At 47.7% G+C, this 119837-nt stretch overlaps 1 protein-coding gene across 3 annotated transcripts; it reads right to left on the bottom strand.

Moving 5' to 3' along the window:
• Positions 1-372: 372 nt before the first annotated feature.
• On the bottom strand, positions 373-82630 carry LOC138801654 (uncharacterized). 3 transcript variants are annotated; one of them, XM_069984696.1, is made up of 13 exons: positions 82407-82630; positions 77571-78135; positions 70382-70644; positions 67132-67335; positions 66825-66856; positions 57707-57986; positions 48840-49049; positions 40673-41569; positions 33159-33269; positions 7568-7678; positions 6983-7002; positions 3093-3366; positions 373-1899 (listed from the first exon to the last, which is right to left on the bottom strand). In XM_069984696.1, exons 2-13 carry the CDS (start codon positions 78101-78103, stop codon positions 1715-1717), a joined length of 3120 nt encoding a protein of 1039 aa, XP_069840797.1. In that variant the 5' UTR covers positions 78104-78135; positions 82407-82630; the 3' UTR covers positions 373-1714. The 3 variants fall into 3 exon arrangements, with proteins under 3 accessions (XP_069840797.1, XP_069840798.1, XP_069840799.1); XM_069984697.1 differs by lacking the exon at positions 7568-7678; XM_069984698.1 differs by lacking the exons at positions 373-1899; positions 3093-3366; positions 6983-7002; positions 7568-7678 and adding an exon at positions 23125-25907.
• Positions 82631-119837: the final 37207 nt, after the last annotated feature.

The raw sequence follows: 119837 nt of genomic DNA on the forward strand, positions 1-119837 counted from the left end.
GGAGCACAGGAGACTACAGAGGAGAGGAAGGACAGGAGCACAGGAGACTACAGAGGGGAGGAAGGACAGGAGCACAGGAGACTACAGAGGAGAGGAAGGACAGGAGCACAGGAAATTACAGAGGAGAGGAAGGAGAGGAGATTTCACGCCACATATGTTTTGCACACAAACCTGTATTTGTGATTCAGCCGGTGTTTGGAGCAGTCTGTATTTGTATGTACTCGCTGTTTCCTTTATATTGTACTTACTTAGACACAGCATGTATTGTATTGTAGCTGATGACGAGGCAAATGCCTGATCATCAGATAATCATGTCTTTAGTACAGGCTTCAAAGTGTATTGTTGTTAATAAAGGCAAAAAGGCAGCACAAATATGTATATACTGTATTGGGTTCTGGAATATGCATATATACGTGATGTTTCCAGATCACACGGCAGTACATACTTACCTAATGCACTGGTGCCGTGATCCGGCATCTTGTTCTCCGACTCTCCCATCTTCAGACCACCGCCTTCTCTAAAATGGCAGCCAGAGGAGGTGAGGCCTGAAGACACAGCGGCTAGATGGAAGATCACAGCGGTGGCACACTAGGTAAGTATGTACTGCAGCGTGATCTGACAGCACAGCTATATGTTCCATACATCCTTGACATGGAACTCATTAGCATAGTAATACAGAGCAATGTTAACCTTTTTACATCCAGAATACCTCAGTGTACACAACATTAGCAGTTAAACACTGACAGAGATTTCTCAGCCACACAACATCTTTATACTTTTGGTAGCAGGAATATGGGTACTGGGACACTGCTGATTCCCTGGATAAAGAGACGCAGGAGGGGAACCAGGTACGGAGAACAGACAGATATGGAGGGTTCCGGCAAAACAACCAGGAAAGTCACTCAAAATGTATTGGGAAGGGGATGATGGACAAAGAAGAGCTCTGGAGTGTAGTCAGACCGGATCGAATACGATACTGATGAGAGGACAGTCAGATCAGGTGATGGCAGTAAAGCAGGATCAGGAGGCGGAGAAGTGCCGATCCCAACTGTAACTGATGGGAAACACTTCAAAAATATCAGTGGTAGTAAGGGATGAGAAAGTCCGATAGAGATAAATCTTCTGTCCACATAGAGATGATATGTCGCATGAGAGTATGAACTAAACCCAACATCTAATAGACCATAAAAGACCAATTCATTCTCCTTCCATTAGTTATTGTATTAGGGTAACAACAAGTCAGTCAGAGCAATGATTGGTGGATCAGCAGTCGGATGCCCGTTGTAACACACGGCCGCTGTTCCACCCTAACAATCTAAAGCCTTATTCACACAGTGTCTTTGGTCTTATTTTCAGCTCGTTTTGTTGACACAGATTTCTTTTTAGCCATTTGTATTGTTTTTGCCTCTTTTTTATGGATTGAAATCAAAACATTTCGGCACCTTTGCAAAAAAACTCTGCAGATGATAAATTCCCCTTTTTTTGTGTGAACACGTCATAAATCTGGTGTTTGTCGTCTAACTCCATGTAGGTTGTGATCAAAGCTTCATTTCCGATGTGACTTCAGGGACAGGACGAAGATAGGAAACAGGTAGAGGACCATGAAATGTGACAGGGAAGATCTCCGGCCCTGACGATGCTGCCGACCAACCAGACCGGGCGGAGCTGTGACACCGAGGACTGAGGAGATTAATTTAATGACCTTTTATGCTTTTCAGTGTAGGACATGTTTCATCACGTCTTTCGTTGTCCTCATCTTCTCCTCCGCTGACGCGCGTTTTACAAGAATCAGATCGCGAGCACGTTCCTTTATGCTGTACTGAGCGCTGAGGATTGTTTCCCTCATGGTGTCACCAGGGTCCTCCAGATCATCGATCACCACAATCACGTTCTTCTGTCCTGTATGGGAACAGAGAAAAGGATTACTGCTGCTCTGACCTCACGTACGGAGATCTTTACAGAGGATTTCAGGGCCCATACAGGGCCATCAGTATCAGATTAATGGGGTACAAGTCATTCACCAGCTACTTAGCTGAGGTGCCTGAAGTCGGAGCCCCATCCATATGATACTGAAGGACACATCATCTATTCCAAACTCCTGGACACCAGTTAAATGTTTCTGCAAATAAACCTGTAAGTCTGTGACTGAACAATCCAAGAACTGGGAGGAATCTGAGAACACAGTGAGACTCCAACAACTACCTGTAGAAGGAAAACACTGGGGCCACCTCCAAATGTTTCAATGCCCATGGTATAAATGAAGGTTCTGGCTCTATATCATACATAATACCATCACCCTCCTCCATCTCTTACCAAGTCTAGAGGAGAGATGGAGCTCCTCATCATACATAATACCATCACCCTCCTCCACACAGTCCTCCATCTCTTACCAAGTCTAGAGGAGAGATGGAGCTCCTCATCATACATAATACCATCACCCTCCTCCACACAGTCCTCCATCTCTTACCAAGTCTAGAGGAGAGATGGAGCTCCTCATCATACATAATACCATCACCCTCCTCCACACAGTCCTCCATCTCTTACCAAGTCTAGAGGAGAGATGGAGCTCCTCATCATACATAATACCATCACCCTCCTCCACACAGTCCTCCATCTCTTACCAAGTCTAGAGGAGAGATGGAGCTCCTCATCATACATAATACCATCACCCTCCTCCACACAGTCCTTCATCTCTTACCAAGTCTAGAGGAGAGATGCTCCAGCTCCTCATCATACATAATACCATCCTCCTCCTCCACACAGTCCTCCATCTCTTACCAAGTCTAGAGGAGAGATGGAGCTCCTCATCATACATAATACCATCACCCTCCTCCACACAGTCCTCCATCTCTTACCAAGTCTAGAGGAGAGATGCTCCAGCTCCTCATCATACATAATACCATCCTCCTCCTCCACACAATCCTCCATCTCTTACCAAGTCTAGAGGAGAGATGCTCCAGCTCCTCATCATACATAATACCATCCTCCTCCTCCACACAGTCCTCCATCTCTTACCAAGTCTAGAGGAGAGATGGAGCTCCTCATCATACATAATACCATCACCCTCCTCCACACAGTCCTCCATCTCTTACCAAGTCTAGAGGAGAGATGCTCCAGCTCCTCATCATACAGGGAGTCGGTGACGTTGGTCACATTGATGCGTCCTCTGTTCTTGCTGTGATACAGGATCCCGAATGTGCAGCTATTCACGTCCTCATAGAACTGCAGGAATCCTGTATTACTGATATAACAGGGACGGACGGACTGGACTTGGCTCTTGAAATCCTCTGATCCCAGCAGCCTCCCCAGCCAGAAGTGCTCAGTCTCAGAGCATCTGGAGAAGATCCCAATAGACTTTTTACTGACCTGATAAGAGAGAGAAATAAATGACTAACACGGTTATAGACTCTAAGAGGAAACCGAATCCCTGATCCCTCTGACATCACATCTACTCGGGCAAAGGGAAGAGAGGTCTTACTGAGAGGCTGAGTAATGCTATAGCTACAGGACCAACACTTTCATCTTCACCACTACTACCACCACCATCATCACCATCATCTCCACCACTACCACCACCATCATATCCACCACCATCATCATCATCATCTCCACCACCATCATCACCATCATCTCTACCACTACTACCACCACTATCATATCCACCACCATCATCACCATCATCTCCATCATCTCCACCACTACTACCACCATCATCATCACCACCATCATTATCACCATCATCTCCACCCCTACTACCACCACCATTATCTTCATCTTCTCCCCTCCCGTATTCACAGGATAGAGTACAAGTAGGAGATTGTGGGGGGGTCGGATACTCCCCAGCGATCTCTGTATCAGGCCCCGGCTACACTGTTATGAATAGAGCCACGTGTATGGCCTGTGGCTCGTGGCTCTATTCATCCCTATGGAGCTGTCAGGAACAGCTGTGTAATCCGGCAAGTGCTGTATTAGGGCCTGTTAGGTGACGCAGCAGGCCCTGGTGTACGCTTGTGCTAGAGGAAGGTGTTATATTTACTAGCGTAGCAGGTGAATAACTTCCATATCCACTCCCTGCAGCAGCAGCTTCATCATCACCACCAGCAGCTCCATCACCACCAGCCCCATCACCACCACCACTACCAGGGGCTCCATCACCACCAGCAGCGGCACAACAACCACCACCACCAGCGGCTCCATCACCACCAACAGCAGTATGTTCATTACCACCAGCAGTGGCTCCATTAACACCAGCAGCGGCACAACAACCACGACCACCAGCGGCTTCATCACCACCAGCAGCGGCACAACAACCACCACCACCACCAGCGGATCCATCACCAGCAGCAGCGGTACAACAACCACCACCACCAGCGGCTCCATCACCACCAACAGCAGTATGTTCATTACCACCAGCAGTGGCTCCATTAACACCAGCAGCGGCACAACAACCACGACCACCAGCGGCTTCATCACCACCAGCAGCGGCACAACAACCACCACCACCAGCGGATCCATCACCAGCAGCAGCGGCACAACAACCACCACCACCACCAGCGGATCCATCACCAGCAGCAGCGGTACAACAACCACCACCACCAGCGGCTCCATCACCACCAACAGCAGTATGTTCATTACCACCAGCAGTGGCTCCATTAACACCAGCAGCGGCACAACAACCACGACCACCAGCGGCTTCATCACCACCAGCAGCGGCACAACAACCACCACCACCAGCGGATCCATCACCAGCAGCAGCGGCACAACAACCACCACCACCACCACCAGCGGATCCATCACCAGCAGCAGCGGCACAACAACCACCACCACCAGCGGCTCCATCACCACCAACAGCAGTATGTTCATTACCACCAGCAGTGGCTCCATTAACACCAGCAGCGGCACAACAACCACCACCACCAGCGGCTTCATCACCACCAGCAGCAGTAGGTTCATTAGCTCCAGGAGCTCCACCACCACTAGCAGCAGCTTCATCATCACCACAAGCAGCTTCATTACCTCCAGCAGCTCCATCACCACTGCTACTTCCTTTTGTAGCTTTCTTCATATTAGTCTTTGAAAAAGTGCATAACTCCAGCAACACTTGTATATTAGCCAGGCGCTTATGGCATATCTGGCCCAACACATGTACCGGCCACACAGCTCCTACCTCACGGATCACTGGCCACACAGCTCCTACCTCACGGATCACTGGCCACACAGCTCCTACCTCACGGAGCACTGGCCACACAGCTCCTACCTCACAAATCACTGGCCACACAGCTCCTACCTCACAAATCACTGGCCACACAGCTCCTACCTCACGGATCACTGGCCACACAGCTCCTACCTGACGGATCACTGGTCACACAGCTCCTACCTCACAGATCACTGGCCACACAGCTCCTACCTCACAGGTCACTGGTCACACAGCTCCTACCTCACGGATCACTGGTCACACAGCTCCTACCTCACGGATCACTGGCCACACAGCTCCTACCTCACGGATCACTGGCCACACAGCTCCTACCTGATGGATCACTGGTCACACAGCTCCTACCTCACGGATCACTGGTCACACAGCTCCTACCTCACAGATCACTGGTCACACACATGATAAGACCCTTAGCTGTAATGGCCACATATCAGATTTATGTCCCTGCCTACAAGCAGTGTCCTGTTTCTAGTCTGTTCAGCAGCAGAATGGCGGCAGGACATGTGACCCCCACTATTATACAGCAGGGTAACGTCCCATCTGTCCAATCACAGCCAGGCCTATACTGAGCATGACTGTGGTTACTAGGCAACAACAACAGCAGTAAAGTTTGCTGGTTGGTGGCTGAGCAGTCAGCAGCTCTTCAACAAACTTTATTGTTTGTACAAACTCCAGAACTGAACACGGACTTTGGTGGCACAGTCCATTATAAGCTCCATGTATCCAAACACCTGGATTCCATCACTAATGGCAGAGGCTGTGTATATGTATCATGGATATCTCTACAGTATATGGAGGATACAATAGGCTATGGGTGATGGAGGCCACAGTGTATATGTATCATGGATATCACTACAGTATATTGAGGATACAATAGAATATGGGTGAGGGAGGCCACTATGTATCTGTATCTCCTCTATCATGGATAGCTCTACAGTATATAGAGGCCACTATAGACTATGGGTGATGGAGGCCGCTGTGCATATGTATCATGGATATCACTACAGTATATAGAGGCCACTATAGACTATGTGTGATGGAGGCCACTGTGTATATGTGTCATAGATATCTCTACAGTATATGGAGGCCACTATAGACTATGGGTGATGGAGGCCGCTGTGTATAGGTATCATAGATATCTCTACAGTATATGGAGGCCACTATAGACTATGTGTGATGGAGGCCACTGTGTATATGTGTCATAGATATCTCTACAGTATATGGAGGCCACTATAGACTATGGGTAATGGAGGCCACTATGTATATGTATCTCCTCTATCTCATGGATATCACTACAGTATATGGAGGATACAATAGACTATGGGTGATGGAGGCCGCTGTGTATATGTATCTCCAATATCTCATGGATATCTCTACAGTATATGGAGGATACAATAGGCTATAGGTGATGGAGGCCGCTGTGTATATGTGTCATGGATATCACTACAGTATATGGAGGCAGTAAATAAGGTGCGGATGAGACATAACACATCCAGCTCTGTTACATCACTGCCATCCATATAAACACAGCTCTGCTACATCACTGCCATCCATATAACACAGCTCTGCTACGTCACTGCCATCCATATAACACAGCTCTGCTACATCACTGCCATCCATATAACACAGCTCTGCTACGTCACTGCCATCCATATAACACAGCTCTGCTACGTCACTGCCATCCATATAACACAGCTCTGACTGATGTTACCTACAATGATGCATGATGGACATGCTGGATATAGATGGATAGAGAACAGGAAGACTCACCGAGAGAGAAGTCGGGAGACCTGGGAAATATAATAAACAATAAATGACGTAAAAGAGTGACCACAATTAATTTTCAAATGACTGAAACGTTACTGTAGAAAATACATAACACAACTGTCCTTATATTATATCAGTGATGTCATCCAGGGGGCGGGGCGGTGATATTGGTATTATATTATATCGGTGATGTCATCCAGGGGGTGGGGCTGTGACATTATTATACTATATCAGTGATGTCATCCAGGGAGCGGAGCTGTGACATTGTTATACTATATCAGTGATGTCATCCAGGGGGCGGAGCTGTGACATTGTTATTATTTCAGTGATGTCATCCAGGGGCGGGACTGTGACACTGTTATTATATCAGTGATGTTATCTGGGCTGAGATAGTGTCTTGTATTATGTCAGTGATACAGGGGTGAAGCTGTGAGATATAATAAATATATATATATATATATACATATACACACTCTATGCCTGGTGTATAGAGGTGTACAGTATATATATATATATATATATATATATATATATAGTATCCTGAGCTGTTAATCTCTTATTAGTTACAGGTATAGGAGGAGATCTCACCCGGGATTTTGCTTTTGAATGTCTTCCAGCCTCTCTCTATCATTCCTTGTGTTATTCCGGTTTTCTCCTGTTCCTCAGACGCCCCCCGGGATCTTCCATCACCTCCACCTGCTGTATATTATAGAGGGTTTATATTACACTATAGTTCTGTACAGTTTATACACCTGGGATACAGAATACAGTCACCTATAGAAGCCGCCATCACCCAACTACTTGTTCAGGATGAAGGAGAGGACATGACGTCACCTGATGGAGAGCGGAACATGTCATAGGAGGATATGGCTGTGGTGACCCGGGGGCTGCCAGGAGTGTTAGCTGGGCAGGTGGTCTGTACCGCTGCGGCACTGGTCACGGTGGCCGGGAGGGGTATGTGCCACCACTGCACAATAGAACAGGTGCAGGTCTAGTGTGAGGAACCACAGAGTCCAGCAAGTAACTTATCCAGTAAAATGTTTACTGTAGAAATAAAGGCGCAGCACAATCATCAGTCTTTTTTCCAATAAAGGTGCAGTAATACAGACTTGGCGGACTAAGAACCCGTACAACACTGGTGTTTTCTCTTCTTCTTTGCACCTGTCAAAATGCTTCTCTCTAAGGTTAAGTGGTGAATGAGGTATTGTCAGTTTCCCCACTGGGTGTCAGTGTTTCTTATGTACTTATTTCTATGCACAGCTGAAGGAGGTAATGGGTTAATGTTTGTAGTATACCATGTGTTAAATGCTGACCACTAGGAAGTGCTATTTTTCTTTCAGCCTATCCTCTCTATCACACACGCTCATCCCCACCACTCACAGGCAGGTACACAGAACCCCTGTAGGAGGGTGCAGTCAAGTCTTATCCATGTATAATCCATTTTTATTAACAATGACATCAATTAATAAACATACAATCATGCAAAGAAAGAGGGTGGAGTAGAAGTCCCCCAGGAGGACTACGTCAGAGGAGGAGGAAGGCTAATCCAACTACAGAAGTATAAGAGGTAGTCCAAATTGGTCAAACAGAGGCGATGTCCGATTAGCAGATTAGTCGGAGAAAATTCTCTGATTCCATGAACTGACGCCATGGAAACTATCATTAATTTTAGCAATAAGCTCCTTCATCCTATCGATTTCCCGAGTTCCTCTATCCATTCCCTAAGTGTGGGCAGGTGGGTCGTCTTCCAATAACGGGGATTAGCATACGCACTGCAGTGAGGAAATTGCAAAATCCCTTTCTTGACCTGCACAAGGGATCCTGGGAGTGAGTCTTATCCATATTCTTAGTGAGAGAGGACACAAAAGACAACTGTTCTTGCGGAAGTTAAGCCAGGGCCTGGCTGATGCCAGGACCCTTGTTACAGACACGGGTGGAGTTGAGTCTAGCCATCGAAGTGAGCAGATGCAGTTAGAGAAGACCACTTCTTCTACAACTACCACTGCGTTCACTATGCAGTGCTAAGCACACAACAGGGAGAGTAGTCACCAAGGAACACCCTGACTCACCCCAGGAACACGTCTAAACAGAGCAGGGCAGTATCCTGAATAAGATAGGAACTAGCCTCAGTAGGACAAAGCAACCAGTATAAAAACATATCTCCCAACTTTTTGGATGGCCAAACAGTGACACTTTCAGTCTAGGAAAACTTTATAGACATTTCTATACACATCCAGGATCTGCTGTAGACTGATGCATTTAGTTACATTGATATCTGCAAATCCTGTATGTGTGACTGCATCCTTATGTCCTATTGACACATCAGTAACCCTGTCTGTAATTGTGGACCCGCAACTGCGGACAGGATTACCAATGTGTTTCAGTAACTGTCCGTATTTGCAGGGACCCGCCGATGCAAATAGGTAACACAGACCACACAATAACTTAAAGGGGTTGGCCACTTTATAATAAAATTGCTCAGTGTACAGTTTTAGTTAGTGTACTCACTGTATATACTGACAGCAGCTCCCTGTGTACTCACTGTATATACTGACAGCAGCTCCCTGTGTACTCACTGTATATACTGACAGCAGCTCCCTGTGTACTCACTGTATATACTGACAGCAGCTCCCTGTGTACTCACTATATATACTGACAGCAGCTCCCTGTGTACTCACTGTATATACTGACAGCAGCTCCCTGTGTACTCACTGTATATACTGACAGCAGCTCCCTGTGTACTCACTGTGTATACTGACAGCAGCTCCCTGTGTACTCACTGTATATACTGACAGCAGCTCCCTGTACATACTGACAGCAGCTCCCTGTGTACTCACTGTGTATACTGACAGCAGCTCCCTGTGTACTTACTGTATATACAGACAGCGGCTCCCTGTACTCACTGTATATACTGACAGCAGCTCCATGTGTACTCACTGTATATACTGACAGCAGCTCCCTGTGTACTCACTGTATATACTGACAGCAGCTCCCTGTACATACTGACAGCAGCTCCCTGTGTACTCACTGTGTATACTGACAGCAGCTCCCTGTGTACTTACTGTATATACAGACAGCGGCTCCCTGTACTCACTGTATATACTGACAGCAGCTCCCTGTGTACTCACTGTATATACTGACAGCAGCTCCCTGTACTCACTGTATATACTGACAGCAGCTCCCTGTGTACTCACTGTATATACTGACAGCAGCTCCCTGTGTACTCACTGTACATACTGACAGCAGCTCCCTGTGTACTCACTGTATATACTGACAGCAGCTCCCTGTGTACTCACTGTGTATACTGACAGCAGCTCCCTGTGTACTCACTGTATATACTGACAGCAGCTCCCTGTGTACTCACTGTATATACTGACAGCAGCTCCCTGTACTCACTGTATATACTGACAGCAGCTCCCTGTGTACTCACTGTATATACTGACAGCAGCTCCCTGTGTACTCACTGTATATACTGACAGCAGCTCCCTGTGTACTCACTATATATACTGACAGCAGCTCCCTGTGTACTCACTGTATATACTGACAGCAGCTCCCTGTACTCACTATATATACTGACAGCAGCTCCCTGTGTACTCACTGTATATACTGACAGCAGCTCCCTGTGTACTCACTGTATATACTGACAGCAGCTCTCTGTGTACTTACTGTATATACTGACAGCGGCTCCTTGTACTCACTGTATATACTGACAGCAGCTCCCTGTATTTACTGTATATACTGACAGCCGCTCCCTGTGTACTCACTGTATATACTGACAGCAGCTCCCTGTGTACTCACTGTATATACTGACAGCAGCTCCCTGTGTACTCACTGTATATACTGACAGCAGCTCCCTGTGTACTCACTATATATACTGACAGCAGCTCCCTGTGTACTCACTATATATACTGACAGCAGCTCCCTGTGTACTCACTGTATATACTGACAGCAGCTCCCTGTACTCACTATATATACTGACAGCAGCTCCCTGTGTACTCACTGTATATACTGACAGCAGCTCCCTGTGTACTCACTGTATATACTGACAGCAGCTCTCTGTGTACTTACTGTATATACTGACAGCGGCTCCTTGTACTCACTGTATATACTGACAGCAGCTCCCTGTATTTACTGTATATACTGACAGCCGCTCCCTGTGTACTCACTGTATATACTGACAGCCTCTCCCTGTACTCACTGTATATACTGACAGCAGCTCCCTGTGTACTCACTGTATATACTGACAGCAGCTCTCTGTACTCACTGTATATACTGACAGCAGCTCCCTGTGTACTCACTGTATATACTGACAGCAGCTCCCTGTGTACCTCATAGAGCTAATATCAGACTCCCCTCCTCCAGGCTGTCCTGCTCTGTGGTGTTTTGGTCCATAAGATTGCTGACATGGAGGAGCATGTGACCAGGCCCACCCCCCAGTGTCCACCACTGAGCCTGTATGTGTCTATGGAGGACACAGGGGGCGGGGCGTGGTCACATGCTCCTCCATGTCGGCCATTTTGTGGACTGAAACAAAACAGAGCAGGGCACCACAGCATGGTGAAGGGGGGTCTGATTTTAGCTCTATGAGGTACACAGGGAGCTGCTGCCAGTATATACAGTGAGTACACAGGGAGCTGCTGTCAGTATATACAGTGAGTACAGGGAGCGGCTGTCAGTATATACAGTGAGCACACAGGGAGCTGCTGTCAGTATATACAGTGAGTACACAGGGAGCTGCTGTCAGTATATACAGTGAGTACACAGGGAGCTGCTGTCAGTATATACAGTGAGTACACAGGGAGCTGCTGTCAGTATATACAGTGAGTACAGGGAGCGGCTGTCAGTATATACAGTGAGCACACAGGGAGCTGCTGTCAGTATATACAGTGAGTACAGGGAGCTGCTGTCAGTATATACAGTGAGTACACAGGGAGCTGCTGTCAGTATATACAGTGAGTACACAGGGAGCTGCTGTAAGTATATACAGTGAGTACACTTACTAATACTGTCACAAATGCGCCGGACGTAGGTAGGGAACAGAACGAGACAGTAAGCCCTAACCACTAGAACCCACCTTCTGACCCTACCTACTTGCCTCAACGGCCCTAAACGGCCGTGGACAACCACGGTGTCAGTCCCTGTCCTACACCAGGTGATACACAAAACAAGACAGACGAAACAAACACAATAATGAAGAGTCTACGGTCCGGGTCAGCAACGGCGGTCAGCGAGGTACAAAAACGTAAGGCAGAAGAAGAGTCAGAGACAGGCAAGGAGGTCAGGGCAGGCAGCAGACAAAACAGAAGTAACAGAACCAGGAGAGCTGAAGCTCTTAGCTGAGTAACACTCAATAGCCAGCAGGGAAATGAAGAGCCTGCTGCTTTTTTATCTGGAATCAGGGACGGGGTCCAGCACTTGATTGGATCAGCCCTGATCGCAGCACCCAGCTCAGCTGGACAGGTCTTGTATGGAGTAACCCCTGCACTGCCAGAGTGTAACAGGCAATGCAGGTGTGGCTGGGAAACTAAGACAGCATTCAGACAGAACTGCAAACAAAAAACAACCAGAGGCTCAGCGCTTCCTCGGTCGCCCAGCACGGACCGAGGAGCGCAAAGTCATATTCCTAACAGTACCCCCCCCCCTCTAATCAGGGGCCTCAGGACCCTTATTTAAAGGACCCGGTTTAGAGGGGTTATGGTCATGAAACTTCCGGATGAGACGTGGGGCATGTATATCCTTACTGGCAACCCACGTATTTTCTTCAGGACCATATCCCTTCCACTGGACAAGATATTGGATGGAATTTTGAATTTGACGAGAGTCCAATATCCTGTCCACTTCAAACTCCAGCTCCCCCTGGATGACCAGAGGAGCAGGGAGGACTGAAGGAAGCACAGGATTAACATATTTTTTGAGAAGAGACTTATGAAATACATTGTGAATTCTCATAGACCCAGGTAATCGTAATCTGAATGAAACAGGATTAATGATCTCTGTGATAACGTATGGACCAATGTACTTGGGTGCTAGTTTACCAGAGGGAACCTTCAATTTCAAGTTTTTAGTTGAGAGCCATACCTTTTCTCCTATCCCGTAATCTGAGCCAGATATGCGTCTTTTGTTCGCCTGTTTCTTAGCTGTCTCTTGGGCTTTGACCAAGTTCTGAAGAGCTTGGGCCCAAACTGTGCACAGTTTAGAATAAATACCTTCGGCCGAAGGGTTTACGGACTCTGACGCATGTACAGAAGAATATCAAGTGCTGTTCTGTTTTATCAGTATCATGACTCTTGAGAAAGGAACCGGTGCGGTTCCGAAACGCGTTGAGTCTCCACAATAAAATATATATTTTTATTACTCACTGTGCCTCGATCTCAAGTTGGACCTGCGCCCCATAATCCGTGTAGTTTGGAGTTGGAGGTTGTTTGCATCATAATTTTCAATGGCTGTCACTTTAAGGGGATGCATACAAAATGAGTTGGAGGTGATCTTGTACCCTAAGAATGAGACCTCCTGTATCCCAAACTGGCATTTTGACAGCTTGGCGCAGAGGTGATTTCGCCTTAGCAATTCTAACACAGTACGAACATGCTGAACATGAGAGCACCAATCAGGAGAAAATATCAAAATATCATCTAGATATACCACCAAAAAACGACCCAGATGTTCAGAACATTCAGCAAGCGACAAAGAAATACAATGAGGAGCGCACTCTGGTCCCCATCGAACCAGTTCCCTGTTGGGCCAGTCAAACACGGGGTTATGCTGGTCCAACCAGGGTAACCCCAGAATAATATCAGCAGACAAATTTTCCATAAGCAAAAAGTCAAGCTTTTCAAAATGAACTGATCCCACCTTTACCTCAAGATGGGGGGTAATGTAGAGTATATTACCCTGAGCAAAAGGGGCAGAGTCCGCTCCAGTCACATTCAATGGACATTTAAGCTGAAGTGGACATACCCCCAGACCAGACCAGAAAACAGTATTAATAAAGTTAGCAGAAGCCCCAGAGTCAACCTGGGCATATCCAGAGATAAATTTATCTCCCAAAGTCAAAGAAATAGGCAACAACAACTTCTTTTTCTTGTCGAAGGTTACCTGTGCACCTGAATGACCCCCTCGATAATCATTCAGGCGCTGAAGTTTTCCGGCGGTGAACCAGGTCTAGCGGTACATTGTCGTACTTGATGCCCCGCTTTGCCAAAGTAGAGACACAGATGGTTCTGGAGGCGATATGCACGTCTGGCCTTGGCGTCAGTTGACCCGATCTGCATAGGTTCGTTTTGCGGAGGGGACACAGGAGAGGAAGAAGAAGGTTTAGGAGGTAAGGTCAAAGGACATGAACCAGAAGGGAATTTAGACGTCTCTCTCTCTCTTTTCGTCTGTCCCACATACGTCTATCTACCCGTATGGCTAAGGTCATAGTTTCCTCCAGAGTCTCAGGATTAGGATAGGCTACTAACAAGTCCTTCAGTTGGTCAGACAAGCCCGCACGAAACTGGAAACGCAGAGCTGGGTCATTCCACGCAGAGGGTACACACCACTGCCTAAAGTCAGCACAGTATTCTTCCACTGGTCTCTTACCCTGTCTGAGTGTCGTCAATTGGCGCTCTGCCTCTGCTGCTCGGTCTGGGTCATCATACAGAAGGCCCAAGGCTGAAAAAAATCTGTCAACGGTCATTAAATCAGGGGAGTCAGAAGGTAGGGAGAATGCCCATTCTTGGGGTGGGCCCTGCAGGAGGGACATAATAATGCCCACCCTCTGGGTCTCATCTCCGGAGGAGCGGGGACGTAGCCGAAAAAATAATCTGCACCCCTCCCGAAAGGTCCGGAAATTTTTCCTGTCCCCCTTAAATTTCTCAGGGAGCTGCACTGGGGGTTCACGAGCCTGCGGGGTGGGTCAGACACATCTGCCTGGGCAAGGACTCTTGTTCCTGCACACGCTCAGCAAGGGTCTGAACCAACGTATTCAGACCCTGCATCTGGGTCACCAGGGTGTTCATAGGGTCCATGATGCAGGTGACCCAAAAATCTTCTTTTGGGCTGGCTATTCTGTCACAAATGCGCTGGACATAGGTAGGGAACAGAACGAGACAGTGAGCCCTAACCACTAGAACCCACCTTCTGACCCTACCTACTTGCCTCAACGGCCCTAAACGGCCGTGGACAACCACGGTGTCAGTCCCTGTCCTACACCAGGTGATACACAAAACAAGACAGAAGAAACAAACACAATAATGCAAAGTCTACGGTCCGGGTCAGCAACGGCGGTCAGCGAGGTACAAAAACGTAAGGCAGAAGAAGAGTCAGAGACAGGCAAGGAGGTCAGGGCAGGCAGCAGACAAAGCAGGTTGGGAGATCAAGCAATAGGTCAGGCAACAGAAGTAACAGAACCAGGAGAGATGAAGCGCTTAGCTGAGTAACACTCAATAGCCAGCAGGGAAATGAAGAGCCTGCTGCTTTTTTATCTGGAATCAGGGACTGGGTCCAGCACTTGATTGGATCAGCCCTGATCCCAGCACCCAGCTCAGCTGGACAGGTCTTATAAGGAGTAACCCCTGCACTGCCAGAGTGTAACAGGCAATGCAGGTGTGGCTGGGAAACTAAGACAGCATTCAGACAGAACTGCAAACAAAAAACAACCAGAGGCTCAGCGCTTCCTCGGTCCCCCAGCACGGACCGAGGAGTGCAAAGTCACATTCCTGACAAATACTTTGTACTGACCTATTTTACTATAAAGTTGCCAACCCCTTTAATCATTTTTTGCGGCATGGGTCATGTCCCTAAAATGGATGGTAAAACCTACAGATTTGTGTATGGGGCCATAGAAATCATGCATAGAGTCGATCAGCTGCAGTGAGTATACCTGCCAGCACCTACCGGGGGGGCGGGGGGATCAATAATAATTTTTCTTTAATGCAAATGTTATTCCTAGGTAAAAATAGGGACATGTAAGGGGCAAAGAGGGACAGAGGAACAAAGGGCAAAAGTAGGGACTGTCCCTCCCAAAGAGGGACACTTGAGAGGTATGTACAAAGGTTTACATATCCTACTGTGCAGCGCAGGTAACCGGGAAGACTCGGACACCTAGCTACACCCAGATAACCATGGCTGGAGCTCGTACTACCCTACTGGGACGGGTTCTACGCTACTAGAGGGCAGAAGGTGGTAAGACTGTATCTATACGTGAGTACGAGAATCACTTCACTCAAGATATCTGGAAAAGTTCCGACCATTTAGGGAGTACAGCCAGACATACAACACAGACAGATACCAATGTGGTGCACTAGCTAGATGGTGCTGTGTGACTCCACTACTGTAGTGGTTGGTTGGGATATAGGTCAGCCACGTGTTATGCTGTCGTGACGCCAGTGCCGTTTGGGCACACAGGTAGGCAGGCACACCTGCTTTTATTTTAGTGAGGCTGGCTATACCCTTTCCCCTGTGGTCAGTAACCTGCCGGGCTGGTTGGGGGTCCCTTGGGCGCTTATCACTGTGATCAGGAGTGGAGTTGTGACCCACCCACAGAAATGGTAGATGACCCAAGGAAGATGCAATGGCTGTGTAGTCCCATTACAATCAATAAACTCTTCTTTACTGTAGGAATACTTGATGCAGTGATATACAACAGACTTCTGACTTGACAATATACTTTGGACTTGACTGACAAGACTCGTGCTGAGAGCTTAAAAGGTAGCATAGCCGTGCTGGCTGATTTGTGTGATGAGAAGTAGAGTAAGTTCAGAAAAGTAGAGAGAAGGATGTCGAGAGAGTCCCAACCTAAAGTAGTACTGTGCTCTGCCAGAACTTTAGAAGTAGAATAAGTAGAATACTTGAGAGTAGAGAGAATACTTGTGCCCGAATTTAGACTCCTTGGTCTTCGCACCACCACCTATCGCCCACCAGTGTCGGGCAACCCGTCCTAAGCCCCAGACCTTGTTACCTGGGATGAGCAGAGTGGTTAGAATTTTCTGGTTACAGTTCCTCTTTCTTCAGGATACTGTCCTGCACCTTTAGGCTTGTTCACGGCGTGGGTTGGGATGATCCCTGACGTCCTCTCTAAGAGTACTTAGTACTGCATAGTGTGCAGAAGTGCTGCTTGCGAGAAAAGAGAGAGTTCTTCCGTCCCATGTGTGTGTCCACTACCACATCTCAGACTACACTGGACACTGACCAGTTGAAGTTGCGCCTCTTCCTCCCCCCATGTGACAACTTCCTACAGCATATGTAATATGTGCTGTGAGTGGTTGAGAAGAAAGGGGAAAGGAGATAGGTAGAGAAGAGAAAGAGCTTTCATTTGTGCACAAATCACAGAAATAATAACCCTTTAGTTACCTACAGCTGTGCAATACTTAACCCCCTTCAAGACTAAGCCTATTTGGGCCTTAATGACCAGGCTCATTTTTCAAAATCTGACCTGTCTCACTTTATGCGCTCATAGCTCAGTGATGCTTTAACGTATGCTAGCGATTCTGAGATTGTTTTTTCGTCACATATGCCACTTTATATTAGTGGCAAAATTTGGTCACTACTTTGTGTGTTTTTTGTGAAAAACATCAAAATATCATGAAAAATTTAAAAAATTTGCATTTTATGAACTTTGAAATTCTCTGCTTCTAAAAAAAGAAAGTCGTAGCACATAAATTAGTTACTAAGTCACATTACCGATGTGTCCTCTTTATTCTGGCTTCATTTCATAAATATATTTTACTTTTTTAGGGTGTTACGGGGCTTAGAAATTTATCAGCAAATTACCACATTTTCGTGAAAGTTTCCAAAACTGATTTTTTTAGGGACCAGTTCTTTTTTTAAGTTGATTTAGGAGGCTTGTATACTGGAAACCCCCATAAGTGACCCCATTTTGGAAACTAAACACCTTAAAGAATTAATCTAGGGGTATAATGAGCATTTTAACCCTACAGGGGCTGGAGTAAAGGATTCACCATTAGGCCGTAAAAAAATGGAAAATTAAAATTTTCCAATAATATATACATTTAGATTAAAGTTTCTCATTTTAAAAAGGAACATGATAGAAAAAGCACCCCAAAATTTGTAACGCAGGTTCTCATGAGTACTACGGTACCCCATATGTGGGCATAAACCACTGCATGGGCACACAGCGGGGCTCAGAAGGAAGGGAGCGCCAATTAGCTTTTTCAATGCAGATTTTGCTGTAGAAGTTTCTGAGCACCAGGTGCGTTTGCAGAGCCCCTGTAGTGTCAGCGGAGTAAAATCTCTCCATAAGTCACCCCATTTTGGAAAGAAAACCCCTCAGAGAATTTATCTTGGGGTGTAATGACCATTTTGACCCCATAGGTATTAGAGGAAAGTATTCAAAAGTAGACAGTAAAAATGAAAAACTCGAATTTTTCCAATAATATGTTCGTTTAGTTTGAAATTTCTCAATTTTACGAGAAACAAGAGAAAAAAATTACCCCAAAATTTATAACGCAGGTTCTCCTGAGTAGAACGGTACATCATATGTGGGTATAAACCACTGTATGGGCACACAGCAGGGCTCAGAAGGGAAGGAGCGCCAATTAGCTTTTTCAATGCAGATTTTGCTAAAGAAGTTTCTGAGCGCCAGGTGCGTTTGCAGAGCCCCTGTAGTGCCAGCGGAGTAAAATCTCCCCATAAGTCACCCCATTTTGGAAAGTGCACCCCTCAGAGAATTCATTTTGGGGTGTGGTGACCATTTTGACCCCACAGCTATTAGAGGAAAGTATTCAAAAGTAGACAGTAAAAATAAAAAACACAAATTTTTCCAATAATATATTCCTTTAGTTTGAAATTTCTCAATTTATTGAGGAGCAGGAGAGAAAGTTCACCCCAAAATCTGTAACGCAGGTTCTCCTGAGTACAACGGTACCCGATATGTGCGCATAAACCCCTGTATGGGCACACAGCTGGGCTCAGAAGGAAAGGAGCGCCAATTAGCATTTTCAGTGCAGATTTTTCTGAAGAGGTTTCTGAGAGCCAGGTGCGTTTGCAGTGCCCCTGTAGTGTCAGCGGAGTGAACCCCCCCATAAGACACTCCATTTTGGAAAGTGCACCCCTCAAAGAATTCATCTTGGGGTAGGATGAGCATTTTGACCCCACAGGTATTGGAGGAAAGTATTCAAAACTGGCCAGTAAAAATGAAAAACTCGAATTTTTCCAATAATATGTTCATTTAGTTTGAAATTTCAAAATTTCACAAGGAACAGGAGAAAAAATGTACCCCGAAATCTGTAACGCAGGTTCTCCTGAGTAGAACAGTACCCCATATGTGGGCATAAACCACTGTATGGGCACACAGCCGGGCTCAGAAGGGAAGGAGCGCCAATTTGCTGGAGCAAAACCGCAGCTAGTAATGGTTATTAGAATAGCGCAGTTACTAAAATACAATAAAGAAAATGAGATTACAGGTAATGTGGGGTGGTTACGGACAGTCTGGGGTGGTTTTGGGTAATCTGGAGGTGGTTACGGGCAACCTGGGGTGGTTACGGGTAATCTGGGGTGGATACGGAGAACCTGGGGTGGTTACGGTGAACATGGGGTGGTCACAGGCAACCTGGGGTGGTTACGGGCAACGTGGCGTGCATACGGACAACCTGCTGTGGTTACAGACAACCTGCTGTGGTTACAGACAATCTGGGGTGGATATAGTCAACATGGGGTGGTCACAGGCAACCTGGGGTGGTTACGGGCAACGTGGGGTGGATACGGACAACCTGCTGTGGTTACAGACAACCTGGGGTGGTTACGGACAACCTGCTGTGGTTACAGACAACCTGGGGTGGTTACGGGCAACGTGGGGTGGATACGGACAACCTGCTGTGGTTACAGACAACCTGGGGTGGTCACAGGCAACCTGGGGTGGTCACAGGCAACCTGGGGTGGTCACAGGCAACCTGGGGTGGATAAGGACAACCTTGGGTGGTTACAGGCAACCTGAAAAGGATACGGACAACCGGCTGTGGTTACAGACAACCTGGGGTGGTTACAGGCAACCTGGGGTGGATACGGACAACCTGGGGTGGTTACAGGCAACCTGGGGTGGTTACAGGCAACCTGGGGTGGTTACAGGCAACCTGGGGTGGATACGGACAACCTGGGGTGGTTACAGGCAACCTGGGGTGGTTACAGGCAACCTGGGGTGGATACGGACAACCTGCTGTGGTTACAGGCAACCTAGGGTGGTTACAGGCAATCTGGGGTGGTTACAGGCAACCTGCTGTAGTTACGGTAAACATGAGGTGGTTACGGGCAACGTGGGGTGGTTACGGACAATCTGGGGTGGTTACGGGCAATCTGGGGTGGTTACGGATAAACTGAAATGCTCATAGGTAATCTGAGGTGGGTACCTGTAATCTGGCGTGGTTACGGGCAATCTGGAGGGGGTCATTGGCAATTTGGGGTGGTCAGTGGCAAGGTGCGGTGGTCAGAGGCAAGGTGCGGTGGTCAGAGGCAAGGTGCGGTGGTTGCGTGCAATCTGGGGGGGGGTTACATGTAATCTGGCATGATTACGGCAACCTGCGGTGGTTAGGGCAACCTGGGGGGGGTTACAGACAATCTAGATTTGTTACAGATAAACTGAAGTGCTTATAGGTAATCTGGGGTGGGTACATGTAATTTGGGGTGATTACGGACAATCTGGAGGGAGTCACGGGCAACGTGCGGTGGTTACGGGCAACGTGTGGTGGTTACGGGCAACGTGCGGTGGTTACGGGCAACGTGCGGTGGTTACGGGCAACGTGTGGTGGTTACGGGCAACGTGCGGTGGTTACGTGTAATCTGGGGGGTTACGTGCAATCTGACGTGATTACGGACAACCTGGGGGGGTTACGGGCAACCTGCGGTAGTTACGGGTAATCTGGGGGGGTTAGGGGTAATTTAGGAGTAAACTGCAATTATTGCTATAATAAAAAGTGTGTTTTATTTTTTTGTATGTTTGTCACTTTTTGTACTTTACATATTCATTTTCACTGTATTACTATGATTACTGTGATATTTTCTATCACAGTAATCATAGTTCAGTGACAGAGACCAAATTGGTCTCTGTCACTTTAAATTTTCAGAGCTGGCTGGTTGTGAAGCGCATGCGCACTTCATAACCAGCCAGGACGTCGAGTAGGAAGGAGCTCCAGGATCAGGTAACGTATAAGGAGTAGGGGGGTGACTGGGGGACGGGGGGTTACTGGGGGGGTGGGGGGCGACTTGGAGGAAGGACCCTGACACTTTTTATCCCCTGTCACCAATCATTGATGGTGACAGGGGATAAAAAGTGCATCCCTGCACTGTGAACAGGTAGTATATACCGCCGATCGCCTGTTCCGATCACTGCCCCATTCTTTCCGCTACCTCCGCGGGCGGAGAGCATGGGTGTTTCATTCATTTTTATTTTCTGATCACTGTAAACAGACATAAGTCTGTTCACAGTGATTGCGGCGGCCATCTTGGATCTGATGGCCACCGCGGGGAGGGAGAGGGTTAGTGACCAGCCCACTAGGGGGGCTGATCTGGGGTCTGATTGACTTATTTCATCTCCCCCCGCCGTGGATTCACGGTGGGGGGAGATGAAATGCAGTACAGCGCCGACCCATTAGTGACCGCCGTATCGGCGGTCACTAAGGGGTTAACTGCCGGGATCCGGGCTCGGCGCGGATCTCGGCAGTTGCAGCGGGGCCCGGCTATCACTGACAGCCGGGCCCCGCCGGGGATGACAGGAGTGCAGCTCCTGCCCCCTGTCATCCCGTGGATGTACCGTCACATCCATCTGCAGGAACTGTATGCAGATTTGGACGTGCCGGTACGTCCATATGCGGCAAGGGGTTAAAGTGTCACTGTCGTTAAAATTTTTATTGCAGAAATCAATAGTACAGACGATTTTAAGAAACTTTGTAATTGGGTTTATTAGCCGAAAAATGAATTTTTATCATGAAAAAGCAGTTTGAAGCTCTCCCCCCTGTCTTCATGGTTTTCCTATGGAGAGAGAAAGTAAAGGCAGCAAAAACAGGACAACAAAGAGTTAATTTACATTCACATTACAGGCTCTCTCCTGTGACAGTCAGCCCCCACCTCTGACCACTAATTAGGGCTCTGAATAGCTCCCCTGCTGAGAAATGCTTTGTTCTCTGCTCTCAGCTGCCCGCTAATCACTCCTTCCCCCTCCCCCCTCCCTTCTTCATAGACCAGATTGATCTGACTGAAGAAAAAAAATAGTCAAGATTTTCTGATTCTGAGGAGTAGACAGCAGAAAGGAGAGGGGGGGGGGGACCTGGGAAAAGGCTTTTTACATGCAGATAATGGCAAACTTGGCTAATAAACCCAATTACAAAGTTTCTTAAATCGCCTGGACTATTGATTTCTGCAAAAAAAAAAAAAAAATTAACGACAGTGACAGTTTAAGCATACGATATACATACTAGCCACATCTAGTGGTAAAACTTGGTACTACTTCATTACCACTACTACTTTGAAGTACAGGCTTTTGCGAGGGATGTAAAGACAAATAACACCCATGGTGGGGTACCACACCAACATCACACCTGTGTCACTGGTGTCACTACAACTAACACATCTGGCTGAGCTGACAAGCACCAGTACCTAAAGTGCATTTGCCACATATACAGGTGTACAGTGTTTATATATATACTCCAGGCTTGGTGTATAGAAGTGTACGGTATATATTAGAAAATGTACCCGGCGCTGCCCGGGTATAAAGTGTCAGTGTGTTCATTAGATTTGTTCTAAGGTGCCCAGGAGGCCAAGCTAAAAGTATTGTTTGTTCTGAGTTAATCAGTGGAATTAGTGTATACCTGTAGTGCATAGTTGGAGGAGTTCTGTATACCCACAATGTATAGTTTTTAGGGGTCTCGCATATCTGTAGTGCACAGTTGGGGTGGCAGTATACCTATAGTTTATAGTTGGGGGGTCCTGTATACCTGTAGTGTGTAGTTGGGGGGGCTGTATACCTGTAGTGTATAGTTGAGGGAGGTCCTGTATACCTGCAGTGTGTTAAGACTAAATTTAGATGTTGACCTCTCTCTATGGAGAGAAGCCGAAAACCCAGGTAAAGGATGGTTTTTAAATTATATCTAGAGTTGGAATCCTGCAGTATTACCAGCTCGTTACTTATACGTCATGGACACAGATAAGACAATGTATCATGATTATAAGCCTGGAGAAAATGGCCCAAGTTTTATTATGGTCATCACATTTTATAGACAGATAAAATATAGGGTGGTAACAAATGCTAATAAGACATAGATGAGGCGGTGCTAGTGATTTAGATATTCAGTCATGCGCAATTGCATCTATATTAGTATTCATTATTATTATTCAAAAAGGTTAAAACAATACATTCTCTGCAATGATACTTTTTCATGAATCTAAGAGCACAATGTAGTTGTTTTCCATAAATTGTTTATAGATAGGAGTCTCTGGGTCCTTGGGGATTGTGTCTACAAATGATAACTTTCCAGGAGTTAATCTCAGTGACGTGCTTCCAGCATTCCTCTTCTTCATCCAGAACATCTCTCTGTCACCCTCTGATCATCTCCAGTCTCTTAAGAGGGCAATATATATATGTGTAGTCATATAGGTACGGTGCAGGTAGGTAAAATCACATCGCTGGCCTTATCATTCCCCCATTTGACATCCGTGAAGCCTTGGACTGGAATCACTGTGGTTGGTACATAGCCAGAGGTTCCAAAGATACTGTCTGAGCCGCGGGTTGCTCAGGGGTCACATCTTCTCCATAGGGTGAACCCATCCTCCAAGTACTTGTCCAGCATCCAACCTCCAGAAATGTCCAGGCGACACAGATTCAAGAGAACCGGAAAAGGAAGGGAAAACACAGTTAGTTACTCTTTATCTAAGAATTGATCTTCTCCTCTTTCGAGGTTTTATGCGAAAGAAAATACACATAAACACTTTTACTGGCAAACAGATCAGTATTATGCATAAGACCACTTGGATGAGACCCTGAAGGACTCCTATTAGTTTATGGGCATCACCATAGGATAGACAAAAATAGTACCATACATTTTATTGAAAGTTATAGATGGCGGAACAAACTTACAGCAGATGAGGTAGGAAGATCTGCAATAACCGAAAGAAAATACTAAACAATGGATGAGTCTGTACAGTATACGCCAATATACAGCTTAGTTACAACAAAACAAATAAAAGCTTATTATCAATACCCAAAATAACATATATATATATATATGACAAATACCTCTCTGGATTTTATCAAAATAACCAAACCTTATTGTCTTATCACTGTATATAACAGACCTGACTCTATCACAAGGACTCTACCACTTCAGCATCATGTGGGTATTGGAAAGTCACAACAACTAACTTTAAAAAGTTTCTGAAAAGGGAAAGTTTAGATGTCAGCAAATCTTATCTCATGGCAAAAGCAAAAATAAAAAGTTGATTGACACATAAACCAAAAACAGCATAACAGGTAAATGCAATAAAATCTCCACAATGTGACCCACTATGTAACCACTAGATTCACTTATAATAACCAGATAGTGAATTCACACTCGTCAGTAAGAGATTCTCAAAATTTCCACTTCTTTTTAGTCTTTTTACTTCATTTTGTACCTAGAAAACATCTTTATGATTAGATCACACAGGACTAATGACTGGTCACATCTCTTCCTGTAAATAATCATATAGTATAATACATAGACCAATAATATGAAGTAACTCGGCGCTTATTACTGATATAATATTTGGATCCTACTGAATTGTCTCTTGTTTCACTGAGATCATCACATATTACACATAAAATAACCACCATAGAAATAAAAGCAAAGTGTAAACGATACATCACCTAAGGTTTCAAAGCCTTTTTATGAGAATAATATATCATATGATCCTTTTTGTAATAGTAGCATTGGTATGGATCCTTTATCCTTAAACCCATCTTTTGACTGACAGGCCTCTTTACAGACACTTGGATTCTTGGCCTCAGTTATATCGCTTCTTTTAAGGCCACTAGTATCACCTCAGACATTGGCTTTGTCGTCTCCCATAGCTTTGGCTGACCTGTAAAGAAGACACCAATACAGACAAGGACATACCTGTATAGGCCACCTGTGGCAGGTGGATGACGTCCACTTACATTCCCTGAAACAGGCAGGAAGATGACAGACTATGCAGACAGGCACTTTACGGTGTTACTTACAGTAGGTTATGACAGGTGTAGATAATACAGCCGTACACAACCCTCTCTGCTATATTTGTTGTCCCCTGGGCCGCCCAATGTGAGGATACTACATCACATTGCACATGGCTTCCTTCTGCTGGTTTTGTCAGATAACTTACAGTGGGATACAAGGCTGTCGGCAAATAGTTATTGGATGCCATCTTTACCCTGTACCTCCTCTCCATCCGCTGGTCTCACAGCTTGTTGCTGATTGTCTCTGGAAAAGACTTAAAAACAAACAGATCCACATCTCCCCTCCACCTGTACACTATGTACGGTTACCTTAGGAAGGGACTGGAAACATCTCCCCGTTCCCTTGTACGCTTTGTACGCTGTTACCTTGGGAAGAGCACAGAAACCACAGCATCACCAGCTTCATCCATCATCCATCACCCTTTAGGCTTCAGGGTTTGTCTGTGTGAACGTTGCGTCAGCCGCTCTATGGCAGCTTTTCTTCTTCTTTGAACAGTTTTTTTTTTTTTTTACAAGTGTTTTTGGTAAGCCCAGGGACCAAACAAATCTCTAATTTGCCAAGTAACTCATAATGGTGGGCTTCATATAGACATCTGCACAGTCACCTCCAACCACCTTACATGTCTCAGTGATTGTCCTCACCTCCAGCTTATGGCAGGAGCGGTTTCTGCAGTGGAACGTCACACTGCATGGCGGTCACCATATATCCTTGCGTCTTGTGTCATCCATCTTTGAAAAGTCTGAGATAATCTACAATAAAAAACTTTTAAACTTTCATTAATATTTGGGCTTTCAATTACATTTTCATCTTTCACAATTTAAAATATCAAACACAATAAGTAATAAAAACATCCTTATTCAAAAATAAAAAATTTGTACGGTGTTTAAAAAAAAATTAAAACATCAAAATTGGCTACTCCATCAAAATGGGCTGCTCCCATTTCCATTCACCTCTATCCCCTCCCCCATTTGAATCTACATCAAGAGGCAACAGAGATGCTGGATTCAATGCACTTAACACAAAATATATATTGGGGGCATAAGGAGTGCAGACTGGAGCCATGGATATGGGTTTGGTTTTTACTAGGGATAAAAATACATATATATTCATGAGCTAAGTTTGCTATAATCATCACAAAACTGTTAACCCTAAAAATAAAAACATTAAAAAAAATTAAATGAATCCACTGAAATGAATATTCCTTCAATACGCTGCTCTTATCAGTAAACAGAACGCTCTGTGCCTCACTTCTAACCTTGAGCAGTGAGCAGTAAAATCATAGATACAAGAGTTAAAACTTCTTGGAAGTTTTTTTTTTTTTTTTTTTTTTTTTTTCTAACATCCTTGAAGTTACAGAAGATATCAGCGCTGTGCTCTTATACACCAGACTGTAACCTTGGACAGTGGCACACGTACTTATAACTTAGTAGGAAAAAAAAACAATTTGCATAGAACTTATTAGGATAGATGTGTACACATATATACACATATATATATAGACTTGTTAAATAAAGTTACATAGAAATATATATTACAGTAGTAAGTTACTACTCCTTAGAAATATATATATTTTACTGTAGTAAACTACTTCTTCTTTGAAATATCATACGTTGGGGACACACACTTAAAGAAAATCTGCTTACAATATATATTGGGATACATATATATACCTACAAAATACTTTTTTTAAAATTAAAAATGTGTAAGTTACAGTAATAAGTTACTACAGGCTCCTTATACCATTGGGTTCTTAATAAGTGCACAAAATTCTGCGTTTGATCTTTACCAATTATCACTTTTCTCTTGACATTCCTAATAAAACGTACTTTTTCTCTCTGACTCCTACTGACACTTCCGTATAACAATCTTATACACTAACAGGTCTACTAAACCGGACTTCTTCAAACAGTCTCATTGCTTTTCCTTTCAACAAACCTTTGTCTAACTTTCTTCACCATCAGGTAATAACATTTCTTAATAAATGTGCAAAACAGTTGTTAGACTCTATCGGAGAGTCCTGTGCCCGCCCCCTCAGTGACACTAAGCAGTATGGGCGGAGGACAGAAATGCCAGGAGTTAAAATGGCCACCGGACTAGATAACCGGATATAGGGGTGTTGGCTTAGGGCGTGATTTTGAGACGTCACAATTATAATACAGACGTGGATGATATGTGGGAGTGGTTGGCTCTCCGTCACCATCTTTAAGGGCTGATTACAGAAAAGTGGCGTACCTAAATAAGCAAATGTTCCACGGTTGAGACAACAGAAAATGATCAACATTTTGTAACAAGTCACATACTACTTCTAAAGGGGAACACCAGCTTAGTAAGACTGGCTGAAATATAGTATATAATGTAGGAGCGTACATTACATTACACTAACAGCTCTGATTCTTTTTTTTTTTTTTTTTTTTTTCTCTAATGCTGCTTGCATGTGATCTGCAGCCCTCAGAGCTGGTTTAATGGCCTTGTACAAAACATAACAAATAACACACACAAAAAACTTTGTATGCTGCTTCACTACGCAGCATTAATTAACCTCTTTTCAGCTCTCTCAGCACTGTATCTAGCAATGAGCTGGACTGTTCTCCTCGTCCATCTCCACTTATATGGCATTATACACTATTTGAGGTTAGGCTGCCCACCTCCACAAAGGCATTGGTCTTACAATCAGGTCAGGGGCACTTTAAATCAAAGTAACTACTTCAACAGCTGACCAAGGGGAAGATTCCTGCAGAACAAAGGGTCTATACGCCACCATTGGAGATAGGTTGGCTTTTTGCAGGATCTGGGGTTTGTATACAGATATAAACTGGGTACAATGGTGTAACATAATGATGTGGCTTGGGTCTGCCACACACACTACAATATTCTGTCTTATCTAGATATTGCTGGTAACCGGCACATGTCCACCCAGCAGGACCTGTGCTTCCCACCCATTATCCTAAATGTTTTCCTTCTGTCTGACCCTCTGGCTCTCATCTATCTACTCCACACCTTCCCCTCTTAGAACTCTAATCCTTGATTCCCCCTTAGGGATAGTACTTACATTGACCCTAAGGTTCCTGGAAATTCCAAGGACCCATTTGCCCTGCATGTTATATGTAGGTCTGGTTACCTACCCACAAGGCAAAAATAAGTGTGCACAGGAGTGTGAGGAGTTTCCCAGGTGTTGGTCAGAGAGCCAGAGGTTGGTGGGGCTAAGGCATGTATCTGCCTTCATATCAAACCTCCTAAAGATCTGTTCTAGATCTTGCACTGCATCTTCTCATGCCCGTCGCTAACTATCTCTTAGCTATTCAATTTCCCATAGCCCTCCCATAAAGATGATGAGTTCCTGTTTTTTTTTAGTGAACATCTGTCCCATTCTCGCACCCAGCCCTAGGTAGCTTATTGGGGATTGTCCAGACCTATCTAGGTCTTATAGTAGGCTCCTGCTTGCGGCGGGATGCCTTCCCTCTTTGCCATCCTCCTAAGCGGCGAGAATAATCCACAGGTCTATTGATCCATGGCGCCTACATCTTGTACCGAATCGACAGGGCACAAGCAAGGAGTGGAATTAATACAAGTACTATTTCCACTGGTCACCGAACAGATTGTTTTCACTTCCGGAACCCATTCATACAGAGAGTCTATGCGCCTACTGTCCGTGACCTTGCAGCTGCTCTCGATATTATGCTGTATTACAAGGGTTAAGCATTAATCACAGCCTCCCCGTAAGGACGCAGAAGTGATCATGTTCGGCAATCCCTTTCCTTAATTCAGCATGAATACAGCAACAGCTTATCTCAATCACACCACAGTTTGCGACGGCAATGCAGCACTTTAACCTTGTCCTATCCTGGGTTACAGAGTTCTTTGTCTAACAAATAGACTCAGCATTACAAACATATAGAGAACGCAAGTGACGGGAATCTCATTAGATCCGTTCCCCTGAGGCGCAGATAGTACGTAAGAAAGGAAAGTCTTTCTTACCTGGCCAGTTATATCTGCGCGTCCGATGACGGATAAATCACCACATCCCGTCTGTCTGCGTTCTGGTTGCAAGCGGCTGAGTCCCGGTTCGGACGCCAAAATGTTAAGACTAAATTTAGATGTTGACCTCTCTCTATGGAGAGAAGCCGAAAACCCAGGTAAAGGATGGTTTTTAAATTATATCTAGAGTTGGAATCCTGCAGTATTACCAGCTCGTTACTTATACGTCATGGACACAGATAAGACAATGTATCATGATTATAAGCCTGGAGAAAATGGCCCAAGTTTATTATGGTCATCACATTTTATAGACAGATAAAATATAGGGTGGTAACAAATGCTAATAAGACATAGATGAGGCGGTGCTAGTGATTTAGATATTCAGTCATGCGCAATTGCATCTATATTAGTATTCATTATTATTATTCAAAAAGGTTAAAACAATACATTCTCTGCAATGATACTTTTTCATGAATCTAAGAGCACAATGTAGTTGTTTTCCATAAATTGTTTATAGATAGGAGTCTCTGGGTCCTTGGGGATTGTGTCTACAAATGATAACTTTCCAGGAGTTAATCTCAGTGACGTGCTTCCAGCATTCCTCTTCTTCATCCAGAACATCTCTCTGTCACCCTCTGATCATCTCCAGTCTCTTAAGAGGGCAATATATATATGTGTAGTCATATAGGTACGGTGCAGGTAGGTAAAATCACATCGCTGGCCTTATCAAGTGTACAGTTGGTGAAGGTCCTGTATACCCGTACTATATAGTTCGGGGGTCCTGTATACCTGTAGTATATAGTTGGTGCTGTATACCTGTAATGTATAGTTGGTCGAGGTCGTGTATACTTGTAGTATATAGTTCAGGGGTCCTGTATTCCTGTAGTGCATAGTTTGAGGGTCCTGTATAACTGTAGTATAGAGTTGGTGGGGGTCCTGTATACCTGTAGTGCATAGTTTGAGGGTCCTGTATAACTGTAGTATAGAGTTGGTGGAGGTCCTGTACACCTGTAGTGTATAGTTTTGAGGTCCTGTATACCTGTAGTGTATAGTTTTGGGTCCTATATACCTGTAGTTTATAGTTGGTGGAGTTCCAGTATACCTGTAGTGTATAGTTTTCGGGTCCTGTATACCTGTAGTGTATAGTTTGGGGTCCTATATACCTGTAGTATATAGTTGGTGGAGGTACTGTATACCTGAAGTATATAGTTGGTGGAGGTCCTGTATACCTGTAGTGTATAGTTTGGGGGTCCTGTATACCTGTAGTGTAAAGTTTGGGGTCCTGTATACCTGTAGTATATAGTTGGTGGAGGTCCCGTGCACCTGTAGTGTATAGTTTTGGGGTCCTGTATACCTGTAGTGTCCTGTATACCTGCAGGGTCGTATTTACCATTAGGCACCCATGGTCAGGTGCGTAGGGTAGCAGCTTGCAGAGGGGCAGTACCCTCCCGTTCAGACTTGCCAGAAAATCTGGTGTCTTTTCGAGTGGGGTATGGCGGTATTGGTCAGGTCTGGTATGGCGGTGTTATCCAGTCACAGTATGGCGGTATTGGTCAGGTCTGGTATGACATTGTTATCCAGTCACAGTATGACGGTATTGAACAGGTATGGTATGGCGGTGTTATCCAGTCACTGTATGGCAGTATTGGTCAGGTCTGGTATGACAGTGTTATCCAGCACAGTATGGCGGTATTGGTCAGGTCTGGTATGACAGTGTTATCCAGTCACAGTAAAGCTGGGTTCACACTACGTATATTTCAGTCAGTATTGCAACCAAAACCAGGAGTGGATTAAAAACAGAGAAAGGATCTGTCCACACAATGGTGAAATGGAGTGGATGGCCGCCATATAATGGCAAATATTTGCTGTTATTTTAGAACAACGGCTGTTATATTGAAATAATGGCCGTTATTTACTGTTATATGGCGGCCATCCACTCAGTTTCATCATTGTGTGAACAGAGCCTTTCTGTGTTTTTAATCCACTCCTGGTTTTGGTTGCAATACTGACTGAAATATATGTAGTGTGAACCCAGCCTAAGGTGGTATTGGTCAGGCCTGGTGTGGCGGTGTTAAATGTGATGTCTGGAGCTATTACCTACCAATCCTGATGCTAATTGGTGAGTGAGGATGGGGCGTCCTCAGGTTTAGTGCTTAGGGCAGCAGCAGCTGGTAATACTGTCCTGTATACATGTACTGTATAGATGAAGTAGGGGGTCCTGTATACATGTTCTGTATAGATGGAGTAGGGGGTCCTGTATATACATGTACTGTATAGATGGAGTAGGGGGTCCTGTATACATGTTCTGTATAGATGGAGTAGGGGGTCCTGTATACATGTTCTGTATAGATGGAGTAGGGGGTCCTGTATACATGTTCTGTATAGATGGAGTAGGGGGTCCTGTATATACATGTACTGTATAGATAGAGTAGGGGGTCCTGTATATACATGTACTGTATAGATAGAGTAGGGGGTCCTGTATATACATGTACTGTATAGATGGAGTAGGGGGTCCTGTATACATGTTCTGTATAGATGGAGTAGGGGGTCCTGTATACATGTTCTGTATAGATGGAGTAGGGGGTCCTGTATATACATGTACTGTATAGATGGAGTAAGGGGCCCTGTATATACATGTACTGTATAGATTGAGTAGGGGGTCCTGTATATACATTTACTGTATAGATGGAGTAAGGGGCCCTGTATACATGTACTGTATAGATGGAGTAGGGGGTCCTGTATACATGTACTGTATAGATGGAGTAGGGGGTCCTGTATAGATGGAGTAGGGGGCCCTGTATACATGTACTGTATAGATGGAGTAGGGGGTCCTGTATAGATGGAGTAGGGGGCCCTGTATACATGTACTGTATAGATGGAGTAGGGGGTCCTGTATACATATACTATATAGATGGAGTAAGGGGCCCTGTATACATGTACTGTATAGATGGAGTAGGGGGTCCTGTAGTGCACTGTATATACATGTACTGTATAGATGGAGTAGGGGGTCCTGTATACATGTACTGTATATATGGAGTAGGGGGCCCTGTATACATGTACCGTATATATGGAGTAGAGGGCCCTGTATACCTGTAGTGCCCTGTATATACATGTACTGTATAGATGGAGTAGGGGGTCCTGTATACATGTCCTGTATAGATGCAGTAGGGGGTCCTGTATACATGTACTGTATAGATTGAGTAGGGGGTCCTGTATAGATTGAGTAGGGGGTCCTGTATACATGTACTGTATAGATGGAGTAGGGGGTCCTGTATATACATGTACTGTATAGATGGAGTAGGGGGTCTACCAGTTATTACTGTGGATGTTGTGAGGCAGCTTCCCTAGCAACCATTGCTCCCTGTGAAAATTAAGCTGTAATCCTATTGGTTGCTAAGGCTCCAACTGCCGTTTTCTCTGGGCAGCTGCAGCTAATTATGTCACCTGTGTGCATTGTGGAGATTTTCCAATTCATCTCTATGGGCAGGGGCGGATTAACTCTACCATAGGCCCCGGGCTGTTCACCAGGCCTGGGCCCCCCCACCCCACTGTAACTATGGCAGCACTAGCCTGGTGTTCATAGTACAGGATAGATAATGTCATGATGTCCTGATTTGTGCAAAATTGCCATAAAAAACTGATTTTTTTGCAAATCATGGCGGAAGTGTAGTCAGGAGACAGTACACCACTGAAAGTATAAGTCTTTTTGGGTGGTCATGGGCCCCCCAGGAGCTCAGGGCCCCAGGCTGCCGCCCGAAACGCCCCTATTATAATCCACTACTGTGTATGGGGCGCCGCTCTTCCCCCTCCCCCTCCCCTCCTTTACATCTGGCAGGGACGGGAACTTCTCTAAAACCTTCCCAATGTATCTGTGTGCCAAATTTGGGGTCAAATGGTTCAGGCGTTTGAAAGTCTATACGGGACAGACAGACAGACTTTCATTTTTATTATATATATATATATATATATATAGTATCCTGAGCTGTTAATCTCTTATTAGTTACAGGTATAGGAGGAGATCTCACCCTGGATGTTGCTGTTGAATGTCTCCCAGACTCTTCCTATCATTCCTTGTGTTGTTCCGGTTTTCTCCTGTTCCTCAGACGCCCCCCGGGATCTTCCATCACCTCCACCTGCTGTATATTATAGAGGGTTTATATTACACTATAGTTCTGTACAGTTTATACACCTGGGATACAGAATACAGTCACCTATAGAAGCCGCCATCACCCAACTACTTGTTCAGGATGAAGGAGAAGACATGACGTCACCTGATGGAGAGCGGAACATGTCATAGGAGGATATGGCTGTGTTGACCCGGGGGCTGCCAGGAGTGTTAGCTGGGCAGGTGGTCTGTACCGTTGCGGCACTGGTCACGGTGGCCGGGAGGGGTATGTGCCACCACTGGATGTTCAAATACAGAGTCCAGCAAGTAACTTGGCCAGTAAAACGTTTACTGTAGAAACCATCATAAAGGCGCAGTACAATCATCAGTCTTTCTTCCAATAAAGGTGCAGTTTCTCACTGGTGGATATAGATAAATCACAGCCTATTACTGAAGGATATAGAGAAATCACAGCCTCATGGTGGTGGATATAGAGAAATCGCAGCTTCTCACTGGCGGATATAGATAAATCACAGCCTATCACTGGCGGATATAGAGAAATCACAGCCTATCACTGGCGGATATAGAGAAATCACAGCCTATCACTGGCGGATATAGAGAAATCACAGCCTCTTACTGGTGGATATAGAGAAATCACAGCCTCTCGCTGGTGGATATAGATAAATCACAGCCTATCACTGAAGGATATAGAGAAATCACAGCCTATCACTGGCGGATATAGATAAATCACAGCCTATCACTGGCGGATATAGATAAATCACAGCTTCTCACTGGCGGATATAGATAAATCACAGCCTCTCACTGGTGGATATAGAGAAATCGCAGCTTCTCACTGGCAGATATAGAGAAATCACAGCCTCTCACTGGCAGATATAGAGAAATCACAGCTTCTCACTGGCGGATATAGATAAATCACAGCCTCTCACTGGAGGATATAGATAAATCAAAGCTTCCCACTGGCGGATTGGACATACTGCCCTAGGTGACAGACCCCAACTGGACGGCAGTCCCTACGCTGCTAAGTGCAGGGCCAGTCGAGAAAAGTCAGCAGTCCAAGTAAAACCAGCCAGGTATGTATAAACCACAAATCAGAACCAAAATCAGTCAGAGAACAAGCCAGAGGTCAAATCCAAGATAGCAAAACAGTACAAAATCACAATACAAAAAGAATACCGATGAAACAGGCCAAGGTCAGAAACACTGTCAGGAGCGAGGTACAAAATCAGATAACAAGCTAAAGTCAGGTAACAAATGCAGAGGTCAGAACACAGAGTGATGTTGGTGTAGTGTGGCAAGGCAAAACTGTCACTGGCAGCTATGGAGCAGCAGCTGCTCGTTTAAATCCACCGCCCCTGATTTGCATGGAGCGCCTGGCAGCTCGTGATTGGCTCTGTCCTCCTGCATAGCTTCGCTCCTGCCCCCAACTGCTGATAGGCTGCTTATCTGCAGCATCAGCCGGCTGGGCGTGTATGGGAATGTAAGCCTGCCGCAGCGCTGCAGAGCAACCAGGTAAATACATGACACTGTGATTTATCTATATCCACCACTGAGAGGCTGTGATTTATCTATATCCACCAGTAAGAAGCTGTGATTTATCTATATCCACCAGTGAGAGGCTGTGATTTATCTATATCCACCAGTGAGAAGCTGTGATTTATCTATATCCACCACTGAGAGGCTGTGATTTATCCATATCCACCAGTGAGAAGCTGTGATTTATCTATATCCGCCAGTGAGAGGCTGTGATTTATCTATATCCACCACTGAGAGGCTGTGATTTATCCATATCCACCAGTGAGAAGCTGTGATTTATCTATATCCACCACTGAGAGGCTGTGATTTATCCATATCCACCAGTAAGAAGCTGTGATTTATCTATATCCACCAGTGATAGGCTGTGATTTATCTATATCCACCAGTGATAGGCTGTGATTTATCTATATCCACCAGTGAGAAGCTGTGATTTATCTATATCCACCACTGAGAGGCTGTGATTTATCCATATCCACCAGTGAGAAGCTGTGATTTATCTATATCCACCACTGAGAGGCTGTGATTTATCCATATCCACCAGTAAGAAGCTGTGATTTATCTATATCCACCAGTGATAGGCTGTGATTTATCTATATCCACCAGTGATAGGCTGTGATTTATCTATATCCACCAGTAAGAAGCTGTGATTTATCTATATCCACCAGTGATAGGCTGTGATTTATCTATATCCACCAGTGATAGGCTGTGATTTATCTATATCCACCAGTGATAGGCTGTGATTTATCCATATCCACCAGTGATAGGCTGTGATTTATCTATATCCACCAGTGATAGGCTGTGATTTATCTATATCCACCAGTGATAGGCTGGGATTTATCTATATCCACCAGTGATAGGCTGTGATTTATCTATATCCACCACTGAGAGGCTGTGATTTATCTATATCCACCAGTGATAGGCTGTGATTTATCTATATCCACCAGTGAGAAGCTGTGATTTATCTATATCCACCAGTGAGAAGCTGTGATTTATCCATATCCACCAGTGATAGGCTGGGATTTATCTATATCCACCAGTGAGAAGCTGTGATTTATCCATATCCACCAGTGATAGGCTGGGATTTATCTATATCCACCAGTGAGAAGCTGTGATTTATCCATATCCACCAGTGATAGGCTGGGATTTATCTATATCCACCAGTGAGAAGCTGTGATTTATCTATAGCCACCAGTGAGAGGCTGTGATTTATCTATATCCACCAGTGATAGGCTGTGATTTATCTATATCCACCAGCGAGAGGCTGTGATTTATCTATATCCTCCAGTGCTGCTGTAAAGCATGTCACTAAATGCTGTTAAAAGAGCTTGGTGGAGATGGCCGCCACCATAACAATGTACAAAAAGTGATATAAAAAAATACAGAGTCAGAAAATAGTCAGAAAATAGAAACAGATTAGAATAAAAGAACAAGTTTTAATATTTTACTCTAATCAGTAACAGAAAATGGAGGTGACACTGTCCCTTTAAACTGTCACTGTCGGTTCATTTTTATTTTGCAAAAATCAATAGTCCAGACGATGTAATTGGGTTTATTAGGCAAATCTGCCAGTATCTGCATTCAAAAAGCCTTTCCCAGGTCCCCCCTCCCCCCCTCCTCTCTCTCATTCACTGCTCATTATCAGAACATCTCCACTCTTTTACATTAGTCGGGCCCTGTGTAACCTATGGAGAGGGGAGGGGGAGGAGGGAGATTAGTCGGCAGCAGAGAGGAAAAAACAAAGGATTACACAGCAGGAACTGTGTGAAAGCTGCTATTCAGAGGTCAGAGAGGTCAGTGCTGACTGTCAGAGGAGAGAGCCTGGTGATGTAGCTGTAAATTAACTCTTTGTTGTCCTGTTTTGGTGCCTCATCTCTCTCCACCCCTCCCCTCTTAATAGACAATCGTGAAGACAGGGGGAGAGCTTCAAACTGCTTTTTCATGAAAAAATGCATTTTTTCATCTAATAAACCCAATTACAAAGTTTCTTAAAATCGCCTGTACTATTGATTTCTGGAAAAAAAAATAAAAAATTAAATGACAGTGACACTTTAAGTCTATGTTCACACACAATACGTATGATGGAGCAGTCTTTGTCCAAAATGCTTTTTACTTTTATTGTGTTCTGTATAAAAACTTAGCCTTCAATAAACTCGGATTTACAGGTGAAAAAACAGTTTTTTGGTTTTTTTTACAAAAGCGGGGGGTAAATAATGAGCATGTCCAATATTGTCAATGATCATAATCCATTAGTGCCAATGTTCTATACGGTGTGCGCACTGCCGGACAATGTCCTATTGACTTCAAAGGAGCGCAGACTTCCGCAGAAGTTTCATTTTTTTTAAACCTCTACCTGGAGTTCCCCTAAATAACGGCCGCTGTGCAACATGGGGCGTTATTAATTGACATGACAATTGTTGTTTGGTATGCTGTGTGCTGTGAGAATGGTTCTCAATGCAATGCCGCCCAGGCTGAAAAGAACGGCTGCTGTTTTCTGTTGTTTATGTTGAAAATATGGCCGTATTTTACCTTTAATTTTACGGTGTGTGAACATAGTCTAAATGTCAAAGACTACAGACATACCAGGGCTCCAGATGGCGACTAAAATGGTCGCCAATGCGACTGACATTTTGCAAATGGCGCTCAGATTTATTAATCTGGGCGCCATTTGCGACTGGCCCCGGCGGCGGCGCGCTGTCTCTTTAAGTATCCCCGGCTGATGCGCGGCTGATGCGCGGCTGCCGGGGGTGTCCCATCCTATACCCGGCAGAGCGGCGCATCAGTGAGCTGCCTGGGGCCCTGACTTCCGGCACAGGAAGCGCACGTCAGAGACGCTTCCTGTGTCAGAAGTCACAGCCCCGGCGTACAGGGAGCTCACTGACGCGACGCGCTGCCGGGGATAGGACGGGACACCCCCGGCAGCCGCGCATCAGCCGGGGACAGCGCCTGAAGAAGAAGAGGATCGCCGGGGGAGCGGGTTGTGAGGTGAGTTTGTGTGTTTATTTTTTTTTAAATACTGCTTAGCATAGAGGAAAGGGGGGGGGGGGCATCTATAATGGGGGGAAGAGAAGGGGGGCATCTATAATGGGGGGAGAGGGGGCCATCTATAAGGGGAGGGGGTATCTATAAGGGGGGAAGGAGAAGAGGGGGCATCTATAATGGGGGGAGAGGGGGCCATCTATAAGGGGAGGGGGTATCTATAAGGGGTGGGAGAAGAGGGGGCATCTATAATGGGGGGAGAGGGGGTCATCTATAAGGGGAGGGGGTATCTATAAGGGGGGGAGAAGAGGGGGCATCTATAATGGGGGGGGGAGGGGGCATCTATAATTGGGGGGGGAGGGGGCATCTATAATGGGGGGGAGGGGGCATCTATAATGGGGGGGAGGGGGCATCTATAATGGGGGGAGGAGGGGGCATCTATAAGGGGAGGGGGTATCTATAAGGGGGGGAGAAGAGGGGGCATCTATAAGGGGGGGAGAAGAGGGGGCATCTATAATGGGGGGGAGGAGGGGGCATCTATAATGGGGGTAGAGGGGGGCCATCTATAAGGGGAGGGGGCATCTATAAGTGTAGGGCAAACTGGCTGCAGACACTGGGAGATAGATATATGCACAATTATTATTATCAGGGCCCCTCAGGTGTCTGTATTGTAGGGGGTCACTTGCATTAGTCACTAGGTGAGAGATATATCTATCTATATACACATCTTGTGGGGGGTCACTATGGCTGCAGTCATAAGTCCAGCTCAGTATGTATAGACTGTTGCAAGCTTTTAAAGGGAACCTGTCACCCCCGGTGACGGGGTGACAGGCTCCCAACCCCCCGTTAGAACCCCCTATACTCACCTCATCGCGCCGGGTCCCGCTTCTGGAGGTGGTCAGGTCACGGAGATCTCAGCCGCTGCAGCCCGGCGTGCACACTGAGAGATGAGTCCAACGCTCATAGAGAATGACGGAGCGCTGGACTCTCCTGTCATTCTCTATGGGTGTTGCACTCATCTCTCAGCGCACGCCGGGCTGCAGCGGCTGAGATCTCTGTGACCCGACCATCTTCAGAAGCGGGACCCGGCGCGATGAGGTGAGTATAGGGGGTTCTAACGGGGGGTTGGGAGCCTGTCACCCCGTCACGGGGGTCGACAGGTTCCCTTTAACTTCAAGTTCAGAAGAGTAAGCCTCATTAAAAGGCTAGCCAAGTGAGGCTGAAGTACTGAGTCAGACTGGATGTGGTTGTCAGACTGGATATGGTTGTCAGACTGGATGTGGTTGTCAAGTTGCAAGTTTCCATGTTGAACGTTTTCAAACTAAGAAAAGAAAGGATCTAAAGGAGGAGGAGGAGGCTGCCGTGGCCTCTGCACACAGTAAGTCCCATGTAACATAACATTAATTTTACATGGTTTAAAATGCTGGCGACCAAATATTCTATTTGGCGCCTAAATTTTTCAGGTTAGGAGCCAATGGCTCCTAGGTAAATTTTTTAGTCTGGAGCCCTGTATACAAACATAAAGTGGTCCTTTAGGCTAAATGCTGTAAGGGAAGAGTGCTTACAATGTGCTCCCTGTAGTTACAATAGTAGTTGGTTCCAGGACGACCATTTTATGGGTAACCCTTTCTTCCCCATTGCACGTTCTGGGCCTTAATGACTAAATCATCTCTTTTTGTTCTTCCATGATCGTCTCCCAAGTGGTATATCCTATTTTTCCGTCAACATAGCTACATGAGGGCTTGTTTTGTAATGCTGGGAGGGTTAATCACATGGAGTTCATCAGCAGAGTGACCTCCCGGCATTACAAAGAATGTTGCAGATAAAGCCTGCCAGGGACTCATTTACATCAGCTGTCTCAGATGGGAGGGGGGAGGAGGGGGAGACAGAGAGAAAAGCTCACACAGATTTTTGTGTCTTCAGCAGAAAGCAGCAGCTGAGAACTGGGGGAAGGAGACTGAATAAATAATAAATATGGAAGGAATTGTTATTCTCACCATGGGCATCAACATATCAAAAGTTTGAGTGGAATACCCCTTTAACTCTCTAGGGAGCTACTTTCACTAACCAAACACTATGAGGGGGATTTATCAATTTTATGCCCAGATTTTCTCTTTCTCCTTGGCATACATCTGCCTTGTCCTCCGCTCTAGTGTAGATATGGCAGGGGCAGGTCAGGCCTGTGTCTCTAAGTGAATCTGGCAGATGCCTATCTTTATAAATCCCCCCTTTTAGTCAGTGTCAGGCACTGGAGGCCGGACGGACTCTTCCCTGACAGCTCTCCTGCTTTATTTGTGGATCAAGCAGCCTGCTCCACCAATGAGGAAAGGGATCTACTCCCAAATCCGCCCACCAGAAGAGGGTGAAGGAGGGAGCACCCGCCACCTGACTTATGGCGGAGAAATCTGTTCATACTATCGCTCACTATCTACAAACCAAAAAGTTTAAGCAACCTGAATGAATTCTTTTTTACATTGATATTGCTGATACTAACTCAGTAAGACTCTGCAATTCCCACCAGGCGTACATAACCAGGGAGCAGAAACTCTCAGACACCATCCAACAGATCCAACATCAACAATCCCCAAACAAGAAGTCACTCGCACAAGATCCAGCAACAAGACTAGCCAAGGGGTAACTCCCGGAGTCTCCTGAGGAAGCCTCGAGAACGGCCACAGCCAAATTATCAAACACAGCAGGAAAACCATTGACTTCCAAAGTCTAAAACTGGGAAATACCCAACCTGGCGGCTACTGATGGGCAGAGATGGGGAAGAGGCTATAGCTTTTATATTGTGTACAAGGATTTCTACAAACTCCTCCATATAACACCAGGATGGGATTGTACTATGCACCCCTGCACCCCAAACATTACTTGTAGTGTAGGGAACAATAGAGATCTTACCCTGAGAGACATGAGCTGCGGCCTCTTTAGGAGCTGCGGCCTCTTTATCCCCTCTGGCCTCTATAGGAGCTGCGGGGTCTTTATTGCCTCCGGCCTCTATAGGAGCTGCGGGGTCTTTATCCCCTCCGTCCTCTTTAGGAGCTGCAGTATCTTTATTGCCTCCGGCCTCTTTAGGGGCTGCGGGGTCTTTATTGCCTCCGGCCTCTTTAGGAGCTGCGGCCTCTTTATCCCCTCCGGCCTCTTTAGGAGCTGCGGGGTCTTTATCCCCTCCGGCCTCTTTAGGAGCTGCGGGGTCTTTATTGCCTCCGGCCTCTATAGGAGCTGCGGGGTCTTTATCCCCTCCGTCCTCTTTAGGAGCTGCAGTATCTTTATTGCCTCCGGCCTCTATAGGAGCTGCGGGGTCTTTATTGCCTCCGGCCTCTTTAGGAGCTGCGGGGGCTTTATTGCCTCCGGCCTCTTTAGGAGCTGCGGGGTCTTTATTGCCTCCGGCCTCTATAGGAGCTGCGGGGTCTTTATTGCCTCCGGCCTCTTTAGGAGCTGCGGGGTCTTTATTGCCTCCGGCCTCTATAGGAGCTGCGGGGTCTTTATCCCCTCCGTCCTCTTTAGGAGCTGCAGTATCTTTATTGCCTCCGGCCTCTATAGGAGCTGCGGGGTCTTTATCCCCTCCGTCCTCTTTAGGAGCTGCAGTATCTTTATTGCCTCCGGCCTCTTTAGGAGCTGCGGGGTCTTTATTGCCTCCGGCCTCTTTAGGAGCTGCGGGGTCTTTATTGCCTCCGGCCTCTTTAGGAGCTGCGGGGTCTTTATTGCCTCCGGCCTCTATAGGAGCTGCGGGGTCTTTATTGCCTCCGGCCTCTTTAGGAGCTGCGGCCTCTGATTTCTCAGCTTTTCGGGCTCCAGCTGAAATAAAAGAGACAAGTTATTAGAACGCTCTCTATAATCTATTATTATAGAATGGAGATAACAAAAAAAAAAAAACAGATTCTATATAAACCATCAGTAACTAATGTACAGCTGATCTCCTGCGCTGTCAGTATACATAAGACTATGACCAGGGGATAGATGACTGAGGAGAGAAGATGAAGAGACACCAAGAGAACGGAGATGTAATAGGGGAACATGTGACCTGGCTGATCCCTACAGAATAGGGAGAGAATGGAGTCTCTATGGGGTAACTGTGTCCTTTCTACAGTAAAGTGGACCCGTATCTTGAAAGATTTTACAGCTCATCCATAGTAATTATCATTCTCTATACAGGCCTATTGTCTGTCCCCATAGTAGTGATCATTCTCTATACAGCCCTATTGTCTGTCCCCATAGTAGTGATCATTCTCTGTATAGGCCTATTGTCCGTCCCCATAGTAGTGATCATTCTCTATACAGGCCTATTGTCTGTCCCCATAGTAATTATCATTCTCTATACAGGCCTATTGTCCGTCCCCATAGTAGTGATCATTCTCTATACAGGCCTATTGTCCGTCCCCATAGTAGTGATCATTCTCTATACAGGCCTATTGTCTGTCCCCATAGTAGTGATCATTCTCTATATAGGCCTATTGTCCGTCCCCATAGTAGTGATCATTCTCTATACAGGCCTATTGTCCGTCCCCATAGTAGTGATCATTCTCTATACAGGCCTATTGTCCGTCCCCATAGTAGTGATCATTCTCTATACAGGCCTATTGTCTGTCCCCATAGTAGTGATCATTCTCTATACAGGCCTATTGTCTGTCCCCATAGTAATGATCATTCTCTATACAGGCCTATTGTCTGTCCCCATAGTAATGATCATTCTCTATACAGGCCTATTGTCTGTCCCCATAGTAGTGATCATTCTCTATACAGGCCTATTGTCCGTCCCCATAGTAGTGATCATTCTCTATACAGGCCTATTGTCTGTCCCCATAGTAATGATCATTCTCTATACAGGCCTATTGTCTGTCCCCCATACCAATGTTCATTCTCTATACAGGCCTATTGTCTGTCCCCATAGCGGTACCCTCTGAGATCATATATGTAAGGGAACTATTGTGACTGGTTTATATTGAGTATTTTACAGATTTATTTCACTTTTAATAGTCTTATGTTATGTCATTAGAGATTAGTCAACCGAAATTCCCGATTTGAGATGCATTCTGAACTTTCGGGAACCAATCAAATTTTTTAAAAGTTCGTCCCAAAGTACATTTAAAATAGCAGCCGAACATAATACATTACAGCAAAAGCATATTTGCAAGGGGTTATTCTTTATCCTTTGCAGCCATGAAGAGGGTGAAGAGGAGGCGTTGCAGGCCTAGGGCACAGATACTCTAGGCTACGCCAGTTTGACACAGGGCTGCAGGTGTCAGGAATCGAGCCACGCACCCGTTTCCTGCCTCTGCCGAGGCGCACGGCTCAGCTGGGAGAAGTGTCGACGGCGTCCTTCACAACAGGCCGAACTGGTTGCTAGGGGCGCGCCAATGGCGTCCCTAGCAGCCGCCCTGCACTTCCAGGTCTTAGGCCGCACTCAGAGACCTCACAATCACTACATTTCTGCCTATGAGCGGGACTGGTTGCTGGGGGCCCGCCGATAGTGTCCCCAGCAACCAGCCTGCTATGTTTACCTTTTCTTTTGTATGTAGCCACGGCTTCACCACCCTCGGTCGATCGGCATCAGGTGTACCCTTGATGGTGACTGACAGCTGACCTAGCCAGTTAGCTGTCAGCACCTAGGTTCTTGTTCACTATAAATCCCAGCCCCTGGTCTTATCCCATTGCCTGTGATAGCGCCTTGTGCCTTGACCTAGCGTTCTCCTGATTGTTTGTTATTGTGATTTTGACCTTTTGGATTTTGTACCCCGACTTTGCTTCCTGAATTCTGACTTTGTACCTTTGCTGCCCGTGTGTTGCTGACCTCGTATCCTGACCATTCTTTATTGTGTTTGTTTGTCGACCTGTTGTCCGCAGTAACCTTTAGTACTGTTGTGGCAAGTTGGTAGGGACAGCTGGGGCGGGTTCAGTCTAGGGCTGCACTCGTCTATGTGTCTTTCCAGTACCCTACCTGACAGCAAGTTTAAGGGTAGCTTCACACGTACCGACTCGCAGTGTTACTAACGCTGCGAGTCGGCTAGGTCCTGGCAGATCACTTTCACTACATACACACAGCGGTCTGAACGACCGCTGCGTATATGTAATTCTGCCGGCCGCTTAACCCTGGCGGGCAGGCTCCTTTCTCCTTATGTAATTCCTGGCGGGCAGGCTCTTCTCTCCCTATGTAATACCTGGCGGGCAGGCTCCTCTCTCCCTATGTAATACCTGGCGGGCAGGCTCCTCTCTCCCTATGTAATACCTGGCGGGCAGGCTCTTCTCTCCCTATGTAAGCCCTGGTGGGCAGGCTCCTCTCTCCCTATGTAATACCTGGCGGGCAGGCTCCTCTCTCCCTATGTAATACCTGGGGGGCAGGCTCCTCTCTCCCTATGTAATACCTGGCGGGCAGGCTCTTCTCTCCCTATGTAAGCCCTGGCGGGCAGGCTCCTCTCTCCCTATGTAATACCTGGCGGGCAGGCTCCTCTCTCCCTATGTAATACCTGGCGTGCAGGCTCCTCTCTCCCTATGTAATACCTGGCGGGCAGGCTCCTCTCTCCCTATGTAATCCCTGGCAGGCAGGCTCTTCTCTCCCTATGTAAGCCCTGGCGGGCAGGCTCCTCTCTCCCTATGTAATACCTGGCGGGCAGGCTCCTCTCTCCCTATGTAATACCTGGCGGGCAGGCTCCTCTCTCCCTATGTAATACCTGGGGGGCAGGCTCCTCTCTCCCTATGTAATACCTGGCGGGCAGGCTCTTCTCTCCCTATGTAAGCCCTGGTGGGCAGGCTCCTCTCTCCCTATGTAATACCTGGCGGGCAGGCTCCTCTTTCCCTATGTAATACCTGGCGGGCAGGCTCCTCTCTCCCTATGTAATACCTGGCGGGCAGGCTCCTCTCTCCCTATGTAATCCCTGGCAGGCAGGCTCTTCTCTCCCTATGTAAGCCCTGGTGGGCAGGCTCCTCTCTCCCTATGTAATACCTGGCGGGCAGGCTCCTCTCTCCCTATGTAATGCCTGGCGGGCAGGCTCCTCTTTCCCTATGTAATACCTGGCGGGCAGGCTCCTCTCTCCCTATGTAATACCTGGCGGGCAGGCTCCTCTCTCCCTATGTAATACCTGGCGGGCAGGGTCCTCTCTCCCTATGTAATACCTGGCGGGCAGGCTCCTCTCTCCCTATGTAAAACCTGGCGGGCTGGCTCCTCTCTCCCTATGTAATACCTGGCGGGCAGGCTCTTCTCTCCCTATGTAATACCTGGCGGGCAGGCTCCTCTCTCCCTATGTAATACCTGGGGGGCAGGCTCCTCTCTCCCTATGTAATACCTGGCGGGCAGGCTCCTCTCTCCCTATGTAAGCCCTGGTGGGCAGGCTCCTCTCTCCCTATGTAATACCTGGCGGGCAGGCTCCTCTCTTCCTATGTAATGCCTGGCGGGCAGGCTCCTCTTTCCCTATGTAATACCTGGCAGGCAGGCTCCTCTCTCCCTATGTAATACCTGGCGGGCAGGATCCTCTCTCCCTATGTAATACCTGGTGGGCAGGCTCCTCTCTCCCTATGTAATGCCTGGCGGGCAGGCTCCTCTCTCCCTATGTAATACCTGGCGGGCAGGCTCCTCTCTCCCTATGTAATACCTGGCGGGCAGGCTCCTCTCTCCCTATGTAATACCTGGCGGGCAGGCTCCTCTCTCCCTATGTAAGCCCTGGCGGGCAGGCTCCTCCCTCCCTATGTGAGCCCTGGCGGGCAGGGTCCTCTCTCCCTATGTAATACCTGGCGGGCAGGCTCCTTTCTCCCTTTGTAATACCTGGCGGGCAGGCTACTCTCTCCCTATGTAAGCCCTGGCGGGCAGGCTCCTCCCTCCCTATGTAACCCCTTGCAGGCAGGTTCCTCTCTCCCTATGTAATACCTGGCGGGAAGGCTCCTCTCTCCCTATGTAGGTCCTCAGGGGCAGGGTCCTCTCTCCCTATGTAAGCCTTGGCGGGCAGGCTCCACTCTCTATGTAAGCCCTCGTGGGCAGGGTCCTCTCTCCCTATGTAAGCCCTCGTGGGCAGGGTCCTCTCTCCCTATGTAAGCCCTGGCGGGCAGGTTCCTCTCTCCCTATGTAAGGCCTGGCGGGCAGGCTCCACTCTCCCTATGTAAGCCCTGGCGGGCAGGGTCCTCTCTCCCTATGTGAGGCCTGGCGGGCAGGGTCCTCTCTCCCTATGTAAGGCCTGGCGGGCAGGGTTCTCTCTCCCTATGTAATCCCTGGCGGGCAGGCTCCTCTCTCCCTATGTAAGCCCTAGCGGGCAGGCTCCTCTCTCCCTATGTAAGCCCTGGCGGGCATGGTCCTCTCTCCCTATGTAATCCCTGGCGGGCAGGCTCCTCTCTCCCTATGTAAAACCTGGCGGGCTGGCTCCTCTCTCCCTATGTAATACCTGGCGGGCAGGCTCTTCTCTCCCTATGTAATACCTGGCGGGCAGGCTCCTCTCTCCCTATGTAATACCTGGGGGGCAGGCTCCTCTCTCCCTATGTAATCCCTGGCGGGCAGGCTCCTCTCTCCCTATGTAATACCCGGCGGGCAGGCTCCTCTCTCCCTATGTAATCCTTGGCGGGCAGGCTCCTCTCTCCCTATGTAATCTCTGGCGGGCATGGTCCTCTCTCCCTATGTAATCCCTGGCGGGCAGGCTCCTCTCTCCCTATATAATACCTGGCGGGCAGGCTCCTCTCTCCCTATGTAAGCTCTGGCGGGCAGGCTCCTCTCTCCCTATGTAAGCCCTGGCGGGCAGGCTCCTCTCCCTATGTAAGCCCTGGCGGGCAGGCTCCTCTCTCCCTATGTAATGCCTGGCGGGCAGGCTCCTCTCTCCCTATGTAATACCTGGTGGGCAGGCTCCTCTCTCCCTATGTAATACCTGGCGGGCAGGCTCCTCTCTCCCTATGTAATACCTGGCGGGCAGGCTCCTCTCTCCCTATGTAATACCTGGCGGGCAGGCTCCTCTCTCCCTATGTAATGCCTGGCGGGCAGGCTCCTCTCTCCCTATATAAGCCCTGGCGGGCAGGCTCCTCTCTCCCTATGTAATGCCTGGCGGGCAGGCTCCTCTCTCCCTATGTACCAGTCTGCCATTTACCTTATTCATGTAACATGCTTTGATTTTGTAATGATCTGTGTTGTTACTCCCTATCCCTTGTATAACGCTCTGGAATCAAGGATGGGCTATAAAACTAAATAATAATAACTCTGTCCTGTTGGATTATCGATCTTCTCAATCAGTCTGCTTTCAGGCAAATTCTATGGGAAGATTGCTGATAATACTGATCAATGCAATGTAATGGCATAGCATTGATCAGTGTAAGCAATCCTGGAAAAGACACAAACACATAGGCCCCAATACAGACAGTCCGGGGTTGCCAATGGCAACAATATACCTCCAGACGCCTGACAATATATACCGGACTGTGACGTTACATATGTATTTATCTGTGTATCAGGTTTTGTCCTACAGATGTTCTGCAGCAGCTTCTATTAATGCTAGGCCCAGCTTATACACTCTCTCATTCCAACAACCTGGTGATTGACAGATCTGCCTATAAAGATGTTCTGCAGCAGATGATATGGTTTCTGGTCCAATAGTCGTGAATGGCACTTAGTCTTGACGCATGCGCAGTGCCCCGCTCTGTAACCACATGATCACAGCCATGTCATAGACATTTACAGGACATGCGCGGTCGGCAGGTTCACACGCTAGCGGCTGCCATGATGGGCCCACTATCTGTTCAGGTAATTCCGCATCTACTAGGTCATCCTGATTTCATCTGTATTGCATTACTGCTTAGTTATACTGTAGATATATAAGAACAACTTACCCGCTGTCCTGATGAAGTCCCCAGAGGGAGGCGATATGCGTCGGGTCCATTGATCTCCATACTATGATCTCCTGGTGGTTCGGCACACGATCTCCTTTAGTGGTCCCATTGTCACTTCCCAGTGGTGTGCTGTAGTTTGTAGTTGTTTCTTATTCATTGAGTACTGCGTACAGTAATATATCTATTCTCAAATTTAATCGGTTCTGGAGGGCGGTTCTAGAACCGGGCAGTATCTTCCCATAGGGAACAATGTAAATGTTTTCTATTGTTTTTATATTCCATGTGTGCATAGCGCCTGTCCACAGAGTGTAAGGACCAGCAGTACGTATCAGAGCATCTTGCACCACTGCTTACTGTAAAGGAGCAGGGATTCCTGTCATAATGAGGGGGATCCCCGTTCCTTTACAGTGTTCCCCGCAGCAGATCCTGCAGCTGACAGCTGGTGGTTTCCCCTGGCTATGGCTGCTTCTCCCTTCTGCGGGGAACAGCTTCTGTAGACTGCCCCAGCTGTTGGAACCCATTTCCAGGCTGCTGGCAGATAGGTGGCGGAAGCTGGGGCCGGCTGCAGGAGCTGTTCCCTGTGGTGGGGAGAAGCAGCCATGGCCGGGAAACCTCTGTCCGGCAGCTGCAGGAGCCGCTGTGGGGAGGGCGGCCGGCACCAGGAGAGGGTGCTGGTGGCCTGGAGAAGTGTCCAAGAACTGGGACAGGCTGAAGCTGATGAGAAGCCAGACCGGCGCAGGAAGTTCAAACAGGCCCCCCCTCCTGCCTCCATCTCTGCCTCCGCTGCGGGGAACCCCCATTTAGAGCGGGGATTCCCAACATTATGACGGGAGTACCCGCTCCTGTAAGCTCAATAACTGTCCGACTAGCTGACAGTTATCTCCCCTGATTTTGTTCGGTTACCGAAGTGTTTGAATACCGAGGTGTTGGGAACCGAGGTATTACTGCATATATTGTTGAGGCAAATCCCTTGAGAAAACAAATATTATCTACGCATACTCACCTGAGTTTGTAAATGCTTTGATTCATATTGGTGAAGTTGATTCACAGAAAAGATATAACATATATTCCCCGGTCACTGGTTGTCCTTCCTTACAGCACTTTTGGTAGATACTAACCACTATAGACCAGGGATGCCCCGAATAAAGCGGCCATTAACCCCCTCCCCCCCTCCACACACACACACCTTATTTCCTTCACCTGACGGTTCTGCTATGGCTGGTGGGTATATAGCATTATATACACTGTAATCCCCCACACCAGCTGATGATCTCACCAGTTTTCTCTCTTATGATGTCTCTCAGCATCTGCAGTTTCCTCTCCAGTTCTCCTCTGTCCACCATGAGACGACTCTTCTCCTTTGGGCTGATGAGGAAGAGATCCTTGGCCTTCTCCATGATACTCGGCTGATGCTCCAGGATTCGGGTTTTGTGGTCATCACTACTGTCCTCCAGATCATCTATCACCACAATGACCTTCTCCTTCCCTGTACACAGAACAAACCCCGGGACACTGATCATCATCATCATCATCATCATCATCATCACCATCACACTGGATGTATTACTAATCATACAACACCATCACACTGGATATATTACTAATCATACATCACCCATCACCATCACACTGGATATATTACTAATCATACATCACACCTCACCCATCACCATCACACTGGATATATTACTAATCATACATCACCCATCACACTGGATATATTACTAATCATACATCACCCCTCACCTATCATCATCATCACACTGGATATATTACTAATCATACATCACACCTCACCCATCACCATCACACTGGATGTATTACTAATCATACATCACACATCACCTATCACCATCACACTGCATGTATTACTAATCATACATCACTCCTCAACCATCACCACCGCACTGGATGTATTACTAATCATACATCACCATCACACTGGATATATTACTAATCATACATCACCCATCACCATCACACTGGATGTATCACTAATCATACATCACTCCTCAACCATCACCACCGCACTGGATGTATTACTAATCATACATCACCATCACACTGGATATATTACTAATCATACATCACCCATCACCATCACACTGGATGTATTACTAATCATACATCACACCTCACTATCATCACACTAGATGTATTACTAATCATACATCACTCCTCAACCATCACACTGGATGTACTACTAATCATACATCACACCTCACTATCATCACACTAGATGTATTACTAATCATACATCACTCCTCAACCATCACCACCACACTGGATGTATTACTAATCATACATCACACCTCACCATCACACTGGATGTACTACTAATCATACATAACTTCTTACCATCATTCTGCATGTATTACTAATCATACATCACCCCTCACCATTATCACGCTGGATGTATTTCTAATCATACATCACACATCACCATCAGACTGGATGTATTATTAATCATACATCACACCTCACACATCACCATCACACTGGATGTATTACTAATCATACATCACCATCACACTGGAAATATTACTAATCATACATCACCCATCACCATCACACTGGATGTATTACTAATCATACATCACACCTCACTATCATCACACTAGATGTATTACTAATCATACATCACACCTCACCATCACACTGGATGTACTACTAATCATACATAACTTCTTACCATCATTCTGCATGTATTACTAATCATACATCACCCCTCACCATTATCACACTAGATGTATTTCTAATCACACCTCACACATCACCATCACACTGGATGTATTACTAATCATACATCACCCCTCACCATCACACTGGATGTATTACTAATCATACATCACCCCTCACCATCATCACACTGGATATACAGTGGTGCCTTGGCTAAGGAGTATAATTCGTTCCGGGGCGGAGCTTGTAATCCAAATCCACTCTTAAACCAAAGCAAATTTTCCCATAAGAAATCATAGAAATGCAGACAATTGGTTCCACACCCCAAAAATAATGATTTATTATTCTGAATAAGATGTAAAACAGATGAAACAAACATTCAGAAACAGCAGAATCTGTGATATTATAAGTTACTGTGCAGAAATGGAGAGGATGGGAAACACAATGGCTGACAGAGACTGCAGGGAACAGGAAGGAATGAGCAGGACAGATGTGGGCACATACATGCAGCACTCTCTGTCCGGGGAGAGAGGGGTTACAGCTATGGAGAGATTACCTCCACAGTCCTGTCCCCTGATGCAAGCCCCAGCCTGAAGTGGATCTGCTATGATTTGGAAGGTAAGGGAGACTTCCTGGGTCAGAGTACAGGGCTGTAGACCCCGCTATGCAGGCCATGCCCCTTCTCCACTCGCGCTCCCACCCAGTACAGGGAGCTCTTAAACCAAAGCAATGCTCTTAAACCAAGTCACAATTTTGAAAAACTTTGAGCTCTTAAACCAAAACGCTCTTAAACCAAGTTACTCTTAAACCAAGGTACCACTGTATTACTAATCATACATCACACCTCACCATCATCACACTGGATGTATTACTAATCATACATCACACCTCACTATCATCACACTAGATCTATCACTAATCATACATCACTCCTCAACCATCACCATCCCACTGGACGTATTACTAATCATACATCACACCTCACCATCACACTAGATGTATTACTAATCATACATCACCCATCACCATCACACTGGATGTATTACTAATCATACATCACCCCTCACCATCATCACACTAGATGTTTTACTAATTATACATCACACCTCACCCATCACCATCACACTGGATGTATTTCTAATCATACATCACCCCTCACCATCATCACACTGGATGTATTACTAATCATACATCCCCCATCACACTAGATGTATTTCTAATCATACATCACCCATCACCATCACACTGGATATATTACTAATCATACATCACCCATCATCATCACACTGGATGTATTATTAATCATACATCACACCTCACACCTCCCCCTCACACAGGTGGAGGGGGAGGTGGAGGGGGAGGGGACTGATTGCTAATTAAGAGTTGATAAATTACATCTGTGTGAAGCCTGCCAGTCTCTTCCAACACAGGAGCCAGAAGCAACAAACTCTGCAAGCTAAGTGCTTTTATATTGTATTGTGAGCGAGTTTTGGAGCGTGCGAGTTTTTGATCTGAAGTGTGTTTTTGTCTCAAGTGTGGGACTTTAATATTCTGGGACTTTAGATTTGGGGCGTTTTAGAGGAAAACAAATTGTTTATTTGCTTTTGAACACATTGTTTGCTTTTGTTGCTTGTTTGTTTTTTCTTTCTTTATACATAATATCCCCATATAAATGAGCGCCATGTTTGACAATGCGGCCCAATGTACATCTTGTGCGATGTATGCAATCCTTGATCAACCGATCGAGGGTGCATACCATTGTGGGAGATGTGTGCATGTTGCTGGTTTGGAAGCCCAGATCCTGGATCTAAATGAGCGGCTGCAACGATTGAGATGCATTGGCAAACTGGAAAGGGGTCTGCTTCTCACTGAGCAAGCACTCCAAGGGGTAGATGGGGGAGAGTGTGATAGCATGGAGGTACAGGAGGAAGAGGCAGCTAGTTGGGTCACAGTTAGAAAAAGGGGTAGAGGGAAGAGTGTGAGGGAGGCCAGTCCTGATCTGGCACACCCCAACAAGTTTGCCAAATTGGCGGATGAGGGGGATGTTGATTCAGGGGTGGCATTGCTGCAGCAGGACACTGCCTCTGAAAGCCAGGGGGGTGTCTGCTCCAGTAAGGTGGGAAACAGGAGTTCAGGGCAGGCCAGGCAGGTACTGGTAGTGGGGGACTCAATTATTAGGGGGACAGACAGGGCAATCTGTCACAAAGACCGGGATCGTCGAACAGTGTGTTGCCTTCCTGGCGCTCGAGTTCGTCACATCGCGGATCGGGCTGACAGATTACTGGGAGGGGCTGGCGATGACCCAGCAGTCATGGTCCACATTGGCACCAATGATAAAGTTAGAGGTAGGTGGCGGGTCCTTAAAAACGATTTCAGGGACTTAGGCAGGAAGCTAAAAACTAGGACCTCCAAGGTGATATTCTCTGAAATATTACCTGTACCACGAGCCACACCTGAGAGACAGCGGGAGATTAGGGAGGTAAATAAGTGGCTCAAGAGCTGGTGTAGGATAGAGGGGTTTGGGTTCATGGAGAACTGGGCCGACTTCTCGGTCGGTTACAGGCTGTACGGTAGGGACGGGCTGCATCTCAATGGGGAGGGTGCAGCCGTGCTGGGGGAGAAGATGGCTAAGAGGTTGGAGGAGTGTTTAAACTAGGGACCGGGGGGGAGGGCAACAACAATATAGTGAGTAAAGACAGAGTAGATGGAGAGCTGGGCCTAGATTATGGAACTGGGGGTGGAGCGGCGGGAGGGGTTAGAATAGTCACTAGTGATAAAAGGAAAGGGAATATGGACAAATATATTAAATGTATGTATACTAATGCTCGAAGCCTCACTAATAAAGCTGAGGAATTAGAACTCATAATGGTTGAAGAGAAATATGATATAGTGGGGATAAGCGAGACATGGCTGGACGAGACCTATGACTGGGCTGTTAATATCCTGGGTTATAGTCTATTCAGAAATGACCGTAAAAATAAGAAAGGGGGAGGGGTCTGTCTATATGTTAAATCATGCCTTAAGCCTATTCTGCGGGAGGATATATGTGATGATAATGTGGAGTCTCTTTGGGTAGAAATAAGGGGAGGGACGAAGAATAATAAAATTCTTATAGGAGTGAGTTATAAACCTCCAAGTATAGTGGAAGAGTCAGAAAATCTTCTTATAAGACAAATAGATGCGGCAGCGAAGCAGGGGGAAGTCATTATTATGGGGGACTTTAACTACCCAAATATAAACAGGAAAGCAGAAGCCTGCAGCTCCAGGAAGGGAAGCGTGTTTTTGGAAATAGTAAAAGATAATTACCTTTCCCAACTAGTAGAGGAACCAACAAGAGGGGGGGCCCTTCTGGACCTGATCTTAACCAATAGGCCCGACAGAATATCAAAAATAGAGGTGGGGGGTCACCTAGGTAATAGTGACCATAACATAGTAAGTTTTCAATTATCCTTCAATAAAATTATTAGTAGAGGGGCTACAAAAACATTAAATTTCAGGAAGGCTAATTTCCAAAAACTAAGAGAGGACCTTGGGAACATAGACTGGGACAATGCCTTCAGAAATAAAAGTACACAAGAGAAATGGGACATATTTAAGAGCATCCTGGGTAAATCGTGTGAACTACACATACCATATGGGAATAAACGTAGTAGAAATAAGAGAAATCCAATGTGGTTAACTTCAGCTGTAAGGGGTGCAATAAATGATAAGAAACAAGCATTCAGACTACTAAAACAAGAAGGTAGTGGGGAAGCATTGAGCAACTATAGACTGAAGAATAGAATGTGTAAAACGCAAATAAAAGAAGCAAAAATAGCAACAGAAAGAAGGATAGCCACAGAAAGTAAAACAAATCCCAAAATGTTCTTCACTTATATAAATAACAAAAGACTTAAAACCGAAAATGTTGGTCCCCTCAAAAATAATCTGGGTGTAATGGTGGAGGGGGAAGAGGAAAAGGCCAATCTACTAAATACATTCTTCTCTACTGTATTCACAGAGGAGAATCCCATAACAGACGACATGACTAGGGATAATGTTAATCCTCCCATAAATCTCACCTGCCTAACACAACAAGAAGTGGGGAAACGCCTTAAAAACATTAAAATCCATAAGTCACCGGGCCCAGAAGGTATCCATCCTAGAGTTTTGCAAGAATTAAATACTGTGTTGGACAGACCGTTATTCCTAATATTTAAAGATTCTATTACGACAGGGATTGTTCCACAGGACTGGCGCATAGCTAATGTGGTACCGATATTCAAGAAGGGGTCAAGGAGTGATCCTGGAAACTACAGGCCCGTAAGTCTAACATCTATAGTAGGTAAAGTATTTGAGGGGATTGTAAGAGATGCTATACTAGAGTATCTTAATGATAATAATCTTATGACTCAGCACCAGCATGGATTTATGAGGGATCGGTCCTGTCAGACTAATCTGATCGGCTTCTATGAAGAGGTAAGTTATAGACTGGACCTGGGGGAGGCTGTGGATGTTGTGTATCTGGACTTTTCAAAGGCATTTGATACTGTGCCGCATGAAAGGTTGGTCTACAAAATGAGGATGCTGGGACTCGGGGAAAACGTATGCAAATGGGTAAGTAACTGGTTGTGTGATAGAAAACAGAGGGTGGTCATTGATGGAAAATATTCAGATTGGGTTTTAGTTACTAGTGGGGTACCACAGGGGTCAGTGTTGGGTCCACTTCTTTTTAATATTTTTATTAATGATCTTGTAGAGGGGCTACAGAGTAGAATCTCCATTTTTGCAGATGATACTAAACTGGGTAAAGTAATCAGTACAGAGGAGGATAATATCATATTACAGAGGGATTTGGAGAAGCTAGAGGCTTGGGCGGAGAAATGGCAAATGAAGTTTAATGTGGATAAATGTAAGGTTATGCATTTGGGCCATAGAAATAATAAGTACAGTTATGTGCTAAATAATAAAACACTGGGTAAAAGTACTTCCGAAAAGGACCTGGGGGTATTGGTGGACAGTAAACTCAACTTTAGTGATCAGTGCCAGGCAGCAGCTGCCAAGGCTAATAAAATAATGGGGTGCATCAAAAGAGGTATAGATGCTAAAGATGAGAACATAGTTTTGCCTCTTTATAAATCACTGGTCAGACCACATATGGAATACTGTGTACAGTTTTGGGCACCGGTATATAAGAAGGACATAGGTGAACTGGAGCGGGTGCAGAGGAGGGCAACATAGGTCATTAAGGGAATGGGTGGGTTACAGTACCAAGACAGGTTATCAAGCTTGGGGTTATTTACGCTAGAAAAAAGACGTCTTAGGGGCGATCTGATCACAATGTACAAATATATGAATGGACAGTACAGAGATCTTTGTAGTGGTCTTTTTACTCCTAGGTCTGTAACAATGACAAGGGGGCATCCTCTACGTCTAGAGGAAAGAAGATTTCATCATCAGCATCAACGCGGGTTCTTTACTGTGCGAGTGGTAAGACTGTGGAACTCTCTGCCACATGATGTTGTCATGGCCGATTCATTAAATAAGTTCAAGGGAGGACTTGATACTTTTCTTGAACAATATAATATAACAAGTTATGGGCATTAGATTTCTGGTGATACGTTGATCCGGGTATTGTTCTGGTTGCCATTGCAGTCGGGGGGGGGGGGAGGGGGGGGAGGGGGGGAGTTTCTCCATGTGGTGGGGCGGTTGTCTTCTGCCCCATAGGGGTTTTTCGCCTTCCTAGATCAACACAGTAGGATTCTCCTAGGTTGAACCTGATGGACTCTTGTCTTCTTTCAACCTTATTTACTATGTTACTATGTTACTATGTTACTATGTTACCCATCACACTGGATGTATTACTAATCATACCTCACCCCTCACCATCACACTGGATGTATTACTAATCATACATCACACATCACCCATCATCATCACACTGGATGTATTACTAATCATACATCACACATCACCCATCATCATCACACTGGATGTATTACTAATCATACATCACACATCACCCATCATCATCACACTGGATGTATTACTAATCATACATCACACTTCACCCATCACCATCACACTGGATGTAGAACTAATCATACATCACCCCTCACCATCACGCTGGATGTATTACTAATCATACATCACACATCACCCATCACCATCACACTGGATGTAGAACTAATCATACATCACATTTCACCATCACGCTGGATGTATTACTAATCATACATCACACATCACCCATCACCATCACACTGGATGTAGAACTAATCATACATCACCCCTCACCATCACGCTGGATGTATTACTAATCATACATCACCCATCATCATCACGCTGGATGTATTACTAATCATACATCACACCTCACCAGTCATCACCATCACACTGGATGTATTACTAATCATACATCACCCATCACAATCACACTGGATGTAGAACTAATCATACATCACCATCACACTGGATGTATTACTCATCATTCATCACATTTTTTATTCATTAACAGACTCAGTAGTGGAGCCATCTAACATTAACCCCATAATTATTACCCCAATTAAAATTGCCATCAGAGTTCCTGGAAGAGCCGGGTACTGTCACACCCCAGCCCTTCAGATGATGCCCTTGTCAGCTGCAGGCTGGTGTTAGGATGGAGAAGGCTCTGGCCCGTCCTTCCCTGGTAATGCCAGGCTGCTGCTGGATGGTTGGTCCGTGTGCGGCTGGTAATAAGAAAGCTGACAGGCCCCGGCAATTTTTAAAATTATTAATTTATTAAAAAGAAGAAATATCAGCGTTGGGTTCCAATAATTTGTTGACAACCGGACAGATTCCAACTGAGCAGCAGCAGCCTAGTACTACCAGAGTCAGGCTACGTTCACACAGAGCAAAAGGGTCAGATTACACGAGGAAATATATCTGCCTGAAATCAACTGACGCTGAATTCCGAGCAGAATATAAGCAGAATGTAAGCAGAATCCCTGCGTATTCCGCTAGGAAAGTGTTCAGCTCGTAATCAGCTCTTGACAAATTCAGCGCAGAATACTCGAGGAATCCGCGCTGAATCCGCATGCATTCAGCGCTGAAATTCAGCGAGTATTTGGCGAGTAAACTAGACTATACCAGAATATATACTAGAATCCTCCCCCCCCCCCCTTTTTTCAGCTGCTTTTGCTCTGTGTGAACGAGCCCTAAGAAGGTCCTCATCATATATAATACCATTACTGTCACCCATATATCTCTATGTCTTATCATAGATGCTCCAGTATCTCATCATACATAATACCATCACTCTACTCCACACAATCCTCCATCTCTTACCAGTCTAGATGAGCGATGCTCCAGCTCCTCATCATACATAATACCATCACTCTACTCCACACAGTCCTCCATCTCTTACCAAGTCTAGAGGAGAGATGGAGCTCCTCCTCATCATACATAATACCATCACCCTCCTCCACACAGTCCTCCATCTCTTACCAAGTCTAGAGGAGAGATGCTCCAGCTCCTCATCATACAGGGAACCTTCTATATTAGTCACATTGATGCGTCCTCTGTTCTTGCTGTGATACAGGATCCCGAATGTGCAGCGATTCACGTCCTCATAGAACTGCAGGAATCCTGTATTACTGATATAACAAGGACGGACGGACTGGACACAATCCCTGAAAACCTCTAATCCCAGCAGCGTCATCAGCCATGAATACTGCACCTCCGCATCTCTGGAGAAGATCCTGATAACCAGTTTATTGTTTGATTTCTGAAAGTGAATGAAGCAAAAATGTAGAAGGGGCCGAGAAGTGTCAGCGAGTCTACAGCTCAGGGGGATTGGTTATCAATCACTTATTGATAACCCTTGGCTGTTATAGATCTATTATGGTGCCCCCTGCTGTTATATACTTGTTACGTGACTCACCTCCCTGTTATATATATTAACCCTTTAGCCATTGGATTTTGTCTAGGCATCACTGAGATGGTCGGACACTGTCAGCAGCTTAGTCCCACCAAGTGACTCCTCCTATAAACACACTGGACACATTAGGTGGACGTCCCTGCTCCAACACTAGATACATTAGGTGGACGTCCCCGCTCCAGCACTGGACACATTAGGTGGATGTACCCGCTCCAGCACTGGACACATTAGGTGGATGTACCCGCTCCAGCACTGGACACATTAGGTGGATGTCTCTGCTTCAGCACTGGACACATTAGGTGGATGAACCCGCTCCAGCATTGGACACATTAGGTGGACGTCCCCGCTCCAGCATTGGACACATTAGGTGGATGTCCCTGCTCCAGCACTGGGCACATTAGGTGGATGTACCCGCTCCAGCACTGGACACATTAGGTGGATGTACCCGCTCCAGCACTGGACACATTAGGTGGACGTCCCTGCTCCAGCATTGGACACATTAGGTGGATGTCCCTGCTCCAGCACTGGGCACATTAGGTGGATGTACCCGCTCCAGCACTGGACACATTAGGTGGACGTCCCTGCTCCAGCATTGCACACATTAGGTGGATGTACCCGCTCCAGCACAGGACACATTAGGTGGATGTACCCGCTCCAGCACTGGACACATTAGGTGGATGTACCCGCTCCAGCACAGGACACATTAGGTGGACGTCCCCGCTCCAGCATTGGACACATTAGGTGGATGTACCCGCTCCAGCACTGGACACATTAGGTGGACGTCCCTGCTCCAGCATTGGACACATTAGGTGGATGTACCCGCTCCAGCACTGGACACATTAGGTGGATGTACCTGCTCCAGCACTGGACACATTAGGTGGATGTACCTGCTCCAGCACAGGACACAGTCCCTCTGCTTTAGGATACTGTCCTGCACTGTGTTGAAATGTTCACGGCGTGGGTTGGGGTGATCCCAGCCTTGTCCTCCTAGTGTTCTCCATACATATCTGTCTACTACCACACTCCAGACTAGACTGAATCCTAGGAGTCGTGTTGTGTAAGCACAGAGTGCACAGAAGGAGAGCAGAGATAGGTAGGTAAAGAACAGCATCTCTCATAGGCTGGCACAGACCATGTGGTACAAAAACAGTAACCCTTAGGTGACTACAGCTGTGCAATATGAAACAATGGTTAAACATAACAGTGACACCTTGTGGTAAAAATAAAGAATACAATTCCATTACCACTGAAGAGATAATTTTCTGTTTTCTGACCGGTGACTAAAGCATTTAACTATGAGACACTCCATATCTATTGTGGACATGTCACTGGTAAAGTGCTCGAGGGGATGTACATCTCACCCAGGTTAATATGTAGCGTGAGATGGTGAGTCCAGGAGGCATCTGTGCTCAGCAGTGTTCTGCTGCTGAGCTATTATTTATTATTGCTGGTTTTATTGGCCTGCGATTTATGCTGACATAAAAAAATACTGCGAGTCGTGCCCCACATGTCAGCTTAGCGCCCCAGTGTCGCATTTCCGCAGTCCTTTGGTTCCGCTCCCCATCATAGAGGTACCTTTTGACCGGATCGCAATGGACTTGGTGGGTCCCATTGTAAAGTCGGCTAGTGGTCACCAGTACATTCTAGTTGTATTAGACTACGCGACCCGCTATCCTGAGGCTGTACCCCTAAGAAACACTGCGTCTAAGACAATTGCACGGGAATTGTTTTATATGTTTTCCAGGGTGGGGATCCCCAAGGAGATCTTGACTGACCAAGGTACACCATTTGTGTCAAAGGTGATGAAAGAGCTATGCAAACTGTTTAAAATCTCACACCTACGAACCTCTGTATATCATCCCCAGACAGACGGGTTAGTGGAGAGGTTTAATAAAACCCTGAAACATATGTTATAGAAAGTAGTGGAAAAGGATGGTCGGGATTGGGATCACTTACTACCTTACCTGATGTTTTCTATTAGGGAAGTACCCCAATCATCCACAGGGTTCTCTCCCTTCGAATTAGTCTATGGTCGTCACCCTAGGGGTTTGTTGGATATAGCGAAAGAGACCTGGGAAAGTGAGTCCACCCCATACAAGAGTGTTATAGAGCATGTAGCGCAAATGCAGGACCGTATAGCCACTGTAATGCCCCTAGTAAGGGAACACCTCCAGAGGGCGCAAGAGGGCCAAAGTAGAATTTACAATCGTTCTGCGAGAATCAGGACATTTGGCCCAGGTGACCGGGTACTCATACTTGTTCCCACGGTAGAAAGCAAATTCTTAGCAAAGTGGCAGGGTCCCTATGAAATTGTAGAGAAGATCAGTGAGGTCAACTACAAGGTACACCAACCAGGTAGAAGGAAGCCTTTCCAAGTTTATCACATAAACCTGATCAAGCCCTGGAAAGACAGGGAATCCTTGGTGGCGACAAAGCCTGTTGGTCATCTGTCACCACCAATCCCTCCGGTCAGGATTGGTGACACTCTATCAGTATCCCAGAAGCAGGAAGCTAAGGAGTTCCTGCAGAAAAATAAAGACAAGTTTTCTGACCTACCAGGGCGTACGCATCTCATTCACCATCACATTGAAACTGAGCCTAGAAGCAGAGTAAACCTTAAGCCCTATAGGATACCAGAAGCACGGAGGGAGGCGGTATCATCCGAGGTAAAACGTATGTTTGACCTAGGAGTCATTGAGGTGTCCCAGAGCGAGTGGTCCAGCCCGATTGTGCTAATCCCAAAGCCCAATGGAACTTGGAGGTTCTGTAATGACTTTAGAAAGTTAAATGAGATCTCCAAGTTCGATGCGTACCCCATGCCCAGGGTAGATGAGTTGATAGAAAGGATGGGTAATGCCAGGTACATAACTACCCTCGATCTCACTAAGGGCTACTGGCAGATCCCCCTCACTCCTGAGGCTAGAGAGAAGACTGCATTCTCCACCCCTGATGGGCTCTTCCAATATGTAGTGATGCCATTCGGGTTACATGGAGCCCCTGCCACTTTTCAGAGGTTGATGGACTTGATTCTGCGACCACATCGTGATTACTCCGCTGCCTACCTCGATGATGTGGTCATTTTTAGTCCGGATTGGGAAAGTCACCTCTGTAAGGTCCAGGCGGTGTTAGATGCCATAAGTGATGCGGGGTTAACCATCAATGCAGAGAAGTGTGCACTAGCCTTAGAGGAGGCCAAATACCTGGGATACATTATTGGGAGGGGGTTAGTGAAACCACAACTAAATAAAATCGAGGCAATACAGAATTGGCCTCAACCCCTCACAAAGAAACAGGTCAGAGCTTTCCTGGGTATTACGGGCTATTACCGAAGGTTTGTGCCGAATTTTGCCACAGTTGCAGCCCCGCTAACTGACCTGACAAAGGGTGCGAAGTCCGCAATGGTGACATGGACTCCAGAGGCCGAGGAGGCTTTTCAAAGCCTTAAGTCTGCCCTGTGCCACAGCCTGTGCTAGTTACCCCTGACTTTAGGCGAGAGTTTCTAGTACAGACAGACGCCTCTAACACAGGGTTAGGTGCCGTCCTCTCACAGGTCGTGAATGGCGAGGAGCTCCCGGTGATGTACTTAAGCAGGAAGCTATCCCCGGCCGAGAAAAACTACGCCATTGTGGAGCGAGAATGTCTGGCAGTGAAGTGGGCCCTAGAATCTCTGAGGTATTACTTACTAGGCAGGAGGTTTAAGTTAGTGACAGACCATGCCCCCCTAACATGGATGAAGCTTAACAAGGAGAAAAATGCGAGGGTGACTAGATGGTTTCTGTCCCTACAAAACTTTAATTTCATGGTGGAACACCGGCCAGGGAAATTACAGGCAAATGCTGACGCCCTATCAAGGGTACACTGTCTGTGGGGACAGAATGCTCAGCCCTCCGGTCTGAAAAAGAGGGGGGGGGGATATGTGGACATGTCACGGGAAAAGCGCTCGAGGGGATGTACATCTCACCCAGGTAATACGGAGCGTGAGATGGTGAGTCCAGGAGGCATCTGTGCTCAGTAGTGTTATGCTGCTGAGCTATTATTTATTATTGCCGGGCCTGGACTTACATGGAATGGCAGATAGGTTTTGGTAGTGGGACTTGCCATTCCCTCCCCCCGATCCAGGTCAGGTTTTGGGGTCAGGTGTTTCTGATCCTAATCAGCCTGAGAAGGTAAAAGCCCTGCAGAGGATCCAGTGTTGGCTCTCAGCCAGGGGTGACCAGCCTGGGGGCTGTGTTTGCTGGAAGCTGGGAATACAGCCGCTGCTGGGGCTTATGCACACCCTGCGATACTACCTGCCGAAGTGTCAGACAGGTGACCTGTGTATTAGTAAGCGCCCAGACGGGCAGGACTTTTTGTTTTGTTATATTCTTAAAGCACGGTGTTGCTGTATTTATTTTGCTGGACTGTTTATGCTACAAATAAACGCTATTACTTTCAAAGCCAAGTCTGCTGTGAACTGTGTCAAAACACACCATCCCCCGAGAAGATCCCTACACTATCCAAGTCACTATGCAGTGCTACACACTCTAAGGAGGATTATCCCAGCCCATGCCGAGAACCTCTCTATACAGTACAGGGCAGTATCCTAGGACAGAGAAATGGACCCAGATAGAGCAAAGGTACTCGCAGATCTCGCAGCGGGGGTGACACCAGATAATTTCAGACACTTAGCTACACCTAGGTAACCAAGGTTGGGGTTTGTGTCACCCTGGAAGGACGGGTGCCTCGGCACTGCAGGGAAGAAGGTGGTCACAGACAGTATAATCGAAACACAGGCACAATTATCTCTCTCAAGTATTCTTCTTACCATTGTTCTGGCAGAGCACTTTACTACCGTGGGCTGGGACCCTCACGACTCCTCTCCTCTTCTCTTCACTGCTCAACGCTAAGCTACACAAGTACCGCTACTTCTATCTCTATTCTACATCAGCACTTAAAGTATCTCCTAGCACAGATCCAGTGATACACAAGTCTGTATCAGGATAAGTCATTTTCCATATTACCAGAGACTGTTAGTAAAGCCATTATATTTTTTTTAATGGGACTCAGTCATCATTGCACCAGCACCTACACCTATCAGCTATATACACCTTGGGTCACTCTCAGTGTCGGACTGGAGTGCCTTGGGCCCACCAGGGGAAATCCTTCTTAGGGCCCACCCTTCTGCCACTATACTTATCTATGGTAACATTAATAAGGGTCCAGTAACACGGCGTGATATGGGGCAGCATAGGGCTGCAAATGATGGCTGATCAGCAGGGCAGGAATATATAGAGATGTGCGGCCGACAGCAATGATTATTACAGCCGCACAAAAGATCAAATCAGCCGACTATGGGGCATTTGCTTGTCAGCTGATCTCTGACACTTTTACATGGGGCTTCCTAGGAGCGCTTGTTACTGATAATTGGCCGATGTAATTGGGCTATAAGACAATTTTCTTTGCATGATAACACTGTATACTACTGTATGCTACCAGTAACACCAGTATATAAAGAGCAAATATCCCCACACATATTATCGCCATACTATTACTGACCAAATCCTGTATACTGAAAGTGATATTACCAATAATACCAGTATATCAAAGGGAAATATTATCACCATACATATTACCGCCATACCGTTACTGACCAAATCCTGTATACCAATATTACCAATAATACCAGTATACAAGGGGGAAATATTACTGTCACACCACAACCATCACTTTATTGTTACTGACCAAATCCTGTATACTAAGACCAATAAAACACAGTACCGGATTACAAGTAACAAATACCACCACATACTGACTAACACCACCACATACTGACTAACACCACCACATACTGACTAGCACCGCCACATACTAATACCACTACATACTGACTAACACCACCACATACTGACTAACACCATCACATACTGACTAACACCACCACATACTGACTAACACCGCCACATACTGACTAATACCACTACATACTGACTAACACCACCGCCGCTACTGAATAACATCCATTGTACACAGATCACTATCACCTCATACAGTCATATAGAGGTGGCCCCAGCTCTACACAGGCTCTGTACACCATATACATTACAGTGCAGTTATATAAAGTGACTCACAGGGGACGTCTTCTCTGATCGGAGTTCTTCCCTTTTCATCTTCTCCATCTGCCCAGGGCCGTTATGAGAACTTCTCCGAGCCACGAATCCACAGAATTTGCCAGACAGACATATTAGTCTCCTCACTCTGTCACCATCCTCATCTCTCTACACACTGCACATCTGTATTGGCCCCTTTGTGCCTTAATTTAGTGGGTAGGCTGACTCTATGTAGCACTCATGTTGTCCATTCCCCCCTATAGGCCCCTCATGTTGTCCATTCCCCCCTGTAGCCCCCTCATGTTGTCCATTCCCCCCTATAGCCCCCTTATCTTGTCCATTTCCCCATATAGCCCCCTTATATTGTCCATTACCCCCCTATAGCACCCTCATGTTGTTCACCCCCCTATAGCCCGCTCACGTTGTCCATCCCCCCTATAGCCCCCTCATGTTGTCCATCTTCCTATAGCCCCCTCATGTTATCCACTCCCCTATAGCCCGCTCACGTTGTCCATCCCCCTATAGCCCTCTCATGTTGTCCATCCCCCCTATAGCCCCCTCATGTTGTCCATCCCCCATAGCCCCCCAGTGATGTCCATCCCCCCATAGCCCCCAGTGATGTCCATCCCCCACTATAGCCCCCAGTGATGTCCATCCCCACTATAGCCCCCCTTATATTGTCCATCCCCCACTATAGCCCCCCTTATATTGTCCATCCCCCTATAGCCCCCCTTATATTGTCCATCCCCCACTATAGCCCCCCTTATATTGTCCATCCCCCTATAGCCCCCTTATATTGTCCATCCCCCACTATAGCCCCCCTTATATTGTCCATCCAACACTATAGCCCCCAGTGATGTCCATCCCCCACTATAGCCCCCCTTATATTGTCCATCCCCCTATAGCCCCCCTTATATTGTCCATCCCCCACTATAGCCCCCCTTATATTGTCCATCCCCCTATAGCCCCCTTATATTGTCCATCCCCCTCTATAGCCCCCCTTATATTGTCCATCCCCCTATAGCCCCCCTTATATTGTCCATCCCCCACTATAGCCCCCTTATATTGTCCATCCCCCTATAGCCCCCTTATATTGTCCATCCCCCACTATAGCCCCCCTTATATTGTCCATCCCCCACTATAGCCCCCAGTGATGTCCATCCCCCACTATAGCCCCCCCTTATATTGTCCATCCCCCACTATAGCCCCCAGTGATGTCCATCCCCCACTATAGCCCCCAGTGATGTCCATCCCCCACTATAGCCCCCCTTATATTGTCCATCCCCCACTATAGCCCCCCTTATATTGTCCATCCCCCACTATAGCCCCCAGTGATGTCCATCCCCCACTATAGCCCCCAGTGATGTCCATCCCCCTCTATAGCCCCCTTATATTGTCCATCCCCCACTATAGCCTCCAGTGATGTCCATCCCCCACTATAGCCCCCAGTGATGTCCATCCCCCACTATAGCCCCCTTATATTGTCCATCCCCCACTATAGCCCCCAGTGATGTCCATCCCCCACTATAGCCCCCAGTGATGTCCATCCCCCACTATAGCCCCCTTATATTGTCCATCCCCCACTATAGCCCCCAGTGATGTTCCCCTGTGATAAAAAAACAAAACCCAACTCACCTGTCACCACGCTCCCCCATCGGTCACGGGCCTCTTCTTCTCTCTTCAACGACTGACGAGAAGCTCCTGGTCCCGGGCAGCGCCATCATCACTGAGCTCCGTGCGCGCCGCAGCGGCTGGCACTTCCGGTATGCGCTACGTGAACCGGAAGTCCCAGCTGCCGCACCGTGCATAGAGCTCAGTGGTGATGGCGGTGCCTGGAGCTTCTCGTCTGTCAGCAAGAAGCTGCTTGCGGTCACAAGAGTGATTGACAGGGCGGGAAGCCTATGGGAACACTTCTGCATTTAACTGGAAGCGATCGTTGCGACCGCTTCCAGTTAAAAGGGAAGGAGCGTCAATCGGCGGTCCCCCGGTGGCCCAGTCCGACACTGGTCACTCTCCCTTTTCTGTGGGGTGGTGGTACTGACAGTCCGGATGGGTCATCTCCCCACTCCAGACCACCATGACAGGAGCCCAAGGGACCCATCACAGCCCGGCAGGTCACCGACCATTACCAGGAACCGACTAAACTGGCCATATCTAAAACAGGTACCAACACTACACCTGTGTGCTGAGCTAGCAGCGGCGTTATGGCAACCACTATCACTGGCAGAGTACTTTAGTAGCGTACCACATTAAGATGGATTAAGGTGCGTATCGGCGGAAAGTGCCAATTTGCGTATTATTTTATTCGCAAATGGCGAAGGGGGCGGAACGGCAAAAGATACGCCGAAAACATACTCCACCTTTCAGCTGGCGTAGGTTTTCTGCCGTGCACACCGACGCACACGGGATTTATGTAGAGTCAGTCCGCCTCTACATAAATCTCTGAAGCGCCGGAGATGCAGGGACATTTTTAAGTCTGGCGTAAAAAACGTCGTATCCCCCTAAGTGTCTATAATACACCTGATCCCCCCATTTCCTACATGTTGCTGGTTATTTCTATGCAGTTTAGTTATCAGTAGATCCCGGGGATATTTCTCACCTGCGGCCATTGAGTTTTATTACATGAATTTTCTGGAAATAAGAAAAGAAAGATGATAAGTAACAGACGAGAGATCCTGTATTATAATATAACGCTCTCCATACTGCCGGATATAGTCCTGAGCCAGGGAGTAGATGGCAGCGGACAGGATGGGGTTAACCACTTACCATATAATGACTGATAACCCCCAGACACTATTATATCACATCCCGGGGTGCCCCCTCCCCCCAGTCCATACACTGCGCCCCCCATCATCCTCACATCTATGATGGCAGAAGGAGATCAGAGACGACATTGTCCTCCTCACCTGCAGCCGCCTGGAGAGTATCCATCATCCGGGTGAGTTTTCTTGCCAGATCAGCTGTGTGTGTCCAGATCTCATCCATCTCGGCCCGGGTCAGGGTCAGCAGGTGACGCCGGGGATATCCTCCTCCTTCCCATTCAGTCATTATTCTTCTCTTGGATTCGTCGTCCTCCAGATCAGTCGCCACCATTATCAGATCTTCTGGTCCTGAACCCAACAAATATCATCTGCATCAGAGTCTGGGTAAGTACTGAGGACAACTACTCCCATCATTACTTCTAATACACAAGGGTTATTAGGAAGCTGTGGATTAGGGGTTCTGATGGTCTGGACCAGGGATCAATGTAAGGAGCCTCAGAATGACGGACAGGAACATTAAAGTGATGGATTTATACTGATCAACCCCCTCACCAATATACTCATCACCCCCCTCACCATTATACCCATCAACCCCCCCCCTCACCATTATACCCATCAACCCCCCCCCCTCACCATTATACCCAGCACACCCTCCCTCACCATTATACCCATCACCCCCCTCACCATTATACCCATCACCCCCCTCACCATTATACCCATCACCCCCCCCCCTCACCATTATACCCATCACCCCCCCCCCTCACCATTATACCCAGCACACCCTCCCTCACCATTATACCCATCACCCCCCTCACCATTATACCCATCACCCCCCTCACCATTATACCCATCACACACCCCTCACCATTATACCCATCACCCCCCTCACCATTATACCCATCACCCACCCTCACCATTATACCCATCACACACCCCTCACCATTATACCCAGCACACACCCTCACCATTATACCCATCACCCCCCCCCTCACCATTATACCCATCACCCCCCTCACCATTATACCCATCACCCCCCTCACCATTATACCCATCACACACCCCTCACCATTATACCCAGCACACCCCCTCACCATTATACCCATCACCCCCCTGACCATTATACCCAGCACCCCCCCTCACCATTATACCCATCACCCCCCCTCACCGTTATACCCAGCACACCCCCCTCACCATTATACCCATCACCCCCCCTCACCATTATACCCATCACCCCCCCCCCCCTCACCATTATACCCATCACCCCCCTCACCATTATACCCATCACCCCCCTCACCATTATACCCATCACACACCCCTCACCATTATACCCAGCACACCCCCTCACCATTATACCCATCACCCCCCTGACCATTATACCCAGCACCCCCCCTCACCATTATACCCATCACCCCCCCCTCACCGTTATACCCAGCACACCCCCCTCACCATTATACCCATCACCCCCCCCCCCTCACCATTATACCCATCACCCACCCTCACCATTATACCCATCACACACCCCTCACCATTATACCCATCACCCCCCTCACCATTATACCCAGCACACCCCCCTCACCATTATACCCATCACACACACACCTTTACCATTATACCCATCACCCCCCTCACCATTATACCCATCACACACCCCTCACCATTATACCCATCACCCCCCCCTCACCATTATACCCAGCACACCCCCCTCACCATTATACCCATCACCCCCCCCTCACCATTATACCCATCACACACCCTCACCATTATACCCATCACACATCCCTCACCATTATACCCATCACACCCCTCACCATTATATCCATCACGCCCCTCACCATTATACCCATCACCCCCCCTCACCATTATACCCATCACCCCCCCTCACCATTATACCCATCACCCCCCCTCACCATTATATCCATCACACACCCCTCACCATTATACCCATCACACCCCTCACCATTATATCCATCACCCCCCCCCTCACCATTATACCCATCACCCCCCCTCACCATTATACCCATCACACACCCCTCACCATTATACCCATCACACCCCTCACCATTATATCCATCACACCCCTCACCATTATACCCATCACCCCCCCCCCTCACCATTATACCCAGCACACCCCCTCACCATTATACCCATCACACACACACCTTTACCATTATACCCATCACCCCCCTCACCATTATACCCATCACACACCCCTCACCATTATACCCATCACCCCCCCCCCTCACCATTATACCCATCACACACCCCTCACCCTTATACCCATCACCCCCCCCCTCACCATTATACCCATCACCCACCCTCACCATTATACCCAGCACACACCCCTCACCATTATACCCATCACACACACCCCTCACCATTATACCCATCACACCCCCTCACCATTATACCCATCACCCCCCTCACCATTATACCCATCACACACCCCTCACCATTATACCCATCACCCCCCTCACCATTATACCCATCACACACCCCTCACCATTATACCCATCACCCACCCTCACCATTATACCCATCACACACCCCTCACCATTATACCCAGCACACACCCCTCACCATTATACCCATCACACACACCCCTCACCATTATACCCATCACACCCCCTCACCATTATACCCATCACCCCCCTCACCATTATACCCATCACACACCCCTCACCATTATACCCATCACCCCCCTCACCATTATACCCATCACACACCCCTCACCATTATACCCATCACACACCCCTCACCATTATACCCATCACCCCCCCCCTCACCATTATACCCATCACCCCCCCTCACCATTATACCCATCACCCCCCCCCCTCACCATTATACCCATCACCCCCCCTCACCATTATACCCATCACCCCCCCCCCTCACCATTATACCCATCACCCCCCCTCACCATTATACCCATCACACATCCCTCACCATTATACCTATCACACACCCCTCACCATTATACCCATCACCCCCCCTCACCATTATACCCAACACCCCCCCCCTCACCATTATACCCATCACCCCCCTCACCATTATACCCATCACCCCCCTCACCATTATACCCATCACACATCCCTCACCATTATACCCATCACACACCCCTCACCATTATACCCCCCCCCCTCCTCTCACCATTATACCCAGCACACACCCCTCACCATTATACCCAGTACACACCCCTCACCATTATACCCATCACCCCCCCCTCACCATTATACTCCCCCCCTCCCCTCACCATTATACCCCCCCCTCCCCTCACCATTATACCCATCACCCCCCCTCACCATTATACCCATCACCCCCCCCCCCCCCACCATTATACCCATCACCCCCCCTCACCATTATACCCATCACACCCCCTCACCATATATACATCCCGTACCGTGTGTGCAGTAGCAGAGCTCCAGGAATCTCCTCAGGGGGCACCCGGGCGCCGCTGATCTCTGTGCCGGACAGATTATTATAACCAGTGGGAATGTCTTTACACGTCCCCAGTCACTCTCATTGTCAGGGAAGAGCGGGATTAAAGATTCACAGCCAATATTTGTGACGATCCAATTCACCATCGGAGCTATAGCTGCATATATATCTGCATTAGAGTCCCAGACGATGATTCCCACAGGCGCCTTCTTATCATTACGGCCTCTAGGAAACAGAAAAGAAGAGACATCAGCAGAGAAAACATGATGCGAAATGCGGTGACAGTGTGCTGCAGCTGACAGTCCCCTGAGGGCAGTACCTGAGGCGGTGACAGTCCCCTGAGGGCAGTACCTGAGGCGGTGACAGTCCCCTGAGGGCAGTACCTGAGGCGGTGACAGTGTGCTGCAGCTGACAGTCCCCTGAGGGCAGTACCTGAGGCGGTGACAGTCCCCTGAGGGCAGTACCTGAGGCGGTGACAGTGTGCTGCAGCTGACAGTCCCCTGAGGGCAGTACCTGAGGCGGTGACAGTGTGCTGCAGCTGACAGTCCCCTGAGGGCAGTACCTGAGGCGGTGACAGTGTGCTGTAGCTGACAGTCCCCTGAGGGCAGTACCTGAGGCGGTGACAGTGTGCTGTAGCTGACAGTCCCCTGAGGGCAGTACCTGAGGCGGTGACAGTGTGCTGCAGCTGACAGTCCCCTGAGGGCAGTACCTGAGGCGGTGACAGTGTGCTGCAGCTGGCAGTCCCCTGAGGGCAGTACCTGAGGCGGTGACAGTGTGCTGCAGCTGACAGTCCCCTGAGGGCAGTACCTGAGGCGGTGACAGTGTGCTGCAGCTGGCAGTCCCCTGAGGGCAGTACCTGAGGCGGTGACAGTGTGCTGTAGCTGACAGTCCCCTGAGGGCAGTACCTGAGGCGGTGACAGTGTGCTGTAGCTGACAGTCCCCTGAGGGCAGTACCTGAGGCGGTGACAGTGTGCTGCAGCTGGCAGTCCCCTGGTGGGCAGTACCTGAGGCGGTGACAGTGTGCTGCAGCTGACAGTCCCCTGAGGGCAGTACCTGAGGCGGTGACAGTGTGCTGCAGCTGACAGTCCCCTGAGGGCAGTACCTGAGGCGGTGACAGTGTGCTGCAGCTGGCAGTCCCCTGAGGGCAGTACCTGAGGCGGTGACAGTGTGCTGTAGCTGACAGTCCCCTGAGGGCAGTACCTGAGGCGGTGACAGTGTGCTGTAGCTGACAGTCCCCTGAGGGCAGTACCTGAGGCGGTGACAGTGTGCTGCAGCTGGCAGTCCCCTGGTGGGCAGTACCTGAGGCGGTGACAGCGTGCTGCAGCTGGCAGTCCCCTGGTGGGCATGGTGCCTTTGTCAGTGCAGTGGATTATGCACAATCTCGGGTCTCCTACTTTAATGAAGAGTCAGAGAGGAGTTTTGGCTCAGTGTTTGTGCTGCACTCTGGCTGCCTCACCACTTCTTCCTCCTCCCTCTTCTTCACAAGAAATCAATGCTGCCCGGCCTCCTGCTCGCTCAGCTGTCAGTCAGTATCTGCCAACAGAGGACTGATCTGCAATCGCATATAGCTGAATCTCCTGGCCTGTGAAGGAACTGTGGTCTAATGGTAAATCACCTGTCTAGAGACCTGCACCAGTTTGTTTTCTTTAGTTCAATTCCCCTGATGGAAATGAAATATAAATACTAAAGTGCCAAGCGCAAGTAAACATGTACTGTAGTACTATAAGTACAACAATAGGTCTCTTTATATATAATTGCACGCTGTACGTCCCTATGAAATGGATAAAAATGAACTACAAATGAATACTTAAGGTCCAATTATGCAAAATCTTTCCCAGGCTGTTTGGATAGGGATGCCCCGGCCGGCGGCTAATCCCTCCAAGAAGAAAGGTTCACAGAACCGAGTGACGTCATCTCATTCCTTATTCCTTGTTGGCACCTCCATCTGATTCTATTTTGTCTTCATGCTGCGGCTTCTTTGCAGTGTTTCATGCAAATAAGCTAAAGTGTGCAATATTCCTATATGCAAATGAGCTAGTGTGCAATATTCCTATATGCAAATGAGCTAGTGTGCAATATTCCTATATGCAAATGAGCTAGAGTGTGCAATTTCCCTATATGGAAATCAGCTAGTGTGCAATTTCCCTGTATGCAAATGCGCTTTTTACAATGCGTTTTAGTAGATGGCTTTGTTGGGGTTATCTTTTATTTTTAATCTAATAAAGGTGAACAATATATAGCTACACAGTTGTGTAACTAAAAGAGCATAGCTACTATATGGGACAATTTATATTGGACTCTAATAATATTGTACATTTTAGCTGATTTGCATACAGGGAAATTGCACACTAGCTCATTTGCATATAGGGAAATTGCAGTGTCAATAAAATGGTGAACCCCAGGGGTATGTGTCGAGGACGAGGACGTGGGCGTGGGGTTCCAAGCGATTCAGTTGGCAGAGGCCGTGGTTCAGGGTAAGGTGACACAGCAGCACCTGTTGAGGAGGTAGCAGTGGCACACCGAAGACATTCACACCCTAGCTTCACGCAACTTACGGGGTCTCAGGGTACACCGCTATTGAAACCGCAGCAGTGTGAACAGGTGATCACGTGGATAGCGGATAATGTGTCCACTAACTTATCCACCACCCAGTCTTCCACGCAGTCCAACCACACTACCCAAAGGAGTGGAACCCTTGCTCCAGCATCTCAGCCTCTTTCCCCACAGCCCGGCCCCTCCAGGGAAAGGAGGGATTCAGATCCACCATGCTCCCAGGAACTCTTTTCTGGGCCCTCTCCTGAGTCTGAGCAACTGGAGCAGTCGATCTGTCCCGATGCCCAAACTATGCAGCTCACGCGGTCAGTGGGTGAAGAGAGTGGGGACTTGCACACATGGTTTGAAAAGGTTTCTGATGATGACGATGAGACCCGGTTGTCAGACAGTGAGGTTGTTTTCATGGATGTAACTCAAAGTGAGGAGCAGAGTGAGGAGCTGGTGGATGAGGACGAGGTGATACCCAAGGCAGTACACAGGTCTTCACAGTTTTCTTTCCAGTAGGGTAACTCATTTAATTGGAAACCTACTGTCTAACTGGCTGGAATATTGAGGGTCCCCCGCCAGCAGTTAAGTAGTCCTGACTTCCATGTCAGATGGTCCACGCACTAACTACCTGTAACCAGAGTATGTTAGGCACCCCTAGGTGAAGTCCTGCCACCAGGGTTTTCTCTCTCGTCACTTTGTCACCTGTGCCTTGAGCGTGGGAAACACACAGTTCAACACTCACAACCATATTCATTCCTGTTGTCTAAATGTCTAGTCCATTCATGTTTTGATATTGAGATACTACCCCTTGATATTCGCCGAGTTCGGCTCAATTTTAGTAGGGAGGTATGCAGTGTCCCAGAACAGATTCTCTATTCCTGTTCTGGAAAGCATATCCACTAAAACTGTTTGCCATGTCTCCCCCTGCAACTCTCAGGTTATATGGTTATACTCAGGTTTCCTGTATATTCCTTTGTGCACATATTTTTGTATAGTGGTTATGCAAAGGCTGGTGACCACGTGACCGCGCCCTGTTACCATGGTAACCCCAATTGCCGTCGAGTTTTGGCCAGGGGTTGCCATGTGACTTTCTTTAGCCCTCAGTTCCTGTTCCCTACCTCAGAGGGGATAGGTGTGTTCCCTGCAGTCTCTCTCCCCTGTTAGGAGAGTGGTCTGTGCTCTGCTGCTCCAGTTACTGGCTGTCCGCCTGCTTCAAATGCCAAGAGTATCCTCTTATCTGGGTGTGGTTCCAGTCCTCAACTTCCTCATCAACTCAAGTTATTTACGCAAGTACTCATTCTTCGTATATTCCACCCAGCATCTCTACCCTATTATCACCATTACTCTTATCATCCGGCACGCTTCACCAATAGCCTATTGCAGCACCACCCTTACTCTGCTCATACAAGGTTATTATATTCCCGGTTGCATCCGGAAGAGACTGTTGCTATTGGTTACTACCGTTACAATAAAATTGTAATCACTGTTGTTACTGAGCCCTGGCATTGGTGTGTTAATTGGTGCCCCGACTAAGTGCATCGAAGAATCGCATGCCCAGTATCCCCGCATGGTCAGGAGCCCGGTTTCCAGCTGTATCACCCTAGTGCCTACACTGTGACTACGCTATGCCCTACAGCTGCCCCGGCTCCTGCCTGTTAGTACCATCTACACTGCAGAGTGGCCCCTAGGGGCCAGGGTCATCGCAGAGGCAAGTTCACCCGCAGGACCGGTTGGAAGAGGGGTGGGCAGAGGGAGAAGCAGGGGCAGACCGAGTAGATCAGCAACTGTTTCACGGAGTCAAACTCCCGTGGCCAGGGGTAGATGTTAGCAAGTCTGGAGGATCTTTAAAGAAAGTGCGGATGACCGACGGACTGTAGTGTGCAACGTGTGCCACGCCAGGATCAGCAGGGGAGCCACCACTACCAGCCTAACCACTACCAGCATGCGCAGGCATATGAGTGCTAAACACCCCACTCAGTGGAACTAAAGCCGTTCAGTGACTGCAAGTCACACACCTGCTCCTTCCCCTGTGTCACATGCTGGCTCTCTGTCAGTCCCCCTGCCCCAGGCACGAGTGCCTCCCACCCTACACACACCCCTTCACCTCCACTATGCTCCACACCCTCCAGCAAGGTGTCCAAGCGCAGCATTCAACTGTCCCTGCAGCAGACCTTTGCACAGAAGCGCAAATACACTGCCACTCACCCGCATGCACAAGCCCTAAATGTGCATATAGGCAAACTGCTGAGCCTGGAGATGCTGCCCTATCGGCTGGTAGAGACAGAGGCTTTTAGGAACCTCATGGCGGTGGCTTCCCCTCAGTACTTTACGATGTCAGGCCTAATTTTTGGGAGGTTCCACGCCTGCCTCATCGAAAGGCCAGTAAAGGCCACTTTGTTTTTTTTTAATTTTCAATTTCAAGTGCTATTTTGCAGGGCTGTCAGGTCATCTATTGTATCTCCAAGATACACGCCACAGTTAAAAGGAACAGACAGTGAAAATGGTGTATCCTAATTTAGGATCCTTGTCTTGTGTTGTCCATTTCGAACCATATACATGGTGGGTTTAAACTTGCAGGTATCCTCTGCTGTCCTTTCATTTTGTAGCTGTTTCCAAGGCAGTAGTAAACTACTGGTTAGTCTAGTAATTTAAGAGAAGTTATTAAGGGGGGGAGGAGGGGAGCAGTCAGCTTGTCAGGCACTGGCACAGTTGAAAGGAACAGACAGTGAAAATGGTGGATCCTAATTTAGGACCCTCCTTGTGTTGTCCATTTCGACCCATACAATCTGTGGATGTCAACTTGCGGTTGTCCTCTGTCGTCCTTTCATTTTGTGGCTGTTTCAAAGGCAGTAGTCAGCTGCTCGTTAAAGGCCACTTCATGGCCTTTTTTTTATCTTCAATTTCAATTTTAAAATCAAATCGTCTTCAATTCGACTAATAATCGAATTCAAATTCGACTGTTTTGCAGGGCTGTCTGGTCATCTATTGTATCTCCAAGATACAGGCCACAGCTAAAAGGAACAGACAGTGAAAATGGTGGAAAAAGTCCACCCACTACTACCGCACTTGCCCTCTCTTAGATACTTTTTAAAGGATTAAAAGTGTATTGATTCAAATTCCGAGGCCTCTTAAGAAGACTGTATTGTTATTCTTCGTCCCTACATCCAATGATTTTGCCTCTCACGCTCAACTGCATGAGGGTGTGAGGCTAAATCTAGCCATAATCCGGCTATTTTTATTGGTCGATTGTATTGTCCATTTCATACCATGTTATCGTCAAACCCAAAATTTAAACTAATTTGAATTCAAACTCAAATTTTAATTCAAACTCAAAATCCAATTTTAATTGAAATTTCACAAATAAATGGAAAAAAAAAAATTAAATTTGGTCGCCAGAACAGAAGCGGTGGGGAGAAGTCAGGGGGTGTCATGCCCCAGCCCTGCTCAGTCTGTTAAAGAGGCATCTATACATTTTCTGAGGTTGACAGGTTTTCCCACAACCTTCTGCAGTGTCCCAGTACAGAAGGTTTTCATCCATATCCCTGTGTATCTCTGTGCATATCGGTATTTCACTTGTCCCTGTACTGGAAAGGGTTAATGGCCACTGCAAACGGGTTGTGTTATATTGCCCCCCAGTGTTCAAGTCTGGTATTTCTCATGTTTCCTATGTATGTTCATTTGCCTGTTATCTAATGGTGTGGTGATGCAACCAGCCAGTGTCATGTGACTTACATGTCATGTGGCTGCCATAGTAACCCCAATAGCCGTCGAGCTTTTGGCTGGGGTCAGTTAGTCACTTCCTTTCTACCTCAGTAGTCTTCTCTCTACCTTCAAGAGAGGAGGTTGTGTTGTTCTCTCCTCCACCTTCAGGAGGGAAAACGTGCTCTGCTGCTTCCAAACAAGGCCGCAACTCAGGGTGATCCGCTCCCCTGTTCTAGAGACCGCAAGATTCTTTAGTTTACTCAAGATCTGGGTGCCGTTCTCAAGTCACTATCTTCTCATCATCATCAACAGCAGCAAGTATTCTATTCAGTCTATTCCGCCCAGCATCATTCTCAGGGAACTACTACCCTCATTCTCCGTTAAGATTCCTCTCATCCAAAGTAACTCTGTCACCCCACGGCCTATTGCAGCATCACATATCTGCTTAGCTATATTCAAGTTTACCTATTCCTGGTTGCATCCAGAGAGACTGTTGCTATTGAAAACCACCGTGTTAATAAACGCACAACGCAGAATTGCGCCAGGGTCCCGCATGGTCAGGTTCCCGTGGGTTAGTCAGTTCCCCTCGTGCCAAAACCGTGACCTAACATCTGGCATCTGGCTACCCGGGTCCGCCCTACCACCGCTGACTACTACTACTCTCAGCGGGTACCCTCGGTCACTGTACTTCCCTCTGCCGAGCTTGGGTCCCCTGAAAAAATGCCCGCGTTTCCCATTGACTTCAATAGGAATCCTTACTCAAAACGAGCTCCTGAGTATCGGGAAATATTCGTCTCAAGTAACGAGCACCCGAGCATTTAAGTATTTGCTCATCACTAATAATAACCCCAGTTTCCAGTTGTAGTTATTGATATAGTATCAGAGGATAATATCTGGATGTTACTTACATTTCTCCAGCTCCGGGTGATGGTGCGGAGGCTTCCTCCAGTGTCTTCTGCTGCTCTTCATTCTCTGCCTCCTCTTTATTACGTGCAGATGACGCTTTATCCGTGGGATCTGTGGGTGGCGCTGTATCCGTGGGATCTGTGGGTGGCGCTGTATCCGTGGGATCTGTGGGTGGCGCTGTATCCATGAGATCTGCAGATGGAGCTGTATCCATGTGATCTGCAGATGACGTTGTGTTCGTGGGATCTGCAGATGACGTGTTCGTGGGATCTGTGGATAGCGCTTGATCCGTGGGATCTGTGGGTGAAGCTGTATCCCTGGGATCTGTGGGTGGCGATGTATCCATGTGATCTGCAAATGACTCTGTATCTGTAGGATCTGTGGGTGGCGCTATATCCATGGGATCTGTGGGTGGCGCTATATCCATGGGATCTGTGGGTGGCGATGTATCTGTAGGATCTGCGGGTGGCGCTGTATCTGTAGGATCTGCGGGTGGCGCTGTATCCGTGGGATCTGTGGGTGGCGCTATATCCATGGGATCTGTGGGTGGGGCTGTAGCTGTGGGATCTGTGGGTGGCAAGTAGAAGTCATATTACACAAGACACGTACAGATTATAAAGGGATCAGAGTGAGACCTATCTGTTGGTTTATTGTCACGTATTGAATGTATTTGTATATATTAATATAATGTGCTCTGTGTATTCTGTGATATCAGTGTTACTGTCACAGGAGAGGGGAGCACAGCCGGAGAGGTCACAGGAGAGGGGAGCACAGCCGGAGAGGTCACAGCAGAGGGGAGCACAGCTGGAGGGGTGACAGGAGAGGGGAGCACAGCTGGAGGGGTGACAGGAGAGGGGAGCACAGCCATAGGGGTGACAGGAGAGGGGAGCACAGCCGTAGGGGTGACAGGAGAGGGGAGCACAGCTGGAGAGGTGACAGGAGAGGGGAGCACAGCCAGAGGGGTGACAGGAGAGGGGAGCACAGCCGGAGGGGTGACAGGAGAGGGGAGCACAGCCGTAGGGGTGACAGGAGAGGGGAGCACAGCCGGAGGGGTGACAGGAGAGGGGAGCACAGCCAGAGGGGTGACAGGAGAGGGAAGCACAGCTGGAGGGGTGACAGGAGAGGGGAGCACAGCCGGAGTGGTGACAGGAGAGGGGAGCACAGCTGGAGAGGTGACAGGAGAGGGGAGCACAGCCAGAGGGGTGACAGGAGAGGGGAGCACAGCCGGAGGGGTGACAGAAGAGGGGAGCACAGCCGGAGGGGTGACAGGAGAGGGGAGCACAGCCGGAGAGGTGACAGGAGAGGGGAGCACAGCCGGAGAGGTGACAGGAGAGGGGAGCACAGCCGGAGGGGTGACAGGAGAGGGGAGCACAGCCAGAGGGGTGACAGGATAAGGGAGAACAGCCGGAGGGGTGACAGGAGAGGGGAGAACAGCCGGAGGGGTGAGAGGAGAGGGGAGCACAGCCGGAGAGGTGACAGGAGAGGGGAGCCCAGCCGGAGGGGTGACAGGAGAGGGGAGCACAGCCAGAGGGGTGACAGGATAAGGGAGAACAGCCGGAGGGGTGACAGGAGAGGGGAGCACAGCCGGAGAGGTGACAGGAGAGGGGAGCCCAGCCGGAGGGGTGATAGGAGAGGGGAGCACAGCCGGAGGGGTGACAGGAGAGGGGGCCAGAGCCGGAGGGGTGACAGGAGAGAGGAGCACAGCCGGAGAGGTGACAGGAGAGGGGAGCACAGCCAGAGGGGTGACAGGAGAGGGGAGCACAGCCGGAGAGGGGGCCAGAGCCGGAGGGGTGACAGGAGAGGGGAGCACAGCCGGAGGGGTGACAGGAGAGGGGAGCACAGCCGGAGAGGTGACAGGAGAGGGGAGCACAGCCGGAGGGGTAACGGGACGGGAGCACAGCCAGAGGGGTGACAGGAAAGGGGAGCACAGCCAGAGGGGTGACAGGATAAGGGAGAACAGCCGGAGGGGTGACAGGAGAAGGGAGAACAGCCGGAGGGGTGAGAGGAGAGGGGAGCACAGCCGGAGAGGTGACAGGAGAGGGGAGCCCAGCCGGAGGGGTGACAGGAGAGGGGAGCACAGCCAGAGGGGTGACAGGATAAGGGAGAACAGCCGGAGGGGTGACAGGAGAGGGGAGCACAGCCGGAGAGGGGAGCCCAGCCGGAGGGGTGATAGGAGAGGGGAGCAAAGCCGGAGGGGTGACAGGAGAGGGGAGCACAGCCGGAGGGGTGACAGGAGAGGGGAGCACAGCCAGAGGTGCTGTATACCTGTTAGTAATCGGTGCTGTATACCTGTTAGTAATCGGTGCTGTATACCTGTCAGTAATCGGTGCTGTATACCTGTTAGTAATCGGTGCTGTATACCTGTCAGTAATCAGTGCTGTATACCTGTCAGTAATCGGTGCTGTATACCTGTCAGTAATCGGTGCTGTATACCTGTCAGTAATCGGAGCTCTATACCTGTTAGTAATCGGTGCTGTATACCTGTCAGTAATCGGTGCTGTATACCTGTTAGTAATCGGTGCTGTATACCTGTCAGTAATCGGTGCTGTATACCTGTTAGTAATCGGTGCTGTATACATGTCAGTAATCGGTGCTGTATACCTGTTAGTAATCGGTACTGTATACCTGTCAGTATTCGTTGCTGTATACCTGTCAGTAATCGGTGCTGTATACCTGTTAGTAATCGGTGCTGTATACCTGTTAGTAATCGGTGCTGTATACCCGTTAGTAATCGGTGCTGTATACCTGTCAGTAATCGGTGCTGTATACCTGTCAGTAATCGGTGCTGTATACCTGTTAGTAATCGGTGCTGTATACCTGTTAGTAATCGGTGCTGTATACCTGTTAGTAATCGGTGCCGTATACAGCACCGATTACCTGTCAGTAATCGGTGCTGTATACCTGTTAGTAATCGGTGCTGTATACCTGTTAGTAATCGGTGCTGTATACCTGTTAGTAATCGGTGCCGTATACAGCACCGATTACCTGTCAGTAATCGGTGCTGTATACCTGTTAGTAATCGGTGCTGTATACCTGTAAGTAATCGGTGCTGTATACCTGTCAGTAATCGGTGCTGTATACCTGTTAGTAATCGGTGCTGTATACCTGTTAGTAATCGGTGCTGTATACCTGTCAGTAATCGGTGCTGTATACCTGTTAGTAATCGGTGCTGTATACCTGTAAGTAATCGGTGCTGTATACCTGTTAGTAATCGGTGCTGTATACCTGTCAGTAATCGGTGCTGTATACCTGTTAGTAATCGGTGCTGTATACCTGTCAGTAATCGGTGCTGAATACCTGTTAGTAATCGGTGCTGTATACCTGTCAGTAATCGGTGCTGTATACCTGTTAGTAATCGGTGCTGTATACCTGTCAGTAATCGGTGCTGTATACCTGTCAGTAATCGGTGCTGTATACCTGTAAGTAATCGGTGCTGTATACCTGTTAGTAATCGGTGCTGTATACCTGTTAGTAATCGGTGCTGTATACCTGTTAGTAATCGGTGCTGTATACCTGTCAGTAATCGGTGCTGTATACCTGTTAGTAATCGGTGCTGTATACCTGTTAGTAATCGGTGCTGTATACCTGTAAGTAATCGGTGCTGTATACCTGTTAGTAATCGGTGCTGTATACCTGCCAGTAATCGGTGCTGTATACCTGTTAGTAATCGGTGCTGTATACCTGCCAGTAATCGGTGCTGTATACCTGTTAGTAACCGGTGCTGTATACCTGTTAGTAATCGGTGCTGTATACAGCACCGATTATCTGTCAGTAATCGGTGCTGTATACCTGTTAGTAATCGGTGCTGTATACCTGTAAGTAATCGGTGCTGTATACCTGTCAGTAATCGGTGCTGTATACCTATCAGTAATCAGTGCTGTATATATGTCAGTAATCGGTGCTGTATATATGTCAGTAATCGGTGCTGTATACCTGTTAGTAATCGGTGCTGTATACCTGTTAGTAATCGGTGCTGTATACCTGTCAGTAATCAGTGCTGTATACCTGTCAGTAATCAGTGCTGTATACCTGTTAGTAATCGGTGCTGTATACCTGTTAGTAATCGGTGCTGTATACCTGTCAGTAATCGGTGCTGTATACCTATCAGTAATCGGTGCTGTATACCTGTCAGTAATCGGTGCTGTATATATGTCAGTAATCGGTGCTGTATACCTGTTAGTAATCGGTGCTGTATACCTGTCAGTAATCAGTGCTGTATACCTGTCAGTAATCAGTGCTGTATACCTGTTAGTAATCGGTGCTGTATACCTGTTAGTAATCGGTGCTGTATACAGCACCGATTACCTGTCAGTAATCAGTGCTGTATACCTGTCAGTAATCAGTGCTGTATACCTGTCAGTAATCGGTGCTGTATACCTGTTAGTAATCGGTGCTGTATACCTGTCAGTAATCGGTGCTGTATACCTGTCAGTAATCAGTGCTGTATACCTGTCAGTAATCGGTGCTGTATACCTGTCAGTAATCGGTGCTGTATACCTGTCAGTAATCAGTGCTGTATACCTGTCAGTAATCAGTGCTGTATACCTGTCAGTAATCGGTGCTGTATACCTGTCAGTAATCGGTGCTGTATACCTGTCAGTAATCGGTGCTGTATACCTGTTAGTAATCAGTGCTGTATACCTGTTAGTAATCGGTGCTGTATACCTATCAGTAATCAGTGCTGTATACCTGTCAGTAATCAGTGCTGTATACCTGTCAGTAATCAGTGCTGTATACCTGTCAGTAATCGGTGCTGTATACCTGTTAGTAATCGGTGCTGTATACCTGTCAGTAATCAGTGCTGTATACCTGTCAGTAATCAGTGCTGTATCTCTCACCTGCTCAGCTCCCGGCGGTGTCACTATATCTGTCTTCTCTCAGTGTTGTCTCTTCCCTCTGTGTCTCTTCTGCCGCTCAGGTTCTTCCTCTTCCTCCCTGTGCCGGTATACAGTCTGGGGGTAACACGGGCGGCAGTTCAGCAGGACAGGGTGTAGATATGGGGGTCTCTCAGACTGCAGCCCCTCTTCTCTCCTTCCTCTTCTTATCTGTCATGTAACATGTCTCCGAGTTCTGTCACTTTCACTTTCACTCTCAGCTGCTTCCACCCTTTCAAATTCTTAAAGGTGAAGTCACTGATCATGTATGTAATTTGGAGGAGGAGTCACTGATCATGTATGTAATATGGGGGAGGAGAGGAGTCACTGATCATGTATGTAATATGGAGGAGAGGAGTCACTGATCATGTATGTAATATGGGGGAGGAGAGGAGTCACGGATCATGTATGTAATATGGAGGAGAGGACTCACTGATCATGTATGTAATATGGAGGAGAGGAGTCACTGATCATGTATGTAATATGGGGGAGGAGTCACTGATCATGTATGTAATATGGAGGAGGAGAGGACTCACTGATCATGTATGTAATATGGAGGAGAGGAGTCACTGATCATGTATGTAATATGGAGGAGGAGAGGAGTCACTGATCATGTATGTAATATGGAGGAGAGGAGTCACTGATCATGTATGTAATATGGGGGAGGAGAGGAGTCACGGATCATGTATGTAATATGGAGGAGAGGAGTCACTGATCATGTATGTAATATGGAGGAGGAGTCACTGATCATGTATGTAATATGGAGGAGGAGTCACTGATCATGTATGTAATATGGAGGAGAAGAGGAGTCACTGATCATGTATGTAATATGGGGGAGGAGAGGAGTCACTGATCATGTATGTAATATGGAGGAGAGGAGTGACTGATCATGTATGTAATATGGAGGAGAGGAGTCACTGATCATGTATGTAATATGGAGGAGGAGTAACTGATCATGTATGTAATATGGAGGAGGAGTCACTGATCATGTATGTAATATGGAGGAGGAGTCACTGATCATGTATGTAATATGGAGGAGAAGAGGAGTCACTGATCATGTATGTAATATGGAGGAGAGGAGTCACTGATCATGTATGTAATATGGAAGAGAGGAGTCACTGATCATGTATGTAATATGGAGGAGGAGAGGAGTCACTGATCATGTATGTAATATGGAGGAGGAGAGGAGTCACTGATCATGTATGTAATATGGAGAAGGAGTCACTGATCATGTATGTAATATGGAGGAGAGGACTCACTGATCATGTATGTAATATGGAGGAGGAGTAACTGATCATGTATGTAATATGGAGGAGGAGTCACTGATCATGTATGTAATATGGAGGAGGAGAGGAGTCACTGATCATGTATGTAATATGGAGGAGGAGAGGAGTCACTGATCATGTATGTAATATGGAGGAGGAGAGGAGTCACTGATCATGTATGTAATTTGGAGGAGGAGAGGAGTCACTGATCATGTATGTAATATGGAGGAGGAGAGGAGTCACTGATCATGTATGTAATATGGAGGAGGAGTAACTGATCATGTATGTAATATGGAGGAGGAGAGGAGTCACTGATCATGTATGTAATATGGAGGAGGAGAGGAGTCACTGATCATGTATGTAATATGGAGGAGGAGAGGAGTCACTGATCATGTATGTAATTTGGAGGAGGAGAGGAGTCACTGATCATGTATGTAATATGGAGGAGGAGAGGAGTCACTGATCATGTATGTAATATGGAGGAGGAGTAACTGATCATGTATGTAATATGGAGGAGGAGTAACTGATCATGTATGTAATATGGAGGAGGAGTCACTGATCATGTATTTAATATGGAGAAGGAGTCACTGATCATGTATGTAATATGGAGGAGGAGAGGAGTCACTGATCATGTATGTAATATGGAGGAGGAGTCACTAATCATGTATGTAATATGGAGGAGAGGAGTCACTGATCATGTGTATAATATGGGGAGGAGATGAGTCACTGATCATGTATGTAATATGGAGGAGGAGAGGAGTCACTGATCATGTATGTAATATGGAGAAGGAGTCACTGATCATGTATGTAATATGGAGGAGGAGAGGAGTCACTGATCATGTATGTAATATGGAGGAGGAGAGGAGTCACTGATCATGTATGTAATATGGAGGAGAGGAGTCACTGATCATGTATGTAATATGGAGGAGAGGAGTCACTGATCATGTATGTAATATGTAGGAGGAGTCACTGATCATGTATGTAATATGGAGGAGGAGTCACTGATCATGTATGTAATATGGAGGAGGAGTCACTGATCATGTATGTAATATGGAGGAAGAGAGGAGTCACTGATCATGTATGTAATATGGGGGAGGAGAGGAGTCACTGATCATGTATGTAATATGAAGAAGGAGTCACTGATCCTGTATGTAATATGGAGGAGGAGAGGAGTCACTGATCATGTATGTAATATGGAGGAGGAGAGGAGTCACTGATCATGTATGTAATATGGAGGAGAGGAGTCACTGATCATGTATGTAATATGGAGGAGAGGAGTCACTGATCATGTATGTAATATGTAGGAGGAGTCACTGATCATGTATGTAATATGGAGGAGGAGTCACTGATCATATATGTAATATGGAGGAGAGGAGTCACTGATCATGTATGTAATATGTAGGAGAGGAGTCACTGATCATGTATGTAATATGGAGGAGGAGTCACTGATCATGTATGTAATATGGAGGAGAGGAGTCACTGATCATGTATGTAATATGGAGGAGGAGAGGAGTCACTGATCATGTATGTAATATGGAGGAGGAGTCACTGATCATGTATGTAATATGGAGGAGGAGTCACTGATCATGTATGTAATATGGAGGAGGAGTCACTGATCATGTATGTAATATGGGGGAGGAGTCACTGATCATGTATGTAATATGGAGGAGGAGAAGATCACTGATCATGTATGTAATATGGAGAAGGAGTCACTGATCATGTTTGTAATATGGAGAAGGAGTCACTGATCATGTATGTAATATGGAGGAGGAGAGGAGTCACTGATCATGTATGTAATATGGAAGAGAGGAGTCACTGATCATGTATGTAATATGGAGCAGGAGAGGAGTCACTGATCATGTATGTAATATGGAGGAGGAGAGGAGTCACTGATCATGTATGTAATATGGAGGAGAGGAGTCACTGATCATGTATGTAATATGGAGGAAGAGAGGAGTCACTGATCATGTATGTAATATGGAGGAGGAGTCACTGATCATGTATGTAATATGGAGGAGGAGTCACTGATCATGTATGTAATATGGAGGAGGAGTCACTGATCATGTATGTAATATGGGGGAGGAGAGGAGTCACTGATCATGTATGTAATATGGAGGAGGAGAGGAGTCACTGATCATGTATGTAATATGGAGGAGAGGAGTCACTGATCATGTATGTAATATGGAGGAAGAGAGGAGTCACTGATCATGTATGTAATATGGAGGAGGAGTCACTGATCATGTATGTAATATGGAGGAGGAGAGGAGTCACTGATCATGTATGTAATATGGAGGAGGAGTCACTGATCATGTATGTAATATGGGGGAGGAGAGGAGTCACTGATCATGTATGTAATATGGAGGAGAGGAGTCACTGATCCTGTATGTAAGGCTGCCAGCCATTGTCCACTTGTCTGGCAGCTATGGACCAGAGCATTTCATGGCTGCGGCTTCTCCTAGCTAGGGCTCACCTCCGACCACCTTCCCGGCCTCCTGGGACTTGTCACCAGGCCGCTGCCATCCCCCTCCAATGCCTGTCACGGCTAGTGCCTCTCTCCTCCCCGTTTAGATCGGGGATTCCCCACAGCCAAGGCAGAGAGAGGCGGTGGGGCTAAATTTGCCATAGCCATAACATTATAAAAATAATCACGTTATCACCGACCTCACCCCATGAGGTCCCTAAATGACATAGTTAACCCCCTATCTCTAAGCCTCCTGCCTTTCCAGAACCTTCCGTCCTCGCAGTCCTTCCAAACCCCTGACCCCGAGGCCTCCCCCAAGTCTCTGCCTTACACTTATACAGCAGTGGACTGGCCCTTCTGACCACTCGCTGGGGGGCCCATGATACAAACACGGCTCTGCTGCGTCAGTCACTGCGCTCTACCACCCCCACCCCCCCTCCCCTTCTGCACAGCTGTTTGTCCTTTCATTTCCAGGAATTATACTTTCATTTTCCTCCTCTTCCATTAACCATTTCTTGTCTGCACACACTACAGACGTCACTCCTAGAGCCGGAGGGTGAACTGAACTACCTCAACCGGAAGCTTTAGTGTCTCAATGTAAGATCTGTGCCAGGACCCCAACCTACTACACCCTCCTAGTGCCACACACGCTGATGAAGTGGTAATGTATCTTTATAGGTGTCCATGCTGCCCCTCAGCCATGTGGGAACAGTCTCACAATCCACCCATGCTGGCCAAGATGGCATTCATCCATGGATACTGAGGGAACTAACAGGGGCGTAGCTAGGAGTAATGGGGCCCCATAGCAAAAAACTGCATGGGGCCCCATGAAACCTAGAATGGGGTGGAGTGCAGAGAGAGAGAAGGGGGGGGGGGCGATTGGGCAGAGGGAGAGCTGGGGTGGAGGTGGGTGCTGAGGGAGAGGTGATGTGGGGGCAGAGGGACAGGTGGGGTGGGGGTGGGTGCGGAGGGAGAGGTGGGGTGGGGGTGGGTGCGGAGGGAGAGCTGGGATGGGGGTGGGTGCGGAGGGAGAGGTGATGTGGGGGCAGAGGGAGAGGTGGGGTGGGGGTGGGTGTGGAGGGAGGGGTGGGGGTGGGTGTGGAGGGAGAGCTGGGATGGGGGCAGATGGAGAGGTGGGGGCAGAGGGAGAGCTGAGGTGGGTGCAGAGGGAGAGCTGGGGTGGGAGTAAGTGCTGAGGGAGAGGTGGGGGCTGGGGCAGAGGGAGAGCTGGGGCGGGGGCTGAGGCAGCGGGAGAGGTGGGTGCAGAGGGAGAGCTGGGATGGGGGTGTGCAGTGTCCCAGAACATGCAGACTACTACTCCTATTATGGCCATTTCTGTTTCTGTGTCAATGCCTGTTCTGGTAAGTGTTTGCACTGCAACTGCTGCTGGTTTTCCCCTAGTATTCTCTGGTAATGTGCATTCTCATGTGAATTCTCATGTATTCCTGTGTATTATTGCATTGTACAGTGGTATGCAAGGCTGTTGATCACGTGACCGTGCCAGTGCCCTGTAACCATGGTTCCTCCAATGGCCGACTAGTTCTGGCCAGGAGCAACCATGTGACCTCCCATTTCCTCCTGACAAGTGAGTCTTCCCCCTGCTTCCAAGCAAGGAGGATGTGTGTCGTCCCTCTCCTGCCTCAGAGGAGTTGGGCTTCTTCTCTGCAGCTCCCACTTCACCACTAGAAGTGTGGATCAGGTGCTCTGCTGTATTCAAGTCTTCGGCTGTATCTGCCTGCTCAAGTGACCGGATTCTTCTCTCTCATCTGGGTGTCATTCCGTTATCTCTCCTCATCGCTGCAAGGATTCACAGCAAGTATTATTCTCAAGCTAATCCACCCAGCAACGCTATTCCTCTCATACTCCTACTCCCATCATCCGGCACGTATTCTCACAGCCTATGCAGCACCACTCCTGCCTTATTTGTCAAAGCCTGCTATATACCCGGTTGCATCCGGACAGAACTGTTGCTACTAGTTACCTCATCTATAATAAAACCGCTGTTACTGAACCCCGGCATTGGTGTCCACTAACTGGTGCCCTGACTAAGTGCAGCGAGGAATCGCATGCCCATCATCACCCGCAGATTCCACAGACCGGCCCTACAGCTGTGCCACCCTCAGGCCTATACCATGACAAGTATAACCCCTGCAGCTGCCCCGGTCATTGCCCGGTCATAACACCAGCACTGCGGAAGTGGCCCCCAGGGGCCAGGGCATCGCAGGTGGGTGCAGAGGGAGAGCTGGGATGGGGGTGGGTGCAGAGGGAGAGCTGGGATGGGGGTGGGTGCAGAGGGAGAGCTGGGATGGGGGTGGGTGCAGAGGGAGAGCTGGGATGGGGGTGGGTGCAGAGGGAGAGCTGGGATGGGGGTGGGTGCAGAGGGAGAGCTGGGATGGGGGTGGGTGCAGAGGGAGAGCTGGGGTGGAGGTGGGTGCAGAGGGAGAGCTGGGGCAGAGGGAGAGGTGGGGTGAGGGCTGGGGCAGAGGGAGAGGTGGGGTGAGGGCTGGGGCAGAGGGAGAGGTTGGGTGGGGGCTGGGGCCGACAATGGCGGATTATAATGTAGGAGGTTTGGGCGGCCGCCTGGGGCCCGAGGCTCCGGGGGGGCCCATGCCGTGCCGCCCACATTATGATGCTGCCCGGGAGGCCCCCTTCCCCCCGCCACTGCACTCTTGGGACCGCAAGCATTGTTTGGCTTGCGGTCACAAGAGTCTCCGGCTGATGCGCGGCTGCCAGGGGTGTCCGGTCCTCTCCCCGGCAGCGCGCGCATCTCACAGCTCCTAGTGCCGCCTGGGGCCCTGACTTCCGGTACTGGGAGCGCACGTACCGGAAGTCAGGGCCCAGGCGGCACTAGGAGCTGTGTGATGCGCGCGCTGCCGGGGAGAGGACCGGACACCCCTGGCAGCTGCGCATCAGCCGGAGACTGCAGACGGAGGGAGGATCGACGGGGGAACGCAGGGTAGGTGAGTTGTATTTTGTTATTTTTGTGTTATTTACTGACTGGGGGGGCATCTATAAAGGGGGGAAAGGGGGACCAGCTATAAGGGGGGGGGAAGGGGGGGACCATCTATAAAGGGGGGAAAGGGGGACCAGCTATAAGGGGGGGGGGGAAGAGGGGGACCAGCTATAAGGGGGGGGGGGGAAGAGGGGGACCATCTATAAGGGGGGAAAGAGGGGGACCATCTATAAGTGGGGAAAGGAGGACCAGCTATAAGGGGGAGAGGGAAGAGGGGGACCAGCTATAAGGGGGGGAAAGAGGGGGACCATCTATAAGGGGGGAGAGGAGGACCAGCTATAAAGGGGGGGGGGGGGAGGGGGACCATCTATAAGGGGGGAAAGAGGGGGACCAGCTATAAGGGTAGAAAGGAGGACCAGCTATAAGGGGGGTAAAGAGGGGGACCAGCTATATGGGGGGGAAAGGAGGACCAGCTATATGGGGGGGAGGGAAGAGGGGGACCATCTATAAGGGGGGAAAGAGGGGGACCAGCTATAAGGGGGGGAAAGAGGGAGACCATCTATAAAGGGAGGGGGGACCATCTATAAGGGGGGAAAGGAGGACCAGCTATAAGGGGGGAGAGGGAAGAGGGGGACCATCTATAAGGGGGAGAGGGGGACCAGCTATAAGGGGGGGAAAGAGGGGGACCATCTATAAAGGGAGGGGGGACCATCTATAAGGGGGGAAAGGAGGACCAGCTATAAGGGGGGAGAGGGAAGAGGGGGACCATCTATAAGGGGGGAAAGAGGGGGACCAGCTATAAGGGGGGAAAGGAGGACCAGCTATAAGGGGGGAAAGAGGGGGACCAGCTATAAGGGGAGAAAGGAGGACCAGCTATAAGGGGGGAAAGAGGGGGACCAGCTATAAGGGGAGAAAGGAGGACCAGCTATAAGGGGGGGGGGGAAGGAGGACCATCTATAAGGGGGGAAAGAGGGGGACCAGCTATAAAGAGGGAAAGAGGGGGGACCATCTATAAGGGGGGAAAGAGGGGGACCATCTATAAAGGGAGGGGGGAGAGAGGGACCATCTATAAGGGGGGAAAGAGGGGGACCATCTATAAAGGGGGGGGGGAGGGACCATCTATGAGGGAGGGCCATCTATAAAGGGGGAAAGGGGGGGACCATCTATAAGGGGGGAAAGAGGGGGACCATGTATAAAGGGGGAAAGGGGGACCATCTATAAAGGGGGAAAGAGGGGGACCATCTATAAGGGGGGAAAGAGGGGGACCATCTATAGAGGGGGAAAGAGGGAGACCATCTATAAAGGGGGACTATCTCCTATAGGATTAGCACCCTCCTCTCCTGACATCCTCTGTGCTGCTGGGACCTCCCCTATAGATCAGCACCCTCCTCTCCTGACATCCTCTGTGCTGCTCGGACCTCTCCTATAAGATCAGCACCCTCCTCTCCTGACATCCTCTGTGCTACTGTGACCTCTCCTATAAGATCAGCACCCTCCTCTCCTGACATCCTCTGTGCTGCTGTGACCTTGGTGGGGGGGCAACATCAGGGGACCAGGTGAGGTGGCAATATGTTTATTGGGGGCAGTGGAGGTGGGGTGGGCAATGCTTACTGGGGGTAGCAGCAAGGGACCAAACATTATGTTTATTGGGGACAGCAGGGAGGGGAGGCAGGCAGTGTTTATTGGGGACAGTGGGGTGGGGGGCGCAGTAGCAGATTATAATGTGGGCAAATTGACTGGGGGGGGGGGGCCCAGGTTGGGTGGACAGCCCGAGGCCCAGGGTACATTTAATCCGCCACTGGGGGCCGAGGGAGAGCTGGGGGGGGGGGGGCGACTGGAGCAGGCTGAGCAGAGGGACCAGCCCGGGCACACACCTGGCATCTCCTCCCTGAGAACACAGGCTCCCCTCCTGGTCTTGTGCACGTGTACCGGAGGTCCCTGGTGTCCGGAGGAGGAGGAGGCAGCTGCTGCAGCAACAGCTACGTTCGGGGCTGGAGTTGCAGTTGCTGGAGATGTACAGCAGGATAGAGGGGCGCAGTGCAGACCCCCGATCCCGCTGTACATCTCCAGCAACTGCAACTCCAGCCCCGAACGTAGCTGCCTCCTCCGGACACCAGGGCCCTCCGGTACACGAGATCAGGTGGGGAGCCGTTGTACCGCCCTCAGGGAAGGGGGTGGGGGAGGCTTCCGCAGGGGACGGGGGTGCTGATGATGCCGTGGGTCTGGGTGGCTGGACGCTGTCGGGCGCCTCTAGCCCATCATAGAAACATCCACTGTCATGGAGGAAAGCTGCTGGTCGGGTCGGGTGAGGTGACGTGTGATGCGCGGGACAGACGGCTGCACGCGTGATCGCGATGGCACACTGCAAGGCGGCACGGCAAGCTGTCCCACCCCCGCGCTGGGGGGATACTATTAGCACCCACCATGGAAGTTTTACCCGGGCCCCATAGCGACAGCATACCCTGCCCCCATAGTAGCTACGCCAGTGGGAACTAAGCATATTACTTGATAGAACATCTGATCTGTAGCTGATCTTAGGGTCGTTATAATACACTGGTGGGCCCGATGCACTGCCTTAAAGAGTGCCCCACCCTCCCTTTTTGCGACCCCCCCCACACACACACACACACACAACCCAGCATTATCAGAATCTGAGCTCCACACACAGTATAATGCCCTGAAAGTGCCCCCACACTGTATTAAGAGCCCCAATACATACAGTAGTTACCTTATAACCTTATAAAGATATTACCAATTATACCATTACATAATACCGCCACACCATGACCACTATCACTACAGACCCTATAGCATTGTGCAGTTACGTCCATTTACTCACAGGGGGCGTCTTCTCTGATCAGCGTCTTTCACCTTTTCTTTCGCTGCATCCAGCGTGGGCCACCTTGATGTCTCCCCCGGCTGTGAATCCTCTCTCCAGAATCTGCCAGAGAAACGTTTAAGGCTCCAACACATACAGTAGTTACCCCCCTCTGTGCCCCTATATAGTAGTTACCCCCCCTGTGCCCCTATTTAGTAGTTATACCCTTCTGTTTCCCCACTTAATAATTAGGTATGCTCTGTGCCCCAATATAGTAGTAAGGTCCCTATATAATATAGGCCCCTCTGTGCTGCCCCCAGGAGTATAGACCCCCTGTGTACTCCCCCAGTAGTAGAGACAGCTGTGTGCTGCCCCCAGTACTATAGACCCCTGTGTGCTCCCCCAGTAGTATATACCCCTTGTGTGCTGCCCCCAGTACTATATACCTCTGTGTGCTGCCCGCAGTAGTATATAGACCCCTGTGTTCTCCCTCAGTAGTATATAGCCCCTCTGTGCGCTCCCCCAGTAGTATATAGCCCAGTGTGCTCCCCCAGTATTATATAGCCCCTGTGTGCTCCCCCACTTGTATATAGCCCCCCCCCTGTGCTCTCCCCATTATATAGACTCCTGTGCTCCCTCTACCATATAGCATATAACACAAAAAAAAAACAAAGCACTTATACTTGCCTTGGTCCGGGCGCGGCCTCTTGTGACCGCAGGCAAAGCACTGCCTGCGGCCACAAGAGTCACTGACAGGGAGGGAGCCAATGGCTCCCGCTCTGTCAGTGCTGCTGCAGGTAACTATGAGCACTCCTTGCGAGGAGTAAATAATTTAAAAAAAACGCATAATGTCCCCCCTATTTTTATAACCAGCCGGGTTAAAAACCAAACGACAGCAGCCTGGTAACACCAGGGTGGGAAGAGTCATTGGTTTAGGCCCTCCCCATCCTAAATCTTACCAGCCTGCTGCCGCCCGGTCCAGGAGCGCCAATTTTGACGCTCCAGGACCACTGGCACCCGGCTCTTCCCAGTACCCCTGGTAGCATTGGGTACTAATAATAGGGTAATAATGGGGGGTTAGTGTTAGCCATTTTATACCGGCTAACACTAGGCCCCAACTTAGTAATGGATTCCGTCTATTAGACGGCTTCCACTACTAAGTCTATAAAGTAAAGAAATAAAGACAAGACACAAGTTTAAAAAATTTTTTATTCAAATAAAAACACCCCCACACCCCTCATTGACCATTTTATTAAAAAAATTAACAACGCTATTTCTCTCATACTCCTACTCCCATCATCCGGCACGTATTCTCACAGCCTATGCAGCACCACTCCTGCTTTATTTGTCAGAGCCTGCTATATACCCGGTTGCATCCGGACAGAACTGTTGCTACTAGTTACCTCATCTATAATAAAACCGCTGTTACTGAACCCTGGCATTGGTGTCCACTAACTGGTGCCCCGACTAAGTGCAGCGAAGAATCGCATGCCCATCATCACCCGCAGATTCCACAGACCGGCCCTACAGCTGTGCCGCCCTCAGGCCTATACCGTGACAAGTATAACCCCTGCAGCTGCCCCGGTCATTGCCCGGTCATAACACCAGCACTGCGGAAGTGGCCCCCAGGGGCCAGGGCATCGCAGGTGGGTGCAGAGGGAGAGCTGGGATGGGGGTGGGTGCAGAGGGAGAGCTGGGATGGGGGTGGGTGCAGAGGGAGAGCTGGGATGGGGGTGGGTGCAGAGGGAGAGCTGGGATGGGGGTGGGTGCAGAGGGAGAGCTGGGATGGGGGTGGGTGCAGAGGGAGAGCTGGGATGGGGGTGGGTGCAGAGGGAGAGCTGGGGTGGAGGTGGGTGCAGAGGGAGAGCTGGGGCAGAGGGAGAGGTGGGGTGAGGGCTGGGGCAGAGGGAGAGGTGGGGTGAGGGCTGGGGCAGAGGGAGAGGTTGGGTGGGGGCTGGGGCCGACAATGGCGGATTATAATGTAGGAGGTTTGGGCGGCCGCCTGGGGCCCGAGGCTCCGGGGGGGCCCATGCCTTGCCGCCCACATTATGATGCTGCCCGGGAGGCCCCCTTCCCCCCGCCACTGCACTCTTGTGACCGCAAGCATTGTTTTGCTTGCGGTCACAAGAGTCTCCGGCTGATGCGCGGCTGCCAGGGGTGTCCGGTCCTCTCCCCGGCAGCGCGCGCATCTCACAGCTCCTAGTGCCGCCTGGGGCCCTGACTTCCGGTACTGGGAGCGCACGTACCGGAAGTCAGGGCCCAGGCGGCACTAGGAGCTGTGTGATGCGCGCGCTGCCGGGGAGAGGACCGGACACCCCTGGCAGCTGCGCATCAGCCGGAGACTGCAGACGGAGAGAGGATCGACGGGGGAACGCAGGGTAGGTGAGTTGTATTTTGTTATTTTTGTGTTATTTACTGACTGGGGGGGCATCTATAAAGGGGGGAAAGGGGGACCAGCTATAAGGGGGGGGGGGGGGGGACCATCTATAAAGGGGGGAAAGGGGGACCAGCTATAAGGGGGGGGGGGGAAGAGGGGGACCAGCTATAAGGGGGGGGGGGGGGAAGAGGGGGACCATCTATAAGGGGGGAAAGAGGGGGACCATCTATAAGTGGGGAAAGGAGGACCAGCTATAAGGGGGAGAGGGAAGAGGGGGACCAGCTATAAGGGGGGGAAAGAGGGGGACCATCTATAAGGGGGGAGAGGAGGACCAGCTATAAAGGGGGGGGGGGAGAGGGGGACCATCTATAAGGGGGGAAAGAGGGGGACCAGCTATAAGGGTAGAAAGGAGGACCAGCTATAAGGGGGGTAAAGAGGGGGACCAGCTATATGGGGGGGAAAGGAGGACCAGCTATATGGGGGGGAGGGAAGAGGGGGACCATCTATAAGGGGGGAAAGAGGGGGACCAGCTATAAGGGGGGGAAAGAGGGAGACCATCTATAAGGGGGAGAGGGGGACCAGCTATAAGGGGGGGAAAGAGGGGGACCATCTATAAAGGGAGGGGGGACCATCTATAAGGGGGGAAAGGAGGACCAGCTATAAGGGGGGAGAGGGAAGAGGGGGACCATCTATAAGGGGGGAAAGAGGGGGACCAGCTATAAGGGGGGAAAGGAGGACCAGCTATAAGGGGGGAAAGAGGGGGACCAGCTATAAGGGGGGAAAGGAGGACCAGCTATAAGGGGGGAAAGAGGGGGACCAGCTATAAGGGGAGAAAGGAGGACCAGCTATAAGGGGGGAAAGGAGGACCATCTATAAGGGGGGAAAGAGGGGGACCAGCTATAAAGAGGGAAAGAGGGGGGACCATCTATAAGGGGGGAAAGAGGGGGACCATCTATAAAGGGAGGGGGGGAGAGAGGGACCATCTATAAGGGGGGAAAGAGGGGGACCATCTATAAAGGGGGGGGGGGGGAGGGACCATCTATGAGGGAGGGCCATCTATAAAGGGGGAAAGGGGGGGACCATCTATAAGGGGGGAAAGAGGGGGACCATGTATAAAGGGGGAAAGGGGGACCATCTATAAAGGGGGAAAGAGGGGGACCATCTATAAGGGGGGAAAGAGGGGGACCATCTATAGAGGGGGAAAGAGGGAGACCATCTATAAAGGGGGACTATCTCCTATAGGATTAGCACCCTCCTCTCCTGACATCCTCTGTGCTGCTGGGACCTCCCCTATAGATCAGCACCCTCCTCTCCTGACATCCTCTGTGCTGCTCGGACCTCTCCTATAAGATCAGCACCCTCCTCTCCTGACATCCTCTGTGCTACTGTGACCTCTCCTATAAGATCAGCACCCTCCTCTCCTGACATCCTCTGTGCTGCTGTGACCTTGGTGGGGGGGCAACATCAGGGGACCAGGTGAGGTGGCAATATGTTTATTGGGGGCAGTGGAGGTGGGGTGGGCAATGCTTACTGGGGGTAGCAGCAAGGGACCAAACATTATGTTTATTGGGGACAGCAGGGAGGGGAGGCAGGCAGTGTTTATTGGGGACAGTGGGGTGGGGGGCGCAGTAGCAGATTATAATGTGGGCAAATTGACTGGGGGGGGGGGGGCCCAGGTTGGGTGGACAGCCCGAGGCCCAGGGTACATTTAATCCGCCACTGGGGGCCGAGGGAGAGCTGGGGGGGGGGGCGACTGGAGCAGGCTGAGCAGAGGGACCAGCCCGGGCACACACCTGGCATCTCCTCCCTGAGAACACAGGCTCCCCTCCTGGTCTTGTGCACGTGTACCGGAGGTCCCTGGTGTCCGGAGGAGGAGGAGGCAGCTGCTGCAGCAACAGCTACGTTCGGGGCTGGAGTTGCAGTTGCTGGAGATGTACAGCAGGATAGAGGGGCGCAGTGCAGACCCCCGATCCCGCTGTACATCTCCAGCAACTGCAACTCCAGCCCCGAACGTAGCTGCCTCCTCCGGACACCAGGGCCCTCCGGTACACGAGATCAGGTGGGGAGCCGTTGTACCGCCCTCAGGGAAGGGGGTGGGGGAGGCTTCCGCAGGGGACGGGGGTGCTGATGATGCCGTGGGTCTGGGTGGCTGGACGCTGTCGGGCGCCTCTAGCCCATCATAGAAACATCCACTGTCATGGAGGAAAGCTGCTGGTCGGGTCGGGTGAGGTGACGTGTGATGCGCGGGACAGACGGCTGCACGCGTGATCGCGATGGCACACTGCAAGGCGGCACGGCAAGCTGTCCCACCCCCGCGCTGGGGGGATACTATTAGCACCCACCATGGAAGTTTTACCCGGGCCCCATAGCGACAGCATACCCTGCCCCCATAGTAGCTACGCCAGTGGGAACTAAGCATATTACTTGATAGAACATCTGATCTGTAGCTGATCTTAGGGTCGTTATAATACACTGGTGGGCCCGATGCACTGCCTTAAAGAGTGCCCCACCCTCCCTTTTTGCGACCCCCCCCCCCCCCCACACACACACACACAACCCAGCATTATCAGAATCTGAGCTCCACACACAGTATAATGCCCTGAAAGTGCCCCCACACTGTATTAAGAGCCCCAATACATACAGTAGTTACCTTATAACCTTATAAAGATATTACCAATTATACCATTACATAATACCGCCACACCATGACCACTATCACTACAGACCCTATAGCATTGTGCAGTTACGTCCATTTACTCACAGGGGGCGTCTTCTCTGATCAGCGTCTTTCACCTTTTCTTTCGCTGCATCCAGCGTGGGCCACCTTGATGTCTCCCCCGGCTGTGAATCCTCTCTCCAGAATCTGCCAGAGAAACGTTTAAGGCTCCAACACATACAGTAGTTACCCCCCTCTGTGCCCCTATATAGTAGTTACCCCCCCTGTGCCCCTATTTAGTAGTTATACCCTTCTGTTTCCCCACTTAATAATTAGGTATGCTCTGTGCCCCAATATAGTAGTAAGGTCCCTATATAATATAGGCCCCTCTGTGCTGCCCCCAGGAGTATAGACCCCCTGTGTACTCCCCCAGTAGTAGAGACAGCTGTGTGCTGCCCCCAGTACTATAGACCCCTGTGTGCTCCCCCAGTAGTATATACCCCTTGTGTGCTGCCCCCAGTACTATATACCTCTGTGTGCTGCCCGCAGTAGTATATAGACCCCTGTGTTCTCCCTCAGTAGTATATAGCCCCTCTGTGCGCTCCCCCAGTAGTATATAGCCCAGTGTGCTCCCCCAGTATTATATAGCCCCTGTGTGCTCCCCCACTTGTATATAGCCCCCCCTGTGCTCTCCCTATTATATAGACTCCTGTGCTCCCTCTACCATATAGCATATAACACAAAAAAAACCAAAGCACTTATACTTGCCTTGGTCCGGGCGCGGCCTCTTGTGACCGCAGGCAAAGCACTGCCTGCGGCCACAAGAGTCACTGACAGGGAGGGAGCCAATGGCTCCCGCTCTGTCAGTGCTGCTGCAGGTAACTATGAGCACTCCTTGCGAGGAGTAAATAATTTAAAAAAAACGCATAATGTCCCCCCTATTTTTATAACCAGCCGGGTTAAAAACCAAACGACAGCAGCCTGGTAACACCAGGGTGGGAAGAGTCATTGGTTTAGGCCCTCCCCATCCTAAATCTTACCAGCCTGCTGCCGCCCGGTCCAGGAGCGCCAATTTTGACGCTCCAGGACCACTGGCACCCGGCTCTTCCCAGTACCCCTGGTAGCATTGGGTACTAATAATAGGGTAATAATAGGGGGTTAGTGTTAGCCATTTTATACCGGCTAACACTAGGCCCCAACTTAGTAATGGATTCCGTCTATTAGACGGCTTCCACTACTAAGTCTATAAAGTAAAGAAATAAAGACAAGACACAAGTTTAAAAATTTTTTTATTCAAATAAAAACACCCCCACACCCCTCATTGACCATTTTATTAAAAAAATTAACAACCGCTGGTCATCGACGTAGTCCACGGAATCCGACGTAATCCCCAGGATACCGATATCTGAAAAACAAAAAGGGAGAAACACACAAAAAACACACAAACAGGAGCACAACACCCATCATTGTGAGCGGTGTTGTGCTCCTTACAGTATGCAGCATCTTTACAGATCGCTGCTTACAGTCTGGCCCCCAAGGGGTTAAGGGAGGATGTATTGCATCCCCCTTAACCCCCTGGGGGCCAGACTGATGTCAGACTGCACCCATCCCAGCAAGGAAGGGGTTAAGTGACCCCCCCTTCCTTGCTGGGAGGGGTGCAGTGCTGGGGAGGGGGTGGGGAGAGCTCTATACTCACCCCCATGTGTCCTCTTCGCTGGTCCGCAGCACAATGAAGTCACTGTGCTGCGGACCGGCTAATTATATGTGCGCTGAGCCGATCAGCCAATCAGCTAAACGCACATATAATTCTAAATGTTTCTTCTAATAATGCTATTGTGATAACATAATTTCAAGAAACATTTGATGTTTTCATTAAAGTAAAGTGATGATTAGTACAGAAAGCTCTATTACCGGCAATATGAATTAACGGCTTATGGAGCTTCCTGTACTAATTAATATTTAATGAATAAAACACATTTTCGTTGAAATAAATACAGTTTCTTTGTTCAATAATTTAATTCTAACGAATCCATCATTGTGCAATTAAATATACTGTCAAAAAATAAATATATATATAAATATACATTTATTTATATATATATTTATTTTAACAGTATATTTAATTGCAAAATGATGGAATCGTTTACATTTAATTATTGGACAATGAAAGGGACTTTATTAGACAGAAAATGTGTTTTATTAATTCAATATATTAACCATGAGAGACATCGGCATTAGTGCAGAGGATCGCAAACCCCGGTAATAGCGATTCCTGTAAACTGTTTCCTGCTTTCCCAGATGCATCCAGAGGTGTTTCCATCACTTTCTTAACATTTTATTTGTTATTTTTAGTTGAACCAGATTTCCAAGTAAATGACCGTATGTTTTGAGCCGCATGTCTATTTTTTCCCACGGCCGGAGTTTCATCCGCACATTTACAGCCGCATAAAAAATACAGCCGCACAGTTACAGCGTGTGAACCCAGCCTTAGGGTATGTGCACACTGCGGGATGGCGAAGGATAACTCTTCGTGCATTCCGCAGCTGGCACCCACCGGCAGACTGATGCGGGCGCATGTCTCTACCCGTGTCATAGACTCCATTCTATGCACGGGCGGATTCCGTCGTCCATCCAAAGAATGAATACGTTGGACGGAGAGCGGAATCCGCCTGTGCATAGAATGGAGTCTATGACACGTGTGGAGACGTGTGCCTGCATCACTCCGCCGGCGGGTGCCAACTGCGGAATGCACGAAGGGTTATCTGTCGCGATTCCGCAGTGTGCACATACCCTTAGAGTGTATGTAGAAAGGGACGCCCGAATCCAGCCCCCAGATGCCCCCTCCCCCCCCATCCTCGGAACAAGTGGGAAGATCGTCCGGGAACTGATCTTCCCACTGCTGGATAAAGGTCACCACCACCTGTACGGGGATAACTTTTATACCAGCACCCCCTCTTCCGGCCCCTCGCTGCCATATCAGAAGCAGTAATAGCGCCCTAATATTTATCAGCCATGGAGCGGACCCAGCGCTTCTGGATATGAGGGACCCCGTATCGCACCAGGACAACATTTACCAGGTGACGTCCCCCACACTGGAGAAAGGGAGACCCCAGAAGAAGTGCAGAGTGTGGGGTAATGGGGTGATCAGGAAGGACACCATTTACCAGTGTGACACCTGTCCTGATCACCCCGGCCTCTGCATACTGGATCGCTCCAAGGCGCACCACACGTCATTGGGGTTCTACATTATCTAAATTCTGTCCCTTATTCCTATTTCAGGGGTCACGTTGGTCCAGGGATTATTCTGATCGCCATTATGGAGTCGGGAAGGAATTTTTCCCCTGTGATGAGGCTACTGTCGTCTGCCTCACAAGGGTTTTTTGCCTTCCTCTGGATCAACACAGGTTGAATTTGATGGACACCTGTCATTTCCAACCTTATAAACTAATAATTGGCCTAATACCCCCAAATAAATTAGAATTGTCCCTTTCCCCAGCTAAGTAGGTATGGCCGCCATTCCCATTAGAGACTTGCCATGATGCAATTACAAAGGCTCTGTGCTGCCAGGACAGTAGAAACCCCCCACAAGTGACCCCATTCTGGAAACTACACCCCATAAGGAATCTAACAAGGGGGGCAGCGGGGATATGGCCCCCTGGTGACGGCCACATTTGTGCTGTAAAAATTTAAAAAAAATTGGTATTTTTTATTTTCACAGCAAATGTTCTACGTAAGTGCCCATCACCAGTGGGGTCCATATCCTCACTGCACCCCTTGTTGGATTCCTTATGGGGTGTAGTTTCCAGAATGGGGTCACTTGTGGGGGGTTTCTACTGTCCTGGCAGCACAGGAGCTTTGTAATTGCGACATGGCCTCCATCCTCCATTCCAGCCTCTAAATGGCGCTCTGTCCCTTTGGTGGCTTGCCCTGTGCCCATATGGCACATTATGCCCACATGTGGGGTATTTTCGTACTCAGGGGAAACTACCGTACACGTTTTGTGTTCATTTTCTTTTTTAACCCCTTGTGGAAATGGAAAAAATCAAGGCTAGCCCAACATTTAGTGTAATTTTTGTAAAATTTTTACTCTAAATCATTAATCTTGTCATGATTTTTTCATTTTCACAAGGGGCTAAAAGATTAAAAAAAACACTAAATGTGTAGCGCAATTTCCCCTGAGTACGGAAATACCCCACATGTGTACATAAAGCGCCATGCGGGTGCAGGGTAAGCCTCCGAAGGGAAGGAGCGCCATTTGGTTTTTGAAGGCTGGATTTGGATGGAATGGATTTCGCATTCAAAAGGCCCCTGTGTTGCCAAGACAGTTGAAACCCCCCACAAGTGACCCCATTATGGAAACTACACCCCTCAGGGAATGTAACAAGGGATGTAATGAGCATATGGACCCCACTGGTGACGGGCACAAATGTGGAACAATGTGGCGTGAAAATGAAATATTACATTTTTTACACTGTAATGTTGGTTTAGCCTTGAATTTATCATTTTCACAAGGGGTTAAAAGAGAAAAAAACATACAAAATGTGTAGAGCAATTTCCCCCGAGTCCGTAAATATCCCACATGTGGACATAAAGCGCCATGTGGGCGCAGGGCAAGCCTCCGAAGGGAAGGAGCGCCATTTGGATTTTGGAGGTTGGATTTGGCTAGAATGGATGATGAACGCCATGTCGCATTTACAGAGCCCTTGTGCTGCCAAAACACTGGAAACCCCCCACAAGTGACCCCATTCTGGAAACTGCACCCCTCAAGGAATCTAACAGGGGGTGCAGTGAGGATATGGACCCCTGGATGACGGGCACATTTGTGCCATGAAAATGAAAATTTTCCCTTTCACGCCACATTTTTCTACATTTGTGCCCGTCACCAGTGGGGTCCATATGCTCACTGCACCCCTTGTTAGATTCCTTGAGGGGTGTAGTTTCCAGAATGGGGTCACTTGTGGGGGGTTTCCAGTGTTTTGGCAGCACGAGGGCTTTGTAAATGCGACATGGCCCTTGAAATCCTTTCCAGTGAAATTCAGCTTCCAAAAGCCAATTGGCGCTCCTTCCCTTTGGAGGCTCGTCCTGCGCCCCCTTGGCACTTTATCGCCACATGTGGGGTATTTCCGTACTCGGGAGAAACTGCGCTACACATTTTGTGTCTTTTTTTTCCTCTTATCCCTTTAAGAAAATGAAAAATTGAAGGCTAGAACAACGTGTAAAAAATAAATTTTTCTTTTTTCACGCCATATTGTTCGGAAAATCTTTGAAGCACCTGTGGGGTCCAGATGCTCACCGCACCCCTTGTTACATTCCTTGAGGGGTGCAGTTTTCTAAATGGTGTCCCTTTAGGGGTGTTTTTTAGGTTTTGGTACCCCAGAGCCTCTGCCAACCTGAAGTGGTACGGTCAGAAATGACCAAACATAACGGAGGCGTTGAAATTCACTAGGCGCTCCCTTATATCTGAGGCTTGTGGTTGCGTCAAATAGCGCAATAGGGTCACATATGGGGTATTTCTATAAACTGCAGAAACGGGGCAATAATTATTGGGGTGCATTTCTCTGGTAATAAGTTTATAATTAAAAATGAAAAATATTGGATTACAAGAAAATCTCTGCACAGAAAATTAAAATTTTCAAATTTCTTACACACTTAGCTTTTATTTTTATGACTCCCCTAAAGGGTTAAAACACTTTCTGGATATGCTTTTGCAGAGTGTGGGGGGTGCAGTTTCTGAAATGGGGTGCTTTGTGGGGCTTTCTAACATACAGGCCCCTCAAATACACTTTATGGCTATGTTCACACTACGTACAAATCCGTACGCATTTCGTACGGCGCCGTACATGTGCGGCTGAAACTACGGGCGTGCGAATATTCGATGTGCGGGCGGATGCGTACGCAATGTGTACGCAATGCGTACGCATTGCGAACGTACGCCCGTAGTCTACTTACGCTTCCTGAGCCCCCTACGAAGCTATCTGACAGCGGTCTTTTACTTGGAAATCTTCGCCTAGCCCCGGACACCCCACAGAACCTTTTGGATCGGCATAGAAGAGCGGAAAAATGAAGAAATCACCACTTCGTACGGATCCGCGAGATACGCTACGGGCGTAAGTTACAGCCTTCCGGCCGGAAACAATGGTCTGGTTCATTTCTTACGGCGCCGTATGCGATCCGGGCGTACATTCGTACGAAGTGCAAACTGTGCGGCCGGGATCGTATACTTTGCATTGTGCGCTAACTACGTAACTTTCCGGTCGCATATTCACGGAGCGCACTACGGCCGGAAGCTTACATAGTGTGAACATAGCCTAAACCTGAACAGGTCCCTAAAAATATCTGATTTTGAAATTTTACTGAAAATTTGGAAATTTGCTGCTAATGTTTCAAGCTTCCTATTGCTTAAAAAAAATGAAAGATTGTTTAATAAATGCCGCCACCATAAAGTAGACATGTTGCTAATGCTATTTAATATATAATTTATGTGGTATAACCACTTTCTGTATACGCAAAAAAGTTCCAAAGTTGGAAAAATGCATTTTTTCACATTTTTTCACATTATTTGGTTTTTTTTCATAAAGATTCGTTATGAGTATCGACTCCAATTTACCAGAAATGTGAAGTACAATATGTCACGAGAAAACAATCTCAGGATCAGCCGGATAGGTAAAAGCATCCCGAAGTTATTAATGACTAAAGTGACACTGGTCATATTCATAAAATTTGTCTCTGTCCTTAAGGACATTTCAGGCTCTGTCCTTAAGGGGTTAAAGCGGTTCTGGCTGATCTTATTATGGTTCGTTAACACGAAGCGATAATTCGCCCAATCGAACGATTGTAAGGCAACAATTTTATTTTTATAATGATCAGTGTATAGACGAAGAGATAAATCGTTTGAAAGAATGGTTATTGCGATTGTTTTAAGATCACTTAGGCCCATCTCACACACAAGGTCAATCGGTGAGGGACTGTTTACATGAAGCGATCTGCGAATTTGCAGCGAACGACCAACGATGATTTGAGAACATGTTGAAAGATCAAAATGAACGATTTCTTGCTGATCGCCTGATCATTCGCTGTGTTTACACGAGCCGATTATCGCTCAAATGCCATCGCTATTGTGAGAATTCGAAGGATAATCGTTCCGTGTAAAAGGACCAGAAGACTCTCATGACTCTAGTGTCAGGGCTGCAGGAACTAGTGTATTGCAGATTACGGGGGTGTATATTTACCACTTATCCCCACACCCATGGAAGCTGCCCGACCGCCAAAAAACCGACACTGACACCATCTTAAATTGGAAAATTGGCCACAGCAGCCTCTTTATTAAATACAAATGTCAAACCAGAACAATTAATAAAACAATCCTAACTTTATATGTATAACATATAACCATAAAACCGGATCCCATGTCGCAACGCACCGACTCAGGGAAGGGGCAAATCTGCCCCCATAATGCCTACACCCGTTCAAAGCACCATGTGCTAACCACCGCCTAAGCGGTAACCAATAGCAACCCCCTACCCGCTTCCACGCCCTGTAACCAACAAGGGGTTGCTGCTCCTCCAGATTCCCTCCAAACACCTCCTTACTCCGTCCCATCCCCCACTTCCCCACCGCGAGCTGCCGCGACAGTCACTCCCCAGCCACCACTCACCAGCCATGAACTAAAGGGCGGGCCGTTCGCTGGTCGGGATCAGGAGCGAGTAAGTAACCCCTCCCCTCCTTTTATCCTCAGACCAACTCCCCTCCCACTACCACTATCTATTGGCTACCAGCCGAACCTCTCGGGCTATAAACCCCTCCCCATCCTAACTGCTAAACCCCCACGTGCCCCTTTGCTAACTGTTAACCCCTTATCCACCCTCACCGCCTACTGCCCTCAGTCATGTCCAGGCTGCCACTATGCTGCGCCCCTTCGCGCTCTCCTTGGACTGTAGGTAATGTTGCCCAACAATGGGAGCCGGCAATTGTCCGATCAGTCCGCCATCTGTGTGATGTAATGGCGTATGAGCAGATCAGTGATACCCAGTCTTACAGGCCTCCTGCAGACACATATACACCTGTATACAGTGGCAGAGCAGAGAGCGGTCAGCCTGTGCTCCCCCTTACATGTGCATAGCCTGCAGGTAGCCATTGATGTCATCTGCCCCAGGAACCCATCCACCCTCTCACAGACTGCAGGACTGAAGAGACAGCAGCATCATGGCGATCAGCTAGGTGAGTACTCTTGGTTTTTTCAGCCATAACACATGATCAGAGATCACTTAAAGGTCGTTATTTTTAAGTGGGGAAAATGGGTGGCATTAAGGGTGGGGTAATATGGGGCATTATAACTAGGTAGGGGGGCAATAAGGCAGTAGTATTACTAAGTGGGGAAATAAGGTGGGGACATTATTACTAAGTGGGGAAATAAGGTGGGCCTATTATCAGAGGGGACATTATTACTAAGTGGAGGACACTCAAAGGAGACATTATTACTGACTTAATGTGGCTGAATAATCGTCTGGCCGTCAGTTCTCTCTCCTGCCCGTCGCCGGTCCTTCCCATACACAAGAATGTTCGGCACAGCTGAGCGTCCCTGTGTTCTCTATGGGGAACGGAGGGGTAAGCCGCATCCAGAGAGTTCTCACTGTGGCTTATCTCTAATGGATAAAAGGGGTCAGGCTGTGATTTTTCCATCAAACCCGACCCCATCGGCACCGACATCATCTGTCAGGAGAGCCCCATACACCCTAGATCATGGGTCTCCAAACTGCGGCCCTCCAGCTGATGCAATACTAGATTTCCCATCATGCCTGGACAGCCAAATCCAAAGCTTTAGCATGATGGGAAATGTAGAACCACAAGTGGAGAAACATTACTGTGTGAGGACACTAGGGGGCATTATTACTGTGTGAGGGCACTAGGGGGCATTATTACTGTGTGAGGGCACTAGGGGGCATTATTACTGAGTGAGGGTACTAGGGGGCATTATTACTGTGTGAGGGCACTAGGGGGTATTATTACTGTGTGAGGGCACTAGGGGGCATTATTACTGTGTGAGGACACTAGGGGGCATTATTACTGTGTGAGGGCACTAGGGGGCATTATTACTGAGTGAGGGCACTAGGGGGCATTATTACTGTGTGAGGGCACTAGGGGGCATTATTACTGAGTGAGGGCACTAGGGGGCATTATTACTGTGTGAGGGCACTAGGGGGCATTATTACTGTGTGAGGGCACTAGGGGGCATTATTACTGAGTGAGGGCACTAGGGGGCATTATTACTGTGTGAGGGCACTAGGGGGCATTATTACTGAGTGAGGGCACTAGGCGGTATTATTACTGAGCTGAGGGCATTACTGTGTGAGGACACTAGGGGGCATTATTACTGTGTGAGGGCACTAGGGGGCATTATTACTGTGTGAGGGCATTACCATGTGAGGGCACTAGGGGGCATTATCACTGTGTGAGGGCACTAGGGGGTATTATTACTGAGCTGAGGGCACTAGGGGGTATTATTACTGTGTGAGGGCAATAGGGGGCATTATTACTGAGCTGAGGGCACTAGGGGGCATTATTACTGAGCTGAGGGCATTACTGAGTGAGGGCACTAGGGGGCATTATTACTGTGTGAGGGCACTAGGGGGCATTATTACTGTGTGAGGGCACTAGGGGGCATTATTACTGTGTGAGGGCACTAGGGGGCATTATTACTGTGTGAGGGCACTAGGGGGCATTATTACTGTGTGAGGGCCCTACAGATCCCTATAACAGACAAGCATTAGAGGGGTTATCCCGCTAGGTAAAATATACAGTACACTGAATCATCCCCCTCCTGGAGACAAACAATTCTTTCCATACATGTCTTTACTAGAGTTGATCGAACATCGGGAAATCCTAGGTTCTATCGAACTCGAACATTCCCGAACCTTCCACATTAGTTTGCCGATGCCTTCCCGGTCCGTGGGTAAGGAGGAGACATCCCGGGTACTGACTGGAATTACAGGCGGTCCCCGAGCACTTTCCTCCTTCCGCACGGATCGGGAAGACATCAGCAATCTAATACGGAAGGTCCGGCTAGGATTTCCCGATGTTCGATCTAGCCTAGTCTTTACCTTATTTATTTCCTTCTCTCACTTTGGAGCTGTCATTTAGCTAAAGACACACAAATGTCTCTCTGAGCTGTTCCAAAATATATATAGTATACTGTAATCTAGCAGCCTAAGCCATATTCTGGCCTCTTACACCGGCCTGAGTGGTTACCAGGAACGACAGGAGCCGAGCACACGGCTCGAGCTCTAAGATACATGATGCCGGGAGTTCCTGATGCCGGGCCGCAGTATCATGCTCCACAACATCCTGATAACTCCTGATGCCGGGCCGCAGTATCGTGCTCCATAACATCCTGATGCCGGGCTGCAGTATCATGCTCCATAACATCCTGATAACTCCTGATGCCGGGCCGCAGTATCATGCTCCATAACATCCTGATAACTCCTGAAGCCGGGCCGCAGTATCGTGCTCCATAACATCCTGATAACTCCTGATGCCGGGCCGCAGTATCATGCTCCATAACATCCTGATAACTCCTGATGCCGGGCCGCAGTATCATGTTCTATAACATCCTGATAACTCCTGATGCCGGGCTGCAGTATCATGCTCCATAACATCCTGATAACTCCTGATGCCGGGCCGCAGTATCATGCTCCATAACATCCTGATAACTTCTGATGCCGGGCTGCAGTATCATGCTCCATAACATCCTGATAACTCCTGATGCCGGGCCGCAGTATCATGCTCCATAACATCCTGATAACTCCTGATGCCGGGCCGCAGTATCATGCTCCATAACATCAGCGATTTATGGAAAGTGTGAATGACCCCTAAGTTACATAGTTAATACGGTTGAAAAAAAGACACATGTCCATCAAGTTCAACCAAGGAGGGGATGGATACAGGGAAAGGGGAGGGGTGATAAGTTCTATACATATGCATTTATATTATTTTGGTCTAACAACTTGTCTCTCCTGTTTTGAAGCCTCTACTGTTTTTGCTGTGACCAGATCCTGGGGTGACTGTTCCACAGATTCACAGTTCTCATGGTAAAGAAGACTTGTCGCCTCCGGAGATTGAACCTTTTTTTCTCCAGGCGGAGGCAGCGCCCCCTTGTCTCTCCAGGCGGAGGCAGAGCCCCCTTGTCTCTCCAGGTGGAGGCAGCGCCCCCTTGTCTCTCCAGGCGGAGGCAGTGCTCCCTTGTCTCTCCAGGTGGAGGCAGCGCCCCCTTGTCTCTCCAGGTGGAGGCAATGCCCTCTTGTCTCTCCAGGCGGAGGCAGCGCCCCATTGTCTCTCCAGGTGGAGGCAGCGCCCCCTTGTCTCTCCAGGTGGAGGCAGCGCCCCCTTGTCTCTCCAGGTGGAGGCAGCGCCCCCTTGTCTCTCCAGGCGGAGGCAGTGCCCTTTTGTCTCTCCGGGTGGAGGCAGTGCCCCCTTGTCTCTCCAGGCGGAGGCAGCGCCCCCTTGTCTCTCCGGGTGGAGGCAGCGCCCCCTTGTCTCTCCAGGCGGAGGCAGCGCCCCCTTGTCTCTCCAGGCGGAGGCAGTGCCCTCTTGTCCTTTGAGGGGGTTTTACCTGGAACATCTTTTCCCCATATCTCTTGTAGGGGCCATTTATATATTTAAATAAGTTAATCATATCTCCCCTTAAACGTCTCTTCTCCAGACTAAACAAATGTAATTCTTTTAATCTCTCCTCATAACTAAGATGCTCCATTCCCCTTATTAGTTTAGTGGCCGTCTTTGTACCCTCTCCAGCTCTAGAACGTCCTTTTTATAAATCGGGTTCCAAAACTGGACGGCGACTCCAGATGGGGCCGCACCAAAGCTTTATAAAGCGGTAATATTATATCCCTGTCCCGAGAGTCCAGGCCTGGTATATACATGACAATATCCTGCTGGCCTTAGAAGCAGCTGCCTGACATTGTGTGCTGTTCTGTAGTCTATTATCTACAAGTACAACCAGATCCTTCTCTATCAGTGACTCTCCCAGAGTAACTCCCCCCAAGACATATGATGCATGTGGGTTATTTGTACCCAGGTGCATAACTTTACATTTATCCACATTGAACCTCATTTGCCAAGTGGACGCCCAAACACTCAGTGTGTCTAAGTCATCCTGTAACATCTGCACGTCCTCCATAGACTGTACTGTACTACAAAGCCTGTAACATCTGCACATCCTCCATAGACTGTACTGTACTACAAAGCCTGTAACATCTGCCCATCCTCCATAGACTGTACTGTACTACAAAGCTTGGTGTCATCTGCAAAGATAGAAACATTGCTGTTAATTCCATTCTCAATATCATTAATAAACAAGTTAAACAGAAGAGGGCCCAGTACTGACCCTTGGGGTACACCACTTATTACCGGGGACCATTCAGAGTAGGAATCATTGACCACCACTCTCTGGGTACGATTATGAAGCCAGTTTTTGTTAAATATGATGTGTTTTACAATGAACAATATCTTGGTATAATATAATGTAAGTCATATATATACTGCTGACCTCACCATAATAGCACAACACTATTCACTGTATAAAGTGATTGTAATACTGACATTATAATATCATATTCTATACTAAGGAGACGTGTATAAGTTGGAAATAGATACATAAGTGTACACAGCACTATTCACGGTTACATGACTATGTAGGGTGGTAATGCTGTACACAGCACGATAACTATACATCCATGACTGGAAACAGGTTATGCTGATGCATAGAGAAAGAGTTCTATATGTGTTATGGTCATATATGTGCAGACACAAACACTCAATTATAATAAACACACCCACACATGACAGTGACAGTGAGTCATGAACCCTATATAAGATGGTAGTTACCAAGATGGAGGTTGGTTGGATCAGGGCTGTACAGAAGGTATGAGCCCTATGTCACAAGAAGGATCCAGAGCCTTCAAGGAGAAGGTTGTGATGTAAGCGTGAGGAATCCATGATGGAAGCGTGAAGGAAGGAATGTCCCCAGGATGCTTGAGTGAAGCAACAGCTGCCTGAAGCTCGTGACGATTTGTAAGACAAACCCTTCACTTCAAAGGACTCTCATATGAACTATGGACACTAAGGGCTGTAAGACGTTTCTCTGATATTCTTTTCTATTCAATTCTGTAATTTCACTACTTTTAAAGGAGAAGCAATAAATCTCCATTTTATAAAGAAACCTCTCTGATGTCATCCTACTGCGGCGAGCCATAAACTACAGGTGCTAACGCCATTTTCTACAGTTTGGCGAGCCAGCCATACCAAGCTCCTTCAGCTTGAACAGGGGGGAGGAGTCGAAACCCCAGAGACAGACGTTTCAAGCTTTCGGAACACGGAGAACCTAAGGACAGTAGGAAGGACAACGGGAATCCAGCCACGTGACTGTGCTGATGATCACGAACAAGTTTGTAAGTATGGAAACTTTATCTTCTATTGGGAAATGTACTGTAGAATGTACAGTAAAGTCTAGTGATAAGCCAGATTTAAGTATAGCATAGATGCATTTGTATTCACAATGTAGTGCTATGAATAGAAACTTAGATGAAGATTTAAGATTAATTAACATTGCCCAGTTGGTGAATGTTTATCATTCTTTTGTTGAACAATGTATGGATCCTAGTGTAACGACTGTAACTGATCCAACAATAGACACAACTACGCAGTGTAGTATTTCTGAAGAGAATGTGTCAATGGGCCATGCTGAAGACAGTTCTTTTCAGAAGAAACTTTTAAATATAAAAGAAGCCAGCTTAAAAATGAAGGTGGGACAATTCTTATTAAACCTAAGTAAGGATTTTCCTGCATATGATGAAAAAGTGCATGTATGCAGGAATTCAGAGATTTTTGAGAGTTTTGCTGAGAAATTTGATCTATCAAATGAGCAAAAAAAACAATTGTTCAAAATGTGGCTACCAGTAAATATAAGTAGATGCCTAGAATTAAAAAAGTGTTTTATTTGTTAAGAAGGTTAAACATGAGGTAATATAGGAAGGAATATTAAGTGCACAATATTTTTATCCGAGTATCATCATAAGAACACTGATATATATTTGATGTTTATCCAAATAATATACAAAGACACATTTTCAGCGATACATTATGGTTTAGGGGTTATATTTAATCATGTGATTATAAATATGTCATTATCAGAAGTTTAAGTTCATTCTTTAACAAATGTTGTTTCAGTTTCTTACAGGACTATTTGATGGTGTCATTTCAGTTCTTTCAGTTGAGAAGTCCAATACACAAACACAAATGTGTGAACACACAGTGTGTGCATATATCTACGAGCATATAAGTGTTTGATAGTAGTATGAATATATACACACACATATATACACACAACTTTATGTTTCATTTGGGTATATTTGTTTATTTTTAATGTGGTCTCATTAGAACTACGATACTACTGATGTCTGCCTCAGGTTACAAGAAGATAACTGTCTGCCAAGAATAGCAAGACATATCACATAAAATATTTCATTCACTCATACAAATATGGTGGTTATGGAAGGTCAATAATATTATATTGCGGTATTATTTATAAATATAGCAAATACATGTGGTGATAGTGTTCCAGTAAATAAAGGAAGTAGTATATAATATAAGAACATGTGAAAGCACACTGACTTTTAACAAAACAAGGTCTATAACAATAATATTGTTTCATTGATTAGGAATGGAGTTTTTTAAAGGTAAAAACATTCAAACTATATTTTTGGTAAATTGTGGTAATGCTTCTTCACTGAATATGGTTACAATAGTCTGGACTTTTGATAATATTATTTTTGTGACATATTCATTGAATGAAACATTCTGTTATTTATTCTATCTGAATGTTGAAAACATCTTTAGGTATAAGGACACCAAGTCATTTCATGCTTAAAGATAATTTAAAGTGATCTAACTATTGCAAGACCATATTCTATTCTTACTGAATACATACATGAACATTCTAGTAAATGAGGTTTTTGAGTAAAATAGTTATGGCAATATTTAAGGTAAAATAGAGTGATATGCTATGGTACACTGTGATTATCATAGGATAGTAATAATCACCAAGTTTTTGGTGTAGGATAGGGAAGAAAAAGTAGATCTTCAATCAAGACATCAAAGTCTAGAATTTTTGTATAGATTTTAGATTTTTTCCAGCGTTGATCAGTAGCCAGAGGAAGAGACTGAGCTGTAATTCTTATCCAAGTAAAGCACTTGAAGGGAACAGATAAATCATGGACTGTTTTACTATTCTTTTCTTTGATCAACTGGCATGCTGAGACTTCTAGTACCACAAGCTTCTAGATGGCTATTGAACTTTCTTCAGGTGATCTATCCTGGGACTATGCTAAAGTATCTTCATGATTGACATTCTTTTGTTTGTAACATTTTTAACTATGTCAAGCCAACTACAGATGCCATGACCGGAAGCAAGTCTACAAGTGAGTTTTAAAAGACTTTGTTCATTTCATTAAATCTCCTCCAGTGGTCATGATGGCAAAGGACAAAAGATGGCATATGTAAGTGATGGTTGCTGGACTATGCTTTTATCAAGTGTAAGTTATACAAGATTCTATCATCCTCAGCGAGTTGTTGGAAAAGATTGCTCCTAAAGTCTGAGAACAATGGACTTTGTGCTATAAGCTAAATCTTTATCTCCACAATCTGGATGAGAAATGACTGTGTTATATTACAAGATGTCTGCTCCAGGTACTGACGTTACAGAGTTAAAGATGACCCTTGTAAAGACTACAGAAGACAAATGAAATGAGGAAGTCGTTTGCACAAACAAGGGGGGTCAAGAAGTGTTAACTCTTTATGTGTTTTTTTCAGTAGCCTAGCAGGTGTCAGCTGACAGCTTCAATTCCAGAGAGACAAAGACTCAAAGACTCTTTACCATGCAAAGGATAATATCAAGACATTCATTTTGTTGTTTACTTTTTCAGTGAAGGAATTATTTTTCAAAGGACTTTGCCAATCTTATTTTGATTAATTAACAACAAAGGAATGTATAACCTAAAGACTTTGTTACACCAAGAAGAGTAAAGTCATCTGAACTACCAGGTTTCCATGGATCCAGATGAAGACAAGAAGATACATTTTTTAGACTAGGCCTAGCTAGAATTCTATCTTTTTATAAAATCAAATCACAGTTTCTCATAACATAATAATTTAAATGCTACAAATCTATTATGGGTAAAGTGATAATTTCCATAGACTTGTTATTAAAGTGATAGACGTTGTCTGTGTGTTTATAAGAAGAATGAAGAAAGAAGATTCCGTGATCTCTAATGTATAAAAGGTATTGTTCATTGGAAAGTCTTGATACTTTGAGGAGTCAATACAATGTATTTCATCCTCAAGAGGGGGAAATGTTAAATATGATGTGTTTTACAATGAACAATATCTTGGTATAATATAATGTAAGTCATATATATACTGCTGACCTCACCATAATAGCACAACACTATTCACTGTATAAAGTGATTGTAATACTGACATTAGAATATCATATTCTATACTAAGGAGACGTGTATAAGTTGGAAATAGATACATAAGTGTACACAGCACTATTCACGGTTACATGACTATGTAGGGTGTTAAGGCTGTACACAGCACGATAACTATACATCCATGACTAGAAACAGGTTATGCTGATGCATAGAGAAAGAGTTCTATATTTGTTATGGTCATATATGTGCAGACACAAACACTCAAGTATAATGAACACGCCCACACATGACATTGACAGTGAGTCATGAACCTATATAAGATGGGAGTTACCAAGATGGAGGTTGGTTGGATCAGGGCTGTACAGAAGGTAAGAGCCCTATGTCACAAGAAGGATCCAGAGCCTTCAAGGAGAAGGTTGTGATGTAAGCGTGAGGAATCCATGATGGAAGCGTGAAGGAAGGAATGTCTCCCAGGATGCTTGAGTGAAGCAATAGCTGCCTGAAGCTCGTGACGATTTGTAAGACAAACCCTTCACTTCAAAGGACTCTTATATGAACTATGGACACTAAGGCTGTAAGACGTTTCTCTGATATTCTTTTCTATTCAATTCTGTAATTTCACTACTTTTAAAGAAGAAGCAATAAATCTCCATTTTATAAAGAAACCTCTCTGATGTCATCCTACTGCGGCGAGCCATAAACTACAGGTGCTAACGCCATTTTCTACAGTTTTCAATCCAGTTACACATTAAACTTTCCAAACCGATATACTTTAACTTACCCATCAGACGTCCATGAGGAACTGTGTCAAACGCTTTTGCAAAATCCAGGTACACGATATCCACAGCCGCGCCGCCATCCAGGCTTCTACTTACCTCTTCATAGGAACATATCAGGTTTGTTTGACAGCTTCTGTCCTTACTAAAACCATGCTGGTTATCACCTATAATACTATTAGCCACTACATATTCCTGGCTGTAGTCCCTTATATACTATTACCCCTACATATTCCTGGATGTAGTCCCTTATATACTATTACCCCTATATATTCCTGGATGTAGTCCCTTATATACTATTACCCCTACATATTCCTGGATGTAGTCCCTTATATACTATTACCCCCTACATATTCCTGGATGTAGTCCCTTATATACTATTACCCCTATATATTCCTGGATGTAGTCCCTTATATACTATTACCCCTATATATTCCTGGATGTAGTCCCTTATATACTATTACCCCTACATATTCCTGGATGTAGTCCCTTATATACTATTACCCCTACATATTCCTGGATGTAGTCCTTTATATACTATTACCCCCTATATATTCCTGGATGTAGTCCCTTATATACTATTACCCCTATATATTCCTGGATGTAGTCCCTTATATACTATTACCCCTATATATTCCTGGATGTAGTCCCTTATATACTATTACCCCTATATATTCCTGGATGTAGTCCCTTATATACTATTACCCCTATATATTCCTGGATGTAGTCCCTTATATACTATTACCCCTATATATTCCTGGATGTAGTCCCTTATAAGCCCCTCAAATAGTTTCCCCACAATGGACGTTAAGCTTACAGGTCTGTAGTTACCTGGGAAATTCGAGAGCCCTTTTTGAAGATCGGCATTACATTTGCCTTACGCCAGTCCCTCGGCACAATACCAGTAAGCAAAGAATCAATGAATATTTCATACAAGGGTAGAGAAATTACAGAACTGAGTTCCCTAAGAACTCTGGGGTGCAATCCATCAGGCCCTGGAGCTTTGGCTACATTGAGTTTATTTAATTTATCTTGGACCATATCTATAGTAAACCAGTTCAGTACATTACATGTGTTAGCTGCACTGGCCCCACCCACCTCAGTACTGGCCCCACCCACCTCAGCACTGGCCCCACCCACCACAGCTCCATCCTCTTTTGTATATACAGAACTGAAGAACCCATTAAGTAACTCAGCTTTCTCCTGATCCCCAGTTATTACCTCCCCGTCACCATTATTTAGGGGTCCTACATGCTCTGACCTTGGTTTTTTGACATTAATATATTTGAAGAATTTTTGGGGGTTTCTTTTGCTTTCTATGGCCCCGCCTTTCATTGTGAATTTTTGCTGCTTTTATTACATTTTTACAGGTTTTGTTAACTTCTTTGTAATGTTTAAAGGCTAAAGCTGACCCCTCTGATCTGTACTGTATACAGCTGACCCCTCTGTACTGTATACAGCTGACCCCTATGATCTGTACTGTATACAGCTGACCCCTCTGATCTGTACTGTATACAGCTGACCCCTCTGATCTGTACTGTATACAGCTGACCCCTCTGATCTGTACTGTATACAGCTGACCCCTCTGATCTGTAGTGTATACAGCTGCTGACCCCTCTGATCTGTACTGTATACAGCTGACCCCTCTGATCTGTACTGTATACAGCTGACCCCTCTGATCTGTACTGTATACGGCTGACCCCTCTGATCTGTACTGTATATAGCTGACCCCTCTGATCTGTACTGTATACAGCTGACCCCTCTGATCTGTACTGTATACGGCTGACCCCTCTGATTTGTATTTTTTGAATGCCCCTTTTTTCTCATTTATAGCCCTTCTAACCTCGGTTGTCGCCATGTGGGATTGGATTTTAACCGTTTATATTTGTTACCCATAGGAATATATTTGGCCGTACAGTTATTTAATGTAGATTAGCAGATTTCCCATTTATTAGCTGTATCCGTATGTGACAACAGCCGCTCCCAGTCTATTGCCCTGAAGTTCTGCCCTTAACCCAGGAAAATTGGCCCTTTTAAAATTAAGAGTTTTTGCCCTCCCAACATGTTTTTCTTTTCTACACTTTAAGCTAAAAGTCCCAATATTGTGGTCACTATTCCCCAGGTGTTCATGGACAGTGACGTCCCCAACCAGCTCAGCGGTGTTAGAAATAACCAGATCCGGCAGCCATCACTTCTAGTTGGCTCCTCCACAAACTGGCCCAGAAAATTATCCTGCAGGAGGGTAAGAAATTCCCCCCCCTTTGTGGTTTTAGCTGAACCATGACCCCAATCTATATCTGGGTAGTTGTCCCCCATTACCACTACTGTCCCCTCCCGGGCAGCCCGCTCTATTTGTCTATTCAGCTGACCATCTACCTCCTCAGTAATGTTGGGGGGGTCTATAGATTACACCAAGAATAATTTTTTCACTCTTTACCTCCTTCTGTAGTTCTACCCACAATGCTTCCACATCATCACAGTCATCGCCCACTATTGCATCTTTTACACTCACTTTAATATCATTTCTGACATACAGACATACTCCTCCTCCTGCCCACCCTGTCCTTATACCATACAGACATACTCCTCCTCCCCTTCTGCCCACCCTGTCCTTATACCATACAGACATACTCCTCCTCCCCTTCTGCCCACCCGGTCCTTATACCATACAGACATACTCCTCCCCCCTGCCCGCCCTGTCCTTATACCATATATACTCCTCCTCCCCTTCTGCCCACCCGGTCCCTTCTGAACAATGTAAATCCCTGACTATTGGCAGCCCAGTCATGTGAGGAGTCCAGCCACGTCTCAGTCACACCAACCACATCAATGGACTCCTCCAGCACCCAGGCCTCCAGCTCCCCCATCTTGCTGGCTAGACTTCTAGCATTAGTGACCATACACTTTATATTACCATCGTGTTTACCCGCTTCATTATAAGAAATGGGATTTATTACTGTGCTGTGGCTACAATCATCCTCACTGTTCATCCGCAACATATGGATCTCCCTATGCACTGCTCTTATCCTCCCCCCACAGGACCCTTCTCCCTATCCACTGCTCTTATCCTCCCCCACAGGACCCTTCTCCCTATCCACTGCTCTTATCCTCCCCCACAGGACCCTTCTCCCTATCCACTGCTCTTATCCTCCCCCCACAGGACCCTTCTCCCTATGCACTGGTCTTATCCTCCCCCCACAGGACCCTTCTCCCTATCCACTGCTCTTATCCTCCCCCCACAGGACCCTTCTCCCTATGCACTGCTCTTATCCTCCCCCCACAGGACCCTTCTCCCTATGCACTGGTCTTATCCTCCCCCACAGGACCCTTCTCCCTATCCACTGCTCTTATCCTCCCCCCACAGGACCCTTCTCCCTATCCACTGTTCTTATCCTCCCCCCACAGGACCCTTCTCCCTATCCACTGTTCTTATCCTCCCCCCACAGGACCCTTCTCCCTATGCACTGGTCTTATCCTCCCCCACAGGACCCTTCTCCCTATCCACTGTTCTTATCCTCCCCCCACAGGACCCTTCTCCTTATCCACTGCTCTTATCCTCCCCCCACAGGACCCTTCTCCCTATCCACTGCTCTTATCCTCCCCCCACAGGACCCTTCTCCCTATGCACTGGTCTTATCCTCCCCCACAGGACCCTTCTCCCTATCCACTGGTCTTATCCTCCCCCCACAGGACCCTTCTCCCTATGCACTGGTCTTATCCTCCCCCACAGGACCCTTCTCCCTATCCACTGCTCTTATCCTCCCCCCACAGGACCCTTCTCCCTATGCACTGCTCTTATCCTCCCCCCACAGGTCCCTTCTCCCTATGCACTGTTTTTATCCTCCCCCCACAGGACCCTTCTCCCTATGCACTGTTTTTATCCTCCCCCCACAGGACCCTTCTCCCTATGCACTGCTCTTATCCTCCCCCCACAGGACCCTTCTCCTCCCTCCTCAATGTTCTGTCCCCTCTCTAACCTATCTGCCACTACATTAGATACTACATTGTCCACCCTCCACATCCCTAGTTTAAAAACCCCTCCACCCCTTCTAGGATTCTCTCCCCCAGCACAGCGGACCCCCTTCCATTAAGGTGCAAATTATCTGCGGAAAACAGATTGTACCCCAATGAAAAGTCAGCCCAGTGCTCTAACACCCCAAACCCCTCTCCTCTACACCACGACGTGAGCCATGCATTTACCTCCCGCAGCTCCCGCTGTCTTTCCTGCGATGCGCATGGCACAGGCAGTATTCCAGAGAATACCACCTTGGAGGTCCTACCCTTCAACTTAGCACCTAGTTCTCTAAAATTATTTTTAATAGACCTATTTTTAATAGACCTCCACCTACCTTGTATCCTGTCATTGGTTCCCACATGGACCACGACAGCTGGGTGATCCCCAGCCCCCCCTAAGTAATTTATCCACCCTTTCCACCACATGCCGAACCCTGGCACCAGGGAGACAGCAAACCATTCGGTTGAGGCTGTCTTGGCGACAAATTATTCTATCCGTCTTCCTGATTATAGAATCCCCTACAACCACTAGCTGTCTAGGCCTACCTACAATACCATCACCCCCACTACTAGCTGTCCTACCTACAATACCATCCCCCCCTCTACTAGCTGTCCTACCTACAATACCATCCCCCCACTACTAGCTGTCCTACCTACATTACCATCCCCCCACTACTAGCTGTCCTACCTACATTACCATCCCCCCACTACTAGCTGTCCTACCTACAATACCATCCCCCCTCTACTAGCTGTCCTACCTACATTACCATCCCCCTCCCCACTACTAGCTGTCCTACCTACATTACCCCCCCCCCCCCACTACTAGCTGTCCTACCTACAATACCATCCCCCACTACTAGCTGTCCTACCTACATTACCATCCCCCCACTACTAGCTGTCCTACCTACATTACCATCCCCCCCACTACTAGCTGTCCTACCTACAATACCATCCCCCCCACTACTAGCTGTCCTACCTACATTACCATCCCCCCACTACTAGCTGTCCTACCTACATTACCATCCCCCCCTCTACTAGCTGTCCTACCTACATTACCATCCCCCCACTACTAGCTGTCCTACCTACAATACCATCCCCCCCTCTACTAGCTGTCCTACCTACATTACCATCCCTCCCCCCACTACTAGCTGTCCTACCTACAATACCATCCCCCCACTACTAGCTGTCCTACCTACAATACCATCCCACCCACTACTAGCTGTCCTACCTACATTACCATCCCCCCCACTACTAGCTGCCCTACCTACATTACCATCCCCCCCACTACTAGCTGTCCTACCTACATTACCATCCCCCCCACTACTAGCTGTCCTACCTACAATACCATCCCCCCCACTACTAGCTGTCCTACCTACATTACCATCCCCCACTACTAGCTGTCCTACCTACATTACCATCCCCCACTACTAGCTGTCCTACCTACATTACCATCCCCCACTACTAGCTGTCCTACCTACATTACCATCCCCCCACTACTAGCTGTCCTACCTACATTACCATCCCCCCACTACTAGCTGTCCTACCTACATTACCATCCCCCCACTACTAGCTGTCCTACCTACATTACCATCCC

This window comes from Dendropsophus ebraccatus, chromosome 9 (genome assembly GCF_027789765.1).
Source record: "Dendropsophus ebraccatus isolate aDenEbr1 chromosome 9, aDenEbr1.pat, whole genome shotgun sequence".
Taxonomy (NCBI): Eukaryota; Metazoa; Chordata; class Amphibia; order Anura; family Hylidae; genus Dendropsophus; species Dendropsophus ebraccatus.

Excerpts from the sequence above, each read along its gene's own strand:
- LOC138801654 (XM_069984696.1), bottom strand. The coding sequence starts at position 78,103 with ATGGATATAGCGCCACCCACAGATCCCACGGATACAGCGCCACCCGCA. Across the intron at positions 33,270-40,672 it reads CGCAGCTCATGTCTCTCAGG|CAGGTGGAGGTGATGGAAGA; the intron begins GTAAGATCTCTA and ends TATAATATACAG. Across the intron at positions 7,679-33,158 it reads ATTCAACAGCAACATCCAGG|CAGGTGGAGGTGATGGAAGA; the intron begins GTGAGATCTCCT and ends TATAATATACAG.